The sequence below is a fragment of the Pistacia vera genome, unplaced genomic scaffold (assembly GCF_008641045.1).
Source record: "Pistacia vera cultivar Batoury unplaced genomic scaffold, PisVer_v2 Contig140, whole genome shotgun sequence".
NCBI lineage: Eukaryota > Viridiplantae > Streptophyta > Magnoliopsida > Sapindales > Anacardiaceae > Pistacia > Pistacia vera.
Genome location: NW_022195467.1, coordinates 436,027 through 580,205, shown reverse-complemented (window position 1 = coordinate 580,205; position 144,179 = coordinate 436,027). Strand labels below are relative to the sequence as shown.

The 144,179-nt window shown below is 37.7% G+C and overlaps 8 protein-coding genes, 1 long non-coding RNA gene and 1 pseudogene across 12 annotated transcripts; 5 read left to right on the top strand and 5 right to left on the bottom strand.

Moving 5' to 3' along the window:
• The first annotated feature begins 18,813 nt into the window (after positions 1 to 18,813).
• LOC116123103 (CCR4-NOT transcription complex subunit 10-like) lies at positions 18,814 to 27,476 on the top strand. Of its 3 annotated transcripts, XR_004126998.1 has the most exons (7): positions 18,815 to 19,317; positions 20,904 to 20,990; positions 22,637 to 22,819; positions 22,942 to 23,028; positions 23,108 to 23,179; positions 25,125 to 27,145; positions 27,240 to 27,476. XR_004126998.1 is itself a non-coding variant. In XM_031408893.1 (6 exons), the coding sequence occupies exons 1-6, from the start codon at positions 19,138 to 19,140 to the stop codon at positions 27,078 to 27,080; spliced, it is 2,562 nt and encodes an 853-aa protein (XP_031264753.1). In that variant the 5' UTR covers positions 18,814 to 19,137; the 3' UTR covers positions 27,081 to 27,476. The 3 variants fall into 3 exon arrangements, 2 of the variants coding, with proteins under 2 accessions (XP_031264753.1, XP_031264752.1); XM_031408893.1 differs by having other exon boundaries at positions 18,814 to 19,317; positions 22,640 to 22,819; positions 25,125 to 27,476; XM_031408892.1 differs by having other exon boundaries at positions 25,125 to 27,476.
• A 13,632-nt stretch (positions 27,477 to 41,108) lies between these two features.
• Positions 41,109 to 42,629, bottom strand: LOC116123175 (annotated as a pseudogene).
• A 26,025-nt stretch (positions 42,630 to 68,654) lies between these two features.
• On the bottom strand, positions 68,655 to 69,997 carry LOC116123176 (glucan endo-1,3-beta-glucosidase 11-like). Its single transcript, XM_031408984.1, has one exon. The coding sequence runs from the start codon at positions 69,979 to 69,981 to the stop codon at positions 68,752 to 68,754; it is 1,230 nt and encodes a 409-aa protein (XP_031264844.1). The 5' UTR covers positions 69,982 to 69,997; the 3' UTR covers positions 68,655 to 68,751.
• Positions 69,998 to 70,970: 973 nt separating this feature from the next.
• LOC116123129 (glucose-6-phosphate isomerase 1, chloroplastic) lies at positions 70,971 to 76,344 on the top strand. Its single transcript, XM_031408930.1, has 14 exons — positions 70,971 to 71,649; positions 71,777 to 71,899; positions 72,457 to 72,555; positions 72,655 to 72,738; positions 73,210 to 73,353; positions 73,439 to 73,504; positions 73,776 to 73,844; positions 73,956 to 74,063; positions 74,515 to 74,567; positions 74,670 to 74,808; positions 74,917 to 75,073; positions 75,305 to 75,383; positions 75,883 to 75,949; positions 76,033 to 76,344. Exons 1-14 carry the CDS (start codon positions 71,113 to 71,115, stop codon positions 76,165 to 76,167), a joined length of 1,860 nt encoding a protein of 619 aa, XP_031264790.1. The 5' UTR covers positions 70,971 to 71,112; the 3' UTR covers positions 76,168 to 76,344.
• Positions 76,345 to 77,829: 1,485 nt separating this feature from the next.
• Positions 77,830 to 90,542, top strand: LOC116123123. The gene is made up of 23 exons (XM_031408924.1): positions 77,830 to 78,025; positions 78,164 to 78,224; positions 78,399 to 78,977; positions 79,906 to 80,171; positions 80,330 to 80,401; positions 80,528 to 80,662; positions 80,890 to 81,008; positions 81,091 to 81,396; positions 81,687 to 81,774; positions 81,846 to 81,951; positions 82,038 to 82,151; positions 84,582 to 84,745; positions 84,907 to 85,027; positions 85,264 to 85,488; positions 85,568 to 85,758; positions 86,292 to 86,459; positions 86,538 to 86,643; positions 87,104 to 87,241; positions 88,120 to 88,281; positions 88,362 to 88,562; positions 88,711 to 88,905; positions 89,021 to 89,092; positions 90,125 to 90,542. The coding sequence occupies exons 2-23, from the start codon at positions 78,186 to 78,188 to the stop codon at positions 90,275 to 90,277; spliced, it is 3,720 nt and encodes a 1,239-aa protein (XP_031264784.1). The 5' UTR covers positions 77,830 to 78,025; positions 78,164 to 78,185; the 3' UTR covers positions 90,278 to 90,542.
• A 1,719-nt stretch (positions 90,543 to 92,261) lies between these two features.
• On the bottom strand, positions 92,262 to 95,680 carry LOC116123102. 2 transcript variants are annotated; one of them, XM_031408891.1, is made up of 6 exons: positions 95,133 to 95,680; positions 93,971 to 94,061; positions 93,628 to 93,788; positions 93,115 to 93,142; positions 92,811 to 92,919; positions 92,262 to 92,559 (listed from the first exon to the last, which is right to left on the bottom strand). In XM_031408891.1, exons 1-6 carry the CDS (start codon positions 95,379 to 95,381, stop codon positions 92,478 to 92,480), a joined length of 720 nt encoding a protein of 239 aa, XP_031264751.1. In that variant the 5' UTR covers positions 95,382 to 95,680; the 3' UTR covers positions 92,262 to 92,477. The 2 variants fall into 2 exon arrangements, with proteins under 2 accessions (XP_031264751.1, XP_031264750.1); XM_031408890.1 differs by having other exon boundaries at positions 93,628 to 93,791; positions 95,133 to 95,679.
• A 4,082-nt stretch (positions 95,681 to 99,762) lies between these two features.
• On the top strand, positions 99,763 to 113,928 carry LOC116123097 (rho GTPase-activating protein REN1). The gene is made up of 24 exons (XM_031408885.1): positions 99,763 to 99,908; positions 99,992 to 100,044; positions 100,139 to 100,261; positions 100,592 to 100,628; positions 101,022 to 101,098; positions 101,850 to 101,920; positions 102,044 to 102,122; positions 102,696 to 102,825; positions 103,052 to 103,168; positions 104,073 to 104,150; positions 104,479 to 104,534; positions 104,629 to 104,698; positions 105,139 to 105,223; positions 105,731 to 105,974; positions 106,683 to 106,892; positions 108,312 to 108,689; positions 108,841 to 108,890; positions 109,299 to 109,359; positions 109,442 to 109,525; positions 111,996 to 112,109; positions 112,188 to 112,348; positions 112,608 to 112,674; positions 112,766 to 112,939; positions 113,381 to 113,928. Exons 2-24 carry the CDS (start codon positions 100,015 to 100,017, stop codon positions 113,819 to 113,821), a joined length of 2,937 nt encoding a protein of 978 aa, XP_031264745.1. The 5' UTR covers positions 99,763 to 99,908; positions 99,992 to 100,014; the 3' UTR covers positions 113,822 to 113,928.
• A 781-nt stretch (positions 113,929 to 114,709) lies between these two features.
• LOC116123096 (mitochondrial uncoupling protein 5-like) lies at positions 114,710 to 115,813 on the bottom strand. Its single transcript, XM_031408884.1, has one exon. The coding sequence runs from the start codon at positions 115,739 to 115,741 to the stop codon at positions 114,743 to 114,745; it is 999 nt and encodes a 332-aa protein (XP_031264744.1). The 5' UTR covers positions 115,742 to 115,813; the 3' UTR covers positions 114,710 to 114,742.
• Positions 115,814 to 131,172: 15,359 nt separating this feature from the next.
• Positions 131,173 to 132,509, top strand: LOC116123098. Its single transcript, XR_004126997.1, has 2 exons — positions 131,173 to 131,309; positions 131,750 to 132,509. It is a non-coding gene; the product is annotated as an uncharacterized LOC116123098 (long non-coding RNA).
• A 732-nt stretch (positions 132,510 to 133,241) lies between these two features.
• Positions 133,242 to 134,531, bottom strand: LOC116123093 (mitochondrial uncoupling protein 5-like). The gene has a single exon (XM_031408881.1). It carries the CDS (start codon positions 134,359 to 134,361, stop codon positions 133,363 to 133,365), a length of 999 nt encoding a protein of 332 aa, XP_031264741.1. The 5' UTR covers positions 134,362 to 134,531; the 3' UTR covers positions 133,242 to 133,362.
• Between the last annotated feature and the right edge of the window lie 9,648 nt (positions 134,532 to 144,179).

The following is a 144,179-nucleotide window of genomic DNA, read 5'->3' as shown; positions in this document are numbered from 1 at the left end:
TCTTCTTGTATGGTACCATAAGGCAATCCCGAGGCATGCTATTATTTTGTGGATGGCTATGAAGGATAGATTGCAAACTAAGGATAAGCTTATAAGGTATGGGGATTCTTTTAATGATACTTATTGCTTTTGTAATGGGAATGTGGAAACTATAGACCATCTTTTTTTCTCTTGTTCATTCACTATAGATATTTGGAATCGAGTCCTCGGTTTGTGTTCCTTAGGTTATGTACCTTGGCCTTGGCTTGATTACATTAGTTACCTTACAAGGAGGTGGAAATCCAAGAACCTAAAGTATGCCATTGGTAAGTTGTGCTTAGGCGCCACCGTGTATTTCATTTGGCGAGAAAGTAATAATAGACACTTTAGGAGGGATTGGTAAGATGCAAATACTTAGTCCAATTTGATCAAGAGTATGGTTAGGGAAAGGGTTGTGCATCTTACAAGCTTGAAGAAGACCACTAATAGCATGCGGCTAGCTCATTCCTTGGGTCTTCCTTTGTCCATTTTAAGGAAACTAAAAAGAAGTTTTGATGATCCCTAGGTTTAGTGTGTTTGAGCGAGGTGGAGTGAGTTTGGTGTCAGTGTTATTGATTGGTCTATTCTTGGGGTATGGGATGTTTGTACTGGGTGTGGTTCCTTTCGGCTAGGTGTTCATGTTAATGCATGATGGGATTGGTAGAGATGATTTTTATGCAGGTTTGTAATTGGGTGGGAATGGGTTTGCATTGGATATGGTCATTATTGTTTGGCTTGTTCACTAGAGCTGGCAAAACGGGGGGGGGGGGGGGGGGGGGGGGGGGGGGGGGCTGGGTCATCATGGGTACGGGTCCCACACGTAAAGGTCCAATACAGGTTAAGATATACAGGTCCAAAATATTGGGCCCATACCGTACCCTATATAAGTACGGGTGGACCCATGGGTACCCGATTTTTCTCTCTCCAGGTTTTAGTTTTTACTGTTTCGCCCCCAATAATTTTCAATTATGATAGTTACGCCCCCAAAATTCCTACAGTTTTAATTTTTTACATTTACACCCCCAAAATCAACTACTCTAAATTTAATTCAATTTAGAATATAAACAGATACGAACCAAAATAAACAAATAACACATAAACAAACACAATAAGTTAATAACATATAATACAAAACTATAAATACCAACCAAAATAAACAAATATATAATCACTAATAGTAATACAAATAAACAAACACAAGAAGTCAATAACATATAATACAAAACTACAAATACCAACCAAAATAAACAAATACATAATCAAATGTTCAACAAAATACATTCTTAGGGCAGCAAATGTTCATCCCACAATGGGGGTGATAGAGTCTCTTGATTCCACAGTCTCAGGATTAGTTAATGGCACATCAAGATCATCATCTGAATCATCATTCACATCATCATCTACAAAACAATGATCAACTACAAATATTAATAAATGTAAATAATAAAATATATGAAATATTATATTAACATGTTACCTGTAAACTCATATCCATATAGCCAGGTCCGAGTGCATATCAAAGATTCTGCATTTTTTGGTCGAAGTGAGCTTCGATATTTGTTGAGCACTTTACTGCCAATACTAAAAGCGGACTCCAAAGCAACAGATGTTATTGGTATTGCCATGATATCACGAGTCATCATGGCAAGTCACGATTGTTCTTCCAATGATCGAGGATATCCAAATTCTGATATTTGATGCGATCAAACCTCATCTCTTCCAAATAAAGATCTAATTCAGATTTCTTAGTGGAAATGAAATCACTCTCATAGTTGTCAAAATCCTACACCATTTAAATAGTTAAGTGTCAAAAGTTAAAATTAAACAATAAACAATACTTTATTTATCATAAGAATATAAAACTAAAAAGTATAGTGACTTACAGAAGAATGATCTACACACCTACCAAGAGTGGGACCACTCGCAGGAGAAACAACTGAAGATGAGGTAGAAACTTCTTTGGAACATTGAGCCTCGTAAGCTTGAAAAAGCTTTTTCAAGTTATTCTTAAAAACCTCTAACTTCCGTGTGGTAGTAGTTAAATCATAAACTTTCTTGAAAGCATACTCCATAAATTGAAACTTGAGGTGTGGGTCAAGAATAGTTGCAATCGTCAACACAAGACTATAAGAATCCCAATATTTTGTAAATTCTGGGATCAGTTGTTCTGTCATGCTCCTAACAACTTCATCCTCACTCATCCTCTCTTCAATTAAACGCAATTGAATTTCCCACACACATTTCAGGTACAAGTTTGCTGTAGGATATTTAGAACCCGAGAATAAAGTCGTAATATCATAAAATGGTTCCAAGAACTTGCATATCCTCACCCCCTATCCCATTTGTCATCTGATGGACAAAATTTATAACTGAGATCTATTGTTGATAAAGCCACAAACACAAGATGATATATTAACGCAGTTTCAAGCATTAAAAATGTCGAATTCCATCTAGTGGAAACATCCAATCTCAACCCCATTTAGCTTTTCACTCCCATTTGTATAGCAAGTTCTCCAAACTTGATTCTTCTAGCCTCAGTTGCTTTAATATATTTCACACTATCTCGAATCTTATTTAAAGAGACACTAGTAGCTTTTAACCCTTCTTGAACAATAAGATTCAAGATATGTGCTGAACATCACATGGAAAAATTCACCCTACATAACAAAACATTCTACACCCAAAGCTGGTTCCTCAAGATATCCTCCATCCTATCATTACTACTTGCATTATCCAAAGTAACTGAGAAAACTTTTTTTTCAATACCCCACTCTTGCAAGAAATTCATAATATTATCTACCAAAACAACCCCTGAGTATGGAGGAGGAATATGGCAAAAGTTCAGTATTTTATTTTGTAACTCCCAATGCTCATCTATATAATGAGTTGTCAAAGAAATATATCCCTTAGTTGTACCAGAAGTCCAAACATCAAAAGTTAAGCATATTCTACTAGTAAGCCTTCCTAATTCAAGCTTAGTTTTTTGCTTCATCCTTTCATATATTTTCAAACAATCCACCTTCACGGTGTTCCTAGTGTTGGAGTAGGTGCCCTAGAGCCAATCAATTATTGTGGAATTGACTCTTTGTTATAATGTTCATTAATCAATAAAAGGCATTTTATATTATATCGCGTAAATCATTATTATTGCAATATGTATTGATATATGTCCTTAGAATGGTAGAACCATGACAAGGGTATCAAGTGTTTCAAATCTTGATAGTGAGAACCCTATGAGCACATATGGTGGTCATTCTAGAAACCTCCATAGCCCCATATTATTCTGAAGTAAGGGCACAGATAATACGATAAGGCTATCATAGTGTTGAACGACCCTGTCGAAAGGCAGTGACTAATCTCACTTGTCAAGGTTGTTTGGTGACAACCTGGTGCAACACATGGGTGCTTGCTGTAGGCGATTACACCACAGCAAGTTCACTTGACTGACCCACCAGAGGATTCCATATGGATGGTAACCCCAGTGTCTATGGAACAAGTCCTCTAACGAATGGTGGTGCATGTGATCCTTAGACTTGAGATCACCGGAGCGCCTTGTGCACCGATTGGTGTAGTTTGACACTAGCCTAACGCAGTTCTATTCAGAGCTGTCAATACGGTGGTGATTGGCTGCATCAAGGAGTGTATCAAGACTATGGTGGATTGACAGAGGATTCATCACTCCCGGGTACGGGAGAAAGTTATCTCACGGCGCAATTCAGTATATGGCAATGACACTAAAACTGTGGCCACAGTGGGATTGAGTTGTTGCTCTATCCAGTTTATAATACGGGTCATTGGTCCAGAAACTGAATAAATAATATCGAGAGTAACCGAAGGTTGACACTATTTCTATGCCTTCGTCTCGTCGAGATAACGTATGATGAAAGGATCGAATTGCACGGTAACCATATCGTTGACAGGTAGCTACTTTGCTGAATCCGAATCTATCGGGTGGCCATGATGCCTTGCTAGGGGCCAATCTTGGTCTGTGTATTAGTGAGACGATTAATTGGTGTTAATCGCAATACTATACACTGCCGATATGATGAGGAGCCTAAGGGTCACACACATAGAAGACAATTTAAGATGCAAGAAGAAAGAAGGGCGTTTTCGTCTTTTAAGGCGAAAGGGTATTTTGGTAATTTCACAGTGCAATTAAATTTGCTGAGGTCGTAGCCTTTATTTAATTTGTTAGAAAAATTAAATAAGTGAAATTACGTTTAAATGTGTGTTCGCACATATTTAAATATATTATCATTATTGTTAAATGTTAATATATATTTAAAAATATATATTAATTGATTTTAATTGAGATAATGATGGAAAATAAAATAAATCAAATTGGGAGTGTTTGGCAACATGGGGCATTTGGGTTGGAGCCTAAGCCTATTCCATATGGGATTAGGGCAACTTAATTAACTATAAAAGGAAAAGTGTGTGTTAATTAATTTAAGGAATTGATTTCTCTTGAAATTAAAAACACACACAGCAGCCCCATCTCCTCCCACGCCAGTTTTGGGTTTTAGCCTAAATCAAATTCTTTTTTATTTGCTTTCTTCTTAATCTTGAAGCCAAAGAGGATCTAGCAAATCCCTCTTTGGTTCTTTTTGAGATTGTCTTCGTGTGAACTATGCAGGTTCGATCCTACACTTGGATCGGTAGCAAAACATTCGTCAACAAATTTGAGGAGCCTCCAACGTGCATTTGTTTTCTTTAAATTCAGATTTATTTTTCTGCAGATTTTATTTAATATGAATTGTAAAATTATACCCTTGATCTTGGCTCATGTAAATGATCTCTACATTAATTTTTCTTTTGTTTCCACTGTGTATATGGGACCGGTTACTAATAGTGGTATCAGAGCCTATGGTACTGAATTTTACAATTTTTATTTGGATGGTTGATAACATGTATTCGTTGATATAATGTTGCCTTATAAAATCTGCCTTAAATCATGTTTTTGAGAAATTGATTAATCAATTAATCTGATTTGTTGATGAACTGCAAGTTTGGTTTAATGCATGATGGATTTTTGTTGAGATCAATGTGTTTGATTGATTGCAAAAATCGTTTAAAGTGTATATGGTTACTGTATGAACAGATCCAGAGCTACAGATCTGTGTACGCTCGTCACGGCGTTATAACCCATTGCCGCAGCGAGTATTGTTCACGCTGGCGCTGGTGACGAAACCAGCGCTCGCCGTGGCGATATAAAGCATCGCCGCGACGATCGTCCTCTGGACGAGCGCTAGTGACAAAACCAGTGCTCGCCGCGGTGATATAAAGCATCGTCGCGGCGATCGTCTTTTGGATGAGCGCTGTATGAAAACAGTGCTTGCCGCGGCGATCGTCCTTAAGATGGGCGCCATACCAAATCGCCACGGTGAAGGTATGTTAAGCATGAATGTCAAGTAATCAATGCACGCCGCAGCGAACGTACGTTAAGCGTGAACGTCAAGTAATCAATGCACGTCGCGGCAAAGGTACGTTAAGTGTGAACGTCAAGTAATCAATGCACGCCGCGGCGATCTAACTCATTGCCGTAGCGAGCGCACTTCTGAGTGCATAAGGGTCAGAATATAAAGTTTCAAAACTTTTGGACCAAACGTAGTTCTGCAAATTATCAGGGGTAAATTGTAATTAACCCACAAATTTCAAAAATTGATTGTTTTTGAAATGTATGCTTTATACTTGTTTGTATATTGCATGGTGCTCGGTGCATGAGCCTTAGACTTAAGGGTGAATGTTTTAAAATATTTTAGGTATGTATGGTTGTATTATTTATTAAATAGGGCTGTGTGTCCTGTCTTTCTCCTCTTCTCGATGTACATTCTCTTCTCATCTAATTCCCCTCGAATGTAAATCGAGGTTTCTAAATTTATTGATGTAAAGAATTTGTATAATTATTTATGTAAATTTAGAACGATATTTTTTGTAATGTACGTGAAGATGGAGCAAAGACGAGGCAACCATACTGAAGACTCAAGATGTTTATTACAGGACCTAGGTAACCCACCGATTCCTCTAGGCTCGAGGAAATCAGTTGTAGTTGGGCCATGTACCGGCACGTTTATATTATGTTTAGAATGCATGCTAAGGTTGAATGTTGAATAACATGCCAAACAATGTCATTCAACAAAGATAATAATCTGGTGAGACATTAAATGAGAAAACCTCAATCAAGATATTAAGTCACGAAAGCCTTCATCACCATGGTTTTAATCCAACCACTATTCGTCGAAACCTTGTTCGCCAAAGCGAAGGTACACTTCTATAGTGGAAGGTTAAAATGCATTGAGTTTTCCTTAAGGTGATGTCGACTTAAAATGATGGTTTTGCTTGTTCGCCAAAGCGAAGGTTGATAAACACGCATCATAGGTATAATAGAGCAGTACACATATGTGTGTACGTGGTGGACATTTAGTGTCCACTCTATGATACTGAGAATCACCTTGAGGATGATGACATGTGTGTCCATTGGATTATGTGATTGGCTTGTTGTCTTTCTCACATTTGAGGTTGATAGTAGAAGCTATCAACTGGTGTGGATTAAGTTTGTTGGCCTACGTAATCAACTCATTGGCTTGTTCGCCAAAGCGAAGGTTTGAATGGGCTGATGAGATCTCGATCCACTAGGAAAGCCAACGGGCTTTCCCGAGTTAATGGTGAGGGCTATTGACTGAGTAAAATAGTGGGAGCTTCGTTTAAAAAAGACCATATTAAACAATGAAAATGAACATGGTAATACGGTTACTTTTTCTGCACTTATGATTCACTTAAAATTGAGCAAAATGATCCCAACATCGCTGCGACAAATCATCGAACTAGGAGAGAAATGGAATGGTGAATATTTCGTTGACTGGTAAGAAGTATAAACAATATACTTCAGTCAAGCGATAAATTATACACCATTGAGCAAGCTCTATCACCAGAGCTGCTGATAGTTCTATCCATGAGACTGGGTATATATATGTGAAGCATACACATGATGCAAAAGCAGAAATGACTAGATACATTGTGCTTGCATCAATGGCACCATTACTGCGACATCAGTGCCAGAAAATGGATTTAGTTTTATTCTTCATTTTCTTCGAAGAAAGAGAAGCATATGGTGTCTCGGTCGTTATTCAGTGTAGGATGGAAGAGGGTACCAAAATTCGCACATTATACTCAAGGACAGAGTATATGAACAAGCTTGAGATTTTGGGATGTGGACTTAAAGAAGGTTTAGCAATAAACCTAATGTTATAGTCATTACCAGATTCTTATTCTCAATTCGTCTATGACTTTATTGAGGAAGATAAGAAGAATACCCTTTCCGAGCTTCTGGATTTGTTAAAGGTACTGAGTCAGGCATGAAAATGTCAAAAAACTTGACGTTGGTTGAAGCCAACTCAAGTGAAAAGGAAAGGGCTCAGAAGTCGATGGAAAGAACTGTGCAGAAAGAAAAGGCGTTATCCTCACTGTGGAAATCCCAGCCATAGGAGGAAACATGTAAGGCCCTAGCAAAAGGGAAGAGAATGTTACTTCTCGTCAGGTACATTATTGAGATTATTTCTCCCCTAACATCTAGTTGACCAAGATGTGGTAACACATGATTGATGTGTATGAACTACGGTAGAGTAGATTGTCATCGAGGGAGAGGGAGGTGGACCATACCAGTTGGAAATGAAGCATGTGCTATTGCATTTGCGTATGGATCTATCGTCTGATTTAGCCGATGGACTTGTTTTGGAACTTGTGGATTATTATGGTTTTTCTTTAGTTTCTAGAAATTATATTTCTATGTCCACATAGGACAAATGAGAATATTAGTTTACTAATGGATTATGTCCTTGAGTATAATAAATTCTTGATGGAATGTTTCATATAATATGTTCTTAAGAAAGACAACAAAGATAATCTCAAAATGGCAACTATGCAACTTGGCAAGGAGCTAAACATACCTGAAGGAATGTGGGATAGTATCACAACTCACCCCTCCTATACATCCAACACAAAAGAGTGTTGGAAAGGAGGAACAAGACCTTATTGATATGGTTAGGTCTATGTGAGTTTTAGTGATTTACGCATCGTCTAGGGTGATGCCCTAGAGACGCTCACGTTTTGAACCGTGTGCCGTCAAAGTTGTAGATAAGACTCCATATGAGCTACGGATGGGGCGAAAGCCTAACTTGTCTTACTAAGGATTGGGGTTGCGAAGCTTATTTAAGAAATTGACTTCGAACTAGCTGGGCCCAAAATCCTGTAAATGTATATTTATGGGATATCCAAAGGAGACTAAAGGATCTATTCTACCACCCGGAAGAGCGCAAATTTTTTTTATTGCTCGTTCTGGTGTCTTCTTAGAAAAGGAATTTTCTAAGAAGTACTAGTGGGAGAAAAGTAGAACTCGATGAAATTCTAAACCACAAGATATACAGACAAAGGAAGGATGATGTGCCATAGGAAGTGGTTGAACATCATGAGGAGGTTACTCCAAACTGTGGACAAAGTGAACCACCTCAGGTAGCACAGGAGCTACGTAGATCTAGGAGAGTACGCCATGAGCCTGAGAGATACGGTTATCTCGTGACTCAACATGGTGATGTGGTCTACCAAGACGATGGACCCAGAACCTACGAAGAGCTATATCGGATCCAGATTCTGTAATGGCGTGAAGCCATGAAATCTGAGATGGACTTCATGTACCAGAACCAAGTGTGGTCTCTGGTGGAACCACCTGAAGGGGTAAACCCATAGGGTGTAAATGGGTCTTCAAGAAGAAGACTGCATGGATGGCACGTGCATACTTATAGCTGTGTTGCCAAGGTTTTTACATTCTAGCTTGACTATGAAACCTTTTCGCTGGTTGCCATGGTTAATACATCCGGATTATGCTTGCAATTGCTGCATATCATGACTATGGTTTTGGCAATGGATGTCAAAACTGCTTCCTGAATGAACCTTGAGGGATGTGTATATGACACAACCTGATGGGTTCGTTCTTGAAGTCAAGCTAATAAGGTATGTAAGTAGCAGAGATCCATTATATGACTCAAGCAAGCTTCAAGGAGCTGGAACATTCGTTTTGATGAAGCCGTAAAGAAATTTGGTTTTATCAAGAAAGATGAGCCCTGTGTTTACAAGAAAGTGAGTAGAGCGGCAGTAGCATTTAGTGTTGTAGTCGATGACATACTTCTGATCGGGAATGATATACCAAACTTGCAGTCGGTAAAGATTTGGGTATCCAAGTGCTTCTCCATGAAGGACTTAAGGGAAGCAGCCTACATCCTTGGAATAAAGATCTATCATGATAGATCGTGTAAGGTGCTCAAACTAAGTCAAAGTACATAGAGAAGGTAATGAACACATTCAATATAGAAAAAATCAAGAAGGGATTTCTTCTGATGACATATGGTGTCTATCTTGTAAGGATACGTGTCCTTAACCACACAATGAGAGAGATAAAATGAAGAGGATCCACATGCTTCAGCAAGTGGATCCATCTTGTATCCTAATATTGTATCTAATGTGCTTCAGCACTTGTAGTGGATATCAATCAGGCTCAAGTGAGCAATATGTTATGTACTTAGATTGATGTCTTTGTGCACTCAGCACTAGAGAGATATCAACTAAATCCAAGTAAATGACACTGGGTGAGTGTCAATGGACATTCTTAAGTACTTGAAAAAGGCTTAAGAATATATATTCTGGATTATGGAGGAAAGATGAGCTCACTGTAAGAGATACAGTGACGCTATTTCCAAACGAGAAAGATGATATTAGTGCAATTTGGGATTACACATTTTGTCTCAACATAAATGCAGTGAGCTACAAGAGCTCAAATTGGTGTATGCAGTGGATTTACATTTGATGCTAAGTAAATGCATTATTAATGTAGCCATGTAGGCGGTTTGGACCAAGAAGTTCATTACTGAACTTGATTTGATTTCAAGCATTGCCAATCCAGTATAGTTGTACAGCGATAATAATGGAGCCATTGTTGTGGCTGAGAATCACGGTCTCACCAGTAATCCAAACACCTTACTTAGTTGATTCATCTGATCTAAAGGATCGATAAGAAAGGGAATGTGTAGATTTGCAGAAAACTACCAACCCACTATTAAAGTTTTGTTGTAGCAGAAGCATGATGGGCACTTGGGTCATTCAATGTTGAGTGCATGAATGACCGGCTATAGCGCAGGCACTTGGGTCATCAGTTGAGTGCATGAATGATTGGCTATAGTGCAAGTGGGAGATTGCTGGAGTAGGTGCCCTAGAGCCAATCAATTATGTTGGAATTGACTCTTTGTAATAATGTTCATTAATAATAAAGGCATTTTTATCTATATCGCGTAAATCATTATTATTGCAATATGTATTGATATATGTCTTTAGAATGGTAGAACCGTAAGAGGGTATCAAGTGTTTCAAATCTTGATAGTGAGAACCCTATAAGCACATATGGTGGTCATTCTAGAAATGTCATAGCCCCAGTATATTTCTGAAGTAAGGGCACAGATAATACGGTAAGGTTATCATAGTGTTGAACGACCCTGTAGAAAGACAGTGACTGATCTCACTTGTCAATGTTGTTTGGTGACAACCTGGTGCAACACACATGATTGCTTGCTATAGGCGATTACACCACAGCAAGTTCACTGGACTGACCCATTAGAGGATTCCATATGGATGGTAACCCCCGTGTCTATGGACAAATCCTCTAACGAATGGTGGTGCATGTGATCCTTAGACTTGAGATCACCGGAGCGCCTTGTGCACCGATTGGTGTAGTTTGACACTAGCCTAATGCAGTTCTTTTCGAAGCTTAAATACAGTGGTGATTGGCTGCATCAAGGAGTGTATCCAGACTATGGTGGATTGATAGAGGATTCATCACTCCCGGGTATGGGAGAAAGTTATCTCATGACGCAGTTAAGTATTGGCAATGACACTAAAACTGTGGCCACAGTGGATTGAGTTGTTGCTCTAACCAGTTTATAATACGGGTCATTGGTCCAGAAACTGAATAAATAATATCGAGAGTAACGAAGGGTGACACTATTTTATGCCTTCGTTTGTCGAGATAACGTATGATGAAAGGATCGGATGCACGGTAACCATATCGTTGAAAGGTAGCTAATTTGCTGAATCCGAATCATCGGGTGGCCATGATGTCTTGTAGGGACCAATCTTGGTCTGTGTATTATTGAGACGATTAATTGGTTTTAATCGCAATACTATACACTACTGGTATGATGAGGAGCCATGGGTCACACATAGAGATAATTTAAGATCCAAGAAGAAAAAGGGCATTTGTCTTTTAAGGCGAAAGGGTATTTTGGTAATTTCACAAATGCAATTAAATTTGTTTAGGTCGTAGCCTTTATTAATTTGTTAGAAAAATTAAATAAGTGAAATTACGTTTAAATGTATGTCGCCAAATTTAAATATATTATCATTATTGTTAAATGTTAATATATATAATTGATTTTAATTGAGATAATGATGGAAAATAAAATAAATCAAATTGGGAGTGTTTGGGAACATGAGGCATTTGGGTTGGAGTACAGCCTATTCCCTATGGGATAGGGCAACTTAATTAACTATAAAAGAAAAAGTGTGGATTAATTAATTTAAGGAATTGATTTCTCTTGAAATTAAAAACACACACAGCAACCCCATCTTCCCCCGCCAGTTTTGGGTTTTAGCCTAAATCAAATTCTTTTTATTGCTTTCTTCTTAATCTTGAAGCCAAGAGGATTAGCAAATCCCTCTTTAGTTCTTTTTGAGATTGTTTCGTGTGGACTACGCAAGTTCGATCTTACAATTGGATCGGTAGCAAACATTCGTCAACAAATTTGGAGGAGCCTCCAATGTGCGTTTGTTTTCTTTAAACTCAGATTTATTTTTCTGCAGATTTTATTTAGTATGAATTGTAAAATTATACCCTTGTCTTGGTCATGTAAACAATCTTGCATTAATTTTTGTTTTGTTTCCGCTGCGTATATGGGACCGTTTACTAACACCTAGAATAATGCATAAGCTCCTTACACACATACGAAAAGACTCTCTAGTTCCTTGATTCCCACATATGAAGATGGATAATTATGTTGAATAAATGATAAACCCTCTATTCACAATAAGTCTCTTGACTAATCTTTCTACTTTGCAATCTATGATCATGATCAATCAATAATTGCCCTACATCATGGTTGCCACGTTTTGGGCAATCTCCCATATGATGCTTCAAATTTTTAGTCCCATGTGTGGCATTACCATATGCATAAGTTTTATTGAATGCCTTACACCTAGCCCTCTCATTCTTATTCTGATCAACATATGTCTCAAAGTAATTCCAAACTTTTGATGTTTTACGTTTATTTCTAGAACTAGTTGTAGGAATACTGGAATTAGAAGGAGGTGACATTACCCTAGAAGCATTGTCACTTGCTCTGCTGTTAACCATATCCGTATCTATAGTTTTTAAATCCACCATATCAATGCTTGAGACTATGTATATATATAATATACATTAAAATAGATTGAAAAATAAATATAACTAAATGTTTGTTTGAATGACTCAGTTGCCTGGGGTCTAAAAGTAATGGGAGCAAATTAATTGCTTTTTCTTGGTTGATATTTGTATGGATGCATTCTGGTCTATATAAACCACGCCAAATTATCTAGACAATGAAGCACAGCACAAGTAAAAAGCCTACTTGTTAAGCTGTTGCAACAAACAAATTTAGGATGTCTGGAAATCTAATGACCAAAAAAGCAGAGTCATGTATGAGATGGATTTTACAGCCAGATTCCTATCTTTACAGATACAAAACATAAATAAAGAATAGATGGCAAAAGTGTTGACAAATATGTTAAACTTTCTGATGTGCATCAAATTCTCTTTAGCTTAGTCATCAAAGACATCAATCTTATATAGCAATTACATAAATCATTACTATGCACACTGCACTTTCTAATTGCATTACATCTTTTTCATTGCAGATAATAAAATTTGACAACTTTTTACAGCGAAACTTTTTTAACCAAACATGTTGCTCTAAAATCTGAAGTCTACATTTTCTTAATTTCTTTCAATCTTCACAATCATTCTGATTAAAAGAAAATATAAGCAAGGTTTTAACATTCTGATACAAGCCACCATAATTAATAACAAACTCAAAACCATGCCAAGAGCATTATTAAGGCAATTGATTGACAATGTTAAACTTAGGAGTGAACAATTGCTACCTAAAATAACAACAGTTTAACTAAATGTTTGTTTTTTCTCCCTAATGTTTATGTCGGATTGAATGAATCAACCTATGGCTCTATTTTTTCTTGCAAGTGGTGTATAGAGAATACGCAAAGAGCTCCATTCAGAGAAAAATGGAAGGGAAGGCACACACTGAGATAGCAAAGATTGAAACTTGACTGATATTTCTAAATTTCAAGATCCCCCCACAAAGGCTGATATTGCCTCGTTGTGCTTGTGCCAATCTGCATCAACTCTATCCGAACTACTTTGTCACTGTAAAAGATCTAAAAGTATAACTTCATTCGTTAGTGTTCCGACCCAAATTTAATGCAATGCTCTTACTCCTTAATTTACTTTTTTTTCGTTGAAATTCAATTCAGAACAAAAATGGGAGAAAATTACTAGCAAAAATCAACATCATAAGTTTCACCTTACACAATTTCTGCTACACATCGTTCATCAGCCACTAAACCTCCAATTGAAGTTAATTCAAGTTCCATTAGCAACAGAAGACCAAATTTTCAGTCCAAAAAATCACATTCAATGTACATTAGAAATCTAGAATCCAGCCAAAGAAAAGAATAATGAATCTCTGACTTTTCCTAGAAACAAAACCCAGCGAAGGTACGTAGTAAGCCCAAGGAAAACACAGTCAATGGAAAATTAAATATAAAAACACACACACACACACACTTTACCTTGTTGTTTTAATCTGTACTGATCTACAATGGTGGTGTGAGAGAAGAGATGTTGACGGCAATGATGATGATGATGGTGACAGTGACAACGACGATATGAGACAGTGAGAGAGGAGAGTTGCGAGTCTTGCGACGGAGAGAGAGAGGAGATGGCAACTTGGCAAGTGGTGGCAACTGGGGTTTGTGACTTGTGAGAGAGAGGAGATGGCGAGTCACGACTGGCGACTATGGTATGTGAGAGAGAGGAGTTCAAAGATGGCGATAGTGGGAGTTGGGACTGGGATGAGAAATTGAGAATGAGATGAGACTTGAGAGTTGAGAGAATGAGAGTAATTGTTTTAGTTAGGGATTTCAATTTTGAAATCCCTTTTTTTTTTAAAACAATAAACGGTTACCCGCGGGCACCCACTGGTTTACCTGTATAACCCATTAATAATACGAGTCGGGTCGGGTATCGGTCCAAAAAAACGGGTCCAATACATTAGACTCATACCCTGTATTTTTTACCCAGGTATGGGTCGACTCGCGAGTTTGGACTTGTTTTGCTAGGTTTATTGTTCACCTTCTTTGTTTTCATGTTTCTTGATTCCTATCAGATTGACTTGGTTAGGGGTGTAGTTGGTTTGTTTTGTGCTTATGTTTTGGCTTTTGGGCAGCCTCATTTGAGGTGTGCTTACGTTGTATTTTGTAATTAGTTGTTAAGATTAGCAATTAGTTAGCAGTCTTAGTGACTTTTGATTCTTTTGTGCCTAACCTAGGGAGTGTCCTATGGTAGTTTCTGATTTGTACATGACCTTTGAAAACTTTTTTCATTTTTCTAATGAATATTTACTTAAAAAAAAGAAAAAAGAAAAAAGAAAAAAAGAAAACACTTCAGTTGCATTTGGTTCGGGGTGATATAAGATTAATCCTGTAATCTTTATTTAATTTTCAAGATTCCCTCGTTTGGTTGTCAAGTAATAAAATATTACGTAATCTTTTATTGCAAATAGTGTTTACTATTGGTAATATTGGGGGTAATCAGATTACCTTCCCAAAGGGTGTTAACATAAGATTACCAAGGTAATCTTAATTTTGACCCTATTTTGCCCTTAATCTTTTATCATTTCGGACACATTTGCCCTCATATGTCTACCAAATAACAATTACCCAGACCCTTTACATTTAAGAATTTAGCTAAAATACCCCAGCCACAAAAAGTTTAAAAGTTAACAAAATATCCCTAGCCACCTAAGACCACTGTCGACCGTTCACCACCACTGCTGGCCGCCAGCAAAAGTTGCCATATCGGCGTAAGATCGGTAGGATCTTGCCGGTCGTGCCCTAGTAAGGATGTTTTCAGCCATGGATTTGTGATCCATGCTGAAAACGACCAGATTTGGCCGTTTCATGGCCAAAGATGTGCCCGTGAAATGCCATAATCTGACCGTGAAATAGCCACCATTTCACGGCCAGATCTAGCTATTTTTGGCCATGGACCTTTGATTAGGCCTAATAGGTGTACAACCAGCCAGATCCAATCGGTTATGGGCCATTACAGTGGCTGCCGGCGGTGGTGGCTGGCTGTCGGTAGTGGCTTGGGGTGATTTTGCTACAAATTAAAGTTTTATATGGCTGGGTGTTTTAGCAAAATTTCAAATATAGGAGGTTAAAAAATAATTTAAAAAATAATAGAATAAAATAATAATAAAAATAATATTATATTATTATTTAAAAATGAGGGTAATTTAGTAATCTACATAGCATACCCATTCATTTATCCTCCCAACTAAATATATTATTATAACATACTCACCAATTTATTCTAACAAACCAAACACATTTCTCTAAAGGTTCCCTGGTAATCTATGTAACGCCCCACTTGAGGTACATAGTAAATTATGTTGTATGCTTGAATGTTTGTTGATGTGTTCTCTTTTGAGCTTGTATGTTGTTATTTTCGTTGGTTGGCCGTTGGTTGAGTGTTTGCCTTGATTTTGGTTGAGTTTTGGCGAATTTTGGAATTTTGGTCTTCGCCGCGGTGACGTTGGCTTTGTAATTTGCGGTGTCGGTTCTGTAATTCTTCGTAGGGGTGACGGAAAGTTCTCCACCGCGGTGACGGGCCGGTTGAAAAGTTTAATGAAGTTTCTAGATATTTTTCCACAAGGGCAAAATGACCATTCTACCCCTAATTAGCAAGAAAAGTGGGGAGTGAATTGTAAGGAAATTTTATGGAGAATATGTTAGAGTGAGGGTGTGATTGTAATGAATCAAAGGACAAGGATGGAATTTCTAAGAAAGAGCAAGGGTAATATGGGAATGAATGAAGATATTTTGAGCTAAAAAAGGATTAAGCTTAGTAAATCCTTCATTCTTCATCTTCCACCGCCTCTTCCATTCTCCATTTCCTCTCAACTTTCCCTTTAACCTTTCAAGAATTTTAGAGGGCTTTTTGAGTAGTTTGGGGTATAAAATTAATCTAAGGCATCCTAAGGTAACGATTTTTGCTTTAGATGTGAAGTTTTACATATATTTGTATATTGAAGTTTGATGGTGTTATTGTTTAAAGGGTAGAGAAGAGACAAGCAATCTAAAGGAAAGGAAAGTGCTAGTGAGATCTCTCTATTACAAGGTAAGTAAATCCCAATCCAAGTTGATATTTGAGAACTCTTTTGAGTAAAGATTTAATAGAAATTGTGTATGCATGTTAGATGATATGTTATTGAGAATTGAGATGGAGATGAATAATTGCTTTATGGTTGTTAAATACACTTCAATTATGAGAAGTGTGATGTGTGATGAGAATGTAGTTTGAGATGAAATTGGAGGAGATTGAGAAATCTCTTTGGAAGTGTTATGTTATGACAGGAATTATAGCTTGGTGAGGGAGTTTTCTCCCATTTTGGATGGTTCAAGAGAGGGATAGAACTATAGATAAAGTAGAGTTTATATATGCACACTAGTTGTTTGATGAAATGCCTAAGAGAATCATGAGTAGTAAACCTTAATTCTTGCAACATTGCATGTTGACATTTCATGAGTGCATTAGTAGAGATGAACCATCCATATACATTAATTGTGCATTGAGAAGTGGCTTGAGAAAAAGTAGAGAACTGTGTGAATAAACTACTCTAAGAGTAGAGAGAATGAGAAGAGCACTAAGAACGGGTTGATGCTTTGTGATCTCTACCCGGTAGTCACTAAGAGCAGATTGGTGCTAAGAACGGGTTGGTACTTTGTGATCTCCACCCGGTAGTCACTAAGAGCGGGTTGGTGCTTTGTGATCTCCACCCGATAGTCACTAAGAGCGGGTTGGTGCTTTGTGAACTCCACCCGACAGTCACGAAGAGTGGGATGTTACTTTGTAAACTCCATCCAACCGTGCCTCCGGTAAGATGAGGTCGTGACATATAGCAGAAGTTAAGTAAAGAGAGCTGTGTGAAAGAGAAAATAAATGAGATGAGAAAAAGTGTAAGGAAAGAATTAAGAGAAAGAGTTACGGGGACAGTCGAGTAGAGTATTTATTTACTTAGCATTATTTTGTGCTCACCTCGTTGTTTTTCTTTGTGGTTGCAGGATCTAGGTGAAAACGCGGTCAGATGGGCGTCGGCAAGCGAGGAGCAATAACTCCACTGTCCACTGTTTTAATGGCATTTTGTAAATGATATTCTAGTTTGTANATGAGAAGTGTGATGTGTGATGAGAATGTAGTTTGAGATGAAATTGGAGGAGATTGAGAAATCTCTTTGGAAGTGTTATGTTATGACAGGAATTATAGCTTGGTGAGGGAGTTTTCTCCCATTTTGGATGGTTCAAGAGAGGGATAGAACTATAGATAAAGTAGAGTTTATATATGCACACTAGTTGTTTGATGAAATGCCTAAGAGAATCATGAGTAGTAAACCTTAATTCTTGCAACATTGCATGTTGACATTTCATGAGTGCATTAGTAGAGATGAACCATCCATATACATTAATTGTGCATTGAGAAGTGGCTTGAGAAAAAGTAGAGAACTGTGTGAATAAACTACTCTAAGAGTAGAGAGAATGAGAAGAGCACTAAGAACGGGTTGATGCTTTGTGATCTCTACCCGGTAGTCACTAAGAGCAGATTGGTGCTAAGAACGGGTTGGTACTTTGTGATCTCCACCCGGTAGTCACTAAGAGCGGGTTGGTGCTTTGTGATCTCCACCCGATAGTCACTAAGAGCGGGTTGGTGCTTTGTGAACTCCACCCGACAGTCACGAAGAGTGGGATGTTACTTTGTAAACTCCATCCAACCGTGCCTCCGGTAAGATGAGGTCGTGACATATAGCAGAAGTTAAGTAAAGAGAGCTGTGTGAAAGAGAAAATAAATGAGATGAGAAAAAGTGTAAGGAAAGAATTAAGAGAAAGAGTTACGGGGACAGTCGAGTAGAGAATTTACTTACTAAGCATTATTTTGTGCTCACCCCGTTGTTTTTCTTTGTGGTTGCAGGATCTAGGTGAAAACGCGGTCAGATGGGCGTCGGCAAGCGAGGAGCAATAACTCCACTGTCCACTGTTTTAATGGCATTTTGTAAATGATATTCTAGTTTGTATAAATGTTTATATGTAATAAAATAAAATTTTCGAGCCCAACTACTTTTAGCACAATACATGTATTTTACTGATGTATTTTTATGAGTATCCTAGTATTAAGCAGTGATTATAATCTATCTTTCCAATAATATAACATTCTCTAATAATAAAACATTACTTGAAGCAAACAAACCCTTCAAGCACACAAAAATACCATAAAATTTGATAAATAGAAATGAAAGAAAAAAGAAAAAGAAAAACACAAGAGAGGATGGTCTTGCAAAAATACCCTATCAAAACTCTCATTAAAGTAACTCAATTTGTACTCGAAACCCCAAAGTAACTCTCCCTTTCTCTCTCTCGTTTGTATCCGTATTTCTCCCCAGTTTGGTCGCATAGCTTTTTCTAATTTTTTTTCTGCAAATCGGACACATTACATCCTCTAATTAACTGTCTTTCTCTTGAATTAGGGTTCCCACAATAAAACAAAATTTTACCCCAATGAATATCAATCTACTCTTTCCTAAAACCTAGGGTTTTCTTTTCTTAAATCTTATCTTTTCAATCTCTTTTTCCTATCTATCAATCAAGATTCGACTGGTTTTATCTGATTCTTCTGTGTGATTGGTCGATCTGGTCATGGATTCTCGAGATTCAACGCAATCAACCAACGCTAATAACTCCACTGACGACGATGGCGTTCTCTCCGTCACTGCCACTTTAGCTAAAGAAGCCGCTCTCTACTTTCAGTCTCGCAAGTTCGATGACTGCATCGATTTACTTAATCAGCTCTTAGAAAAGAAACCTGACGATCCTAAGGTAAATTATTTTAATTTTTTAAAATATTATTCATTTCTTTTACTATTTATTTCGATATTTAAAATTAAACCGACACGGCTTCTATCTTTTTTCTTTTAATTTTTTGTGCGTGTGGATAATGTTTCGATCTTTTGGTGATATTTTATTGTCTAGAGCAAGAAATGTATATGAGTTCTATAAGTGGTTTATTGTTGTATCACTACTTGATTTCAGTTTATCCCAAGTTGATAAATTGTGTTAATGGCCCTTAGTCGTTAGTGAATGATAATTTAATCAAAATTCTGTTTAGTTGGAGCACTTCATAAGTTAAATTTTTTTAATGTCGGTATTTCATAAGTTAAATCTTTAAATGTGAGCTCATATGCAAGTTAATTAAAATGTTAATGTTATGAAACGGACCGTGATTTTAATAAGCAGAAGTGAAAGTTTTCTGTTTGCTTAGAAACTGCTTTGAATAGAAACTATTTTGAATGAAGTAGTTTGGTGGACTCGTTGAAGTCAATTGACTGAGAAAAGAAAAAACCACTAGTCTACGGCATTCTTGATTTCCTGCTGAGTGCAACAATGTTGGGACCCAAAAAGTATGGATTCTGTTCTCTGGGTTTTATTATGAAAAGTAACATTTTCTCTTTTGGTAGGAGGTCATGCATACTATAATAGCTTTCCTCATGCAAATTTGTTCAAAGGTTTTCTTTTTGTTTTTTTGGTCTCAAAGAGATCCTAGCCACAATCAAAATGTTATTAATGATTGTGTTTTCTTTAGAATATTAGATTTTGATTGTTTTTCATTAAGATTGGAATTTATTAATTTTCTCCTACATGCAAATGGATGAGTATGGTATTTTTGCAAGCAATTGCTCCATGAGATACTGGAAATGGAAAAAAGTGCTACTGTAGTTTTATTTGTGTTTTTAAGAAGTCAAGGAGAAACTCTTTGCAGTGTATATGTGATGGATTTGATGTCAATTACCATTTATTAAGTCATGAATCATTTTGCATGCTGAGATGGATATTTTCCAAAGGAAAAATGGTAGTTTTCATTAAGTAAAATATATCTAACTACTAATTTTAATACGATAATATAAGGATATCTGTGTTATATGAGGATGAAAGGGTGGCACTATATGCCTGATGGTAGTTTATTCAACCATTGTGTAAATGCAATCGTTATTCCACTTTTGATATTGGTTCACGTGGTTGAATAAACTCCACCATTGTGTAGATGCAAACCCTTTTACATTGTAGGCTACTTTAAGATCTATCTGTATCATAACCATGATCTGCTTTTTTTTAGAGGTATAAAATAGTTACAAATTTAAAAATATGTTTTGATTTGGATTTTGTGATGTTGGGATCTTAATATGCTGCCCTATTTATTCAAAAGTTTTTGATGTAAGTGGCAATTGATTTTTGACTTTATCCTGATTCAATACGGCTTGTGCAGTTTATTTCTAAAGCACAATCATAGTTGTTTTCATGGTCATAGAGTTAACATAATAGCATCGCTGAAATGGTCTTTTTGCATTCTCACTGCACTTTGGTGGATGTTTTAAGTTCATGTATAAAAGGATGTTCTGTTTTATCAGATTCTACATAACATTGCAATTGCGGAATACTTCCGGGATGGTTGTACAGATACGAAGAAGTTGCTTGATGCACTTAATAATGTGAAGGTATGATACCATCTTTTCTATTTGGGTTTACACGTATGAACCTACTCACACATCCACATATCATCCATGATTTGTGCATATTATGCATCCCGCCAAGATATGTTTTGTAGAGCAAACAATTTAGCTTTCTTTTGTGTGCAGAAAGCGCTTTTTTTTTTTTTTTTTCCTATTTGAATGTTCTGGAATTTTCTTTCTTTTCTAAGCAATCTTTGTGACAATTTTTAAACTTATCATGTTCAGACCTCAACACATGATCAGAAAAATGAAAATGAACGCAGGAAAGAAATTGGAATACAATGTGCAGGAACTAGTCTTTTTTTTTTTTTTTTTTTCCTTCTTTTGTTAAATATTTGAAAAATCTTGTAAAGCTTCTGATGGTTCTCATCTATATAAAAGAGAAGGAAATAAATTTCTGTTGTTAGAATTTTTATTATGGTAGTGTGCTTATCATTTCTTTCTAGTTAAGTATTTTCTTCTGAGAATGTAAGTGTTTTGTTTTTATATGTGGAATGACTTCTTCTTTTTAAATAAATAAAACCAGAAAAAATTTCTTGCTTGCTTTCTGGCCTGCCTGGCTGTTTCTGTATGAATAATAACATGAATTGATTTAAATTAAAAATATCTTTATCTTCTCAACCAAAGCAATTGGGGATTTGTGTCTTATTAACATCATTATTTTTTCTTCTTTTCTGTTAAAGAAGACAAGTTTGATACTCTTTATTGACTGAAAAAGGTCTCTCCTGTCCTAGAATTTACTTTAGCCAACCAGTATTAGATAATGACCCCTTTTTCTGTTTTTTCTTAACCTGCAGTTGGTAGATGTTACTGTTAGTTGATTAGCTTTGCATAGGTTTTGAGAAAATTAATGTTAGTCTGTTGGAGTTTGATACCAAGGGGTAGTAATTTGTGAATACTAAAACTTAAAGGATATAGTGGTGTGCCAATTTTCATGTTGAGGAGCCCTTTCATTGGAATTGTTGGTCGTATGTGAAAGTGATTATACTATTGTGAGAAGTACTTTATATATATATATATATATATATATAATGATAACCATATATATTGTTTGGCTAATGGAGAGACAAATCTTGCACCAATAAGGATGCACATTGATATTGGATTCAAAATTACCAATTTGTATTATTTTAAAGTTTTGCGTTTTCTTTATTATATTTCATCCAGTTTTCTTAAGATGTATGCCCAGTGCATTTCTGAATTTTTTTTTTTTAATAATGTGAGCACCGATTTTGTTGCTGTTTATATGTGCTAAAATTTGACCTGAGTTGCTTAGTTAGATTGGTTGAATGGGGGTATATTTTTTAAGAAGTTGAAGCTGATTAGATGTCCTGGGAGATTTCGCTAGCCCCATGTAGTTTGGACTTGAATTTTTACTGGGTTCAGTTTATATGTTCTCCATTTGTGCTTGTTCTCTCATGACAGGTTACTCTTTGTTTCTGTGTTATTTTAAAAAATTCGATCAGAAAGGATAGTTCATAAGAATATACATATGGCTGTTATGAAAGATTTAATGCTTATGGTTTCATTTTTTTCTGTTTTGTAAAGTTTTGTAATGTCATGTAATATATTTATGTCGATTCTATTGTAATCAATAGTCATCTGATTTTCCTTTATTGGTCTTGGTTTAGAAGAGAAGTGAAGAACTTGCACATGCCTCTGGGGAACAGGTGGAGAATTCTAGCAATCTTGGAAACAAAGTTATTTTGGGTTCAAAAGGCAGCGGCACATCAGGTCATCAATTTTCTGCTGCAAATAGTGGCAGTTTAGTTTACATGGATGAATTTGACGCTTCTGTGGCAAAACTAAACATTGTATGTTCGCTTGAATCCGTGTGGCTAACTTATTGATGCATTTCTGTTGAATAAAAAGGAATTTAATTTTAATTTTTTTCTTTTTGGATTGATTTGTTTGTTTTAAAATTGATTTTGGGTAGGCGGTTATCTGGTTTCATCTTCATGAATATGCAAAGGCTTTATCGATACTAGAACCTTTATATCAAAATATTGAACCGATAGACGAGGTATGGTAATTTTTGCCTCTTGACTGTTCTGTTTGGCTGCTGTAATTCTGTGTTAATTGCTTTTCTATCTGATGTGCAGACGACAGCTCTTCAAATTTGCCTCTTGTTGCTTGATGTTGCTCTTGCATGCCATGATGCATCAAGATCTGCTGTAAGCAATTATGATCATATTGTTATTTCTGCTTTCTTTGAAATTTTCTGTGATGTGTTTTAGTTTCCACCATTCTTGGTTTAAGGAATGAGATGATTCTATGTGAAGTAATATTGATGGATTGTTATCCTTAAGCTTTGTACTCCATCTGATGGAAGGTTTTGGTGTCATGATTCTTGCCTCTACCTTTTAAGTTTGTATGAGTGGAATTTGGAGGAAATGAATCTACTTGGCAGTAAGAATCTTTTTGTAAATCATGCCAGACTGTGGTCTTGTTTTTTCACACGGCCTGGAAAACAACATTCTGCCATAAAGTAGTACTTTTGGAAGATGCAGTTTTGATAGTTTTTAATGATGTTGATAATGTATTTGAATACTCATGTTTATTTTGAAATTTGTGTTGACTGGTAATGTGCAATTGGGATGCGCCATTTTTGCTATATAATTTGTATGGGGTTTGGAAGTAGCCCAAATTCGGAGCTTGGTGAACATGAGGAAGGTCGAAGGAGTTTTTGGTTATCAAAAAAAAAAAAAAAAAAAAAAAAAGAGGAAAAAGAAGTTTTGTTGCATGATCATGTTCATTCTGCATTGAGGGAAAGAGGACATGAGTGTTGTACCTTGTTTATAATCATTGGATGCTGAAATTATAGTATAACTGCATTTTGGAAAGGATAAGTGTGAAGCTGAGTCTAGTTTTTTATTGTAAAGAGCATATAGAGGCCTCCATCTAACTTATGTATAGTGATGATGAGTACCATAAGGTCATAATTTAGTACTTTAGATGACTTGAGATTGTAAGTTCATTGAACTGTTCATATGTTTGGTTGTGTAATGCTGTGAGCCTTGGATTGATGATGGATTTCACTATTTGAGAATTTTAAGATGTGTGATCTTCTGCTTTCTTGTTAAGTTGATTTTATTTTAGCAAGTAGCTCCTAGCCGGGAATGTTTTAAGGCTATGATATTGGACTTTTAGCTCTTTGCCTTTCGAAATTTTGATAGCGTTACTTTTGTGTTAATAAATGTAGAAAGGAGTAAATATCTTTTTTTCATCTGGATATTACCGAGAAAAAAAAAAAAATTATTTATGTCCTCGTTTGACACAATATGGTGGCCTCTTGAAGGATGGGAGTCATGATTTGCTGGATTATGTGTATGGATTAAATTTGGTTCACAGTGATCTTGATTTTTTTTCCCCATTTCATTTCATTGCTACCTCTAAGTGAATAGTGTGAAGTTATTTTTTGAAACAAAGGTTGCTTATAAAATCATTTTCCGATAAAGATGAGTATTCATTTAATTTAATCAATTTTTTGACTTTGGGTTGTAATCTCTAATACTTTAGTCCTCATTGTTGAAGTAGTGAATGTTACTAGTGTAAGTCGATGAGTTCAATATGCAGATGTCTAGTAGTAATTTTGTTGAAAACTATTCCGACTAGTACCTTTAGTTATGGTTTGTAAACTTTAAGGTGTCAACTTTTATCAAGTAACGAAATTGTTGTTCAGATTTATGATGACCTAAAGTTCCAGGCAATTTATTAACAAAACTTGCTGGACCATTCCATAGATATTGAGCTTATATGCACAGAAGCTTTTTTGGGCTCCTTCATGATTTTTAATTTTCAATGGCTTTCGCTTTTTATGGGTTGTACTTGAGGTGATTTGAAAATTATTTAATCAAATAATTTTTAAGGTTGGTTTTTTTTTCTTACTATTTTGTGTTTCTGTGATGGAAAGAGATAGATGATAATTCTTTTGATATTTAGTCGATGTGTAGGGAGAATACCTGTTTGCGATGATCTTCATATTTGTTGTGAATCTTTCTGGTTTGTGATAATGGATGAATTTTATTTTGTATCAAATATCTTGTTTTCTTGCAGTTTTTGTGTCTACTTCATTGGTTTCATACTAAAATCTTCTCAATTGTTATTCTTGATGTCCAGGATGTGTTAATTTACTTGGAAAAAGCATTTGGTGTTGGTTGTGTGAGTCAAGGTGACACTGGAAGCATGGCACAGCAACAATCCGCTAATCTACTTGCAAAATATTCCTCTGTTCCAGCCAGTTCATCAGCTGCAGATGGTTCTAATTCGGATTTAGCTGCTAGTGTAAATGCCGCTGAAAATCCTTTAACAAGAACTTTATCAGAGGAGACACTTGAGGATGATACAGTGTTAGCATTGTCGACACTGGAGATCAGTGGTCAGAATTTAACAAGGCCGATTGGTCTTTCATCTGCGAATGAATTATCAAGGACCCTAGTTGATAAGTCTATCTCTACTGTTGATCTGAAGCTCAAGTTGCAACTCTATAAGGTTCGCTTTCTTCTTCTCACTAGGAACCTGAAGCAAGCTAAACGTGAAGTCAAGCATGCTATGAACATTGCACGTGGGAGGGATTCATCCATGGCTCTCTTCTTGAAGTCCCAGCTTGAATATGCTCGTGGGAACCACCGCAAAGCTATTAAATTGTTGTTGGCATCAAGCAACCGAACAGAGATGGGTATTTCAAGTATGTTCAACAACAATCTTGGGTGCATTTACTACCAATTCATCAAGCACCATACATCATCAGTTTTCTTTTCCAAGGCACTAAGTAATTCTGCAATCCTTCGGAAGGACAAGCCGATTAAGCTGTTAACTTTCTCTCAGGATAAATCTCTCCTCATAACTTATAACTGTGGTGTGCAATATCTGGCTTGTGGGAAACCAATTCTAGCTGCTCGCTGTTTCCAGAAGGCAAGTTTAGTTTTCTACAAACGGCCTCTCTTGTGGCTTAGACTTGCAGAATGCTGTTTAATGGCTTTGGAAAAGGGACTAATTGTGGCAGGTCGGCCTCCATCTGACAGATCAGAAGTCAGAGTTCATGTTATTGGGAAAGGGAAATGGAGGCATCTTTTAATAGAGGATGGTATTTCTAAAAATGGGCATGTGGATTCTGTAGAGAAAGAGGACTTATTTTTTGGCAGTGATGGGCAGCCTAAGCTTTCTATATCTCTTGCACGGCAGTGTCTCACTAATGCCTTGCACTTATTGAACTTTTCTGACTCAAGTTATTCGAAGTTTGGTTTGCCCTCTAATGCATCTGTGGAGGAAAATGAATCTGGTGAAGCAGCATCTTCAAAGAATTCAAACCACAAAAATTTACTTGGAATTGATTCCAAGATGCCAGTAGGCTTAAGTCAGGTTACTGCAAATGGGGATGTGAAAGAGCAAAAAGGAGGAACAACTCTGGAGATCATACAGAATTCTGTGTCCTGTTATGAGCATATCTGTACAAGAGAAAATCAGATGATTAAGCAAACTCTTCTTGCAAACTTGGCATATGTAGAGTTGGAACTGGAAAATCCTGTGAAGGCCCTTGCTGCTGCGAGGTCTCTCTTGGAGCTTCCAGATTGTTCAAGAATTTACGTCTTTTTGGGTCATGTATATGCAGCAGAGGCGCTTTGCTTACTGAACAAGCCTAAAGAAGCTGCAGAGCATTTCTCAAAATATTTGTCTGGAGGTAATCATGTTGATTTACCATTCAGTCAAGATGACTGTGAACAATGGCGAGTGCAGAAAAGTGTTGATTGTGAAGAGTTAAATGGAGGATTGGTGTCTGCTAAGAATTCTTCTCCTGATGAATCACAAGATGTTATCTTCCCAAAGCCAGAAGAGGCACGTGGAACCCTTTATGCAGATATTGCTGCAATGTATGCAATGCAAGGAGAACTGGATCGGGCCCATCAGTTTGTGATGCAAGCATTGTCCCTATTACCCAGAAGCACAGAAGCCACCCTGACTGCAATCTATGTTGATCTCATGCTTGGCAAGTCGCAAGAAGCTATTGCCAGGTTAAAACATTGTAGTCACGTGAGGTTCCTCCCCAGTGGATTACAGTTGAGTAAGTCTTGCTGATGGTTGTACTAGTGGTTTTTAATTCTTTGTGTCTGGCCCAACGCGCCTTTGGTGCTAGTTAACAGGTAGATCAGCGATCCTTCTAAAGGATTTGTAACATATATATAGTTCATTTCAGAGAATAAATTTTTTTTTTTTTTTTTTCATCTTTGATCCTAGGTTTCATTAATCCACGGTGAGCGAGTGTTTTGGTAATAGCGGATGCCCACCTTTTACTTTGAGATGTAGTAGTTCTGGTTCGGATTTATTGTGTTTTAGTGGCTAATCCATTTGGTATTCAAGAAGAATAGAAAGATCATGAGCACTTCTTGAGATTGAATCAGGAAAAGAGAAAGATTCATTTTGGATTTGAATTACAAGTTAAATTTTTTGTCGCAATTGCGATGCACTGTCTCACACTTCTTTGTTCATACTGTTGGGTTTCTTTTTTACATTTATGTCCTTTATGACGTCAACGCATGTTCTTACGAAATGCAGTGCTTAATGGCTGTGAAATGTTTTAACGAATTCACGAGTCCTCTGAGTTTGAAAGAATCTTTATTAGCTTTATAATGGAAAGCTTTTCCAACTCTTGGGCCTTATTCAGGGGAAAAGATGAAGCTTTGTGGTAAGATTACGGTTGTTGGTTATCGGATTGGAGTCCTGCAGGTTCATGGTCCCATTGGGCCGTTTAAATGATTCAACTCTACTGCTGTTATTGCAAAACCCCCATACGAAAAGCAGTCAATCAATCCAAAGAGCTTTGACTTGTATATTTCTCTTTCTTACCAACCCTTGCTACAGACAACGCTTATAATCTTTGTAAATTGGGTTTTTCTTGGGCCAAACGCATGTTCATTCACTTTATTGAAAGGGTTTATGTTGTTTCAGTAATCAAATCTCAAATTGTAAAAGAGTATAGGTTTCACTCTTGGGGTTTTCGGCTTTTCCAAAATCTTTGTAAAGGTTTATTAGCACTTGGAGAAAAATTATTTGTTTCGGATTTTGGTTGGTTGGGTAATCAACCAATGTGGATAGTGAAATACTCCAATGACATATAGCTTGGAGGCCGAGTTAGGACGAACCATTATACATCGTTGTGTACTTGTGTTTGATTCTTTCTTCTCTTATCTCTTTCCTTTGTACAATGTATCTTTTATTATTTAGATTCCAGTAACATAAGATTTCGGTAATCTTTCAAAACCAATAGTAAATATTGTTGGTTATATAGGTGGTAATTTTATTGTTGGTTATATAGATGGTAATTTAAATATCTCCAATTTCTTAGGTATTTTAAAACTATTTGGTAATTTTAATTTTGTTACAATTTTACCCTTAACTATTAATTTTTTTTTTTTTACAATAATACTCTTATTTTGAAATTAATTTGCATGAACCTTCTATTACAATTTTATCCCTAATTAATTAAGTTTTTGGATAATAATGCCCTTATATTTAAAACAGATTCCAAGCCACCACCACCCGCCAGCCACCAACGTCGGCCGCTGGCCACCACCGTCAACAACTAACGTTGCCGAAAAAGCGCATGATCGATCGAATCTGGTCGCTATGCGTTGATCTGGCCGAAAAGAGCCAAATGGTCGTAGATCTGGCCGGAAACACTAGATCCATGCCGCATGACGCCAGAATAGATTTGGCCGTTAATAGCTAGATCCATGGCTATTAATAGCCATAGATCTAGCCATTTTTTGCCATTGATCTAGCCAGGAACGACCAGATCAGTGCATGGTCGACCAAATTCGGTCGTTCGTGCGCCTCTCCAATGAATTTAAACGACAGCCGACTGTGGTGGCCAACGACAAACAGTGGCTTGGGATGGATGGGGGTGATTTTGTTAAAAAATAAATTTTTATGTGGTTAGGGTGTTTTAGCAAAATCTCAAATGTAGGGAGTTAAAAAAAATGATTCAAAAAATAATAATAAAAACAATAATATATTAATATTTAAAAAGGAGGATAATTTAATAATCTATATAACATACCAATCAATTTATTTCTTCCAACCAAACATATCAATATAACATACCCACCAATTTATTCTAACTTAAACAAACACATTTCTTTAAACATTTTCAATAATTTTTAAACTAATCTAGTTTTTTATTAATATAACATTCCTAATAATACAATATTTTTGAATTAAATGCACCCTTAAAATAACATATAAAAGATGTTGAATAACAAATTTTGGTTAGGATCTTGGGTGATGGATTTAATTGATGATTTATTGATCTTTAGACATCCTCCTCTTATAAGTAGACTTTTGGGAGTGAATTTTATCTTTGAGTTTGTAATATTCAGTATCAGACCACGATTAAAGATGTCGTTGTTGCATGCACAGTAATATTGACTCTTAAGCTGAATTCAATAAAACTAAAACAGATTATTTTCTGCAAGAACATTGATCCATCAAGTACTGCTGATTTGATTTGCTGAATTGAAAAAACATTTCTGTAGCTGATTTGATTTGCTGAATTGAAAAAACATTTCTGTAGCTGATTTGATTTCTGTGGCATAAAAATCAAATTTGTCCAAAGGTGCCTGTCATCCGAGGTTTGGCTCCATTCGCCATTTTGAATTTTTATTTTTATGACTCCGACAACCTCATATTAAAGTTTAAAATGTAACATTTTTTATTGTGATCATAAATGAGTTCGTTTTTATTTAATACATTTTCTTAATTCCTTATTTTGTTTTTCTGTCCATTTTTGTACATTCCCTTTTTTCTTATCTTCCTGTCAATCCCATGGCGATTTTATTGTTCTTTCAACTTTTCTATGTTACTTTGGCTCTTCCATTGTAGAATTCGTATGAGAAGGAATCAAAACCCAAATTAGACTGAGACGACTGCTTTGATTTCGAGGGCAAAAACAATTTGCTTTTGATTGTATATATGCAGGTAAAATTTCATGCTTGAAATAAAAAAAAAAAAAAAAAAAGAGATAAATTGCACATTAAACATGAATTTTGACTTCTTTTCTCTTACCTATTTATCATGAATCTCTTTCTTTGAAACACAAAACTGATTAAATTAGGAAAGAAAAAGGAACATTTTATAGTATATATTCTCTCTCATGCTAGATTGAATTAGGAACAAAGCAATGAATAAAATCACAAGGTATAATGTGGCTCCTACATTTCTTAGTTTTAGAATGAATGGTAGCTGATTGGTTTCTTTTGCCATGATAAGTCAAGAGGCAATTGTTTAACCAAAGATAGTTACTATATAAGGAATCTCTAGTTGTTGAAAGAGGAAGCCATGAACAACAGACACTACATGTTATGAGGAGAGAAAGAGACAAATGACCTTCATGTACCATGGCCCTATCTTGTTGGGGTCTCCATTCACAATACTTTTTCTCTTTAATCTGTTCAGAAAAACATTAGTTGTCTATTGGCAGAATACGAACATCATCATTCCTGTTATGCCCGAAAAATATAGGGTTGACATAAGTTCAGTCAGCGTACAAAAGTCAGAACATGGGTTCACCCGTAGTCTGCTTCTGTTAGAATAGTGGGTGCGCGCTAGACCTGCCAGGAGCTGTGGTGATCCCATGTGTCCAATCTCTGTGCCAAATCGCGCAAATCACTATAGAAGATGGGCAATGTGACATAAAGAAGGATTTGCACAGATAATCCCACAAACTCACAGATTCAGTGATGATTGTCTTAATCTATCTTACTATAAATTGAGAGCTCCTCTCTCATTCAAGGGATTCTCACATTTTACTCTTGATTAGCTATTCTCTCTGTAATACGAAAACTTTCTCTTTCTTGTAACATCATTTGTAAGTCAGTCAGCTCATGCGACATGCCCTCTATTATTAATAATATAATAGTGGACGTAGGACTTGCTTCCTTAGCATCTGAACCACTTTAAAAACGCTTGTCTCATTGCATTTACTCTCATTATCCTTTATATTCACGTGTGTCTTCTAGGCCGGCTCAACATTTCACACGTGCGTTTAGTTGGTGTAAAAATCACGCATCAACAGTTTGGCGCTAGAAGGAGGGCCTGATTTAGTGTTCATCCTTCATCAGGAGAATCTCTAACCCACTGGTCCTATAACAGCAAATGGCCCGCCAACCTGAAACTGAGCAAACCAACCAGGGTGCTGAAGGAACCCCCCAAGTCTAGGGGGGTACCTCTTCCAAAATACCCTCAGTTCCGCAAGGCGCTGCAGGGGATATCCCATCAAGCTCATAACTTAACCCTGCCATTAGAAGTTACCTAGAGAGGTTTGACAGTACTCTCCAAACGGTCAACCAAAGGTTGGATCGTTTGGACTAGAGCGTGCCATTCAAGTCAACTGGGGCGGTGCAACCACCAAAAACGCTTGCAGGTCGCACGAAAGCGGGGCAAAGGGAAATAGCCCGTGCTGCAAGCACTACAGCGTGTAGACGAAAGGGTAAGCAAGTGGCAAAAAACGGACCTACGAGCTCCAAAGGGCCAACGAACACCGACCGCGTCCCAAGCAGAATACCAGTCTCGTTAAGACTTGGTGAAAGGACGCGGCCCAAGCTGTCCCATGCCACGTCGCAGGTACACCCTAGTAAAAGCGCTGGGCGGGGTGATTCTTACCACCGCCAGCAAAACGATCCAGATTGTCATTGTGCGAGAGGTTCCCACACTTCGTGGGGTAGTTCTTACCACCGCGAAGGTCGTGAAAATACCCTGCATCGTTCATCGCCATCATATGCCTCTAGCCAGGGTGTGTCGAGAATGGCCGGGACCGTCGGCCGAGGCAAAGAGGAACCTGACCTCCGGACTTTTCTCAACCATAATCGCAAGGGTCGAACTCGCATGGGTGAAAGTAATCCCCAAGTGGCTCCATTGCCACAAATTGAGGAGCTGCAGCGAGCTCTAGACCGACTAAGAGCTCAGCAAAATGAGCAAGGGCAGGTCCATCTGCGTCTACCTTCTCTCCCGAAGTGCTAGCCGCTCCACTCCTACCGGGATTCAGGATGCCCGACATGTGGGCGTTCGATGGAAATGTTGATCCGCTAAATCATTTATATGAATTCAACAACCTGATGGAGCTTCACCAGGTCTCAGATCTAGCAAAATGTCATTGTTTGGCAGTGACTTTGACCTCTCATGCCAAACGGTGGCTCAGGTCGCTCCTAGTGGGATCGATCAGTTCGTGACCTCAGATGAGCGCGACGTTCCTAAGGCATTTCCAAGCAAACCGAAAGTTTTCAATGCCTTTGAGCTACCTCAGCAATATAAGGCAAGAAAGTGATAAATCCCTCCAGTCCTACATTGACCATTTCCACAGAGAACTTAACAAGGTGGCTCATACTCCCGAAGAGTCTATTCGGACCCTCATTATAGCGGGAGTCTGTCCATAGACCGACCTATGGAAAGAATTACAGGCTAAGGACGATGTTTCCCTCATCGGATTCTATAAACTTGTGGAGAAGTACCTCCGGATTGAAAATTCATTGGCGGCACTTCGCCATCGCGACCCTAACGCTTCATGCAGTACGTCTGGTCGGGGGGAAAGCAGAAAAGCTGATTGCGGAAGGGCTGCTAACGATCAGCGAAAAGGAAAAAAACCTCGCTACGAGCCCGAAAAGTCCTATGCTCCTATCCCTTGTCGCGATCGCAATAGAGACCAATATACGCCTCTGAATGCATCTGTATCGGCTATTCTCGATAAATCCGAAGAAGCCAGCCTGCTCGGAGAGCCTGAGCCCATTTAAACTCCCGCGACAACTAGAAATAATAAAAAGTACTATCGCTTCCATCGGGATAATGGGCATCACACCGATGAGTGCTGAGCTCTCAAGCAGGCAATCGAAGAGCTCATCAAGAAGGGGCATTTCAAGTAGTATATTGACGATTCTGCTTCTGCGCAAGAGAAAAGTCAGGGGGAGCAGAGAAAGAAGCTTCGTGATCGCACAAGACATTGTAGTGTCAACCTGATCTTTGGGGGGCCGCACCTCACGGGACCTCATGGGAAACACACGAGGTACCCAAGAAAGATATGCTCACGAGGCCCATCACGACCCAATCCGTGTAATGAACATGTCGCAGCGACCACAAAAGGTTCGCAAGGAGGAGCCAATTACCTTCTCCGAAAAGGATGCAGCCCATCTACATCACCCCCACGACAATGCTCTTGTGATCACACCCCTTATAGGGCGCCATAATGTCTGTAGGATGCTAGTGGACAACGGAAGTGATGTGAACGTACTGTTCCAGTCTGCTTTCGAAAGAATGAACTTGGACGAGGCCGGCCTGAAACCCGCCTCGATCCCTTTATATGGTTTTACAGGGGACCACCTGATCCCCAAAGGAACGATCCAACTTCCAATCACGCTAGGTGACTATGACGAAGTGACTAAGGTTATTGAGTTCTTGGTCGTGGATTGCCCATCTGCCTTCAATGGAATCCTGGGGCGACCTCTACTAAGACATTTCAAGGCAGTCACTTCGATATACCACCTCAAGATGAAGTTCCGCACCCCAACGGGGATAGGGGAAGTTACTGGATCGTAGAGCGTATCTTGCGACTGTTACATAAAAGCAGTGCAGATGACGTGTAAAGGGAAGGGTATCTCGCGTGGCATTCCCCGCCAGACTATAGCGATCAGCTGAATCGAGCCATAGACTGGTCCAACCGAGGATAATATGGATCCTCGAATTCAAGATAGCCCTTCCAGAGGCCAGTTGAGGATTTGTCCGAAGTACCGGTCGACCTGAGCGAACCGAGCCGAGTATTAAGGATTAGGAGTAATCTCTACCCCCAACTCGCATCCGAGCTGATCAGCTTCCTCAAGGAAAATATCGATGTGTTCGCCTAGTTGCATGCAGATATGGTCGGGATCAGCCTGGATATCATCTACCATGCGTTGAACATCGGCAGCGAAGCCAAGCCAGTTCACCAAAAAAGAAGAGCGATGGATCTGGAGCGATATGCCACCTTAAAGCTAGAGGTGGATAACCTCCTCCGAAACGGGTCCATCTGAGAAGCACTCTATCCGACCTGAGTTGCCAACCCGGTTCTGGTAACGAAGCCCAATGGCAAGTGGCGAACTTGTGTCGACTTCAGTGACCTCAACAAAGCATGCCCAAAAGACAACTTCTACATTCCCAGAATAGACCAGCTCGTGGATGCCACCTCGGGGCACGAGCTGCTAAGTTTTATGGACGCATACTCGGGATATAATCAAATTCTGATGTACGAACTGGACGAAGAGCATACATCTTTTATTACAGATCGGGGACTGTATTGCTATAAAGTTATACCCTTCGGCCTCAAGAACTCTGGTGCGACCTACCAATGATTGGTTAACCAGACGTTCTCTGACCAGATTAGTAAGTCAATGGAAGTCTATGTAGATGACATGCTGGTCAAATCCCATGTCACTGCAGATCACATAGCGCATCTCGCTGAGATGTTTGACATCCTCCGATTGTACAGAATGAAACTGAATCCCCTCAAGTGTTTGTTCGGAGTATCCTCAGGCAAGTTCCTAGGATACATGGTTAACCAACAGGGAATAGAGATCAACCCGAAAAGATCTAAGCTCTCCTCGATATGGAAAGCCCGACTAACAAAAAGTAGGTCAGGAGCCTTAATGGGTGAATAGCGGCACTAAGTCACTTCATATCGAGGTTAACAGATAGTTGTTTTCCTTTTTTCAACGTTTTGAAGGCCAATAAGAAGTTCGAGTGGACTCTTGAGTATGAACAGGCGTTCCAAAGTATAAAAGAACACCTCGGGAAGCCACCTCTCCTGTCTAAGCCTCTTCCGCAAGAGATCCTGCTCCTGTACCTGTCCGTCTCTCAGTTCGCGGTCAGTGCAACCTTAGTTCAGGAAGAGGAAAAGGTCCAATGGCTAATATACTACCCGAGCAAACGTCTGTTGGATGTCGAGATGCGGTATCCAGAAATGAAACGATTAGCCTATGCCCTGCTGATTGCTTCCAGAAAGCTGCGACCTCACTTCCACGCCGATACAATTAATGTGATGACTAATTACCCGCTTAGGCAGGTCCTCCAAAAGCCAAAGGCATCAGGTAAATTGCTTAAATAGGCCATGGAATTGAGTCAGTTTGATCTGAAGTACAAGCCAAGATCGACTATCAAAGGGCAGGCTGTTGCTGACTTCATCTCAGAATTCTCCTATCTTCCAAGTGAGTTAGAGCAATAGCCCAGCGAAGCCATCCAAGGAATTGCTCAGAACCTATCGACCTAGCGCCTCTACGTCTTTGGATCATCGAACAGAAAGAAGGCTGGCGTAGGTCTTCTCCTTTTGAGCCCCGAAGGGGCTCGCGTTCACGGTATCCTCCTGTTCGGATTTAAGGCAACCAACAATGAGGTCGAGTATAAAGCTCTGCTCGCCGGATTGCGGTTGACCAAAGAAATGGAAGCAACAGTGATCAACATTCACAGCGACTCCATGCTGGTCATCAACCAGATCTTAGGAGAGTACCAAGCCAAGGAAGAAAATATGATCCGTTATTTGAAAGAAGCTAAGGCCGTACTCGAGCTGTTCAAGCACTTCGCGATCACTCAGATTCCTAGAGATAGCAACTCTGTGGCAAACGCCTTGGCAAAGATAGCCTCATCGTTGGACTCAAAAGCACCGGATAGCTTTCCTGTTAGATTCATTGAGGCCCCCAATATCAGCCCAATTAAACAGGCCGTGAATGTAACAGAATCAGATTCCTGGATGACTCCTATTTTCGAATACCTCAAGGATGGGACGTTGCCTGACAACAAGGTCGAGGCAAGGGTTCTGCGAACAAGATCTGCTCGTTATACCCTCATCGGGGACCAGCTGTACAGGCGAGGGTTTAACGCCCTTCTCTTCCGATGTGTAACCAGCGACGAAGCAGATTACATCATGAGGGAAATACATGAAGGGATTTGCGGTAAGCACACCACCGCACGATCTCTTGCGAACAAGATTGTTCGTCAAGGGTACTATTAGCCCCGAATCCAAGAAGACTCCTACAACTTTGTCAAGAGGTGTGACAAGTGCCAGCAGTTCGCGAACATACATCGAGCTCCTTCCCACGAGCTGATAAAAATGACCAGCCCCTGGCCATTTTCCATGTGGGGAATCGACCTCATTGGCCACATGCCAGTCGGTGAGGAGGGAGTCAAATATGGCGTGGTCGTAGTAGATTACTTCACCAAATGGGTGGAAGCAGAGCCACTAGCTGCAATTACGATCAGAAAGCTCAAAGCCTTCGTTTTCAAGAATATTGTGTGCCGCTACGAAATCCCTCATACCCTCATCTCGGATAATGGAAAACAGTTCGACAACAAGGAGTTTAAGTAGTTCTGCGACGAGCTAGGTATCCATAAAAAATTCGCCCTAGTCGCAAGACCGCAAGCAAATGGTCAAGTTGAAGCTGTGAACAAAACCATCAAGCACACCCTGAAAGTCAAACTTGGCGTAGCCAAGGGGAATTGGGCCGACGACCTCCCCCAAGTCCTATAGGCGTACAGGACAACTCCAAGAACCTCTACCTCAAAAACCCCTTTTTCGCTAGCATACGATTGCGAAGTGATGATCCCTGTGGAGGTAGGAACTGGTTCGCTGCGGAGGGACTTGTACAATGAAGCCAACAACGAAGCGCTTATGGGAGCAAGTCTGGGCCTTGTTGAAGAACATCGCAGCAAGGCTTCGCTAAGAACATCAGCCTATCAGCAACGCGTAAAGAGGTTTTTCGTCAGACAAAGAGACTTCCAGGTCGGCGACCTTGTATTAAAGGAAGTTCTTCTCGGTATTAAGGAACCAAGTGCGAGAGTGTTAGGACCGAACTGGGAAGGTCCATACCGCATCGACAAAGTGATAAGACCGAGGACTTATCATCTCAAAAGGCTGAATGGTTTCAGAGTACCCCAAGCTTGGAATGCTGAGCATCTTCGACCTTACTATCAGTAATTCCAAACTCAGTTTTCCTTGTAAATTAATTTTTTAATCTTTGTAAGTTATTTCCTTGTAAAGTGTTATTCTGTTCACTTGTAATAGTCTGCATATAATCTTGTTCGTATAAATGTATAACCTTGTTCGCATAGACTTGTTCCAATACTGTAAGCAATTAGAATGTACTCATATATAATAAAGCGAACAAAAGTTGTAAAAGCAAAATGTATTTCATTAATGTTAAGAGTACAGCAGGCAATGATAAGACTATTAGCCCTAATCTGACTCCTCGAGGACCGACCTCATCGTCCTAGAGCTGGTCGGCTGGAGGTTTCTCCAAGGCATGTCCCAAACCCTCTGTCTAATCAGATTTTCAGGCGGACGCTGCTACATCATCCTCTCGCGCCATGGATAAGAGAGTGTCTCGCCAGTCCTCTAGGAGATCAGACAAATCAAGGGTCGGATTCTTTGGTCGGAAGTCATAGATAGACTCGATCGCCCATTCGGCAGCCTTCTCCTCGACCTCCACTGCCTGCCTCAGCATCTCTTCGGTCAGGGAAGCAACCTTCCCCTGACTTGTTTGGAGTTCAGCCTCAAGAGTTTGCTTTTGCTTCTCTAAGGCATCCCTCTCTTGTTCTGCTCTCCATGCCCGCGTAGTGGCCGCTTTGAGCTCTTGGTCCTTCTCTCCGACGCCTTGGAGAGTCTGGCTATGGTCCTTTGAAGCTCTTTTATTTTCTCCCCATGCTTCTCGAGCTCGGCTTTTTGGAAATCCACCATGCGAAGAGCCGATCTCTTTCGTTCAGGTATTGGTTCGCTGACTCAAAGGATAGGTTCCTTTCTTCTTCGGCGGCTTCCAAACTTCGCTTGAGGTTCGTGTTCTCTTCCTTCAGTGTGACCTCTCCCTTCGCAGTTCCCACCCGAACCTTCTCCAGGGACAGTTGCATGGTAAGCAGGGCCTGCGAACAAGGAAAAATAACAAGTTTATCAAAGGAAACTAAAGGAAGTCCTCTCCAAGGGCAGTTCATTTACCTTGCTTAAGTGCTGAACAGATGTGGACATTAGGTCCACGTCGCTGGATCCTACGGACTGCTCAAATGCTTTCGAGAGTCCGCACTCCAGCAGAGTGTAGACCATTGTCTACAGGTACTCCGACAGGTTCCCCAGCTAGTCTAGCACTGGAGTTTCTCAAACCTTAAAAACTAGGGCACTTCTGTTATGCCCGAAAAATATAGGGCTGACATAAGGTCCAGTCAGCGTACAAAAGTCAGAACATGGGTTCACCCGCAGTCTGCTTCTGTCAGAATAGTGGGTGCGCGCCAGACCTGCCAGGAGCTGTGGTGATCCCACGTGTCCAATCCTTGAGCCAAATCGCGCAAATCACTATAGAAGGTGGGCAATGTGACATAAAGAAGGATTTGCATGGATAATCCCACGAACTCACAGATTCAGTGATGATTGCCTTAATCCATCCCACTATAAATTGAGAGCTCCTCTCTCATTTAAGGGATTCGCACATTTTTCTCTTGATTAGCTATTCTCTCTGTAATACGAAAGCTTTCTCTTTCTTGTACCATCATTTGTAAGTCAGTCAGCTCATGCGACCTGATCTCTATCATTAATAATATAACAGTGGACGTAGGACTTGCTTCCTTAACATCTGAATCACTTTAAAAACGCTTGTCTCATTGCATTTACTCTCATTATCTTTTATATTTACGTGTATCTTCTAGGCCAGGTCAGTATTTCATATGTGCGTTTAGTTAGTATAAAAATTACGCATCAACAATCCCTATCAGGTGATGAAGAAAATTGAAAACATATTTTATATCCTGTAAGCTAAAGGGTTCCTTGTCCTCGACACGACTATCACAAAAGTTTTGCTAATAATGAAATAATAATAAGGTCTCCATTATGTGTAGTCTTGATTGATTCATTTAACTGAGACAAGTTTCATGATATCACATGCATCTACTGTCAACACTTTTCTATGTGCCACTTATCTTCAGGTTCACAGTACATGATATGATATATACTGTAAGGTTGTGAGCACATCTGTTTTAATTTTTTCTTACATTAGTTTTTGCATGTCATATCAAACAGTTGGTTATATTATATTATATATATAATATATATATATATATATATATATTATATATATATATATATATATATATATATTATATATATATATGTGTGTGTGTGTGTGTGTGTGTGTGTGTGTATGTGTGTGTGTGTGTGTGTGTGTGTGTTTTTACATAACAAACTGTGGTCCTATTGTGGGATTCTCACCTCATTTCTATTCATGGATCGATATTGGAAGGCAATAATTATATGCTTACTCACGATCTTACTAATCATCTTATTATCCTATGTAAATATAAAGCATAGTATGGGTACCAATTTTAACAAAGGATAGTAAAATGGTTAGTAAGATCCTGAGTAAGCATAGCATTACGCGAACGAAGAATAAAGGCTCCGCGTTCATAGTCTCAATCATTACACACTTTATAAATACACTTTTAAGTTGGGTGGGAATCCTCCCAGCCCATTGGAAATTCAAAACCAACTATCTCTTGGGTCATCTTTTTTATAACGGTGAGATCAAATTAATTTATTATTATAAAGAAGTTATAATTTAATAAACGTTTTGTTATAAAAATTATTGTTGTAATTTTTTATTTTATAATTCACGTTTTACTAATATATATTAAGATTTCAATTGTAATTAAATAAGAAGAAAAATAAAATAATCCTAAGAATGATAGGATGAAAATACAAAAAAAATTTGTGCCAAGAGGCTCTAAACATGCTTGAATGTAGGGGTGTCCAAAAAAATGCAAAAACCAAACCGAACCGCTACCCGAACCGGACCGAAAAAACGGTTCGGTTACGGTTCGAAAAATTCAAAAAACCAAATTTTCAGTTCGGTTACCGGTTCGAAAGAAATTAGAAACGGTTAACCGAAAACCAGTTTTTCAAATATATATATATTAAATAAATAAAGAATAACCTAAACTAAAATAAATCTCTAATTCACTCAATCTAAAATCCCAACCCAAATTTTTTCTTAGTTCCCAATGTATTGTCTATATTTACAATTAAATTTAGGACAAAATTAAAAAAAAAAAAAGTTTTATTAAAAAAAAAGGAAAAACCGATTCAAAACCGGTTAACTGCTTTTTTTAAAACGGTTAGCCGGTTTTTCGGTTAACTGAAAAATCGGTTTTCCCTAAAACCAATTCGGTTTCGGTTCAGTTTAGAAAAGCGGTTAATCGGTTCGGTTAACCACTTTTGAACACCCCTACTTGAATGCTTGAGAAACTAAAAATATTTTAGTTTCAACAAGAAAGTATTTATGCCAGCTTGTAATTTGATGTGGTAACAACTTTAAAACATAAATAATTATCTCAAATAACTTTAGATAAATATTTTATTTCATCTTAAACATTTAATATAATATAGCATATGTTTTTTTTACAATATACAGATAATTATTATTATGCGAAAACAACTTTTTTAAGATGAGAATTAGAATAACTATAATTTATTACAATATAGAGTTTATAGTTATTCTTATTTATAACTATCCCAAGTCGGGATTGTAGTTTTTTTATGACTGTACAAATATTATTCTTATATAAAGAAGTTTGACGGTATATATGATTTCTTTTTAATCGAAAAGTTTAGAGATATTTAATTATAAAATTTCCCATAACTCCCGAATCAAGAAGTTGACCTTATTTGAGTTCAAATGTAACTGTATATATGTATCCCTTCCCCCTCCCAGCCTTTAGGGGTTGCTTTAGCTTTTCTCTTTCGATCAATTCTAACCTTTTAGTTATAGTAGTCAAATTTAATTTTCTGAACACTTTAATATCAAACTTCACTATTATACATAATTTGAAAAGAGAAAAATATTACCCATGAAACAAAAACAAAAACAAAAAGAAAGAAAAAGAAAAAGACCATTCAAGAAATTAATGTTAAGATTAATTAAAGTAAGATAGAAAATCATTCGTGATTAATGCGTCTTTGTCAAAGACATTAATTAATTAATTAATAAAACGCACATGCAAACAATCTCACAAAAATTAATGGTGTACAATATGCCAAACATCACAATCCCAATAGAGAAAGAGAGAGAAAGAGAGATGAGGCTCGACATCCTCTCATGTCGATTTCATCCGAGAAAATCCATCAATTCTGGAGACCTGCAAACATCAAGACATCTAATGAGCCAACACTTCCTCGCATACATAATTTATTATAAACTTTATTTGAAGAGGAAAAACAAAAGAAGAGAAAGATAGAATAATAAAGAGCATCATTGTACGAGAAAATTAGATCCCTACTTATATTTATTTAAGCCTCAAAAGAACTGGCTTTTAGATATTTGTCTACTACTTATTAAAACATCATAACATTTTCTTGCTCTTGGCAAAAAATATTGACTATTTATTATGTCTCCCAACAGTGACTAGATCGACATTGTCTAGTTACACTTTGTTCTTAAAGTAAGAATAAATTCTAAGTCTCAGTTGGAACTTAGAAACTGTCTCGCAGTCACTGAAAAGCTGATTCTCATAGTAAACACTGACTGCTAGAATCCTAGAAAGCACTTCTTTAAGAAAATGAGTGATAAAATGATTCCATTTTAGAGTTGTAATTATATACGCAAAAGAAGGAAACAATTAACGTTTCAGTTCAAATTAATATTGTAGTAAACAATTAGTCAGACTCAGACTGAGGTAATTAAGACCATGCAACGTTGATCCTGTAGTTATATTAGCAAATTTTCGTATTGAGAGAGTGTGAAGTGTACTTAACTTAGATCTAAAGAGTGCAAGTGTAACCGGAGGGAGGAGTCTTCCCACAAGTCACAAGGAGCTGAATAGCAAGAGGAACATAAATGTTAAGGTCGAGTAGCTTTAGCTTGAGTGTGGTGCACAAGCAGACTGCAGCTTCAAGCTCAACAAGCCCTTTAAGAACCGGGCAACACTGGTTAACAACGGGGTCACCGAGACCGACGTGAACCAGTCCGCCGAGAAGATCCACACAAGCGCCCAATTTGAGTGTGTCAATAGGGCATGTGGCTGGTTTAGTACCTGGTGATGGTGGGCAAGTCTTTCCACTTGGTGGCTTAGTCGTTGGAAGACCAGTCACCGGAGGAAGTGTCACCGGAGGAGGTTTATTGGAGAACGGTCACCGGGGGGAGTGTAACGGGAGGCTTAATTGGAGGAACAGTCACTGGAGGGGGGTAACTGGAGGCTTAATTGGAGGAACTGTCACTGGAGGAAGTGTCACCGGAGGGAGGTTAATGGAGGCTTAATTGGAGGAACGGTCACCGGAGGGAGTGTAACGGGAGGCTTATTGGAGGAACAGTCACGGAGGGAGGGTAACTGGAGGCTTAATTGGAGGAACTGTAACTGGAGGGAGTGTAACAGGTGGCTTTTCAATGGGGGGGAGAGTAACCGGTGGCTTATTGGAGGAACAGTGACTGGTGGCAAATTGATTGGTGGTTTAACAATGGGAGGAACAGAAATGGGGCCTTTGGGTGCTTTGCTTTGGCTTGCCGCAGGCGCCACATCCGAAAATGGGAGGGCTGAGGAAATGAAAAGCATGTAAATAATGAGGAGAGCTGAAATTTTGGAGGAATCCATGTTGGTTTTTTTTTTTTTTTTTTTTTCTTTGTGTTAAAACTAGAGAGGTAACTAGAATGGTATAGAATTTGTAGAGGAAGGAGGTGTTATAAGGAACGTGAAGTGGGAAAATGAACAAAAAAACACTAAAAGCACTTCACGTGACCAAGGGTTGGGCTCAAAGGCAGCTGCCACTCTGCTAGTTGGCAATGTACCTACAAAATGAGTAGATCCATTGTATTTTATGTTACTGCTGTTCATTTTCGTTGGCTGGTCTCTTGTTTTGGAAATGGAAGAGATTTTACTTACATCAGTTTGAATAAAAACCTAGAAGTATATTTAACTACTCAAATTAGGTTTCTAGGGGGGTTGGTGGATACTATTCTACACTAATTAAGTTGCACCACAATCCGACAGTCATTGTTACTCACATGAATTTGCAATGCTTGGAATATTAACAATTTTACATTGTGCTGGGACCAAGATATCCAATTTTTATCAAATTATTGGCTTTACCCACTCGTGTATCCATTTTCAAAGTAGCAAATATAAGAATCTATATATTTAGTGACAAGTCTATTATATATTATGCAATAAGCTTGCCACCAATAAATTGAACAACATAGTTAATGAGAGTAATTCTTTCTAATAACACCACCAGATATTAGTTGTACCTGATGCAGCCATCGAGTCGGCAAAGTAGACAGTTGTATCTGGGAAACCTAACATCAGCATTTAAATTAGCGTCATAACACTCGTCAAGTATCATTGTCAAAATAATGTGTCTCAACGCTAGATAGATTTTACTCGTTTAAACCTAGTCAACTTCTAACACTATATGAGATGAGAAAATATATTACAACCAAATATAATGACTGACCTGCACTGTAATAGGTTGGATACTTGGTTACATTACAAAAACACAAATTATCTGGTAAGAATTGCTATCATAGCAGCTCAATAATCCAAAAATCTATCAATTAGAAGTTCTAAATTTATCGATCCCATGTGTTGCTTTTGGAATACACGTGATGCTTAAGCATTATCAACTCATTATTTAATGTAAATGAATCATTCTCTTGAGATTTAGATGTTTTAAAAATCAGAATCTGCTTTGAACCATGTTAAGATCGAACAGTATACAACCAATTTCTATAATACCATGTTGAAAATCAAAATTTGCTTTGATACCATATTGAAAATTAGAATCTACTCTAATACCATGTTAAAATTGAGGAGTAAACAAAAAACATAAAATTAAAGAATAATACATAACACAATACAAAGACAATATTTTACGTGGTTCACATAATTTGCCTACATCCACAGATGAGAGGATTTCACTATCATAATATGAATACGATACAAGGTTTCATATCACCTCAACCTAATATATTATTTAGGTAGACATCCCGTTCCAATGGTGTTTAATACATCTTGGTATTTACTGATACTTATAGTACCCTACATCAAAACCCTGTATCCTCACCATTCTCTCTTTTTTACTTCTCTTTCATAACTTTGAATTAGTTCTAACTCTCCTATTTATAGGTAAAATATGACATTTTTATTTTACTAGGTTCATATTATATTCCTATAGAAACTCTTCTAATTTAAACCATTCTCCTATTTTAACTAAATAAATTGTTAAACCAATTCTTCTTTCCTAACACATCTCACAATAGAAAAGTAAAAACAATTATCATCAATTACAAATTCCTAAATTAGATTATAAATCCTAAACTAGAAATTGCCTAAAACTTAATTATTTTTCTTCTTGTTTGCCTTTCTTTTTGCTTGCATTTTCTATTGGTTGTCTTTCTTCATCGATTACTAAAAAGTGTTTGCATTCAACAAGATGACTACCTTCAACATTGCATTTTTAATTTAAATTTGGTATAAACTTAAATCTGTGCATCGACATGAGGTCATCCAAATCAAGACAAATGGAGACTGATATAAGCCATTACGTCACTAATAATTATACTACGACTGATATTTTACCTAGAGTTATTAATCTGCAAGTCTGTAAGCCAACAAATTTAAAGATTTTCTACTGTAGAACTTTGGTAATTACATAAAAAAAGAAGGGTTTTTATGTTCAGATCAATTTATTTACAACAATGGATAAATGTTGAGATGATAAATACTGATCTAATTATATCAACAACCGCATACTTAAGATATAAATATGTAAATGTTGTATTACTCTTAAAGACCTTTTTTTTTTTTTTTTTTTTTGGTTGTTTTATCCGATTCTTATCAAATTTGAAATCTCAATTACTGTAGAAAAGACAGAAGATAATCTTATATATTTACTAGTTGCTCTTGCTGAAATTGCGAAAGAAAATTTTTTTGCTAAACAAATTTCGCCATCTGACTCTTGACACAAAGCATTTTGAATTTGCGATTAGTATAATAATATATATATATATAATATAATATATATATATATATATATATATATATATTTAACGATCCAGATCTCCACATGTATGTTAAATCGTCACATTAACCATGCATTAAGCTCTTCTTAATTAGTTATATATTTAAATAGATTAACACCTATATGAGAGACAATGATGCTAAAGGTCAATTAAAGGTAATAACAAAATCGTAAGACATAATCCAAATGTTCTATTTAGTATCATATCTTAAGGACACACGCATGTTGAAAGACACAATTTTAAATATATTTTTAATACTTGTCATACCACAGAGTCACATCATTTTCTAAAACTTGGTTAAAAGTTGTGCGTGAAAGGTTTCCAGCAAAGTAAGGGACACCGACATTTAAGGTAAGGACAAAATACATAAAAAATCAAACTCTGTACACTCAAAACAGCGGCACCACATGCCCAGGAATTACTCTTGAACAGGAAAAGGGTCCTACTTCTGACATGCTTAATCATTTTTGAAGAATAGGGGCCCCATGTGATAAATTAGATTGGCTAATTATTAAGCTCTTTCCCCAATCTAAGCTCACATGTCCATAGCATGGATTTATTTAACTGTTATTGCATATATTATGTTTGAAAGCCTGGTTCAATTATTAGGCTGGCTTCGATTTCTGAGTTTCATGCAAACCATGGGATCCACTTACAGTTAATATTAGTTGTGACAACCAGATGATAATTTGATTTACCTCTTACTTTGTCAGTTTTAAGTAACGAGTATAGCCAGATGTGTACAAGAGATCTCTTCCGAATTAATTTCAATGTTCAAAACCTTATTTATGTTTTTATATTTCCTTGTCTATTCCTCTCAAGCATATAAGAAGATGTAACTCATCTTTGGTTTATCGTGTATAATAAGGGAAAAACTTATGCACCCATTCGATATTAATGTCTGAAGCAAAGATTTCAAATATTAATATGTATAATTTTAAGGTCAAAGTACGATGGAAAAAAATCATATAATAATTGAGATCCGAACAAAAACTAACTAGGTTTCTATTCCAAAATGATAATGTATTAGGAATCATCATCTTTAACCATCTAGAGTCTTAAGATAAAACTTTGACGCCAACCTTTTATTCGAATCACATGTATAATTTATGGATTTTCAGATATTCAAACCAAACCTGATCTAAAAAAAAATTATATATATATATCTGAACATTATGGAAAAAAGTATTATAAATTTGTCTGTCAATTTAGAAGATATTGAAGAATATTGTAGGACAATTATAGAGATAGAGAACCGAAGAGGAAGGGGAACATGTGACATAGTGTGATGAATTATATCATATTGGTCCGTGAATGAATGGAATACACTATCTTTAAAATGAGGCTGGATTCTTTTGTAATTTTGTGCATCCGTGATTCTGCGTTCCTCATCATGATGTGATTGGTCGGCCTTTCCTCTGTTTATTCTCTCTCTCACCAAATATTCTCCCTTACCAAGTTGATGGGTTAGTCCTATATTATAACACCATCAAATTAAACATTAATGGAGTTAAAAGATTATTAATGAATGTGATAAACTAATTAATTAACTCCGACGACGTCTCAATCATTGTTTACGTATAGAGTAATACCGCCAATGGGGCATGCAATATATATATATATATATATATGTCGCCTTTGATGTCATACAGTAACATCTGAGGCTATCAAATGAAACGGCTGAGATTTGCTGAGTTGAACGAGTGGCTCTAGTACGAGATCCGAAAGGGTCAAGATCTAGTGGTTTTGATTTGATGAAGATCACATTGTTAGTAAAGTACATCCACTCATCTTAGTTTATTATCTGGGTTTTATTTTATGTAGGGATACGCACATGGGCGGCACGTGAAGAGAGATTTTGCATTTGCTTGTACCACTTGACTCGTTAAATATTACTTACTTTTTAACTAGAAAAATAGACATGAAGAAGTATCTCATATTCCATGATTTCATGTTTTTGTCTCCCCGGGATATTTAAGCAATAGAGATTTTGCAATTTGTCATTTGTTATTATTATTATTTTTTTCTAAAAGAAAATATAAACCCTTTGAAATTAAGAATATAGAATTTTTGTTTGGGAGCTTCAACGGATGATCTTTATAATGATAATTAGTCAATTTTATTGAAAGCGATGTTTTTTTTGTATGTTATAGGTTTTTTAAAATTATTTTCTTATTATTACTTTTTAAATAACTTGAAATTTTAATTTATAAAAATGGATAAAATATTAAGTGTATTATAAACAAAAGTAAAATAAACCAAGTACAGTATCTGAAAGTGCATAGCCAAGGGTGGCTCCCCAAACTGTAGTCCACGTCTAAACTTGATAAAAGAATAAAAATATATTTAAAATTTTCACAAATATAACAAAATTCATAATTAGTTATTTATGTATATAATATGTAAAGTTAGACTGTGTACTTTTGTGTAAAATTAAGGTTGCTTAATAATCTGAAATATGTACAAGTGAAAAATGATATTGTTTTATGTTTATGAAGTTTGAAATATTTAAAAAAAAAAGTGTTTATACTTTTTTGTGAGTGAAGAATTTGAACTTAAGTATTGAGGTTCCTATGTGAGGATGTGGAATGTGTTGGAATATTTTATTAAATTGAATGAAATAAATGGAATGAAAGTGGCGGTGTAAGTTGAGAATTTGAAAGGTGAAAGTTTAGTGGATTAATGGAGGAAGTTTTAAGAATTGGAAAGTGAAAAAGTGGAAAATAATGGTGGAATTCAATGTTTTGTCCCACCTCGAGTAGTATAAAAACGTGCTCTCCCTCTCATTTCAAACACACAAAAATAAATTGAGAGCTCTTTCAATCTCTTATTTTCTTTCTAGTTTTTAAGGTTTTCTTTTGTTAGAGTTAAGGCTTTATTCAATTCGTTAGTATAGAATAATAGTGTTTTTCTTGCTATTCATCTATCGTTATATCTTGGGAAACAGATGCTACTCAAATCCTTGTGCACCTGAGTGAAAGAGACGAATCTGTTTTAAGAAAATTGTGTGTTACACAGGCCTTGGCATTCTTCCTAAGGTTGTATTCTCCTGATCTCATCCTATCATTCTGAAGGATTTTCTACACGTAATCAAGTTGTTGGTATTGTTAATTTTATTGTATTGTCTTTTTATTTTATTGATAGTTAATTCTATTGTTCTATATTAAAAAGATTTATTATTTGCGGTTACTAATATAATAGTTGATTATTTTATAACAATATTTTTTTATAACAATCTTAAAACATATTTGACTTTATTAGTAATCGTAATTCATTTTGTTAAAAACATTGTGTTTTGATATTCCCAAAGGCTGCAGTCCTTGTGCAATAAAAGTGTGGTGGTGAAATTTGAACAGAACGATTTAGAGAAATTATGTCTAAGGAGATTGGATTTTAAGAGGGACCGTTTGTGACCCCTCTAGTGTTTCCTGGGAATTATCTTTTGACTACTATTAAAAAATTCACATAATAATTTTTTGGTTTGGATTTTTCAGAAAATGACATCTAAATCAAACCCTCATGATGTGTTGAACTAAGTTGTGGCTCCCACACCAACTCATGTGGCACCGGTCTCTATTCCTATGAACCATGCAGAAAAACCAAAAAAATTCGGTGGAATGCATTCCAAGAGGTGGCAACAAAAGATGTTATTCTATTTGACCACCTTGAATCTTGCGAGATTCTTGATTGAGGATGCTCCTACGCTCAAAGAAGATGAGCAAGATGTTCAAGTTATCAATGCTATTGATGCTTGGAAACATTCTAAATTTTTTTGCTGAAATTATGTCATGAATTGTCTGACAGATTCATTGTACAATGTGTACGCTTCGAAGAAAACAGCAAAAGAATTATGGGAGTCTTTAGATAGTAAATATAAAACTGAGGATGCTGGGTCCAAAAAGTTTGTGGTGGGATGATTCCTCAATTATAAAATGGTGGACTCAAGAGCTGTTATCAGTCAAGTGCAAGAGATCCAGTTAATTTTACATGAAATTCATTCTGAAGGGATGGTGCTAAGTGAAACTTTCCAAGTAGTTGCCATTATTGAGAAGCTACCTCCCGCATGGACAGATTTCAAGAACTATCTTAAGCACAAGCGAAAGGAGATGAATCTTGAAGAACTCATTGTTGGATTTCGGATTGAAGAAGACAACAGAAGTTCTGAAAATAGAGGGTTTACTCCTACAGCAGCAAAAGCAAATGTTATAGAGCATGGTCAGAGTTCTAATTTTAAGAAGACAGGGAAAAAGACCAAGCTGGGGCCAAAAGAAGGCATCTCTAAGAAGCCAAAAAAGTTCTAAGGCAAGTGTTTTAATTGTGACAAGATGGGTCATAAAGCTTCTGATTGTAGATTGCCAAGAAGAAATCGAATCAAAGAGGCAACTGTTATGGAGAATATTATTTAGGATGTGTCTGACATAAGTCTCTTTGCGGTGGTTTCAGAAGTGAATATGGTTGGGTCTAACCCAAAAGAATGGTGGCTTGACACTAGAGCTACTTGGCATGTCTGGCTATCTACTCAGACAAAGGACTATTTAATTCTTTTAAACCAAATGAGAATGAGAAAAAGTTGTACATGGGAAATTCAGTTACTTCAGAGATTGAAGGCCAATGAAGGATGGTCTTAAAGATGACATCTGGGAAAGAGCTAACTTTGAACAATGTTCTGTATGTGCCATAAATCCGTAAGAACCTAGTGTTTGGTTCTTTGCTGAGCAAGCATGGTTTCCTTATAGTTCTTAAGTCAGACCAAGTAGTTTTGTTAAAGAATGGAATGTATGTTGGAAAGGGTTATGTGAATGATGGGCTGTTTAAGCTTAATGTTTGTGTTGTAAAACCTAATAGCATTAATAAGAGAATTTCTTCTGCTTATTTGCTTGAGTCTTCCCATGTGTGGCATGGTAGACTAGGACACGTTAATTATAATACTTTGCGCAAATTAATTAACTTAAATCACATACCTATTTTTCAAATCGATTCCAAACATAAGTGTGAAACTTGTGTTGAGACAAAATTGACAAGGTCATCATTTAATAGTATTGAAAGAATCATAAATCCTCTTGATTTAGTTCACAGTGATATTTGTGACCTAAACTTTGTACAAACAAGGGGTGGCAATAAGTATTTTATTACTTTTGTTGATGATAGCATAAGATACTGTTATGTGTATTTGCTAAAAAACAAGAATGAAACTATTGATAATTTATTCTTTATAGGAATGAAGTTGAGAATCAACACAATAAAAAGATAAAGGTGTTACAAAATGATCGAGCTGGTGAGTATGAATCACCATTCCGTGATTTCTGTGCACAATACGAAATATACATGAAACCACAGCACCTTATTCACTCAGTCAAATGGAATTGTTGAGTGAAAGAATCGTACTTTGAAAGAAATGATGAATGCAATGCAAATAAGTTATGGGTTGTCTTAGAACATGTGGGGGGAAGCTGTGTTATCAACTAATTATCTTTTAAATAAGATACCCTGAAAAAAGGAAGACAAAACCCCTTATGAATTATGGACAGGAAGGAAACCTTCTTATAAATACTTGCGGGTGTGGGGGTGTCTTACCAAAGTAGCAGTACCGACACCAAAGAAGGTGAAAATAGATCCAAAAACAGTTGATTGCATCTTCATTGGCTATGCACATAATAGTAGTGTTTATCGATTTCTTGTGAATGAGTCCAAAATCCCAGACATACACGAGAACACGATAATGGAATCTAGAAATGCATCTTTCTTAGAACATGTATTTCCATGTAGATCCAAAGAAGGATCAAGTTCGTCTAAACGAACATATGAGACTATGGTTGAAAATAGTCAAGAAGTTGAAAATGGACCTAGACGTAGCAAAAGAGCAAGGATAATAAAATCCTTTGGTCCAGATTTTCTAACTTATCTAATAGAAGATGAACCTCAAACATTTGAAGAAGCTGTGAGATCTTCAGAAGGACCTTTTTGGAAAGAGGCTATTAAGAATGAAATTGACTTCATCCTACAAAATCATACATGGGAACTAGTGGATCTTCCTCTGGGATGTAAACCTTTAGGATCCAAATGGATTTTCAAGAGGAAAAAGAAAGTAGATGGTTCAATTGACAAGTACAAGGCTAGACTTATAATTAAGGGATACAAGCAAAAAGAAGGCATAGATTACTTTGATACATATTCTCCTGTGACAAGAATAAATTCCATTAGGATGATACTCGCGATTGCATCTTTGCAAAATCTAGAAGTACATCAAATGGATGTAAAAACAACTTTTCTTAATGGAGATTTGGAAAAAGAAATCTATATGGAACAACCCGAGGGTTTTTTTGCCTTAGGGCAAGAAAAGAAAGTTTGTAAACTAGTCAAGTATTTATATGGATTAAAGCAAGCACCAAAACAATGGCATGTAAAATTTGATAGTGCTATGATGGCTAGTGGCTTCAAAATCAATGAATGTGACAAATGCACTACGTCAAAGAAACGAATGATGGTTATGTCATTTTATGTCTTTACGTTGATGACATGCTCATTGTTGGTAGTAATGATAAGATGATCGAATCCACCAAAGATATGTTGAATTCAAGATTTGACATGAAAGATATGGGTTCGGCTGATGTAATATTGGGAATTAAAATTTCAAGAACTTCGCAAGGGCTCATTTTAAGTCAATCGCATTATATGGATAAAATTCTTGGAAAATTTAACAAAGATGATTCTAGTTTGGCTAGAACACCTTTAGATACTAGCCAACATCTATTGAAGAATAAAAGAAAGAGTATTTCTCAAGTAGAGTACTCAAGAATTATAGGAAGTTTGATGTACTTAATGAGTTGTACTAGACCAGACATAGCTTACACAGTTACTAAACTGAGTAGATACACGAGTAATCCTGGAGCTGATCATTAGAAAGCAATAATAAGAATACTTAGGTATTTATGGTATACTCGTAGTTATGGGCTGCACTATACTAGATATCCAGGTGTGCTAGAATGATATAGTGATGCAAACTGGGTATTTGATATAAAAGACTCAAAATCTACCAGTGGATATGTGTTCACACTAGGAGGTGCAGTTGTATCATGGAAATCCTCTAAACAAACAGTTATAGCCAGATCCACTATGGAATCTGAATTTATTGCACTGGATAAGTGTGGTGAAGTGGCTGAATGGTTACACCAATTCTTAGAGGATATTCCAAATTGGCCAAAGCTTGTGCCAGCAATCTGCATTCATTGTGATAATTAATCTGCAATTGGAAGGGCACATAGCAATATGTATAATGGTAAGTCTAGACATATACGTCGTCGACATAATGCCATTAGACAACTACTCTCAACAGGAATCATCTCTATTGATTATGCGAAATCAAAAGATAATTTAGCGGATCCGCTAACCAAAGGGTTAAATAGAGAGTTAGTTGAAAAATCATCAAGAGGAATGTGACTAAAGCCCATGAAATAAGTCGATATAATGGAAACTCAACCTAATTGACTAGAGATCTCAAGATTTAGGTTCAAAGAGACAACTTAATTATAAAGACTTAGATAGATCATTGTGAGAGGTACTCTCAGTCTATTCCTTGATTAAATGAAACAGTGATGCCCGTAAGGAATAAGGTTAAGCGAAAGCTTTTAATGATTCTTATGCGTCGGGTTTCTGAGCAGAGTAATGCGGGTTACTTTTAAAGAAATCACCTATGTCAGAAAGAAGTAGGGTCGCTTCTAAAGGGAATTGTATAGAGCTTAATTCTTAAGAACTTCTCGCAGAATTAGGGGTATGTTCATGGCCAAAATGAACATAATAATGATAATTGAATAATGTCAGGGAAGATTCTTGTGTGAACTATGTCATCATTTACATAAATGACAAATTAGTTCAAGGACATCATGTCTACTAATCAGTCAGTAAAGTAAAAACATACTTTCACAAGGGAAGGTTCAAAGGGTAACACCTACCTATCCTATGCAAGTCCAACTGTTTAAACTCCATCATTGCATCTTGTGTCTAGATCTATCAAATTTCATTCATGTGGGGGATTCTTGGAATATTTTATTAAATTGAATGAAATAAATGGAATGAAAGTGGTGGTGTAAGTTCAGAATTTGAAAGGTGAAAAGTTAGTGGATTAATGGAGGAAGTTTTAAGAATTGGAAAGTGAAAAGGTAGAAAATAATGGTAGAATTCAATGTTTTGTCCCACCTTGAGTAGTATAAAAATGTGTTCTTCCTCTCATTTCAAACACACCAAAAAAAATTGAGAGCTCTTTCAATCTCTTATTTTCTTTCTAGTTTTTAAGGTTTTCTTTTGTTGGAGTTAAGACTTTATTTAGTTCGTTAGAATAGAAGAGTGGTGTTTTTCTTGCTATTCATATGTCGTTGTAACTTGGGAAACAGACGCTACTCAAATCCTTGTGCACCCAAGTGAAGGAGGCGAATCTGTTTTAAGGAAATTGTGTGTTACACAGGTCTCGATATTCTTCCTAAGGTTGTATTCTCCAGATCTCATCCTATCATTCTGAAGGATTTCCTACACGTGATCAAGTTGTTGGTATTGTTAATTTTATTGTATTGTCTTTTTATTTTATTGACAATTAGTTCTATTGTTTTATATTAAAGAGATTTATTATTTGCGATTACTAATATAATAGTTGATTATTTTATAACAATATTGTTTTATAACAGAATGTATTGAATTTAATTAGGTTTCCTTAATGACGATGTAACGTGTAAGAGTGTGAAATTAATTTTGTGTTTAATGGTTGTGAATTTGAGAATATTTGTGAATTGTGTATGCTTTTCTATACAAGCAAAAAAGTTGATGTTTTTTATGAATAAGAACTTAAATATTGAGGTTCCCATGTGAGGATGTGGAGTATATTGAGATATTCTTTTCCTTTTGTTATTGTAGATCATCTTAGTTTTTAGGAATTTTTTTTATAACTAACGTAACATTAAAATAACCAAAATACAATTAACTTATTTTGTTTTCTTAATTTTCAATTATTATAGCTAACCAACATTGAAATAACAACATAATAAAACTATGAGTTAGTGTTACTGGTTGCTACTGGTATTGGCAAAGGGAAGGGCATAGGCTTGTAAGGCTAAGGCTAAGGCTAAGCCCAAACCCAAACCCAATTCCCAAGGTGTTCTAAAAACTTCTAGTGGCGTTAATAAAGATAGGAAGGTTATTTGTTTCTATTGTGGAATTCTAGGCCACTGGAGAAAGCACTGCAAGACCTTCTTAACAAATAAAAAGAAGTGGACATCTTCTTTGTTAGGTATGTTTATGATTAAGATCAATCTATCTCCTGTTACATCTTGGGTCATTGATTTTGAATATAGTTCTCACATTTGCACTAATGTACAAGGACTAAGACAAAGTAGATTGCTCACCAAAGAAGAAGTTTACATACGAGTTGGAAATGGAGCACATGTTTCTGCATTAGCCGTAGGGATTTATTAGTTGTCTTTGCCTACAGGCTTAATTTTGGAACTGATTAATTGTTATTATGTACCTACAGTTTCTAAGAATATTATTTATGTATCGTTTTGGATAAACAAGGATACCATTTTCTAATTGCTAATGGATTGATGTCTTTTAGTTTATATGGTATATTTTATGAAACTACTTGTTTACATAATGACTTATATGTTCTAAAATTAAATAATAAGCAAGCTCTTAATCTTGAAAACTAGAAAGCCAAACATGGCGATCTAAACCAAACATAGCATTGTAGAGTAGGTGATGTGAATCAAACTCGCATCGCAAAGCTCTACAAATAGGGAGTTTTGAACCCATTTGACTTCAAGTCTTATAAGGCATGCGAGTTATGCCTATTAGGCAAAATGACCAAATCACTTTTCTTTGGAAAACAGTGAAAGGACTACGGAACTATTAGGCATCATCAATAATGATGTATGTAGACCATTAACAGTTCAAGCCAAAGATGGTTATTCTTACTTCATCACATTTATTGATTATTTCAGTTGATATGGTTATGTCTATTTAATGAGACATAAATCTAAATTTTTTGACAAATTCAAAGAATTTAGGAATGAAGTACATAATCAATTAGGTAAGAGTATTAAAGTCTTTCGGTCTAATCGAGGAGGAGAATACTTAAGCTCAAAGTTTGGTGAATACTTGAAAGAATATGGGATAGTTTCACAACTCATGTCTCTGTACACATCTCAACATAATGGGGTGTCTGAAAGAAAGAATTGAACCTTGCTTGATTTAGTTCGATCCATGATAAGTTTGATTGATCTACCCACATCATTCTAGGGATATGCCTTAGAGGATGCGAGACACACACTGAACCATGTGTGTCGTCAAAGTTTGTAAATAAGACTCTGTATAAGTTATGGTGTGCACAAGCCCACATTATCTTATTTGAGAATTTGGGGTTGCGAAGTGTATGTCAAGAAATTAACGTCAAATAAGCTTGCCTCAAAATCTAAAAGTGTATCTTTGTGGGGTATTCTAAGGAAATTAAATGATACTACTTTTACCATCCAAAAGAGTACAAATTTTTTGTTGCTTATACTGGGGTCTTCTTGGAGAAGAAATTGTTTTTTTTTTTTTTTTATAAAAAAAAAAAAAAACTAGTGGGAGGAAGATAGAACTCAACAAAGTTCTAATTCCATAAGATACATCAAACAATGGACGGGAAGATCTACCACAAGAAGTGGTTGAACATCATGAAAAAGTTACTCCACAGTTTGTGAAATAAAGTGAACCACCTTAGGTAACATAGGAGCTGTGTAGATTTGGGTGAATACGTTGTGAGGTCGAGAAGAATGGTTTTTTCATGACTTAGCACGACGACGTATTGGTCTGTCAAGACAATGAACACATAATATACGATGATGCTATATTAGATCTAGATTCCGTTAAATGGCTTGAAGCCATGAAATCTAAAATAGACTCTATGTATCAAAACCAAGTTTGGACTCTGGTTGATCCACCTATAAGGGTAAATCCATAGAGTGTAAGTGGACCTTTAAGAAGAAGACTTACATGGATGGTAATGTGCAAACTTATAAAGCACGGCTGGTTGCCAAAAGTTTCAAACAAAAGCATAACATAGACTATGATGAAACCTTTTCGCTAGTAGCGATGCTAAAGTTTGTTCGGATTATGCTTGCGATTGTTGCATAGCATGACTATGAGATTTGGAAAATGGATGTCAAAACTGCTTTTTTGAATGAAAACTTTATAGAAGATGTCTATATGACACAATCCGATGGTTTCGTTCTTGATGGACAAACAGGTAAGGTATGCAAATTGCAAAAGCCCATATATGGACTCAAACAAGCTTAAGGAACTGGAACATTCATTTTGATAAAGTCATCAAAGAATTTGGGTTTATCAAAAATGAAGATAAGCCTTGTGTGTACAAAAAGGTTAGTTGAGTGCAATAGTACTCCTCGTGTTGTATGTCAATGGCATACTTCTTATTGGGAATGATATATCGAACTTGCAGTTGGTAAAGACTTGATTATCCAAGTGCTTCTTCATGAAGGACTTAAGAGAAGTAGCCTACATCCTCAATATCAATGTCTATCATGATAGATCATGTAAGTTGCTTGGCTTGAGTTAGAGCATATACATAGACAAAGTGCTGAAGAGATTCATCATAGAAGAATCAAAGAAAATGTTTATTCTGATGTCACATTACGTGTATCTCTCTAAAGATATGTATCCTAAAACATAAGAAGAGAGAGACAAGATGAGTAGGATACTTGTAACACTCCCCTCCAGCCGGGTACCCTCTAAGTATTCCATTAGGATGGAAAATTAGAGAATTCACGCCTGGAAGGTTGTGTAATTTAAAACGTAAATCTTGGTTACAAACATGTCCTATATGGAAATAAATAAATAAAAACTTGTCCTCGCATTTATATTACTTTCTTAATCAACCTATCAAGACATGACTATATATGAAAAATATGGTTTAAAGAAAACAACAACATCAATTGTTTTAATAGCGGAAGCAAATATAAAATATCTCCCATCATTTATAAGCAAAATATATTTACCATTTCATAAAACTTAGATTATAAACATTAAACTATATACATTAAATTCAAAAGCAACATCCTTTATATAACATCATAAGTTTAGCTAGAACAAAAACATGCATGCCCCAAGCCTCCTTGACCGCCACTCGCCGTTACCGCTTTAACCATTACCTGCAAAACATGGAAACTAGGGGGATGAGTGCTAATCACTCAGTAAGGGTATCAATCATTTAACCCTATGTAACATTCTTAAACTTAGGAAGCATCTTATTTACTTGTACATGAACCAAACATTTATAACATAAAAGTAATATAACATAGCATATTCAATCCATATCATAATGCATAATATAATTCACGCAATGCTTTCCTTTAATGTTCATGAATAATGCACATCAATGTCATGCATGTATAAATAAATTTTTCTTTGAAAACCTTTTACTGTTTACCGATCGGACTAAGCTGAGGCATGGATTACGGAACCTTTGGCCAATGAGCTAAGCTTAACTTATAACACAGTCCCCATGGTCATGCACGCTATGGACTGTTCATTTCTTTCGGTCTAGACATGTGCATGAGTGAGCTCAGGTTCCCCATAACATGCCAACATTTTCCATAACATTTACAAATCATTTTCCTTCACAAAAATGCATGTCCATGTACCTTGGAAGTATTTTGCTCAAACTTGGGATCAAGTCCCACTTTTTCATCATTAATATGCTTGACATGCTTTATTCTAAAAAAAACATACACTTTCCATGTATGAACATATCATTTCATCATGGCCATTTTGTGGATGCATAAGATATTCACAAAACATATCATATTTAGGCTTGTTTATGCATACACAAGATCATAATTAGGTAATACATAATATATTACATATAACCTCCATGGTCATTCATTACATCAACTATATATGCTCATACAATCACTAAATAATCATAAAGATCACTCATTCAAACATACTTCAAAACTCTTTAAGCATCATTTCCATACTTGGAATCAATCATTCTGCACAGGTCAGATTCAAAAAAGCATAACTTGAGTTACACACATCAGATTGATATGATCCTGGTCTCGTTTTAAAGCTTAGAGACAGGGCTACAACTTTTATGTTTAGGTCTCAACCCAGTTAAATCGTTAAGATGCCCAAAAATCACTTAGAAGGTTATGGCTGTGACAGGGCAACCATGGTAACATGCCTATTTTAGGGCTTTTCCTTACCTATTTACCTCCACTTACTCCCTAACCTTTCCTAACCATTCTCCTCTGTGAAACCATGTTAAATGATCAATAATAACCTCCCTTGTAATATGTTAAAAACTCATGTCACAACTAATTCCATTAATTGTCATCAAACTTCATTGTTTTTACAATTCACATATAAATCCATCAATTATAGCATCAAACCAAACTCAATTGCTATGGTGTGACAAGAATTAAGGTTCCCTAATACTGAACCTAGAAACCTTATTTTTTATTTCCTATTAAAGGGAGGTTTCCCTTACCTTATGTCAAGAAACCACACTCCTTTGCAAATTTCCTCCTCCTTATCTCCAATTGACCCTTATCCTAACACAAATTATAAGGAAACTTCAATAACTTGAAATACACAATATTTATATAAGATAAGGAGTTGAACTTTACCTCCTAATATCCTTAATAAAGGGAGAAATATAAGACACTTGAGAGATTTGCAACTAATAGACTTGAAACTTTAATGGAGAAGTGAAGAAAATATGGAAGATTGTAGAAAACTTGAAGAAGAGAATGAAAAGTGGTAGAAGACATGTTGGTCGACTCTTATCACCTAATTTTTTTTTTTTTTTTTTTTTTTGGCAAAAGAATTATTTCTTTGACATTTGTCTTTTGCATTTAATGTCCTATAACATTATTTCCCTTTTTGCCCTCAAAATTGTCTATTAATTACTCCTTAATCCTTCATCAACTTTATCTTGTCAAGCAAACAAAATATCAATATTCTTTTACCACTTTACCCCTAAGGCATGTGCATGGTAGTTAACTTAACACATAAAAAAGAAAAGACTATTTTACCCTTAGATGCATCGGTGGGGTTTACAACAGAGCTCGACTGTGAGAAAACTCGAAGAAGCAGAAGAGGGCTCTAGAGGTGGATCTCGAGCTGTTCCAATGGTGAGTCGCTTCATTAACTGAGCAGATGAAGTGATAAAATCTTGAAATCAAGAAGAAAGCCGCTGACTAGGCAATATAGGTCATCTACAGCTTGCAATTGAGGAATTCGGGGATGGACCTCTCCGACCTCCCCGAATGAATATCAAGACATCCTTACTTCCATGGCCCAAGCTGATGATGCTGAGGAGGAAAAGGGACAAGAGCCTCCTCCGGAGGATGACCAGCCCGAGGCATACGTCCTTGAGGACCCAGCAGCTAATCGGACAATCGGCGACCAACCAGCGGATACAGAGGTCACACCCGCAGAGCTTGGAAGTAGGGACCAGTGATCGCCTCTTCTATTTTTGCATAGCTTTCCTTTGGACTCTTTCTCTTTTTCTTTTTATCTTTCTGCTGCTTATTGTATTTATCTGGACATATGTACAAGGAGTAAATATACAAGGAGTATTTTCGACCATTTGTGATAGCACTTCTATAATTTGAGCACTTCACAAGACTAATATTATACATCTAATCAGGAAACTTGTAAAATATTATAACGAACAAGATCATTCAAAAGAACATGACACAAATATTCCTTCAAGATAAAACAGAACGATATTATCATAAAGATTATAAGGAAAACTTTAAAAGCAAAAGAAATGAATAAAATTAAGAGCGAGTTTAGAATTACTGGTAATAGGAGCAAAGATGCTCAACATTCCAAGCTCGCGGTACTTTGGAACCATTAAGCCTCTTGAGGTGATACGTTCCAGGTCGTATTACCTTAGAGATGTTGTATAGGCTCTCCCAATTAAGTCCCAATACCCTCGCACTTGGTTCCCTTGTATCGAGAAAGACTTCTTTTAGAACCAGGTCGCTGACCTGAAAACCTTTTCTCCTGACTTAGAGTCGAAGAACCTTTTCGCCCGCTGTTAGTAGGATGCTATCCTTAACCGAGCCTTATCGCAGTGTTCTTCAACTAGGTCTAGACTTACACGTAGAAGTGCTCCATTGCTTGTTTCATTGAATATGTCTCTCCAGAGTGAACCAGTCCCTACTTCCACTGGAATCATAGCCTCGCAGCCATATCCTAGCGAGAAGGACATTTTCGAAATAGAGGTTCTCAGAGTTGTTCTATATGCCCATAGAACTTCTAGAAGGTCATCGGCCCAATTGCCCTTGGCAGTGCCAAGCTTGGCCTTCAGTGTGTGCTTGATGGTCTTGTTGACAGCTTCAACCTGACCATTAGCTTACAGTCTTGCGACCGAGGTGAACTTTTAATGAATCACCAGCTCATCGCAAAACTACATGAATTCCTCATTGTCGAATTGCTTCCCATTATCAGAGATGAGTGTATGAGGAATCCCATAGTGGTACACTATATTCTTGAAGATGAAGTCTTTGAGCTTCTTGGTAGTGATAGCGGCCAAGGGCTCAGCATTAGCCTATTTGGTGAAGTAATCTATCACGACCATAGCATACTTGACACCCCTTTTTCCGGTTGGCATGGGCCCGATGAGATCAATTCCCGACATAGAGAATGGCCAAGGGCTGGTCATTATCGTCAGTTGGTAGGAAGGAGCCCGCAGGATGTTCGCGAACCGTTGGCACTTACTTTTTCACAAAGTTGAAAGTGTCTTCCTGAAGTAGAGGTCAATCGTATCCTTATCGGACAATTTTATTGGCGAGGGATCGTGCGGCGGTGTGATTACCACAGATCCCTTCATGTATCTCCCTCATAATTTAGTCTGCTTCTTCATCGGTTACACATTAGAGAAGAGGGGCGCTAAACCCTCGCTTGTATAACCGATCTCTGACGAGTGTGTAACGAGCAGCTCTGGTACACAGGATTTTTGCCTCAGTCTTGTCACTGGACGGAGTCCCATCTCGGAGATACTGAATGATTGGAGTCATCCAAAAGATAGATTTTGTTGTAGCTACGGTCTCCTCAGGTAAGTTGATACTATGAATCTCTATGTACCGAACTAGAATATTTTTTGGCACATCTGAGTCTAGCGATGAGACTATTCTTGCCAAGGCGTCCGTGATAGAGTTACTATATCTTAGGATTTGCTTGATCGTGAAGCACTTAAAAAGCTTGAGTGCAGCCTTAGCTTTCTTCAGATAGCTGGTCATATTTTATTTCTTGGCTTGATATTCTCCCAAAATATGATTAACAACCAGCTGGGAGTTGCTGTGAATTTTGATCATGTCCGATCCCATTTCCCTCTCTAGTCATAGACTGGCAAACAACGCTTCATATTCGGTCTCATTGTTCGTAGCTTGGAACCCAAATAGAAGAATTCCATGAATGTGAGTCCCTTCAGGACTGAGAAGGAGATGACCTGTCCGAGCTCTTTTCCTGTTCAAGGAACCATCGACATAAAGGCTCCAAGTCGATAAGTTCTGAATGGTTTCCTAGATGACTTCGCTGGCTGACTGCTCGAATTCTTGATTTGGCTGGTACGAGAATTTTGAAATAAAATCGGCAACAACCTGCCCTTTGATGGTTGCCTTTGGTCTGTAATGTAGATCAAACTGACTCAATTTCATTGCCCATTTGAGTAACTTACCCAAAGCTTCCAGCTTCTAGAGAACTTGCCTGAGCAAGTAGTTGGTTAGAACATGGATTGTGTAGGCATGGAAATAAGGTCGCAGCTTCCTGGAGGCGATCAGTAGGGCATAAGCTAATCGCTTCATTTCTGAATATCGCATCTCGGCGTCCAATAGTCGCTTGCTCGCATAATACACTAGCCGTTGAACTCTGCCCTCTTCCCAAATGAGAGTTGTGCTGATCGCATACCGAGAGACGCACAAGTAGAGGAATAGAATTTCCTTGGGAAGAGGCTGGGATAGAAGAGGCGACTTTCCGAGATGTTCTTTTATACTCTGAAAAGCCTACTCGCATTCTGGAGTCCATTTGAACTTCTTGTTGGCCCTGAGTATATTAAAAAATAGCAAGCAACGATTTGTTGCCCTCGATATGAAGCGACTGAGAGTCGCTATCCTTCTATTTAGGCTCTGAACCTGTTTTCAGTTGATCAGGCTTTTCATATCAAGGAGAGCCTGGATCTTCTAGGGGTTGATTTCGACCCCTTTTTGGTTAACCATATATCCCAAAAACTTTCCTAAGGATACTCCAAATGAGCACTTAAGAGGGTTGAGCTTTATCTTGTACTTTTAGAGTACGTCGAACATCTTAGTAAGATGCACTATGTGATCTGAAGCGATATGCGACTTGACCAGCATTTCATCAACATAAACTTCTATCGACTTTCCGATATGCTCGAAAAACATACGGTTAACTAGCCGCTAGTAGGTTGCCCTAGCGTTTGTTAGGTCGAAGGGCATAACCTTGTAACAATACAGTCCCCGATCTATAACGAATGAGGGATACTCTTCGTCAGGTGCATACATCAAGATTTGATTGTACCCCGAGTAGGCGTCCATAAAGCTCAGCAGCTTGTGCTCGAAGGTGGCATCAATGAGCTAGTCGATCCTTGATAAGGGAAAACTGTCATTCGGACAAGCTTTGTTGAGGTCGGTGAAGTCAACACAGGTTTGCCATTGGCCGTTAGGCTTCTTTACCAAGACTGGATTGACAACCCAACTCAGGTAAAGCACCTCTCGAATAGACCTGTTTAAAAAGAGTTTATCTACCTCACTTTTCAAGGCAGCATAGCGCTTAGGGTCCATGGCTCTTCTCTTCGGTGAACCGACTTGATTGTACTGTTAATGTTGAGTGCATGACATATTACATTTGGGCTAATCTTGATCATATCAGCATGAGTCCATGAAAAAACATTGACATTCTCTCTGAGAAAGCTCGTCAAGCTTTTGGTGAGCTAGGGGTTGAGATTACTCCCGATTCTTAACACTTGGGTCAGCTCATTTTCATTGACTGATACCTCAGATAGGTCTTCAACTGGCTTACTATGAGGACACTCCTGGATGCGAGGATCCATGTTGTCCTTTACTAGGCCGGGTTGTGCCTCGATCTTACTGATTGCCATAGCCTGCTCGAGGATGCCTATTGGCCTTCTTTTTCCTTTGCACGCCATCTACATTACTCTTATGTACCAGTCATGAGATTCGCACTGAGATCCTATTACTTCCCCAATCCCCGTCGGAGTGGGGAACTTCATTTTCAGATGGTAAATGAAGGTGATTGCCTTGAAACTTCATAGTATAGGCCGTCCCATAATACCATTAAAGGCGGACGGACAGTCTACCACCAAAAACTCCATCATCTTGGTCATTTCGTTGGTTTCACCCAACGTGATAAGTAGTGCGATCATTCTCCTAGGAATCAGATAATCCCCAGTAAGACCATAGAGAGAGATGGAGGCTGGCTTCAGGTCTGCCTCGTCCAATTGCATTTTTTCGAAAGTTCGTTGAAACAGGATATTCACAGTACTTTCATTGTCCACTAACATTCTGTGGACTTCGCACTGACCTATTTTAGGCACGATGATGAGTGCATCCTCATGAGGATGATGCAATCACACCACATCTTTCTCTGAGAAGGTAATCTCCTCTTCTCTGCGAACCTTAGCGGGTCACGATGTCATGCTCATCACACTCACGGGGTCATGACGAGCTTCCTGAGCATACCTTTCTTAGGCATCTTGAGAATTCCCCACAAGGTGTGGTCATCCAAAGATGATTCTTACACAGTAGAGACCCTTGTGACCACGACGCTTCTTCCCTTATTCCTGTTGATCCTTTTCTCGAACGGGAGTCGGACCATCAACATACTCCTTGAAGTGCCCCTCCTTGATGAGGTCTTCAATTGCTTGCTTGAGAGCCCGACACTCATCAGTGTGATGCCCATTATCTCGATAATAGCAACAGTATTTTTTGTTGTTCCTAGCTAAGAGGGGATTATTCATGGGCTCTGGCTCTCTGAGTAGGCTAGCTTCCTCTAACTTATCCAAAATAGCCGACACTAAGGCATTCAAATGAGTCTATTAACTTTTGTCTCGATCGCGATGAGGAACTTGGACATAAGATTTTTTTGGCTTAAATCGATGATTCTTTCCTTTCCGCTAATTGTCATTAGCCCATCTGTGATCAGCCCTTCTACTGTTCTCCCCTCGGTCAGGAGCACTGGTCAAAGAACCGGGATTATGGTGATTAAGGGCGACCATAGAATTTTTGATTTGGAGATACTTCTTAATGAGGTCGTAGAAGCGAGTGAGGGAAACTTCATCCTCAGATTGCAATTCTTTCCACAAGTTAGTTTATGGGCTAACCCCCACGATAATGAGAGTCCAAACAGACTCTTCGAGAGTGTGAGCCACTTTGTGGACTTCCCTGTGGAATCTATCTATGTAAGACTAGAGAGATTCATTCCTCTCCTGTCGTATGTTGCTTACGTAGCTCAACGACATCGAGAACTTCCTATTCGCTTGGAAGTGTCTCAAGAATGACGAGATCATTTGTTGTCACGAGCTGATAGATCTCACAGGAAGTGATCTGAACTAACGCTTGGCATGGGCAGTCAGAGTTACTACTAAGTAGCGACATTTGGCTAAGTCAGAGACTTGGTGGAGTTCCATGAGGTCGTTGAACACGTAAAGGTGATCCTATGGACCAGAGATCCATCAAACGCTTGCATGTCGGGCATTTTGAATGTTAATCGGAGAAGAACAGCTAACACTACTGGAGAAAAAAGGAGACATCTCAACGACCTTCCCACACTTATTCTACTGAGCCTTAAGTTGATCTAAAGCTCGTTGTAATTCCTCAATCTGAGGTAGTGGAGCTACCTAAGGATCACTTTCCGCAACGTGGGTTCGACCTTTACAGTTGTAGTTGAGGAAAGACTGCAAATCGGAAGCTCCGGCGAACCTTAACACATGCTGGCTGGGGCCGTGTGAAGGCATTGAATGGCTCGGGGAGTTTTTCCTACCTCTGCGGTGGTCAGAATTGACCCGCGAACAACAGGGGTTTCCTGTATGATGACGGTCGAGGTCATCAATTTGGCGATATTGGGAATCTCCCTACCTTGCACTTTTGTGGGAGTGCCCATGCGACGTGGCGTGGGACGGCTCATGTTGCGACATGTCGCCGAGTCGCAATACCACGAGTATTCTACCTGTTGCGCGACTGATGTTTGCTAGTCCCTCAAAGCCCTTCGGTCCACTGTTCGCCACTTGCTTTCCCTTACTTTTATGTACTGCAATGTGTGCGGTATGGGTTTTCGCCCTTTTTCGGCGACCTGCAAGTGTCTTTGGCAGTGGCACTGCCTTGTTGGACTCTGGTGGTACGACCCAATCTAAACGGTCTAACATTTGGCTAACCATTTGGAGAGTATTGTTGAACCTCTCCAGGTAATTCATCACGGCTGAGTCAAGTTATGAGCTCAAAGGAATATTCACCATGGTACTCTACTGGACTGGTGGCACTTCGAGAGAAGTGTCATCCTGTACCCGGGGGATTTCCTCATTGTCGAGGTTAGTTCGCTTAGCTTCAAAACCGCGAGCCATTTGCTGATGGATAGGACCGATCGGTCAGAGTTTCTGATGAAGAGCGGATACTAAATCAGTGCCCTCCTTCTAGCACCAAATTGTTGATGCTTGATTTTAACACCAAGGACTCGCACGTGCAAAGTGTTAAGCGGACATAGAAATTACACGTGATATGAAAATGTGCAATTAAAGAATAAATGAGAAACGGTTTTTATAGTGGTTCAGATGCTCAAAAGCAAATCCTACGTCCATTATGGTTGTATTAATAGATGGTTACAGTCAGGTCACGTGCAACGAGCTGAATTACAATCGAGAGAGAGAGAGAGAGAGTATGCTTTTGAAGACTAAAAATGAGCCAATCCTGTAAATGAGAGAGGAGCCCTCTATTTATAGTCACGGGATTCAAGGGTAGTAATCAAGATTTTGCAATCGGGCAGGTGTGGTACAATTCCTAACCCGCTTCCCATTGGTTGTCTACATATGAGACATCCTTAAATCACATATGGCTTTGGCATGCGAACAATTCCTAGCCACTCACAAGTCTGACTTTCACCTGCCACACTAACGATAGCCTTACTTCTTCCGTCCTTGCGCAATGTGGCAGCGTCTAGATGACACAAAGCCTTCCTAAACTCTTATTGGCCCTTGCTGGCGTGAGCTTACATCAACCTTGATTTTTTAGGCATAACAAATATAATTATAAATTTATAATGTGAATCCTAATTCATATTTGAAATATATATATAGTGGCAGACTGAGGATTTTTGCCAAGGGATCTTCGTGGCTCTTCCATTATTTGCCAATCAACTAGTGAAAACTTTTAAAAAACCCCCAAACCTTGAGCAAAACAAATTTTACAATATCAAGAAGCTGAAAAGAAATAATACAATAACACAAAATTTTTCTACTTGAATAAATCTATAAGAAACAAAACTTGAGTACATGTGTCGAAAATAACATCTAATTCACAAGAAAACATATTATGTGAAAAAATCTTTTCAATATGAAGAGAGCGAAAAACACTAAATCTAAACCCTAAACCCTAAATCTTGACCAAATTTGCTTTCAATTCAAATTCTTCTCTTACCAATTGATGTTATTGATGTCTTATGAAAATTTGTGATGAAATTAGAAGGGAAGAAGCAAAGACCGAATGGAAAAATGAGTTGAGTTATATGCACTTCAAAAGTAATGTTTTATATGATTAAGTTATTTACAAAATTAAATAGTAAACAATTATACTTGCTCTTAACATTAGATTGTCATGGTTAATATTCAGTGAATGATTCAAATTGAATTATAATTTTACTATTATTTTTAATTATATTACATCGTTGTCATTAGTTAGAGGATAGATTTGTGAAAAGAGTATAACATAATCATTCGAAATTTATTAAAACCATGGAAAGATAATGATAATTATTAAGTAGATTATTAGTTTATAATTATTTAAATTATTAATTTTTATTTCTATTAAAAAGGGGTGTAACTTATTGATGAAATCTTTTATTAGCAGAGAGAATTGGCCTCTGTTAAGTAATTAATTAGGTAGAGGGATGAAATACATAAAGGTAAGTACATATAAAATGACAATGAGGCTAGGTCATAGAATTAAACATCATAGTGAATAGTGATTTGTGCGGTATTTTATATGGACTAAATTAGGGGAAAGGTGGAGGACAAAAAGGTCAAATTAATAAAGACAGGTAGAATCCCAAAGGATAAAGATAGAGTCTAGAGAAGCCTTTTCCATAGAAAAAACTAGTTTTTTTTTTTTTTTTAATTTCCCCCTTATATATATATATATTAAATCGCATGACTTAGATTAATGATATGCTTGCAAGAACCACCACTGGGTAGTCGAGCGATCAACCAAGATTCTTGGGTTTATTATTCAAGAGGTCTTAAATTTGACTCCCCTTAGTTGCTAATATAAGTGACCACTAAGGGATTTTACCCGATCGTTACTTGTTAATTTCAGGACTTTAAAAGATTAGTTGAGATNGAATCCCAAAGGATAAAGATAGAGTCTAGAGAAGCCTTTTCCATAGAAAAAACTAGTTTTTTTTTTTTTTTAATTTCCCCCTTATATATATATATATATATATATATATATTAAATCGCACGACTTAGATTAATGATATGCTTGCAAGAACCACTACTGGGTGGCCGAGCGGTCAACCAGGATTCTTGGATTTATTATTCAAGAGGTCTTAAATTTGACTCCCCTTAGTTGCTAATATAAGTGACCACTAAGGGGTTTTACCCGATCGTTACTCGTTAATTTCAGGACCTTAAAAGATTAATTGAGATATGTGTAAATTGACCCAGACACCCCTGGTTACTAAAAAAAAAAAAAAATTGATATGATTACAAGTTAGAACGTGTAAATAAATATCAAGTGGATGGCAATTATGAATTAATATAAATCAAAATAAATAAATAAGTGAAGTCAACAAAGAAATAATGCAAAGTGGAATAAATAATTGAGTTCAACAAAGAAATAATGTAAGTTTCCACTTTTATTAGTAATAACGTTTAGGGTATTTCTGTGATATGCTACATACAAATGCAAACACTATATTTATGAAATGATTATTGTAGATGAAAGCATATTAGATGATTTATTAAGTCTTTCGAGGAACAATTTAGCAAGGTGGATTTACGCATGCACGCTTGTCCCACCCAAAACTCTATTCAAACTTGGACTTTTTCAGATGGGCTCTGAACCTGTTGCATTCTAAAACTGTGTATGTCCAAGTCTAGACGTAGCACACGGAACAGTTTTAATTCTGCTTATAATTGTTAATGACTGGGATCCTTTTGGAGTTGGAGAAGCCAACGTATCAAAAGTCAAAACAACGTAATTGTATCAAAAACTAGCTGAACAAGTAAAAGTTAAGAGTATTATTGAAGAACTCAAATTAGTGATCATAAAAGTAGCATCTGAATCTGAATGATGCCACTGCTATGCTTATGTTGTTCTGCTCAAAATTAATCTAATTGCTTCAGACAAAGCAACAATTTTGCAAGGTTATAGAAGACTTCTGAAAACTAAACCAACTCAGAAAAGAAAAAAATAAAATAAAAGTTGGAGGATTATATGACAGCTTTTCCCCAATGAATAAAAGGGAATTTTACTGCTCTCTGGGGGGGAGAATGATGTCGGAAAAAAAAATCCCAAGTCCATGCCCGACCCGGTAAGGTTGGTGCCAATGCCATAGTCTTTTCCAGAGGGTTGGGTAAGCTGTAGCGCATATGCCGGCGACCCATCAGGCTTGAACAGTCCAAAATTTCTCTCGGAGGTTGGTCCAGGCTTCAAATCTTCATTAAACAGAGCAAATATATATGCATTCAATTCGCTTTCTGGCCTCATAGGCGTCCCCTTTCTTTCAGAGACAAGCTTCATCAATTTCGTATTGTACTCCTCGGCAAATTCAGGCGTTGCTCCATCTTCATTATTGTCTCCTTTTGACGGCCATCCAGTCTCCGAGATGTGAACAGCCAATTCTTTAGCGTCCAATGAAGCGAGTGCATTGTACACAGCATCAACCTGAGCCAAAAGCATGTTGTCATAGTGAAGATTCGTTGAAGGGTCTGCAAATCCTTGGCTTGGCCTAAAGAGAACAAAATCAAGAGACGTTTCTTTAGGATTCTCCTTGTAAACAAAGAAGGGATAAGCGTTGATTAAAAACGGAGAACCGGTTTGTTTGTGAAATTTCACTATACTATCAATCTCCCCCATTAAGTCTTGCCTAAAAGAGCCTGAAGACGGAGGGTAAGAATTTTCAAGAATGTTTAACGCATGTGTAGTGGTGACAATAACCTGCTTCTCTAAACCTAATTCAACCAATGCTTGATAAACATTTTGCATGGCGGGGAATAAAGAAATTCTAAGTACAGAATCGCTGAGTGTCAAAACTTCGTTGCCCACATCGATGCCGCTGATTTTGGTGGCGGGCAAGTAGGGTTGGATATTATTTGTGACCCAAGTTCGAGCTGCATCGGGGTTTCGCATCTGCTGCAAGTACTGGTTTCCAAGTCCAACAATGAGTTCGATATTGGTGTTGGCAAAAGCTGTAATGACTGATGGTTCTACATCAAAAATCTTCACCTTACTGGCACCAATGGATTGAACGAGAGAAACAGCTTTTTCTGGCGGAGGGAGATTGTCGGCAATCCGGCCATAGTTGATTCCGAGAAAAGCAGATGCTATTATTCCATGGGATAAAAAGGTTAGAAGAATAAAGAGAAAAGGGATTGAGATAGCAGGGTGGACTATGGCGGAATCCATGATTTCTTAAGTGAAGTTGCGGCTTGTAAATTGTAATGATGTACATGAGCGACGAACTATATGTAGTGCAGCAATGTTGACTATAGGAAAACAATAATTCTCATGAATACACAGTATTTCCTAATAATTAAACAGAGAATAATAAAGGAATAGGAGATTTCCCAAATCCCAGGTATAATAGGAAAGAAATCAAGTAACCTCTTCATTTACTTTTCTAAATTTAATTTCCGCCTGATTTATATCTGAAATTTATGAAAAATAGTGTAGAAATTAATATCAATTAGATTATATATATTTACATCCTATGACGTTCATATGATCATATCCCGACATCAATGGATAGATGGATTAAAGTAACACTTTTAATGGCTGTCAACCAACAAAATTGATGCTCAATATACCTTTTTCATTAAAAGAACTATTATTTAACAAATATGTGGCTGCTACCAAGTGCCTCAACAGTCTGGGTGAGAATAGTCGTGAGCTAGAGGTCAAGCTGCAAAAATGAAAAAATGGCTACTGTGGTTCGTGTGACTTTCGGTTGAAATGCTTGTCATTTTAATTATTATTAGTTATTGGGTGACCCCACTCTAAAATTTAAATAATAAAGTACGACGGCGTTTCATGCTCTACCTAAATTATTAAGGTCCACTAAACGCTTTAAGCATAATTTAAATTTGTGAATTGAAAATCAATTTTTAATATGATTTTAATTAATTTTCTTTATAAACACTACATAAACATTAGAAATATTTTCGTCAACAAAAACAAACTAGCAAGTTGCTTTCAGGGATTTGGGCCATTTGGCAAGTCAAATTATAAATCAAATTTATGGGCGAATATGCGAGGGTATTCCCGTAATATAACCCTAAGCAAAGGTCTATTCCCGTGAACAAATTTGGAAGTTGGAAGTTGGAACATCGACTGACCAACCAATCAACGTGTGATCGAAAGCACACTGACCATTAAGACAAAGCCGCCAACTCACCAGCACAAAAAACATTTCACTACCATCGTCACTTAACAAAAATCTCAACCAAAACCAAAACGCAGCCAACCATGAACAGACCTTAAATCAAAATCAAAATATCCCTAGTTATTATCGCTCAAATCAAATCATTTCATTTCTCAATGGCTTCTCTTTCTGGTCTCTGTTCATCCTCTCCGTCTCTCAACCCCAAGAACCCAACCAGTAAACCAATTCCTTCTGTCCGCAAAGATTTCGTCGCATTCCCCACTCGTCCAACTTGGACGCCCAGCCTGATCCAAACTCAGTCCGTCGCTCGTGAGGTGTCTTCCGATTTATCGAACACCAACGACAGTGTACCTATGAATGCGAAGAAGGGGTTAGAGAAAGATCCACATGGATTATGGAAACGGTACGTTGACTGGTTGTACCAGCACAAGGAGCTTGGGTTGTACCTGGACGTGAGCCGGATCGGGTTCACTGATGAGTTTATTGCGGAGATGGAGCCGAGATTTCTGGCGGCTCTTAAGGCGATGGAGGAGTTGGAAAAGGGCGCGATTGCGAATCCCGACGAGGGAAGGATGGTTGGACACTATTGGTTGAGAAATTCGAATCTCGCGCCAACCTCCTTCTTGAAGACACAGATTGATACCACGCTTGATGCTGTCTGCAGCTTTGCCGATGAAGTCGTCAGTGGTAAGGTTAGTTTGTTTTCCCTTTAATACCTTTCATCAGAAAAATTATATTGTTGATTTAGCTCGGTTATTAAAATTTTCACAATGAGGCGATCGTTAATTTATTTATTAAATTTTGACATTAAAATTGCAGATTAAGCCGCCATCTTCATCTGAGGGTCGTTTTACTTCTATACTCTCTGTTGGGATTGGAGGTTCAGCTCTTGGACCACAGTTTGTTGCAGAGGCATTGGCTCCTGATAATCCTCCTTTGAAGGTATCTTTTAACTATGTTATGCGACATCCATTTGTGATAAATTTGCTACTTCATCAGTTCATCGTTTGGTTTTTCTTTTTCTTTAAGTTTTCAGCGTGTGATTGTTTTCCAACCAGATTTTCTTGCATTATAATGTCGTCTACATTTTACATGCCTTCCTTATATTTATCAGTGGCCTGGATTTTGTTTTGTGTAAAGCTTCTCTCCTCATTTTGCTATTGCTAACAAGCAGTATCCTTTCCCTCTCTCCAGGCACGTTTTGAAGAAAAAATAATAGTGAAATAATAAACCTCTTTTTATATAGAACTTTCCTGAGTGGTGTAAATATGTTTGTCTAATGGACTTTTGAGGTTCTAGGTTCTCTATTAGCATATGAGGCCCATACCTATCTTTATGCAAAGAGAGGAATTGCCAAACTGGTAACTACCAAGTTTGCAATGCCATGGTCTAGGTATAGAACGCAATAATCAAGGTGCAGTAGGCTGTTAAATCTATTTTATTATATTTCATCTAGGGTCTTGTTATGTGTGAATAATAATTTCTTGTCTTGTTGGCAGATAAGATTCATCGACAATACAGATCCTGCTGGAATTGACCATCAAATTGCTCAACTCGGCCCCGAATTGGCTTCTACACTAGTAATAGTAATTTCAAAGGTCTTTAACATTCATTTCTCCTTTTTCTGATGACTCTTATATATTGTTGTTAAGAATCTCGTATTTGATGAGTAGCTAATTAATTGTCACTCTATTCAGAGTGGAGGTACGCCTGAAACTAGAAATGGGTTATTGGAAGTACAGAAGGCCTTTCGTGAAGCTGGCCTGGAATTTGCAAAACAGGTCTTGATCTCAGGTTCTTGTTTCTGCTTAATTTTCCTTTCAAAAACTACATGCAAAAATTTCTTCAAAATCTGATGTGCAGCTTGGGTTGAAGACTAAGATATTATGAATCTAATATTTTGTGTGATGTAGATTGGCTTGCATGTAGTGAGTGGACATACTCAGCTTTATATGATTATATCCGATGTTTGTTATTACTCTGTTTTCTTTTTAATCTTATGCTTTGATTTTTGGCATTTTCATGTGTTCAAACTAATTGATATTGTTGAGTCCTTGATGCATCGAGAATTTTACTGGCCACCTTCCTTTATTTGTTTAAATATTTTGAATTTAATAGAAACTTTTTGCCTTTTACTTAGTTATAGGCTTATGCTTTATTTGCAAGGTTTGCTTTTATTATGTTTGTGGGTTTTGTCCTTCTTTTTTTTTTGGCAAGGTCCTAATATGTTTCTTTCATCTATCTTTATGCAGGGTGTTGCCATAACCCAAGAAAATTCATTGTTGGACAACACTGCAAGAATTGAAGGTTGGCTGGCTAGATTTCCTATGTTTGATTGGGTGGGTGGTAGGACATCCGAAATGTCTGCTGTTGGCCTGCTTCCAGCGGCGCTTCAGGTGAGTGATCTTTATTTTGAAGAGTTCAATGCATCTTCTATCATTTGCTGCAGCATTTAATTTTGTCAAGTGAATATCACTTCAGGGAATTGATATTAGAGAAATGCTTGCTGGTGCATCATTGATGGATGAGGCTAATAGGACAACTGTGGTATGTATCAGCTCTTAATTTTTATTTGAAGCATGGTTATAATTCCAGTATTACTGTTGTTAATTGCCTGAGATATAAGAATTTCTCAAAATGTTATAACTTCAGTTTTAACTTGATGATTCTGACTTTGAAATCCTGACACCTGCTATCTACCAATTGTGGGAATTGGGATCTAAGGGGCTTTTTGAGTAGTTCTGTTAATTGGTTTCAAATTCAGATCCTCGCTGGTCCATGTCTGTTGCATGTGTATTAATATTTTTTTTTTTTTCAGCTTAGGGATAACCCTGCTGCATTACTTGCTTTATGCTGGTATTGGGCTTCTGATGGCATAGGCTCCAAGGTATTCAAATGTTTCCTATATTTAATATCAGCAGAATGTAAAGATTGTGTTATTTCAGTCTCATTTTTAAATGGCTTTGCTTTTATTTCATGTTTCATCAACTTTCTGCAGGACATGGTTGTCCTTCCTTACAAGGACAGCCTATTACTATTTAGTAGGTATTTACAGCAGCTGGTCATGGAATCACTTGGGAAGGAGTTTGATCTTGATGGTAATCGGGTATGTGTAAATATTCTGAATATTTTGATTTTCGTACATTAATTTATTTTAGTGTGAGGTGAAAGTTGATTATCTCATAGATCACTCTTAATTTTATTGTTAGTATAATTATTTAATATTTTAGTTTGAGTGGCAAGTAAGATATCACAATCAGAAGTATGTGAAGTAGCCAAGTGGAAAGCATTGACTTTCTAAGATAGCCCTAAGATAGCCAAGTGCATGTGGAATACTTGCATCAAACTTTACCACTATTAGTACCAAGTCAAAATGGCTTGCCAAGCCAAGGGTTAATTTTGCAGCTTGCTGTGCTGAACAGAAGAGCCCCTTTATATGGCAATTTGTTATAAGTTCTTGCTCAGATATAAATTTCACTTAGTAGATGTTTCAGTCTGTTTGTTTTCTGGTATCAAAATGTCATATGGGTTGAATTTCTGACTCCTTGATTTCGCAGGTGAATCAAGGACTTACTGTTTATGGAAATAAAGGGAGCACAGATCAGCATGCGTAAGTTTTCCTTATGGTTTTAGGTTTGTAAAACATATCTGTTGATGTGTGCTATGCTTAGACCTGATACACCTTTTCTTGTTTGCCTTCTGTTTTTATTAGTTACATTCAACAACTGAGAGAAGGTGTGCACAATTTCTTCGTGACATTCATTGAAGTGTTGCGTGACAGACCCCCTGGTCATGATTGGGAGCTTGAACCAGGTGTCACTTGTGGTGACTACTTGTTTGGAATGCTTCAGGTTAAACAATCAACAAGAACCATTTTTAAAAACTGCCTGGTGGCTTTTGATCTATAGATTCATGATTATGTTCTCCTTTTATTAATAACATCTATTCTATTATTTCAGGGAACAAGATCAGCTCTGTATGCAAACAACCGGGAGTCCATTACAGTCACTGTGCAAGAAGTGACACCTAGATCGGTGGGAGCTCTTATAGCACTTTATGAGCGAGCAGTTGGGATATATGCCTCAATGGTCAATATTAATGCTTACCATCAACCTGGTAAATATTTGTTTACTTTTTCAAAGAAACTAGTTTCTTGAAGTGAGCATTAGAAGGTTTTTCCTAGCCTGGAAAGAGAGAGAGAGGGTACAAGAATATAGTTGTAATTTCACCATACTTTGGCATCCATTTACACGATCTTTCAGTTTGTTTGGTGTGTTTTAAATCATTTCATCTTGCTGATGACTTTCTTCTTTCTCTGTGTGTGTCTGTATTTAATTAATAACTCAGGTGTGGAAGCTGGAAAAAAGGCAGCAGGAGAAGTATTAGCTCTCCAGAAGCGGGTTCTGGCAGTACTCAATGAGGCTAGGTAAGATTCAGATATTTGGAATCTGGGATTTTATTATGCTTTGTTCTGAAAGGACAAAGTCTTGGATTTATACTTCAGTTAAGATGGATCACTAACTTTACAAATTCCAATTCCTGGCCCAAAAAAATAAAAAAAAATAATTAACGAATAATTCAAGGAAATAACAAATTGTGGGGAAGACTGGAATATGTAGATATGTAAAATACAACAACATAAATTAAGAATCACATCCTGTTGCACGGAGTTTCCAGAAATTGGAAAAATTGTAAAATACCCTCGACTCTATAATGAAAGAATAAAATTAAAGCAGCTCCTATTAAAATAAATTCTTTTTGGGTGTTGAAATTAATTTCTGATGCTTGCCAAAATGGAAGTGAGAGTATATATATAGTTCTACAACGGGACTTGAACTTTTGTATTTTCGTGTTTCTTTGATGGGATTCTTTAAATAACAAAATTTCTTTTACTGATTATTACCATTGTGCTTCTCTTTCTTCAGCTGTAAACAACCTGTCGAACCGCTAACGCTTGACGAAGTTGCTGAACGTTGCCATGCTCCTGAAGATGTATGTTTAGCATCTTCAATCTCGTTTAAGAAAGCATTTCTATGACAAATCTTTTGCTAACTTTACATATCTTATGGCTGCAGATTGAAATGATTTACAAAATTATAGCTCACATGGCTGCGAATGACAGAGCACTGATTGCTGAAGGCAGTTGTGGTTCACCGCGTAGCATCAAAGTTTTCCTCGGGGAATGTATTGTTGATGAGTTGTATGCTTAATCTGCATCAATGAAATTCATTGATATTTTATACTTGCGGTTTGAGTTCTACCTAAGACTAAGAGCATTAATAAACTAGCCTTGACGTTGTTGTATGGCAACGTTATATAAATCTGTAAGTTATTGTTTAGTTTGGATTAGAAATAATAATATCCATTGAAGTTTTGTTGATTGTCAATGCAAAGTGAGCCCCGACCTGGTTAACCAGGCTTTGTATGAGGAAAGAACGAAGGCAATTTGTTGGGAAGTTGAACTTTTTCGTAGTTCTCAACGCGGAAGTATCTGTTTCCTGCATATGAATAGCCGTTCGCATTTTCATTATAGTTTCACTAGCTTATCTCTCGTCGCAAAACGTACACTCGAACTTTCGGGCCAGGGTTTACTAAACTCTGCAATGGCTGTTAGCACTGTGTCCTTATCTCTAACTTTCTAGTCGTTGTAACCTTTAACTTTCTCGATCTTCATCAGCCAGTTTCTTTATCAAAGTAGGTAGATGAGTGCTTAGTGGGCAATGGTTCGCTCTCACTTTTTGGGCAACTGGATGCGAAAAATTAATGCTGACTGTTGATGTGTTCCTGCTATGAGCCTAAGTATTTTTTTTACTTTCCACTATCATTTGGTTAAACATCATTAGCATTGCTGGATAGTATGAACGGTTTCGTAGCACCTATGTGGTCCCAAGTCAAAGGTAGGTGCACCAGAACCTAACAATACTAAATTTTTTGAAAAATAAGAATCTTGTTCAAAAATTTTCAAATTAAAGTATAGTCTCTTATGATTTGTGCCGTCAATCAAACGTGGAATGATGGGTTAAGTACAGCTAGGATTCTCAGTTTCTCACTACCAATTGAACATAGCCAATAAAATATTTTACATGCAAGTAATTTCTTCTCGGTACTTAGCAAAGTACATAATTTAGATTACGACCTTTTGGAAATTCTAATCTTTATCAACAATGTAAAAAAAAAAAAAAGCCACCTGATTCTGGAATTGGGTTCAAATCAGACGGTGATAGTATCCACAAGCCAACCCAATTCAGTGCCTTGTGAAGTTTGAAATTGAATGTGCCAATCGGTCATAATGTTGATAAATGAACATTATATTTATAGGTAACACAGCACAATTGGTAAGACAAAACAAAAGCATGGGCCCGATGGGACCTACCAAACCATAACCATGTGACCATCTAAGTGATTCATTCGAGTCTACAGCGGGAAATTAGACTAAAAAAATGTCCCCACTTACAACGTTCGAATCACTCAATTTATTAATACTAAAAACCGGACTCCGTTTGCCACGTCACTCTACTCGTTACTTTTCTCACGGCACCCACGAATATACGTGCACTTTATTCTGGCGATACGTATTTACTAATTCAGTAATTCTCATAATTAGGTTTAGCACCGCCCGAAAATGGGTTTAGATCATCTTAACGACGTCGTCCTGCTGCTTTCACACTACGTATGAGTTATGTCTACTTAACTGACATCAGTATGTATAATTCTATTGCATTACTGGTTTATTATAAAATTTTAAAGAAGAGAGAGAATCTAACGGGATTATATATTATATAATGTAAAGAAATTTAAAAAAGAAAAAGAAAAAAAGAGAAAGGTTTTAATACAAAATTAGTAACAAAACCCCATAAAATTTGCACGGATGGAGACAGCTTCTGGTTTGAGTAACTGAGCGAGCTGAAAAAAAGAAGCTTTAAAGAGAAGCAAAAGCTTTTTCTTCTCAAATCTCGCACTCTTGTCAAGTCTTCTAGGTTGATCTCTTCTTCAATCACTCTCTTTTATTAAAACTTCGCTATTTCTTACCACTCAACCGCCTGTGAAGCCCTCAACTTCGTTTCTTATGTAAGTGTCTGTCTCTGGCCTTTCATTGTCTTTGTAGTGTTTGTTTTTAGTGCTTATGTCTTAAAGGCTCTTGTCTTTTTTTTTTTTTTTTTTTTTTTTAATCTTATATTTATGGTTTAAATTTGGTTATGGTTGCAGGTAAAACAGAGCCCTAGCAATCATGTTCACTGAAGGTCTTGATAACAATGCCGTTCGCTGGGTAAGACAGGTCCGCTTTCATGGTTTCGATTTTTCACTTATTCATTTTTGTTTTTGATATTTATTAGTTCTTTTTATTGTCTTCAGTGTGGTGTGATCTGGTTGTGTAGATATTTACTCACATTGTTTACAACTAATCTCAATCGAATTCTTTTTGAAATTTTTGTTTAAGCAGAAGCAGGTACCATTATCTAATTCAAATCTAAGACCGCCTATGACTAACCTCCGTAACGGTCGGGGATTTGACTTACCCCCGACGTCGAAATTCAGAAGCGGTCACTTGCCGGCGACGGCTATCCCGGTATCTAGAACATTACCGAGGAATGCCGGGGATAGTGCCTCCGCATCTGAAAATGACATGACCACTGATTCAGAGGATGACGTGTACGGTGGAAGATACTCGCTGGATTCATCACCGCAAGACCCACGAATCCCACATAGAAATGGAAATTCTGTGCAAAGGCATGTACGTTACACTAGTGATTATGGGTATTCAGATGTGAGTTCGTCCAGGGAGACGATTTTTGGAAGGGAAAGAAGCTTGGGGGAGAGGTTGGTGAGGGGAAATGGAAGGACTGTTTATACAGAGGAAGACGAGGAGGAGGAATCGGATTCAGCTGGTAGCTCAGAGTTTTCGACTACTCAGGCGGGGAGTGTTAGTGGTGTTGGTGGGATGAGGAGGAGAGCGTACGGTTCGGAGGGGTATACCTCAAGTGTGGCTTCACATGCCAATGTAAGAAGCGCCGCTGAAAAGGTTCGTTTTACTTCATGTATAATTTGGATAGTTTGTGCTAATTGGTTTGATTGGTCTTGGAAATGTAATATGCTCATATTTGAGAAGAACATTCCAATTTTTTCATAATTCATATATATGACCAATGATGATCTTGATTTCTTGTGTCACCTTGTGTTGGTTGATGCCATGCCAAAGGTGAGTTTGCACATATTCACATTAAATATTATTGCTTTCATGGATGATTTTCAATTAGTAATTTAGGAGCATTCTTTTTATACATGACAAAATATATTTTACAAATGGAAAAAATTGGATGCATCTGGAATGGTTTTTCTTTTTATTCTTTGCCTACTCCTGTGTTTTCTTAAGGGGGACATGATGACAATCTACACGATACAGGATTTTGGTATGCAAATAATATTAACATTATATGAGGATGAAAACATCATCCTTGTTTTTTGCTCAACCATTTCTCGGTTCTACATTTGGGTACATGATTTCTGTCTTTGTTTTGATCGGAGAGTTAGGCCCTGAAAATAGAGCTAAAGATTTAACTTTTAGATCTTTGTGAAAATTTAAAAGCAAACACTGGGATGGGTTATGATAAAACTAACACTGGTTGTGGAGTTTACTGATGTTTGTTAAAACTAAGTGGAGGACTTAATCCAGTAGATTTCTGAAGGATGTTGACCTCCTACTCTCACCAATTCTGCATCATTATTCTCTGTTTACCAGTTGTGTGCTTCTTTTATTTTATTTTAGGGTCATTGTTTCTTGGAACATGTGCTTTAGAACTTTATGGCTTTGTGATTGTATCTGGGGCAATTCTTCATCACTGTTGGCCATGTTTATTAGCAGAGCTGGAAATTGAAATTTCCAGTTACATTATTGCATATCTCAGGAAATAAAGTGAAATGCTGGCCTGCTAAGTTGATCATTTTTTCAGGATCTGCGTTCAAGAAACATACATGATGAAAAGTTCACTGATGATGATGATGATGATGATATTCCTAGTGCACCTCCATTTTCTGGTTCTGCTCAGGAAATTAAACAGTTTGCAGAACAAGTTCCAGCATCAAGAGTACAGTCTGCCATGGCCACGGAAAATACTCATGGTTCATCGACTAAAAATGATTCAAATGCATTTAAACCCACGTCTGGGGTTAGGCCAGATGATATTACTGGAAACAGGAATTCTGGTCAGTTTGCAAGGTTTGTATGATTTTCTTAATGGTTCTCTTTGGAAAAATCATAATAATGGTACTTAAATTGGGAGGTGCATTAGTTTAGTTTTGTGATATATGCACTGAAGTTTTTGTCTCAGTATAATACTTCATTGTTATTGTGTTTTTTCTTTTCTCTATTTACAGAACTGCAGTTGGTGCTGAATCAGCTGTGCCTTCCGGTTCATACCCATCTCGTCTTCCTACATTTCATGCCAGGTATCTCTAAATAACCCAATAATTGTAGATGGTGCAGATTGAAAATTCTATACCTCGAGTCATGGTATCTATTCTGTTCATTAACTGTGCTCAAATTTTTTTTTTTTTTTCCCATATAAAATACAGTGCTCTAGGGCCATGGCATGCTGTAATTGCATATGATGCTTGTGTTCGACTTTGCCTTCATGCTTGGGCTAGGGGTTGTATGGAAGCACCCATGTTTTTGGATAATGAGTGTGCTCTACTACGTGATGCATTTGGGTGAGTCAAGTTTCTAACTAGCCTTTGTCTTTCACAGTTCATTGACTTAATAATTAGGTTTTGCGCTATTTTCTAGTTTCTGCTTACTTTTTGGAACTGCAAGTTGGGAGAACCCTGCAATATATTAAACCAAGTAGAGAGATTGGTTATAATGTTAATATCTAGAAGGTTCAAGAATTGGTCTGTTATATGCTTACCCTCTTGAAACATTGGTTATCAAATTATAGGTTGCAGCAAATGCTACTGCAGTCTGAAGAGGAACTATTGGTGAAACGCACTTCAGAACCTGTCAGTGAAGGGGCTGCACCTAAACCTAAGAAGGTTATTGGGAAGATGAAGGTTCAAGGTAGATGTTATTCCAGCTTTAATGTCTTCTCCATTCAGAACCTGATTAATGGTATGTCATGAGATCTTTGTTCATTTTGCAGTGCGTAAAGTGAAGACAAGCCTAGATCCACCTACTGGATGTAGTATGACATCTTTAAGGCCACCGGTGATAAAACTGGAATCAATCCGATATCGGTTCTCCAGTTTGCAGTCATCTTTCTCTTCTGGCTGGCAAGCTCTTCGAAAAATCCGTTTTGTACGTCATTCACCTGCAAATCGTTCATTTTCTCGTCAGAGCTTGGCATATGTGCATGCCAGTACTCAGTATATAAAACAGGTGTCTGGACTCCTAAAAACTGGTGTGACAAGTCTACGCAATAGCTCATCATCGTATGACATTGCACAAGGTATTCAAAAGTTGCAAACTGTGTGCTTTATTTGTAGGAAATATGCATCATAGATAGTTAATTACTTGGGGCTTTGCTTCCTACCTGTTATGAACATTGAACAACCTAGATCAACATATTTCTTTGTCATGAGCATTTGTACTTGGGGAAGGTGCTATTGTTAACTGTTGAATATACTCTTAGCTAGTACAGTCCTTTTTATTCTCATAACTCAATATGCTTAAGTTTTTAACCCTTTTATTTATTTATTTTTTTGTTCTTCTTTCCTCTCTTTCTACGAATGTGTACAGAAACATACTCTTGCACATTAAGGTTGAAAAGTTCAATTGAAGAAGATGCCATCCGAATGCAGCCTGGATCTGGTGAAACACATGTCTTGTATGCTCTCTTGTCCTTGTTTCATATTCTTTTAGAACAGAATTTGCTTCAGGTGTTGACATCTCCCACAGCTTTCCAGATTGTCTTGGAGATGATCTAATTGTTGAAGTCCAGGACTCCAAAGGGAAGCATTATGGCCGTGTTGTAGCCCAAGTAGCAACTATTGCTGAGGATCCGGTATCAGTTTTCATCCTTATTAGTTTTGACAATTAGGTGGCATTGGTGTTTGTTTGGTGCATGACTAATACTGAAGTTGGATGCAGACTGACAAACTGCGCTGGTGGTCAATTTATCGTGAACCAGAACATGAGCTTGTGGGAAAACTACAGCTCTATATCTATTATTCAACAAGTTCAGATGATAATAGTCAGCTCAAGGTGAGTTTCTTTATATTATACTTGCCTTTAAGTGAGTCAAACTTGTATATAGAAGAACCTTCTTCAAGTTTATCTTCTAATTGATTAAAAGTTGAAGTTCCAACAGTCTGAAGCACTACCAAATTCCAATTTTTTAATTATCATTTTTAATCATGTGGATAATTTCTAATTTGGATGGCCCTGATTGTTTAAGGGCATATGATACACTTATCTAAAANGGGCCATGGCATGCTGTAATTGCATATGATGCTTGTGTTCGACTTTGCCTTCATGCTTGGGCTAGGGGTTGTATGGAAGCACCCATGTTTTTGGATAATGAGTGTGCTCTACTACGTGATGCATTTGGGTGAGTCAAGTTTCTAACTAGCCTTTGTCTTTCACAGTTCATTGACTTAATAATTAGGTTTTGCGCTATTTTCTAGTTTCTGCTTACTTTTTGGAACTGCAAGTTGGGAGAACCCTGCAATATATTAAACTAAGTAGAGAGATTGGTTATAATGTTAATATCTAGAAGGTTCAAGAATTGGTCTATTATATGCTTACCCTCTTGAAACATTGGTTATCAAATTATAGGTTGCAGCAAATGCTACTGCAGTCTGAAGAGGAACTATTGGTGAAGCGCACTTCAGAACCTGTCAGTGAAGGGGCTGCACCTAAACCTAAGAAGGTTATTGGGAAGATGAAGGTTCAAGGTAGATGTTATTCCAGCTTTAATGTCTTCTCCATTCAGAACCTGATTAATGGTATGTCATGAGATCTTTGTTCATTTTGCAGTGCGTAAAGTGAAGACAAGCCTAGATCCACCTACTGGATGTAGTATGACATCTTTAAGGCCACCGGTGATAAAACTGGAATCAATCCGATATCGGTTCTCCAGTTTGCAGTCATCTTTCTCTTCTGGCTGGCAAGCTCTTCGAAAAATCCGTTTTGTACGTCATTCACCTGCAAATCGTTCATTTTCTCGTCAGAGCTTGGCATATGTGCATGCCAGTACTCAGTATATAAAACAGGTGTCTGGACTCCTAAAAACTGGTGTGACAAGTCTACGCAATAGCTCATCATCGTATGACATTGCTCAAGGTATTCAAAAGTTGCAAACTGTGTGCTTTATTTGTAGGAAATATGCATCATAGATAGTTAATTACTTGGGGCTTTGCTTCCTACCTGTTATGAACATTGAACAATCTAGATCAACATATTTCTTTGTCATGAGCATTTGTACTTGGGGAAGGTGCTATTGTTAACTGTTGAATATACTCTTAGCTAGTACAGTCCTTTTTATTCTCATAACTCAATATGCTTAAGTTTTTAACCCTTTTATTTATTTATTTTTTTGTTCTTCTTTCCTCTCTTTCTACGAATGTGTACAGAAACATACTCTTGCACATTAAGGTTGAAAAGTTCAATTGAAGAAGATGCCATCCGAATGCAGCCTGGATCTGGTGAAACACATGTCTTGTATGCTCTCTTGTCCTTGTTTCATATTCTTTTAGAACAGAATTTGCTTCAGGTGTTGACATCTCCCACAGCTTTCCAGATTGTCTTGGAGATGATCTAATTGTTGAAGTCCAGGACTCCAAAGGGAAGCATTATGGCCGTGTTGTAGCCCAAGTAGCAACTATTGCTGAGGATCCGGTATCAGTTTTCATCCTTATTAGTTTTGACAATTAGGTGGCATTGGTGTTTGTTTGGTGCATGACTAATACTGAAGTTGGATGCAGACTGACAAACTGCGCTGGTGGTCAATTTATCGTGAACCAGAACATGAGCTTGTGGGAAAACTACAGCTCTATATCTATTATTCAACAAGTTCAGATGATAATAGTCAGCTCAAGGTGAGTTTCTTTATATTATACTTGCCTTTAAGTGAGTCAAACTTGTATATAGAAGAACCTTCTTTTAGTTTATCTTCTAATTGATTAAAAGTTAAGTTCCAATAGTCTGAAGCACTACCAAATTCCAATTTTTTAATTATCATTTTTAATCATGTGGATAATTTCTAATTTGGATGGCCCTGATTGTTTAAGGGCATATGATACACTTATCTAAAATGAAGAAATGATATTGTGTCAACTTGTTGAAATCTGTTAAGACATTAGTTTGGTTTTAAATGTTATGTGTTATAAACTGTTGAAGCAAACTTACTCATTAGAATCAAGCACATTCTTTAAGTTGAGTGCATGTTAAATAATTTGATTACTTGTTATTCTTTTTTGGCTTTCAAAGTCATTCATAACAGAGAACATTGTTATCTATTGTGTTTGAATGTTGTAAAACTGTATGAAGACCAACTCTTGCTATATAATTTTATGCATGCCTTCCTTTTTAAATGTATATACTAATCATTCTATTTTAAAAATCTGGAATTTTCTTACAGATTTATGGTTTGCATAGTTTTATAGTATTAATTACTCCTCTTTTTGGTCCTAGTGTGGCTCTGTCGCAGAAACAGTTGCATATGACCTGGTTTTGGAAGTTGCTATGAAAGTTCAACAATTTCAGCAAAGGAATTTATTACTGTATGGTTCATGGAAATGGCTCTTAACGGAGTTTGCCTCATACTATGGGGTTTCTGATATCTACACCAAGCTAAGGTAATGATTTGTATATTATTACTTCTCTTTTTGGCTATTCCTCATATAATGGTTGCTGATACTATGGGTTTTCTGATGTCTACCCAAGCTTAGGTAAAAGGTTGTAAGCTACTTTATTTTTGCTATTCCCGTTATAATGATGGTATCTCTGGTGTTGGCAGGTATCTTTCCTATATAATGGATATTGCTACACCTACAGCCGATTGCCTGACATTGGTCTATGACTTATTAGAGCCTGTGGTTATGAAGGGCCACAGCAAGAGCACATTGAGTCATCAAGAGGTACATCTCAGTTTTCCATCTTATGTGAGTAATAGTCAACTCGAATGATAAAGAATCCTCTGGCAGATCAGTATAATCTGGTTCAAATTGAGATATTTTTCATCATAACCATCAATATTAGTTCTTTATTATCTTTGTTATTATTGTTTGGTGTCATTTGTATTATTTCCTAATATATATGCTTACAGCTCATAATTTTCTAACATAACATGTGCAATTGTTGACTGCTTCACCAGAACCGTATCCTGGGAGAAACCAAGGATCAGATTGAACAGATTCTTGCTCTGACTTTTGAGAACTACAAATCACTTGACGAGTCAGCCTTCTCAGGTATTATTGATGTTTTCAAACCTGCAACTGGGGCTGCAGCACCTGCCCTGGAACCTGCTGTGAAACTTTATACTCTCCTTCATGATATACTGTCTCCAGAGGCACAGAATAACCTGTGCCACTATTTCCAGGTAAAGAATAATGGCATTTGCTTTAAGTTTGGGTGCTCCATTTTTACATTTTTGTTTGCTGATGGTGGTTTCTTTCCAGGCAGCTGCAAAAAAGAGATCAAGAAGGCATTTGGCTGAAACAGATGAATTTGTTTCCAGCAATAGTGAAATGAATTTCACTGATACTGTTGCTATGGCTACTGCTTATCAAAAGATGACTTCAGTTTGTGTGAACATTAAAAATGAGATTTTTACTGACATAGAGATCCACAATAAACATATACTTCCCAGGTATAATTTTTCCCTTGAATGTTATCTGACCTTTAAGGTTGAAAGGGTTCATATTTCTGAGTTGTTTAATAAAAGTTACCATTTGTCAAGGCACACCTAACTTTGGTGCCATTTTGTTAAATAACAAATTTACATATTAAAATTTGAGTAATACTGCACTTATATAGTCTCCCAACTTTATATATTAAGTGACGTGATAGTTGATTTGTCATAGTTATATCACTCACATTATCTCATCATTTATTTCATGTTGCCAATTCAGTTGTACATCACTTGGGATAGGTGTAACATCATTGTTAAATTATGTATAGAATGATTACTAAATCATAGATATATATGATAGATACATACCAGTGTAAACTTATTAAGCTACCTTTATTGGCTTGGATATTCATGGAGGAAACAATTTTCCTTCAAGGTCACTCTGCAGAGACTTGTTTTAAGAATTAGCTTACGTGCAATTTTTCTTACTTGTTGGTTTGGCCAGCTGAGGTTTGCAGGAAGATTTTATTGGAGATTTTCTTTTGCTGCAGTTTCATAGACCTCCCAAACCTGTCGTCGTCCATATATAGCACAGAGCTTTGCAGTAGATTGCGTTCTTTCCTTCTTGCATGCCCCCCATCTGGCCCTTCACCTCATGTAGCTGAACTTATTATTGCAAGTTCAGATTTTCAGAGAGATCTTGCCTGCTGGAACATTAGGTAATAATTCTTGATGCAACTCAATGCTAATTGTTGTATTTGTCAATTTTTTTGTGCTCACTTTATTTTCTTTCCCAGTCCTGTGAAAGGTGGACTTGATGCAAAAGAATTGTTCCACCTGTATATCTTGCTATGGATTCAAGATAAGCGCCTCTCTTTGCTCGAGTCATGTAAATTAGATAAGGTATGATACATTTGTAAAGCAAATTTCGTAGACATGTATAACCTTTACAATTGCATTCCCTTCTATATGCAACTGTGAAAAAGGTTAGCGATTCTCTCAGTTTTTAATGCAGTTTAGTATTGTAAGAGTACCCTCACCTGAATCTCTATGTCCAAGTTTAGTTGGATTCAGCAAAGAAGAGATCATGTTTTGGTTAAATATTATATGGCCTGATGAAATGGTGCTATACATCATTTTTCTTTTCTCCCCTTTCTTCTGATTTCATTTTTCATGGGGTTATTTTCATATTTAAAGGCACTAGGCCCACATCATTCCACTTATGAATCAGGTTTCTAAAATTGAAACGTACAAACACTACAAATTTGAAGTAGTTTTCCTTTTAAGCATCATGAAGGAAATTATTGAAAGATACTTGAAAACTTCCAGCATATCATGCTAACAAAAGTTGTTTTTCTTGCAGGTTAAATGGTCAGGAGTTAGGACAAAGCATTCTACAACTCCTTTTGTTGATGATATGTATGACCGCTTGAGAGAGACCTTGAATGACTACGAAGTCATCATTTGCCGCTGGCCAGAATATGTTTTCGTGCTTGAGAATGTATGTTTAAAAGGGTGATTAACCCTCATTTTTATTACTTTTTTTGTATCTGTTAACTATCATTGATGTTTCTTATATTTTCTGGGAAGCTCTGCTTTTAGCTTGGGCTTCTTCTTTTGGCCTCATTGACGGTATCATCTGTTTTGGTGAACAACCTTGTTTGGTTGCCCATCGCAAGTGTGCTAATTGTTCCTATAATCAAAGAAAAAGAGTGAATAGGCCCAAGGATAATGTCACTTTACACTCTATTGCTGCCATAAATTTTATCAACTTGACCTTCTCAGTGAATAAACCACATTTCATATTGTTAAAAAAAAAAATATCAAAAACTAGAGTTAAAAGAAGATAAAAGGGAGGTTAAGAGAGATGGTGTGGAGTTTGTGCGTTAGTTAATGCGTTAAGGAGGCTTAATTAAGAACACAAATATGTTAAACTTGTTTTACTTACTTGGTTATGTGTTCTCCTATGACTAGGCTATCGCTGATGTAGAAAAGGCAATAGTAGAAGCTTTGGACAAGCAATATGCAGATGTNACGGTATCATCTGTTTTGGTGAACAACCTTGTTTGGTTGCCCATCGCAAGTGTGCTAATTGTTCCTATAATCAAAGAAAAAGAGTGAATAGGCCCAAGGATAATGTCACTTTACACCCTATTGCTGCCATAAATTTTATCAACTTGACCTTCTCAGTGAATAAACCACATTTCATATTGTTAAAAAAAAAAATATCAAAAACTAGAGTTAAAAGAAGATAAAAGGGAGGTTAAGAGAGATGGTGTGGAGTTTGTGCGTTAGTTAATGCGTTAAGGAGGCTTAATTAAGAACACAAATATGTTAAACTTGTTTTACTTACTTGGTTATGTGTTCTCCTATGACTAGGCTATCGCTGATGTAGAAAAGGCAATAGTAGAAGCTTTGGACAAGCAATATGCAGATGTTGTTGCACCATTGAAGGAAAATTTGGCTCCCAAAAAATTTGGCCTGAAGTATGTCCAGAAACTTACCAAACGGTCTGTATGTGCCTACACGGTCCCTGATGAGGTGAGTCATAACTTCACTTATTTTTGAGGCTCCTTACGATGTGCTTTTTATCTTGTTTAAATTTATTCACTTCTTTTCAGCTGGCAATTTTGTTGAACTCCATGAAAAGGATGCTTGATGTTTTGCGTCCCAAGATAGAAACTCAGTTCAAATCATGGGGTTCTTGCATCCCTGATGGTGGAAACACAGCTCCTGGGGAGCGTCTTAGTGAAGTAACAGTGATGTTAAGAACAAAGTTTAGGACTTACTTGCAAGCTGTCGATGAGAAACTTGCAGAGAATGTGAGAATCTTTCTAACCCTACTTCGACACCTGGATACAACTTTTTGGTTCTTTGTTCTTCTGTTCTGATCTAATTCTCATTTCTCATCTTAAGTTTTAATTGCTGATCTCTGATGTGTCCTTGGATTGGTTCTTTATGTTTCTCCAGACCAAGTTACAAAGTGCAACAAAATTGAAAAAGATTCTCCAAGATTCTAAGGAAACGGTGGGAGAGTCTGATATACGAGGTAGAATGCAGCCACTGAAAGACCAGCTAACAAATACAATAAATCACCTTCACACTGTCTTTGAGACTCGTGTGTTTGTTGCAATCTGCCGGGGCTACTGGGACCGAATTGGACAGGTAAGCTACATGCTGATGGGTCTTACAGACAATTTGCATTAAGATGCCTTTTATTGGTAATCTACTGTTTTTTTGAAATCAGCCAAAACCTTACATGATTTTTCTTCTGTTACAGGATGTTCTAAGTTTCTTGGAGAACAGGAAAGAGAATAGGTCATGGTATAAAGGTTCACAAATTGCAGTGTCTGTAAGTACCAAATTATTACAACTTTAGAGTTCAAGATGTCAAGCTGTAGTCTTAGTTTTCATTTATGCAAAATGATTACATTAAACAGTGAAGCTTTGCCATGGCATACATACATGCATTATAACCAAATATTTAGGCTTGCAACACCCATGAATTTGCATTGCGATCTTTCCATGAAGGTTTTGTTCTATGACTTCATCATCTTGCATCAGTGGGATGATTTTACATAGGAACTTTTTGAGATGTCTCTGGCAGATTTGTGAATTTGTGGAATTTTATGAAATAGTGTACACAAACCCATAGCATAAAATATGGTTGTGATTGCAGCTTTAATGGTCACATTCAAGGTGACAACCCCTTCAAATTTTACTTAGATATCAACTGTTCCATTAGATCTCCAGATTCTCCACAAAACCCCACTCTTGGGAATCCTTTGATTGAAATATGGCTTGATAATAGTTTATCAAAGCTTAATTTCTGCCATTTGGTAAAAGCTGTGGAAGCCAATAAATATGATGTTTAATCAAAATAGGTAATTAAGGAATCGTTCATTTTGTGGTTGTGGGGTTGCTGCTGTTTGCTCTTGTTTTCTATGTAAAAGATCAGATGGGAGGAGAAGGCTCTGGTTGTCTCTGTGTAACCAAAGAGCAGTGAGATTGATAGAAAAACAGTATAAAAGTAGAATAGGGGATGATTTATGTATTTTGTTTCAACTTAATGAATGAAACAATCATATGATGTTGAGTCAGCAGTATAGGCAAATACTTTGATACTTGTAAACCTTAGCCTTGCCTGGGAAGTTAATCGACCTGAATATATGATTACAAGTTTTCTGAATTTAATTAATGATGCTAATTGCTTTTGCAGCCTAAACTATAGAAATCTTATGCGTGAGCCAATCTTATTACATAGAAACAATTATTTCCTTCAGTGTGATTTATTAGTTTCTGCCTTCTTCCTTTATTCATTTGACATTTTTCTTTTTAACTACCTTCCTTCTGATATATGATACCCCTTTCTGTTGCTCTGCAGATTCTGGATGATACATTTGCCTCACAGATGCAGCAGCTACTTGGAAACGCATTACTAGAGAAAGACCTGGATCCCCCTAGATCTATCACGGAAGTGCGATCAATGCTTTGCAGGGATATTCCCAATCATAAGGGTAACACATACTACTATTAGGAGTCTTTCTGTGGAGGCATCTATTACTAAAAACTTTTTGCTTGGAAAATGTGGAGATACAAGGTGCTGCGAGATGATATGATCTCCTTGGCCTGCTGAAAAATAGATGAAGTTCTTCACAAGTTTCAGTCAATTTTGTTAAGAGAGCAAACGACTCAGCTGCTCTCCGTCAGTTTTACTTGCATATATTCAAACGTATAGGGCACCAGGAAGTTGAACATTTTTGTAATATACATATATAAAATATAAATATGATAAGGATAGCTTTTCCTTTCCCAATTTCTTCTGAACTTTGCTATTACGAGCGCATTTTACCTAAGCGAAAGATGACTGGGAGATAAGTTGCAGTTAAGTTAGGCTATGATACCATAATTCTACACAATCTCTTATATCTAAGATATTCAGAAGTTTATTACCAAAACTGGGTAGTACACAATAATAACTGAATTTTTGAAGCTGTGTCGTAAAGAGAATAACCAAATTTTTTAAAAGTTACAGTCATAATATAATTTTTTAAAAGTTACAGTAATAATATAATAAAAGAAAGAATGAAAGATCTGCTCTACTGTTCTGGAGTGAAAGCTAAAAAACAAAGGCTGAAGCCTATCTAGCGTAAAGAACTTTCAGGACTGGAGGCTGTTTTTCAAGGCACTTGATTACTTGTCGTCTGAAACAAAACTAGTATGAGTATCATCGTTTATTTATTTTGGCATCCTTCAAATTGTGCTATTTAGCTCAAACGTCAAAGATTAAGCTCCCTCCTCTGGTTGACCAAGATCTCAAGTTTCAACCTCCTAATACTCTACCCAAACTTACGCTAAAGGCTACGCATAATCCATCCATAACATAACATAAAGATACAATTCCGTGGGAGATGAAATNACTTTGCTATTACGAGCGCATTTTACCTAAGCGAAAGATGACTGGGGGATAAGTTGCAGTTAAGTTAGGCTATGATACCATAATTCTACACAATCTCTTATATCTAAGATATTCAGAAGTTTATTACCAAAACTGGGTAGTACACAATAATAACTGAATTTTTGAAGCTGTGTTGTAAAGAGAATAACCAAATTTTTTAAAAGTTACAGTCATAATATAATTTTTTAAAAGTTACAGTAATAATATAATAAAAGAAAGAATGAAAGACCTGCTCTACTGTTCTGGAGTGAAAGCTAAAAAACAAAGGCTGAAGCCTATCTAGCGTAAAGAACTTTCAGGACTGGAGGCTGTTTTTCAAGGCACTTGATTACTTGTCGTCTGAAACAAAACTAGTATGAGTATCATCGTTTATTTATTTTGGCATCCTTCAAATTGTGCTATTTAGCTCAAACGTCAAAGATTAAGCTCCCTCCTCTGGTTGACCAAGATCTCAAGTTTCAACCTCCTAATACTCTACCCAAACTTACGCTAAAGGCTACGCATAATCCATCCATAACATAACATAAAGATACAATTCCGTGGGAGATGAAATATATTGTATTGTTAGAATACTTTATATACAAGCATCTTTACGTGCATCAACCAATTATCATGTCCTTCCAAATGCAAGATTAGGATATTTACTTTATAAATATGATATTACTCAAATATTAAAAATGACGTGTCCGTATAAAATTTAGTTCGTATATTATAGGATAATTGGTACTCCAAATTGTGTTAACCCCAAGCTAATTATATATATAAACCCCGAGCATAATATATAAAATAGAATATAGTTCAATGTTAGGCAAAATCTACCTAGATTGCAAACGCCAATACAAAGGCTCACTAAAGAAAAGTAGAAAGTCTAATTCACACTCTATTAAGTCACAATAACACGTATACTTTTATATAGATTTGAAATATATTATGATATGGATATTTATTGAAATGGTAACAAATTTCTAATCATCGTAATCCAGACGTCAATACCAACGAATACATGTGCATATAAACCTAATCAAAGTCTAGGGCTTAGGACTGAATAAGTTACAAGGACATGGCCAATGAATTTGAATTGCACTCAGAATGCTTCGAGGCACAAATATTTACAAGATTAGTTTATGGCATGGAAATCAATGGATCTGTAAGTAACAACCAAAGAATGGCATTAACGTTACACAAATTGCGAAACACCAAGCTGCACTGGCAGCACAAGCATAAATACAACAGTGCATCTCGGCACCAGAACTATTCTCCAAGCGACAAAGTAGACATATCAGAGAAGCTTTGATATTACATGACATGAAGTACAGAAGGCTTTCGAGGCAACCCTCAGAAGAACGGGGTTTTGATATATCCTGTTGGCAACAAACCAATAGGAGACAAGAGGTTAGTTAAAACGTAGTTAAAGAGAGGACTGATATATATTTTTACATAACGAAAAAGAATGCTGAAGCATGCAAAATAAAGTCCTCAACAGTATGAGAAACATATCAGATAACACATCATTCACTTTTACTGATCATATGCATCCTATACACAAAACATGAAAAAAAATTGTGCAGGCAATATAAAGCCAGTGGATTAATTATAAATTTAAATAGCCTACCCAATAGCAGTTGCACCCCAGGAAGCTACATTGTAAATGACTTTACTTCCATCCCAAGCTTTCCGAAGCTTCCCTTTTTTCTTCTTTACAGAGAAAGTCTTGCTAAGGGCTGAAATGATAATTCAAGATAATACATCAGACCTCCAAATCACTTACAACCAAACTTATACCAGTTAATGCAAAAAATTTATCTGTAATCAACAGATTGCAAGCTAATTAATAAAATTTTGTCTCAAAGTTATCATTAAGATACTGGTATGAAAAAAAGTGCAAGGCACCCTATCTAGGATGAAGCCAAACTCACCTTCTTGAAGTTGATTTGGAGTCATACTCTGCATAAAAACAGCACCCAGATAAAAGCATTAGTTATTTAATATACAAATACAATCACAATGTTTAATAAACCATAGAAGGCATGGTTAGAAAATTTTATCCAATTTTCCATACAATTAAGCTAAATCAGAATAGAAGTTAATGAACTGTGGAGACTAAAAGAAGCCTCAATAGCCAAAATCTTCCAAATTGAGTGGGGAAGAAGGGAGAGAGACATGACCAGAAAGCATTCATGTTGATAGTTCTGTATAGAATAACTAACTAATAAACCTTTCTGGTTTAGTCAATGAAGAGCATTCATGTTTAGGATGTTAGACAGCCATATCGATGAATAAATATGGAAATAGGAACTCTAGGTTTTCCTATTAGGTGATTGCAACTGTACAAAGCAAATTTTTTGTAAGTCAAAGATCAATATGCTGTCACTCTATCCATTTAATTTTAAGAACCTCAAAATTTATTGAAGGGCAGAAACTTTGATTACCTTGGTCTGTTTAAGGGACAATAGATATGCTGCCATGAAGCATGCAATACCATCCACTATATCTTCTTCCCTAACAAGAACGTAATCTTCTCCATCCAAATCAGCATTTTCACAATCCCAAATATCATTGTCACTGACCATGTCCCATGAACTACCTTCTTCTGCTACAAAAATTAAAAAAGGAGTTCTATGCAGTTAGGTTGTGAAGAGCAGAACATAATTCTTTCAAAGTTCTATAACCTTGAACTTCAATATGCTGAAGAAATTGGCATGTAATGAATAGCAACAATTATATATTGACATATGATAATACTTCTACCAGGCACTGTCTTAGGCTGCATACCAGCATTATTCTGCGGAGCTGACACCTGTGCACACTCCAACTTTTCAAGGAAGTTGGCACATTCAACTCGAGATTTAAGAAGATCGCAAAGCTGCATTAGGGAAGATAGACACAAAATGTAAAATCTATATATAACTTAGAAATATATGCTTAACTTATTCGGTCAATAATACTATAGAACACATAGAAAGATGAAAACTTAAACGAAGTAAAATCATAAATCTTTCGTTTATTCACAACCTGAACTATATATTTCTTTCCTAATATCAATATTATTAACAATTAACACATAAGCTGGCACTCCAATAGTGACTATCTGTGGCCTTCAAGGATAAGGCTGAGCATACTCAATTTATAATTTGGGAGCATCACAGTATATAACAGAGGAAGATTCAGATGTTTGCTGTGATTAAAACATATATGAGGTCGGCAGCTTGCACAGTTAACTTAATTCTGAATTTGATCCATGTCCATTACAAAATAAAACACAACACATGAAAGAAAAATTAAATAAAATCAAGTTATTTTACTTATCAAATTCATAATGACCCTTTACAAACAGCCACAAACATTTCTACCCCATCATACACCAGCATATATCTCCTCAACATAGTTTACACTTAAAAGAAGGTTATTCAATATCATGAGTCAACATCCACTGAGTCTAAGACAGAAACATATCATGTTAAGCTACGTCTTCTTGCAAGCTAGCAGAGCCATATCCATAAGTTTATCAGCCATACCATGGCATGCACAAGAAAGAAAAAAAGAAATTGATCTCGACTATAATGTATAAGTCAATGAATAGATTCTGAATAACCTACAAACTTAAATTAATTTAAATCGAAAGTAAAAAATACTTTGGAAGAGAAAAACACACCATAAATAAAATCACGCAGGCTTTGCATAGAATTTATGATGAACTGATAACAATTACCCAAACAAGTAAGGTTTATCAGAAAATCAAACCAATTAAACTATAAAATATCCCAGCTCAAATTTCTACAAATCAAGCATAATTTAACCTAAATCTCCACGCGAAACACCAAAGTCTAACAAAATTAAGCTTCCATATGCATCACATTATTTTCGAGCTGAATTGAAGAATTCACCTAGTCTACAAATCTCAAATTTTTCACAAACCAAAACGCTTCATTCATACCTCATCAGCTTCTGGATCGTCACACGAAACCGAAGATCCTTCGCGGCTCGGCTCCTCCTCGGAATCGGCGCCTCCATCGTCATCGTCTTCATCAAAGCTGCCGTTACTGAGCAATTCAAGGGCTCTCTGACACTGCTCCAGCACGGCCTGTAAAGTCTTTCTCTTGACACGAACCTTCTCCTTGTCTCCCTTTACCATACTCTCAAGATCAATCGCTAAAGGTTTCGAACTGGACACCTCGACTTCCATACCCTGGGAAATCGATAATTAATTTAATTAATTTTACAATGAATTTTGATTTTTGTTTGAAACCCTAGAATTACAATTCCAAAATAAAATTGCTAGTCCTTGGATATCGGGGATTGGAAATAGTTGAAATCTGATTGGTTGGGAATTGACATGTGCCTCCTTCGCTTGTTGTTTCTGTTGGTTGTGTATGGAAAGGAAGATGAAGTAAAAGACAAAAAAGCGGGGCTAAATGCCGCCGTAGGTTTAGCTACATGTTGGATTTCAGGCCTATTAAGCTAGACTCTCAATTTCACGGACATGGGTTTTTCGTTAATATAATTCTGCTTATTTACGTTTACAGCTAATTACTTGTACTTATTTGCAACCTCCCAAAACTTCCATAATTGGTAAATGCCACCTAATCACACTTCACTATTGATCTCACGTAAATTATGTTATTTATTTGTATTTTAGTCTATCAAATTTTAATTATTTCAAGAGTAATATTCTATTTACACCATTCTTTTACACAATTTTCATTACATTATGATGTGATATATATTACAATCACATAAATTTTTAATTATTTTTAATTTTTAATATTATAATAGAATTTATGTGGTTGTAATATATGTAATATCATAATGTAATAAAAATTGTGTAAAAGAGTGATGTAAATATAGCATTACTCTTATTTCAGATACATCAAAACATAAAAAAGTAAATTAAGTTATTTATTAAAAAAAATTAGAAATAAATAATTTTAAATACAAATATTGTATGTTAAAAATAATTTAGAGTACGTTTGGTTCAAGGAATGTTATATTATTGGGAGGGTGTGTTTGGTTTATAAAATGTTATATTAATGAGAATATATCAATAGAAAAATAGATTATTTTGAAGATTACTAAGAATGTTTAGAAAAGTGTATTTGGTTGGTTGGAATAAATTAATGGGTAGTTATATTAATATGTTTGGTTGGGAGGAATAAATTGATAAGTATGTTATATAAATTACTAAATTGCTTTCCTTTTAAAATATTAATATAATATTATTTTTTGAATCATTTCTTTTAACCTCATATATTTGAGATTTTGCTAAAACAACTCAGTCACATAAAAGTTTAATTTTTAACAAAAACATCCCCATCCACCAAAGCCACTGCTGGTTGTCTAAACTACCGTTGACCATCGATCAAGAAGTATAATGGAGATGTTCTTTGAGGGGTTTTGAAGATAAGGTGAAGGGGAGTCAATCTGTGCAAGTGGGGGTGATTTCCGGTAGAAAACAAAATCGGAAAAACACCAAGAAAAAGGGAAATCGCGAAAAAACAGTGGGCTTCACCGACGATTGGAGGTAGCTTCGGTGATGGGGTTTGGTGAAATTTGAAGAGGAAAACGAGAGGAGTAAGATGGTGGTAATTGGCGTTGACGGTGATGCCGAAATCAACCCAGATTGGGCTTAATACTGACGGCTGCCCAACCCAAAAAATCCTCGATCAACAACCATCGATATGGCCGAAAAACATCATTCCGGCGATGTTGGCCGTCGGTGGTGGTGGTGGTTGCCGGCTGTAATAGTCATCTTGGGTGGCTCGTAAATTGTTTTAAAAATAAGGGCATTACTGTCTAGAATTTTAATTATTTAGGGGTAAAATTGTAATGGTAGAGTTCATGTATATTAATTTCAAAATAAGGGTATTATTGTCCATAAATTTTAATAGTGAAGGATAAAATTAAGATTATCATGTACTCTTATAATATTTAAGAAAATTGAGGTAATCAGATTATCTCATATATTACCAACAATAACTATTATTGGTATTGGAAGATTACCTTAATCTTATATTACTTAACAACCAAACATGATAATCAAGTAACATAAGATGACATTATCTCAATAATTCGATATAACCCTCAACCAAACACATCCTTATGGATATCATTTATAGTTTATGGATGATGTTGTCAATAAATATAATAATTAACAAGTAATGTTATATACAAATTAAAATTAGTTATATAAATCATTTCTTCTAACGACTTTAATTTATTTACATTTTAAAATTATTTAATCATATTTAAGCACGTTAATTTGTATAAATAAATTTGTATATATATATCATAAAAGATTAAGATTATTTCATATTAAATTGATTAATGAAACTATATGAGTACTAACTAATAATCTCCTAACAAATTTTGGCGAATAGACATGCCACTTTCAAACGAAAATATGGTGACATAACATTGCATGTATTAATTTGATTGTATAAACTAACACATAACAAAGATATCGTGAGTCTAATATTTTTACTCCTGATTTTTAATTATACTGAATACTAAAATTAGAAAAAATATTTTTTAAGGAAAAAATAAAGAATAAAAGTTAAAACTGTCACAACTCGGTTAATAATTAATCAATAGGTAAATTATATTATATAAAGTTTTAATATATAATTTATCAATGTTTTTTATATACATCGTGAATCGTGATGCAATGAAACATAATTAAGACGTGTCTTTACTAAACACTGGGAAATTTCGATTATTTTACTGTAAGAAAAAAAAAATCACAGATAAGTATCCGATGTATGTTATCCATTTTTGTTTTCTTTTTCAATGTCGTGTGGAAAAGGGAAAAATGATGCATGTTGAATATTTTGTGGACGACGTGGCTTACTTTTTAAAAGTTGGAGTTTTAAGTGGATAACACTTTTACTTGCTTTCAAAATTCTTAGATTTGAAAGCTTAACGAGGTAATTCACGCCTTTAAATTTCTGGTTATGTACAAACTACAACCAAATATTTTCAGTGTACTATAAAGTCTATAATGCTGTGCATTAGGAAAATAATTATGATGATAATAATAATAATAATAAACAAATATGAAACAGAATAATATTGCTATTTATAATTACTTTTAGATGATTAAGTGATTTCATATAAACTCTTAGATGGATGTATTACTCAAAACTATTTGAGTTTATATTTTTGCTCGAATTTTATATATATATATATTTTTTTTGTTTTTGCCGCTGGTGGGCCAATCTTAAAAGAAAAAAAGTCAAAAGGTCAAAGTTGGGCCTAAACTTGGTAGATTTATTGGTTTCAGCAAACCACTGGGTTGGGCAGCGGCATCGATTGGCCGAAAGCCTACTGCATGCAAATTCATCATCATTGCTAATTTTACACTGTTGGAGAATTTTTGGATAGTTAGATGAACAATTATGAGACAAACAACGTGCCGGTCTCTTTTATTAAACAATAATTGTCATATATTATACATGTCCCATTTTAATCAACCTTTTTAAAACTCTAAATTTTAGGACAAAACTAGATACATATACATATTCAGAAGCTAAATTAAAGAAGAATTAACATCCTAAGCTCCTCAGAGCCTAAGCACGAATAGACCCAACCCAACCCAGAGATTTTGTCTTGTCACCAATTCCATTAGTATAAGCTCAAAATGGCGCAATAATCGCAGCAACTGCATGAGAATTGAGTCTTTAGAATGGAAACACAGACTACTAAAAAGTCTTGGTCAGGTGTAAGATCTATAAACTGATAGTAATTGAAGCAATTTGTTGGTTGCTGCATAACTTGTTGAAGGAGTTAGAATTAGCGGCAGTTTTAACGCAAATTAAGTGCAAGGACCAGCGACACATTATAAATGATACGGTTTTGGCTTTTTATGTTCTCAGTGATCAATGGTGAAGATCTAAGCTGGTGGAAAGCAGAGACATAGTTTATTATTTTGGGCCGTCTCATGCTTCCTATAAGTTTTATAAAATGATTGTTGGTGGCATGGTGACTATCCACTGGATCACTGCAATCAATTACCCTTTTGAATAAAAGTAGCTAAGGATTTGTTTGGCTGCCAAAAAAAAAAAACCTTTTAAAACGAATCATAATATTTTTTTTAAAACGAATCATAATATTTGCTTACAAGGGGAGCTTGATTAACCCTATATTTTTATAGCTGATTCAATTCCATGGCCCAATTACAGTTAGAATCTATCTCAAACCAAAAATTAAGGTAACCTAAGTGCCTAACCTTCCATCATGAATCGGGTCCCACGCGAAAATCGTCAACAGTTTAGCTATGATCACAGAATAGGATCTCGCTTGATACACCGACAGATGAGTAACACGTGTTATAAGACAACCCCACGTTGTAAGAAAGTAAACAATGACATTAGCTGAAAAATACCAGAAATGCCCAAATTTCCAAGTTTTCCCTCCAACTAAAATCACGGTTGAAGTGTACAATTGCAGCATAGTAGAAGGCCCCGCTCTATTTGGGCCTTTTTCGCTTGACCAGCGGGTTTCCGTTGTCTGCAAAGATTTCTGCGCAACAGAAGAAAGGGAGAAAAAAAAAAAAAAAAAAAAGAGCAAGAAGGAAAAAGAATTTAAAAAATAAAAATAAAACATTCTATCTGTTCAACCTTTACGCTACCTCTTCTTTTATCCTCCAAAACCAGAACATTTTCATCTTCTTTAGTTTTTGCTTTCACCTTTTTTATTTTCAAATTTCCAATTCAAGGTATGCTTCACCTGCACGTTAAATTTATTATATGTTTTTTTCCAGCATTGTGAGTTTGTTTGATCAATGTGAATTGTACAAAGGTCATTGATCTTGGGATCAGAGGATGGCTACAAAAGGCACTGATTCGTCTCAGGTACGGTTGTTTATTTGTTTATGTTGAAGAATGTGAATGTTTAAAATTTGAACGTACATTGTAATTGTAATAGTTTGTGTAATTGTCACTTTAGGTAAATGTAGGTCCACCTGCTTCAGCTCCGGTCCCAGCCCCGGCTCCTTCTCCACCTGGAGCTGGACCTCCACCAGGGCAGCCACCTGGTGCCCTTGATCATCGTTCTCGTCCCGGCAATGCGGTAATTATGAATTTTCTTTTTTGTTTTTGAATTTAATTTGGCTTACAATACAACGCCAGCTGAATCTAGATCCTTAGTATTTGATCAAATCATCATTGGTATTGTCCATCACACCGTTTGGACTTCTATTTTCAATCATTACGAGTCTATTTCTATGCCTACAGTACTAATAGATGAATTGGGGTGCACAAGGATGAATTACTCATTATTTTCGTAGAATTGCTTGTTAATCGAGTCCAATGTTTTTCTGCTGTTAGTTTCTTGTTTTCAGAGCTTTTGGTTTATCAAATAATGTGAAAGACAGCATATTCTAACATAAAATATTTTCAGGTTTTCAAGAGTGGACCACTGTTTATATCATCCAAAGGTATGTGTTTTATGTCTCTTTATTTGTAAATGTAAGAATGGAAAATAGGAAAAATCATTGAATCAATAGCTGTTGTTTTGATCAATCTGTTTAATTGTGTGACACTGATTTGTTATCTGGGAATAGTTACTGCTTTTCTGGTGACAAATGTTTGCTCGAAACTAAATAGTTTGTAATTTAACAAGAAAGAAAACTTTTACTGTTTATGATGCAATAATCGTATTGCTTTATGTAATTGAATGATGCTGTTACTCCTAGATATGTTATTATATTAATTGGAAATTCCTATTCTAGGGTGAGTTCCATCATTATCTTAATATGCTGCACGGATTTTAATGTTTCAAGGGCTTCATTTTATCATTTCATTGTTTGAAACCAAATTTCTTATTATAGGAATTGGATGGACATCCTGGAAGAAGAGGTGGTTTATTTTAACACATACTTCTCTGGTTTTCTTCAGAAGTGATCCAGTAAGTACCTATGTTTTGATAAATAATGTCTTTATACACATGCATTTTTGTCATAAGTATTGGATATAGAGCTGAAAGAATGTAGGAAATATAATGATATAAAGCTCTATCAAGGAGAGACAATTGTTAATATCCTGCGGTAGTCGCTGTGTCATGGCAAGGGTTGTCCTTTTGATGTCTTAGCAGTTAATTCTTAAACGTGATTGAAAAAGCAACTAGACTAATCATTTGAAGAAAGTGCTGAACCTTGTTTGGGTTTCTCTAGCACAAATTTGTATTAGAATGAAGGAAAAACAATTCATTCAGTAGTTCCTCTGTATTCATAATTTAGTTCAAAACACAATTTTGATGGTTTGGGAAGAAAGGCAGATGCTGCAATGGGCTCCATTACCTATTTTTAAAAGGAACTTTAAGTGTTTAGGGATGAGGAAAAATAGCAAAATCTCCATGGATTATGACTGTTTGCAGGTTAAAAATAATATTACATATACAAATTAATTTGTAGAAACTGATGTGGAATAAAGTAAATGAATGAGCAATGTTAAGAATAAATAAAATAAAATAAATATAGATGACTTCGGCAATTACATAGTGGTGCTACATCAATCAGTATGAATTAGTTGTATGGATAGTTTATTTGTGTTGTATACTCAGTGAGTTATAATAATTAATTTTGTTTTACCCCATGCTTGTTGGCATGTTGCTTTATTAAGATTTCGACCCTTTGATCTCCTATCATTTTACTTTTTAGAGTGCTATTCCTCAAAAGGGAAGTGAAGTGAATTTGACCCTTGGTGGTATTGACCTCAACAATTCAGGCAGGTTGGCTTGTTTTTTGAAAATTGATGTTAATTTCTTACTCTGGCTTTCTTCTTACGGTTGTTAGTGTAAGGAAGTTAGAGAAGCTTACTAACCTCATAACACTTTTGTTTGGAAAATTTGTAGCGTGGTTGTCAAAGCAGAAAAAAAGCTATTGACAGTGCTCTTTCCTGATGGTCGTGATGGACGAGCCTTCACGCTTAAGGTGCTTCATTTCCATTTTTTTTTTTCTGTTAATATTTTTTCCTTTTTTCTTAGATCTCTTTGCTATTTCATTTGGAAGCATTCTTGTACATATTTCCTATTAGTGTTTATTGTCTCCTGTGGGTTGTCAAACTATCAATGTCTTAACGGCAAATTTTGAAGTTCTCTTCACTTAAAACATATCTGTGACTGAAGGAATTAGGAATATTCCAGTTGAAAACATCAACAGGAACTTTCTTAATAGATAATTAAGAGCAATTTAGTTCAATCAAAATTAAGCTTCAATGACATTGGGACTTAATGTTCTTGCCCAAAAAATCAGCACCTAAAATAAGAAAAGAAGGCTTGTGGTTAAAACAGAAATGAAGATGTACAAGCACTAATTGTTCATTTAGAAATAACTTGGGGAGCTACAACAGTATCTTTTAGTGTATAAAACATTAATAAATTTGTAAAAAATTGACAAATTTGAATTTTTTTGGGCAAAAGTTAGAAACAACAAAGGGTTGTCTGGTCTTGATTTCAACCTTTGCCATCTTCTAATGAAATGTGTTAATTTTTATTGCTGTTAAAGGCTGAAAATTTAGAGGATTTGTACGAGTGGAAGACTGCACTGGAGAATGCTTTGGCACAAGCACCTAGTACTGCTTCTGTGATGGGGCAAAAAGGCATCTTCAAGAATGATCAGGCTGAGACACCTAATGGTTCGTTAGAACAGCTTATGCTATTCTTATTTCATATATACATTATTGTTATATTTTGCCAACTTTGTCTTGTACAACGTTTTGACGTTTGCTGTTGCTCATGACGAACATGAGTTCTTCAATGTCATGTCTCTTCATATAATGGTTTGAATTTGGATTACTTTCTTTCTGGTTCTTTTCTCCCATCTTTCAGATATTGATTTTCATATAATGTATTTCTTTGTAGCAAATAATAAACCTGTGAAATTCACGGTCATTGGTCGACCAATTTTACTCGCTTTAGAAGATGTTGATGGAACTCCATCTTTTTTGGAAAAAGCCCTTCGGTTTATTGAAGAGCATGGTGAGTTTTCTTTTTAATTATTTCTGTGTTGTAATTTGGTGGTACTTTAGCATCTAACTAAGTGAACTTGATAATTTCTGATGCATATTTGCTGGTTATTATCAAAACTATTTTCCTTGTTTTTTCAGTAGACATTATTTTGTGCTTGAGGGACAGTGGGAGCATCATTAGAGTTCCCTTAATTTAATTTGGTTTACACCATTGTTTGCAAGCTATAGTATTGTGATGGATGAATGACTGTAAAGTGATACTATCTTCTTTCTTTTATAGAGTAGGGAACCATGGTGAGAAGAGAGTAAAATCACCAGAGTTTTTCTTCAATTTGTTAACATTGCAGGTCAATTGCTGAGAATGTTGATATTTAACTTTTTTACTTGGATTTCCAGAAGTTTAATTTTTGGATGTTGAATCCCCTCAGTCATCAATGAAGTAAATGATGACTCATCATTCACTTCATTGACTTGTTACTATTGTGATCTTGAGAGAGACTGGTTATGAAGACCTTTACATTCACTTAGAAGGTTAATTGCTGCTCTGTGAATTATGGTGGACTGATGAATTTTTGAAAGTTGCAATGTCTTGTCTGAACTGTTGCTATGCTAAAGGGCTATGTTTGGGATGATCCAATAGTCAACAACAAGACTATATTCTTTTTCATCAACGGAAACTCTGAGGAAAATTGTCATCATCAGTCCAATTTCCAAACTTTGGTTTTACTTTGTTCTTGTTCTGAAGTTTGTTTTGGGCTCGAAAAAGCCATACTTTTGCCATGTTAACGTTTTATGTTTGTGGTGATGTCATAATAAAATCAACAAGAAGACTATATTCTTTTTCATAGTAGTGGTTTCATTTGTTTTCTTTATTTTACATATATAACTCTGATGATTTGAAAGTTACATAGCAGGTGTCAAAGTAGAAGGGATCCTGAGACAAGCTGCAGATGTTGATGACGTTGAATGCAGAATTCGAGCATTTGAGCAGGGTTTGTTCAGACACACTGTGTTCTTTGACTAGTTCTTCAATATTCTGTCTCTCTTAATATCATTGGTTATGTCTTTTTGTCAAATTGTATTCTGGTATGCTGGTGTTTGAATTTATTTATGTCTTTTATGAATTCTAAACTAAATACAGACTCAAAGATATAATTTTAAAACTGACTTTTGATATTGTATTTATGTTATGTCACTCCCATTGCTTGTTTGGTAGTGTAAATAAAAAAGTCAAAACTATTGGGTCTGGATCTCAAATATTTTCTATTCAGATCATTTCTCTATATTCTAAAAGTTTCTGGGTTATGTTTGCTGATTCAGGAAAAACTGAATTTTCTCCCGGGGAAGATGCACATGTTGTTGCTGATTGTGTCAAGGTATCCTTTGTAGTCACAACAATATATTTTTTTATCTTGAGTTGGTTGCAGCATATAGTACTTTGTTATTTATTGCCCTTGATATAATTACCAGTATGTTATCCGGGAGTTGCCTTCCTCTCCAGTACCTGCATCTTGCTGTAATGCTCTTCTGGAAGCACGTCGTAAGTACGCTGTTAAGTGTTTGTTATTATTATCTTCATCTTTCTGTTCTCAATTTATAGTTAATATGTATTGTACAATTGTTATTAATAATGTGAAGAATGCCTTATGAAGTAGTGTATCATTATTTTCTGCAAATTACTTTATATGTGTTACATATAGAGCCTTTATCCACAGACAGTGCTGACTCTGAACTGCATGGTTTGGTCCATGAAACAAGTACTGAACTACCAACTTACGTTCTCACTCTTCAATCATTATATGAGACTGAATGCAGGATTAATTTTTCAAGCAATCTGTTTTGGAACTTTGTGTTATTCTTTTTGATACACCAGCTTAGGTTTTTACTACTAAATTTGTAGGCTTCTAAAGAAAATATTGTTTAGCATTTTGTTTTACTTCTCTATATTGGATCTTTTACTAATTGTTTTACAATGATTAGGAACTGATCGTGGCAGTAGAGTCAACGCTATACGTACCGCAATATGTGAAACATTCCCTGAGCCAAATCGTCGCTTACTGCAGAGGTCGTGAATTCATTAATTTTTTTTAAGCTTATGGTCTCTTTTTCTCTGTTATTACTTTCACTTCAAGTTGGGGTGGAGGCGTGGAGCTAGGAAAGGATGTTCTCTTGTTTTTGGTTTCTGTTCTATTACATGAATCTGGTGTAAATCTTGTGAGCATTACTTTGCATCTGTTCTTATTTATCCAGTTACAAATCATTATTTCTTGAAAGAAAAGGTAATAAGCAGATAATTTAAAGCTGCAGAAATTGTTGAGTAATGAAAAACTGTTGCAATAGTTAACTTTGTTATTTCTAACTGATTATCAGCAAGATATTTGCTTAAATGCGAATAATTACTAGTGAAATCATTGACCAACTTTTTATTAATCCATTTCCTTTTGAGTAATCAATTTGGGTAATTATTTCCTTTTCTTTTCCATATTTTCTGTATCATGTTTTGATTTGGCACCAAGTCACATTTCCACATTTCTCCAGTTTTCAATCTGTTAATTCTTCCCTTCTTGTTCAGAATACTTACAATGATGCAAACTGTTGCTTCTAGCAAAACTGTAAATCGAATGAGCACTTCTGCTGTTGCGGCTTGCATGGCACCCTTACTTCTTCGTCCCCTTCTATCTGGTGATTGTGAGATAGAAACTGATTTTGATGTGGGTGTTGACGGTTCTGTTCAACTTCTGCAAGCAGCTGCTGCAGCCAATCATGCTCAAGCCATTGTCATAACATTATTGGAAGAGTATGATAATATATTTGGGGTAAGGCGTAACCACTTCTTATTTGTTTAGTTCTTATATGGGTGACGCATACACTAACTAGTTTGGGCTATAAGACTATGTCTTTTCTTAATCAGCATGTTGAAAATTTGTCTTTGTTGTACTATAACGTCATCATAATTACATATGGGAGCTCCTTTGATGTTCATAGTCTTTGATATTTCTCTTTGGAATGGTCAACTGTGGAAGAGTTACTTTGGAGTCTAAATCAACTTGAAGACATCCTATTGCTTTCTATTCTATATTTGAATCCCAGAAGTCATTTCTGATTATACTGTCTCTTCATTGATTTTTCTTATTCTGCTTAGAACATTAACTTAACTTTACAAATTTATGTGTATGTTTGCTGTGCTACTAGAGTCTGATATTTCCTTCTCAAAAGGAACAAGAAATGCAAGTTTTTTTTTTTTTTTTGGATTAGTAAAATAAAATACAGGCTCAATGAAAGCAGAAATACTCTGATTGATATTGGAAATTTTAGTGCAATCAATGAGTGGTGACCCAGCATAAGTTTAATGAATGTTTATTAACTTCAATCATATTATTATATAAAAGAATATTCATGAAAAATAAAAAATTTTAACATTTAGGAAACATCGTTTTCCATATTCCTATTGTTAGTATTTCTTTTAGTTTCTGTTTACTTTGTGATTTTGAGTTTTATTATATTAACTAGCATTGTGTTTGCAGGAAGGTTCTTTGTCTCCTGGATTATACTCAGAAGAAAGCGGAAGTGAAACTGAGGAGGCTTCTGATGATGATGGGTCCTATGAAGATGATGAAAATGATGACATGACAGAAGATTCTGATGCATATACAGATGATGATCTCGAAAATGCATCAAGTGAATCATGCAGTGAGAGTTGTGGCTCTGCAAAAATTGATCGGGATGACAATAGGGTATCTTTTACTTATAAACGTGATATTAAAATCCTAGAATAGTGAAGCCTTCCACATACATAATGCCAGACTTCTTTTTGTTACCCAGGGTGAATAAATGCATCTCCTCACGTTGTTTGATAATTGGTTATGTTTCTTTGTTACTCTATGTGATATTGTAGCTGGAGTGTATTAATTGGGAGTCAAGCATATCATTTATTGATTGTTTCCACATCCCTCAATTCTATTTAGAAATCACACCAAATATTTTTCCACCTTAATTGCTTGAACCTTTAGCCAAAGAAACAATGCCTTTCTTTTACAAAATCATTTGTGTTCTCTCTGTCATCGGGCAACTATTTCATTGAATTGCTAAATTTATGGATTATTGACTTTTCAGAATACCCACTTGCAGTCTCCGTTCTTACCCTTCATTGTTTTTGGCGCTGCTCATTTCATTTGCTATTAAATGTTTTTTTTCCCATCCTTTGTACCATCTAAATAATTCAGTTAATTATTCATCTTAGTTGTTAATATATTTCTTATTTTTCATCTTCTTGCTTCCTAAGCATGATAGGTCTATATTGGTGTTGCTTTTGTTCAGATTTGACTGGAAAAAGTAATATATTTAGTACTCCGGTATGCATGGGCTTTAAATTCAGTATCTAGTGCTTCTGTTTTGTTATGGATATATCATAATTTGATGAATCCTCGGTTAAAAATATTTAAAGCACTCTGTTGTTTCTCTCATTTGTCTATCTTCTCCTCCCCATCCCCAGGTCGCAGATATATATGGTCTTGAGGTCTTAAACTACATGCACTTGAAGTCCTCCCTTAAGATTTAAATCTTCCTTTGTAAAGCCTTCTCATCACACTTCTTTCCTTTCATGTTTTTATATTCTCTTTTTATTTTTTACCAAAGGTATTTTCTGACCCTCCCTAGGGATGGAATAATGCAAATCATACAGAAGTGCCCCAAGCCAATGGTACTCAGCCATTGGAACTACAGGCTTTTCTTTATGAATTCATGTGTAGCCTCAATTTCTGTTTGGTTACTGAAGTCAGAACTGAAATAAGTCTATTCTATATTTCCTTCAATAAGTTACATGCCTATTAATAGGCTGGGAAGTTTTTACATCTGTACAAAGATAAATAAGGAGAAAAACTAGGAAGTAACCTAAATCCTTTTAATTTTAAACTACAATTTGTAATTCCTATCACTTCTAGGATTCTGGCCTATAGAATAACTAAAATCGGCAAGAATCTCAACAGCTGCAGATTTTCTCATCCAATGTTGTCTATTCTTAAATTGTATCTCAACTATGTATGTTTTACCATGTATTATGTTTCATATGCACTATATTGTTTTCTTTCCAATTATGACTTGTTTCTTTTTATAATGAACAAAAAAAGTACCATTCTTATATTACTTCCTTATAGATGCAGGATTTCAGATTAGGTTCCAAGTGTCCTGATCCTACTGCCTTACAGATGCAGGATTCCAACTTGGGTTCCAAGTCTCCTGAAAGTAGTGATAATCTTAAAGTCAGCCAGAACTCATCAACAAGTACACATCAGATTTCAATGCCTCAACAGGAAGATGTAAAGAGGAGTGAGACTATTCTAAATCAGGGTGAAACTGATTTGGCAACACAGGCTAACGAATCTGCTGGACAACTAGAAGATGTATCTAAAGGAACAAGTTCAGTGCATAATTTAAGTAGTCATAATATGATCTCATGCATGCAGAAATCTACTAGCATATCAAATGGACCTGAGCCTGGTGTCAGGCGTGGCACTGTTTGGGGACGAACTGCTGTGAGTATAATTGAGAATTTATGACATAGGTTTCTGATTTTGGGATAACATTTCCAATTAGATTAATTTTAGCTCTTGCAAAAGAGACTTAGGAATTTTCACGAGTTTTAGTTTTTACTCAAGTCTTTTTTTTTTCCACCAATGAGTCCAGGCAAAGAAGAACCTGCCCATGGAATCCATTGACTTACCCGTTGAAGATGAGTAAGTGATGCATATGTTTTAAATAATTGCTTTCTGTACTTCTGCCTATTTTACATTTTTGTGGTTCTTTCATCTTGTTTAGTGTGATTTATACAAACTTGAAATTAGCATCCTCAGATGAAGATTGGTTGTTTCAACATTTGAAATGATTCTTGAACTTGAATCAAAAGGGAATGAACCCATAATATCTTAAGACAACTTTTTTTGTATGATGTAATGTTGTTTGTTTGTATAGTCGTGGCACAGGAAGTAGCAATTAACCTTCCAAGTTTAGGATGCAAATACAATAGTTTTCTCCCAATTGATAGAAATACCACATTTACAAATTTATTCAGAACTTCTTTCCTGTAGTGACATCAAATTTTATTTTATCTGATGTATGCATCTAATCTTTTGAACCATTTGTAGGGCTGAGATCCAGAGGCTTGAGGCCACTAAATCTGAGTTGCAAAACAGAATCGCAGATGAGGTGGAGACTTTAAATATGTCTATTATGAGGTATTATGTATGGATCTGTTTTTAATTTTTTTTGTCTTTTTTTTCTTTTAAAGGCAAAAGGAAATGAGATTCTGCAAGCTGGTTTGGAAAGACGGAAGAAGGCCTTGCATGAGCGTCGTCTAGCTCTTGAGAAAGATGTATGTTTCATTTTGGATAATAAACTATTTTATGGTTTCTCTTTCTGTTCTTATTTCATGCCAGGATGCTTATGTGGTCTATGTCTAGAATAGTAAAGGTGTGTGCTATGACTTTATGGCTTAAGTATGCTGTTCTCCTACCCATATCCATTTGGTTTTTATAGCTGCCATAAATTTTGCATCAATTCCGCTAATATATCATGGTTCTGTCTTCCAAGAGAAACTTAGCATGTAGATTCTCAGAAATTCCTTGGTTTGCAAAATAAGACGATGACTTGATAATATTGTTTCAGTGAGAACTGAAAGATCAGCATTAATGATTCCTATTGCTCCATTCCTTTCTTTCCCCAGAGTGTCTAGTTTTTTTCTCTTCTAAAACATGTTGTGGTGATCCTTTCTCTCCTTCTTTGTAATGGTAAAAAGATGTAGCCAGAGGTTGAAACCTTGATAATTTTTGCGGTGATGGGGTTGATTATCGGGCATGGGAGTAGTTCTTTTCACCCTATTGATAGTTGCGGGTTGAATGTTAGAGGTAACAAACATTAAGTGATGTGCAGGAAAGGATCCCTGGAAATAGAACTACCATATGATGCATAGAAGCTTGTAGTTGAGAAATAAAAGTCTTCTATGTTTCTTTTCTTTAATATTTTCAAGCATGAAACTTATCGTATATAGTTGCTTCTGTACGTTAATTAGGAAATTAGTTGCACACAAGTAGTTTTGGCCATGTTTGGCTTATCATTTTTATCCATATTTCCAATCCTATTTTTCAAATAATGTTTGGCACATTATTCCAGAAATATTACCCTATTTTTTTAATTACTTTTAGACCCCATAAGGTTATTAATTTCATCAAATACACCCTGAAAAAAAAGTTTAAAAATTATCAAAAACACCCCCGCGACCTATTCTTGCCAGATTCCAGCAACCACCGTCGGTGGTAGCCGGAATCTGTACAACGGCCTACCTGCCGACCATAAATGGTCGGAATTTCACCGATCTGGCCTTTTTCGGCCAGATCCACCACGGATCTGGCCGGAAAAGGCCAGATGTCAAATCTTGGCCATCGTTGACCGAAAAAGACGGCCAAAGATGGCCGTCGTTTTGGCCTTTTCCGGCCGTCGACGGCCACAGCAGGCCGTAGATCTGGCCTTTTTCGACCAGATCCGTGGTGGATCTGGCCGAAAAAGGCCATAACGACACGTTACGACATAGATCCGACCGGTCTGTGTCGTAACACAATTTTTCGGCCAGATTCCGACGGTGGTGGTCGGAATCTGGCACTGCAGGTGGTGGGGGTATTTTTGTCATTTTACATGTTGGGGGGATTTATTAAATTAGTAAACTTAGGGGGTTTTTTTATAAATTTTTAAATTTTACCTCGTAATACTCCCATATTCAATTATCCAATACTATCCCCAAAATCCTATCCAAAATAATAAACCAAACGCACCCTTTGATATTCAACTGTCTATTGAACTTTTGAGGGGAAATTGAGAGAAATCTTAAGGTTGTGTTTGGTTGGGGATAGTATGAGATTACTAAGGTAATGTCATCTTATATTACTTAATTACGTTTGGTTATCAAGTAATATAATATTTAGGTAATCTTCCAAAACCAATAGTAAAAACTATTGTTAATATATGAAGTAATCTGATTTCTTCTATTTTTTTTTTAAGTATTTTGAGATTATTTGGTAATCTTATTTTTGTTACAATTTTATTATTTATTAATAAATTTTTTGGACAAAAATGCCCTTGTTATCTAAATAATTTACCATAAAATTTATGGACAATTTAAACCTTATACTCAGGATTTTTAAGACAAAATTACTCTTGAATTTCAAAAAATTACCCAAGACCATAGCCACCCCCAACCAACCAAGGGGCTACCGGTCGTCAGCCACCATCGGCAGTCACCAAAACGACGCATGGCCGCTATATTTGGTTGGCTGTGCTGGTAAGGTTGTTTCTAGCCATGAAAAGGCTAGATCTGGCCATTTCCGGCCATGGATCTATCACAAATCCATGGCTGGAAACAGTCTTAACTGTGCACGATCGGCCAAATCCGACCGATACCGTTATGGTGGCTGCCAACAATGGTGGCCGGCAGTCGACAGTCCCTTGGGTAGGTGGGGGTGATTTTGTTACAAATTAAAGTTTTATATGGTTGGGATGCTTTAGCAAAATTTCAAATGTAGGGGGTTAAAAGAATGGTTCAAAAATTGATAATTAAAAAAATATTTTATTAATATTTAAAAAAGAGGGCTATTTAATAATTTATATAACTTACCTACCCATTTATCCTCCCAATCAAACATACCCACCAATTTATTCCAACCTAACTAAACATATTTTCTTAAATATTTCTAATAATCTTCAAGGTAATCTTTCTTTCCATTTATATAACATTCCCAATAATAAAACATTCCCTAAACCAAACACACCCTAAATGTTAATTGTACTTTCAGGTGGCTAGCCTACAGGATCAGTTGCAGAATGAGAGAGATAAGAAAACAGCTTTAGAATCAGTACTTAACACATCTAAGGGGTCTATATCTTGTCCAGCTACAATTGATGAAAAGGTTAGTCTATCTCAAAGTTGACTATTATAATTGGTCTTGATCTTGCATTAAAAATTTTAACATGTAAACATGCTAAAGACGAAGGCAGAGATTGAAGAAATAGTTAGAGCAGAATCAGAAGTTGGCAGTTTGCAGCAGAAGCTTGATGATCTTGGAGTGCAGCTGAATCAACAACTCCAAAAAAACCATGGTTCCACAGGTGATTCAGGCAATCAGCTCCAACAAACGTCAGCGAAGTTGTATGTTCCTTGCTTAGATTTTCTTCTCTTGTTGCATCTCCTATTGGGCATTTGTTATAATTCTTCATAATTTTAGATGGTCCTATTAAGGTTGTAAGTCTTAGATAGTATCACCACTCTGTGCACAAATGTAATTTATGCTTCAAAGCTGATAAATGTGAGAGGGCGACCATCTTTTAGTTTTTGGGTAGTGCTAAGATTGTTTCCTTTCTTTTTATTTTTTCCTATCTATTCACTAAATCTATATTTTTGGGTACAGGATGGGCAAAAAATGGGATACTGAAGCTTCTGCTCCTTCACATGTTTCTGAAAGGTCAACAAGCAAGGTAAATTTATGTTGGAATTTGAGGCATATTGTTGAGTAATAGTCTCAACGTGAAACCTACTAACTTGTTTCTTGACCAAATAATAATCTAGCAGGATATTTGTTTGGATGGAGCTGCAGAGAGTAACAATCACGAGAGGAAGCGGGAATCAACTTCTAAACCGAATAAAAATTCATCTCAAAACCAGCAGCTGGATTCAACAAACAATAGCAACTCCAAGCCTACCGCTCCTAGCAATTCTAAGAAATCTGGTTCAAAGGGTGAGGTAGGCTCTATTATCTTTTATTAGGATAGTAGTTTAATTGATATGATTATAATTGAATTTAAACACCAGACTATTTCCTCTTTTTTTTTTTTTTTCTTTTTTGTGAAGGGCTCTAGAGCAATGAGTCAATGAATTACTTTTTACGTAACATATCTTACAGAATGCATGTATCTTATCATTGTATCATCTCAGCTAATTATATTTTGTTGTCAAAAAAAAGAAAAAAATGTCCAATTACTCGTTGGTTGGGATGAGGGGATGATGTCTTAATGCTCCATGGAATTTCAAAATCTTATTGCGTATTGAATGATTTGATTTCTATTCAAATGATTGGAAGCTCATTGCTTATTTCATCTACAAACGGAAGAATTAATCTTGTAGCCTCATTTTTAATGATATGGTAGCTAGTGTTACATCTCCATCATTTTGTGTGTGCCACAGGGAAGCAACTCCAGTTCTTTATCATTGACAAAGTTGACAACCAGACTCAACTTTCTGAAGGAACGGCGGAGTCAGATAGCAAGTGAACTCCAAAATATTCGAGGTTCTGGTCAAGCTGTCCGAAGTCAAGATAAAAGTAGAGGATCAGAAGCCCAGAACACAGACAAGTCTCAAGGGTCAGAAATCGGCAGAGAAGGTGACAATTCCCAATCACTCCAAAACGTGGACAAACGGGAAGGCCAGTCACAACAGAAACCGGAAAAGTTCAGGAAATCAAATAGCCATTCAGTCCAGAATGTGGATGGAGGTAGAAGATCAGAAGGCCAACGTCAATACGCTTTGGAAAGAGGAAGATCTGAAGGTCATGTGAACTATGACGGTGAACAAAGTCAAGGACCTGGTGGCCAATCTGTCACGCCTTCTCGTACGTACTCTAGATGATACCATGTCTTCTACATATCTCAGTCATTGTTTGTGCACAGGCAGGATGAATTAAAAGCGCGTAGAAGATGAGGATGTTTTTTGGAAAGAAAACCTGCAACATTTTCGGTGCCTAGTCCAGAGACCCCATTCTTCCCCCAAAAAGCTTGGGATGTACAGATCAACCAACTTACTAATGTTAATCATGTCTATTTGTTTTTTACCTGGTTAGAGACTGAGCGGTGTTGTACAGTAATTTTGCATCTTTTGTATGGGCAAATTCAATTTTTAAATTAATTGAAGTTGCTTGGTTCCTGACCTGAGATAAAGCTTCTACTCAGCTTGTGAGTTGTGACCACGGGAACGGTACTTTTTTATTCTTGGACTCATTATCTCGGTGAGTCTGAGTCTGGTTTAGTATAATCAAGTGTAAACGTATCCCGTTTCGATTGGAGGAGCTGTATTACATAAGCTGCTTAATAATTTACTAATCTCTTTGTGTCAAGACTCCTTTTAACGTGGTTCAATTTGAGAAAGAGTGGTCCACTCAATATTTTATCATCTTAATTCCATAAAGAACGGCGCAGGAAGCCTTGGTAAAAACCCAAAGTGGGCACCACTCACTTCTGAGTCCTAATTGCTTAAACTTAAAGTTCCATTCCACCCATTAAGTAGCTTCTACGATCCTTAATCGAAGGCCCGTGCCTGTGCCTACCACACGTCTATAGGCAAAGACACGCAACATTTATGACCGTCTACAATTTCCCATCTTCTTCTTGTTCAAACTTCAATTCAAAGACAATTTTAATATCCCAGCACAAATAATCTCATTAAAGAAACATAAATTCCTCTTCTCATTATATCAACAGAAATCAACATAATTTTTAAAAAATAATAATCAACGGAACAATTCAATTCTCAAATTTTTCATCATCATCATAATCAAAACTCTTTCAGCAGTTTCCTAACTTGCTCCAGTGTCACAAACAACACCACAGTGAATGGTCCCTGCCTGGAAATCGTAGGAATAAATCCTTTATATAGCGCCATGGGCCCCTCAGCCCTCACAGTCTTCAACGCGCAATCTATGGCCCCACTATAAGCCGGTTTCATTCCAGCCTCAACCTTCATGTTCATAACTCTCGTCTTTATAACATCTATCGGATTCGACGCAACTGCCGCCACGAATCCCGCCGCGAAACTCGCCGTCACGTGAGTCCCCAATCCATCACTCATCACTCCCTTCTCTAATATCATCTCCTTGATCTGATCGTACGACGCTAACTGTGAGGCCGTCCCTATCATCGCCCGGTTCACCGTAAGCGATGATCCGCGCCACAGGCTAGTAACTCCTTCCTTTTTTGACATGCGCGTAATGGCATCGATCACGCTCGTGTAATTACGGCGCTGAGCGGGAGGGAGCCGACCGTCGGCTTGCATTCGAACCATTGCCACGTCAGCGGGGTTACCAACTGCCGCACCGATTCCTCCGGCTATTAAACCGGCTGCTATCTTTCTAGTCAAAGGCATGTTGTTAGTGTCTTTATCAGTCCACTTTTGTTTAAATACATCGTAGAGGCCCATGCGGGTGGTGGAATAGAGTGTTTGACGGAGCACGGTAGCGGACACACCGGAGAATAAAGCGGCAACGCCTTCGCTTTGGACGATCCGCACGCCGACGGAGACGAGGCCGACGCGTGGAGGTTGTGGTTGAGCAGTTGAAACAGGGATATGAAGGGAATTAGAGGGAATGACGGTGGCGGAACTGGATTGAAAAGCCAAAGCCGGGCGGAGTGAATGGAGGTTTTGTTGGTTAACGTTTGTACCGGGGAGGTTTTCACCTTGGAGTTGCATACGAACTTTGAGGAGATCGAGGGGATGAGTGGAGCAGCCCGCCACAATTGAGGCAATACCGCCTTCAACGAAACCTTTGACACCCATTCTAGTTTAAGGTTTTGATTAATTGAAAAGGAAAAAGCTAAGTAAAGATCTATAAAACATAGAAAGGGTGGTTAGCGGAATTGTGAAGTGCAGAAGGAAGAGTTGTGAGGATTTATAGTGAGAAAGAGAGAAAGGGAAAAGAGGGAGGAAGTGGACGAATACGCGGCTGTTTGGTGGTCTACAGATGCCCTTAAACGACCGTTTACTATTACTATTTCTAAATTCTAACATTTGACTCAAACCCTAATTTATTCCACGTCATTCTTACATTCTTCGTTTGGGCTTAATCCCATTTGTCTGGGTAAACAATAATCCCATTTTATGGGATATTTTAAGTTCAGAGGTCTTTTTGAAAACTAAAAAATTACATAAAAGATATGTACAGCAGTCAGCAGAGTAGACAAAACTAATCATTCAATAAATCGAATTTTATTAATTTGGTTATATATTAGGACACGTGGATTGATTTCCTAAAACACCATCATACACCCATAAAAAATAATAGAGATATCAGGAGTAGTACACCGAATAACATGACGAAATTTTGACCGTTAATTAATTATAACTTAATAATAATCAATGGTTAGGATTATACCACGTCATTCGATACATAAAGTCGATGTACTACTTCCAATGACTGTAATATTACTCATATACCCATTTCTCAGGCTTGTGTAGGGAAGATAGTAGTTAGAGGTGGAATTCAAAGCCCAAATCTTAATTGCAATTAAATAAAACATGGCCCAATAAGCCGTCACTCCATTAAATAAAAACTAGATATGCTTTCAATTTATTTATTTAATTTAGATCCCCAAAGTCATCCAATCCCTTCAAAGATTGTAAACTATTAGATACACCCACAATTTTTGAAAAATAATGTATACACCATGGATTATCATTTATCCCGTGAAGAAAATATCAAAACCACCCCCCCGAAAAGAAGATACAGTACATGATACTTTAAAAAAACCATGAAAGTGTTATAACTCGTCCACTCTCAGGCTTACCAAGCAATAGCTGTTTGATGAAGCGTCGCATTTCTTAGAAAAATGTTATATGGTAGCTTCATTCGGCTTCTGTACCGCAACTCACAAGGTAGGCAGAGTAACCCCCATATAAGTTTACTCAAATTTGACTGGATCTATATTCTTTCTGGCTTCTATTGCTTTAATTTAATTCATAGATGTACTTACACCTTTGCTAGTGGTTTGGCTTTACCATGTTGTGTGATAAATAATACTACATATATAATATTATGTGGTAAAATAAGACGATGACTTGATAATATTGTTTCAGTGAGAACTGAAAGATCAGCATTAATGATTCCTATTACTCCATTCCTTTCTTTCCCTAAAGTGTCTAGTTTTTTTCTCTTCTAAAACATATTGTGGTGATCCTTTCTCTCCTTCTTTGTAATGGTAAAAAGATGTAGCCAGAGGTTGAAACCTTGATAATTTTTGCAGTGACGGGGTTGATTATCGGGCATGGGAGTATGTTCTTTTCACCCCATTGATAGTTGCGAGTTGAATGTTAGAGGTAACAAACATTAAGTGATGTGCAGGAAAGGATTCCTGGAAATAGAACTACCATACGATGCATAGAAGCTTGTAGTTGCGTAAGAAATAAAAGTCGTCTATGTTTCTTTTCTTTAATATTTTTCAAGCATGAAACTTATAGTATATAATTGCTTCTGTATGTGTTAGGGCAAAAAAAAGGTCCTCGGCCCAGATAGGCCCAAAGACGAAGGCACCTTCAACAAAGCTGAAAAGCTCAGGCCTAATTCCGATGGGGCCCAACTCAAAGTTCTGCAAATGAGGCCCCTTCTGGTGTTCCTTCCTAGTTCCTCCCCATCTGGACCCAGGCCTTCTGATCCTAGAACACCTTATGGACTTACGATCAACTTGGAACCCACAGTTGCCTACGAACTGCAATACTGCTTTAACTCTTCTAAGGAAGTCAATTACTATCCCAATTCGTCTAAGGTCCGTATCCTAGGCATGCTAGGACTCCCTTTCCTGCTGAGATAAAAGAGCCAAAGGCTCCACTCTTTGGGAGGACCACCGCTGCAAGGACTCCCAGTCCCACCAGGATTCGAACACCATGCAGTCACTATTTAAACAGAGGTTAGCCCTCTCACAAAGGACAAAGACATTACACCTTCAAACCTTGGAGTTCCCACCCTTGAGAACTCCGCATTACAGCCGTAGTCATAGTCCTCGACTAGACTTCCGATAACCTTTCTTCTCCCTAACCCTCATTAAACTAGCCTCACTTAGCCTTACTAATTTGAGCGTCAGAGTGCCCACGATAAACACCACCGTGGTGTTTTCCGTCTGCGTCACGTTTGTTTTCTTATGTGTGCAGGTGCAACAGATCGCTAGTGGCCTCAACCTTACGGGATCAGTCCCCTTTTCCATAAAGGTAGATTTTTGCATCTACAGTTTGGCGCCCACCGTGAGGCCTCTGGCAATCATTCGTCTCACAAACCCTGCTACATAAAGAAACTCTCTATGGCTGACAATTCTGATAACACTAATCCTAGCCTCGAGGCCAAACTGGAGGGTCTAACTGCCCTTATGCACCAGCACTCAGACAAATTGGTCGCACTGGAAGCTGAGAACACTGCCATCCGGACCGAAAACGCCTCCATCAGGGCCGAGAACCAATCTCTAAAAGAGATGTAAGTTAGTTTTATGATCTTGAGCTTCTGCCTTGTCAGGTACAACCCAATCGGTTTAACGCCTCGGTTCCGTTTATGCAACCTTTCCAAACTCCAAAACATAGACGCACGATCTCGGATATGAGGTTGTGCCAACTATGTTCGTCATTAGTTGACGATTCAGCCCTGACTAATAGTTAACGGGGGTTGTCGATAGAACCCCTCTCGGTCGATCCGCTTCAGGCGCGAGATCAAGGCATCCAAATGACAGAAAGCCCACTACAATAAGAACCATCCATCCTCATCGTCTTGTCTCACCTTCAGTCAATCATCCTTACCCAAACCCCACTCGGCTGGGCTCATCCTCATGGGTCGAGCAGTCCCCTACTCCTTCAAACTATCCCGCTCGAGTCCATCCATCCCAACGGACCAAGCGAATCCCAAATAACCCCCCTTACAATCCATGTGGGGTGAAACACCCGATCGATCACAATGGGAGTCACCCAACCGGAGGGAATGAATGGGGATCTAAGCTACCAAGCGGCACATAACGGAGTGATCCGTCAGGCTACACCATATGGATTGACCCACCAAAACGCACCGAGTGTGAATCACGTGGCCAACCAAGTCAACCAGGACGACCTAGTGGTATCTGCCCCTCCCATGGAGTAGATATTGGCCAAGAGACTGGCCAACGTAGAGGCAGTGATGAGGCGCATACCCGGAATGTCAATCCTAACAAAAAAGAGCCAACCTCACTGTTATGTCAATTCACCCTTCGTAGACGCAATCGCGCTAGCCGAGATACCACACAAATTCACCATCCCCAACATGAAGCCCTACGATGGCACTATCGACCCAGATGACCACACAGCCTTCTATAAGCAGCGGATGTTTGTCGTCTCGATACCCCGAACATTGAGGGAAGTCTACATGTGTAAGAACTTCGGTTCAAGCCTCTCCAGCCCAACTCTTCAGTGGTACACTAACCTCCTAAACTGTTCAATCAACTCATTCGCCCAGCTTACCGATACCTTCGTTGAATAATTCGCCAGCAGTAAGAAACTTGAGAAACTATCAGCCCACCTGTACAGAGTCTATCAGAAGAGGGGGGAGTCGCTGAGAGAATACGCCAGCAGATTCAACAAAGAAAAAATCTCCATCCCCTCCTATAACCCAGAGACTGTAGTAGACGCCTTCAAAAAGGGTCTCCTCCATGATGAAGAACTATACAAAGACCTGACGAAGCTTGGATGCACCACGATGGAAGATGCCTTTGCCAGAGCTGTGATTCAAATAAGGTGGGAGGAAGATGAAATGAACCGGATGAGGCATGCTAGGTACGACGACCATCACCAAAGGCGAAAAGATAGAAGGTCAAAGTCCAAATCGATCGAGCCCCGTTACCAACCCCCTCCACGCAATCTAAACAAAGTTAAAAAACCAAATGACCGCCCGCCAATTAGAACCGACAACAGACCATCCGGATCAAGCCAATATAAAGTTTCGGAGTACAAACTTAACGTTGAACCAGCCCAGGTCGTGGCAATCATGAAAGGGATGGGACCTACCATCAAGTGGCCGAACAAGCTCAATCCCGAAATGAGAAGGGACACAACCAAGTGGTGCGAATTTCACGGTGACTATGGTCATAACACCGCGGATTGCATTGCTATACGGTTGGAAGTTGCAACACTACTGAATAGGGGATATCTACGAGATCTATTTACAGATAAAGGGAAAAATACAGTCAGCTAGAGAAGCTCGAAGGAAACATCTCCACCTCCACGAGAACCAACACCAAAGAGGCTCTGCTTAATTATTTATGGAGGGTTGGAGATCAGTGGGGTAAGCTATTCCCCAGCCAAGCAATACGCCTGAGCCAACCATCACCATGAAGTCCAACCCATCCATCTGCCCTCTCGGTCGCACACCAACCAGGTAATTCAGTTTGAAGATGACGAGCCATTCACCCTGGTCGCCTTTCATCATGATGCTCTAGTCATCTCCCTCCAGATCGCCAACATCCTGGTCAAGAGAGTATTTATAGACGGGGGATCCTCGGCAAACATCCTTTTCCTTGAAGCAGTGAAGGCCATAGGACTGGATGAAACAAACAATAGCAGACGACCAACCATACTGGTCGGGTTCAGTTCCGAGCAGAAATACACCATCAGAGAAATCGCTCTGCCTGTTTACACTAGTGGAGTCAACAAGCAAACCATTTTTCTAGTGCTTGACTGTCCTTCACCATATAACGTCATCTTGGGCCGACCTTGGATCCACGACATACGAGCTGTTTCATCCACCTTCCACCAAACTATAATGTTTCCAACAAAATGGGGAGTAAGGGAGATCAAGGACGATCCTAAGATATCCAGAGATTGCTACAAAAATGCCTTCAAAAGCAAAGGTCAAGCTCATAGCAACTACAGTCTCATCCAACCCTTCCGACCAAGCTAGATCAACTATCTATGGAAGAGTTGGATGAAGTGCAGATACACCCGCACGACCTCGAAAGGAAGACCCAAATAGGCTCACGCCTCGGGCCCAAAATAAGAGAGAGACTCATAGAATTCCTCAAACAAAACTAAGACTGCTTCGCCTGGTCCCACGCAGACATGACAGGAGTAAGCTCAGAGGCAATCGTCCACCACCTCAAAGTAGATCCAGATCACCACCCAGTGAAGTAGAGGCATAGGAAATTCACACCAGAATGCAACCGGATCGTCAATGAGGAGATTGATAAATTACTGAATAATGGCCTGATCAGAGAAGTCCATTATCCCGACTGACTGGCAAACATTGTGGTCGTGAAGAAAAAGAACGGAAAGTGGAGGGTCTGCATAGACTTCACAGATTTAAAAAAAGCATGCCCTAAGGACTCCTTCCCGCTCCCACATATCGACATGATGGTCGATGCGACAGCAGGCCACGAACTCCTAAGCTTCATCGATGCCTTCTCAAGGTACAACCAGATTTTGATGCTCCCAAACAACCAGGAGAAAACAACCTTTATTATAAAGAGGGGGACCTACTGCTACAAGGTGATGCCGTTTGGTCTCAAGAACGTTGGGGCTACCTATCAGCAGCTAGTCAACAGAATGTTCGCTGAACACCTTGGGGACACCATGGAAGTGTACATCGACGATATGCTCGTCAAGTCCCTTATGGTCGAGCAGCACCTCGACCACCTTAGCCAGGCATTCACCATCCTAAGGAAGTATAACATGAAACTGAATCCGACCAAATGCTCGTTCGGGGTCTCATCAAGAAAATTCTTGGGATATATGGTAACTCAGCGTGGGATAGAAGCCAAACTTGATCAAATCCGAGCGATCCTCAACATATCATCACCAACTTGCATCAAAGACGTCCAACACCTGGCAGGACGAGTCGTCGCCTTGAGCCGCTTCATCTCCAAATTTGCCGACAAGTGCCACCATTTCTTCTGCACGCTCAAGAAATCTAAGAAGTTTCAATGAACCCCCTCCTGCGAGGAAGCCTTGCAACAACTGAAGAGATATCTAACCTTCGCCCCACTTTTTTCCAAGCTTGTGGATGGGGAAAAGGTTTACACCTATCTGGCGGTCTCAGAGATAACAATCTTAGCATTGTTAGTTCGAGAGGATAATACGAAGCAACTACCGGTTTACTATGTAAGCAAATCACTTCTCGACGCGGAGACACAATACAGTCAGCTGGAGAAACTGGCACTCGCCCTCGTCCATGCATCCAGGAAGCTCAGCCATACTTTCAGTGTCATTCTATAGTTGTACTCATCTCCTTCCCACTCAAGAAGATACTACATAACCCGGAGTTATCAGACCGACTCACACAATGGACAGTAGAGCTTAGTGAGTTCGACATATCCTTCCAACCATGCACTGTCGTCAAATCCCAAGCACTAGTAGACTTTATTGCTAATTTCACCTCGAACACCACCGTCCAAGTAGAAAAAAGTTACTGTGCATGAATAGCGGTTCGCCTTCAAAGTGGACTCTCTCAGTGGATGACTCAAGCAATGTGAATGGAAGCGAGCTCGGTGTCATACTTACTACTCTAGAAGGAGACGTCATCCAGCGGGCCATATGATGTAGATTCAAGTGCACCAACAACGAAGCTGAATACAAGGCTCTCATCGCTGGACTCTCCCTAGCCAAAGAAATCAGAGCAAAGAAGTTGGAGGTAAAGTCCGACTCCCAACTCGTGGTCAACCAGCTACAAGGCACTTACCAAGCCCGCGACTCGAAGATGACAATCTACCTAAACTTGGTCAAAGAATTGCAGACTGCTTTCGAAGAATTCTCTATCGCCTAAGTCCCAAGAACGGAGAACGCCCATGCTGATACTCTTGCTAACCTCGGCTCAGCCCTTCAATGTTCTTCCCAGTCATCCATCCCTCTACTATTCCTCCAATGGCTGGCTGACTAAAAGGAACAACCAACGAACAAGTCGCCCGAAGAAGCGATGGACATCGAACTGGCCGACTCCTAGATGACCCCGATAGTAAAATACTTAGAACACAATGAGCTCCCAGCCGACAAGAATGAAGCACGCCGACTGAGAGCGAAAGCCGACAGGTTCACCATATATGAGGGCCTGCTCCTTAGGAAGTCATTATCTGGTCTCTATGTTAAGGGCATAAGCCCAGAAGAGGCCAAACGGGTTCTCGCTGAACTCCATGAAGGCGAATGTGGAAACCATGCAGGAGGACGCAACCTTGCACACTAGGCGATCACCGCTGGCTATTATTGGCCAACCATCCGCACTGACTCAGCAGCTTATGTGAAAAAATGTGACAGTTGTCAAAGGTTCGCCCACGTCTCACACTTCCCACCCAAGCGACTCCACTCCACTCCACTCTCACACTTTGGCCGTTCATGAAGTGGGCAATGGATATAGTTGGAAAGCTCTCGACCGCGCTCGGGCAGCAGGTCTTCATGTTGACAGTCACCGACTACTTTACTAAGTGGATCGAAGCCGAAGCACTCGCACAAGTTAGACACCGAGAGGTAAAAGCTTTCATCTGGAAGCACGTCATATGCAGGTTTGGGATAGCGAAGGAAATCATCATCGACAATGGATCCCAATTTATCAGTTCAAGCTTCAAAGATTTCTGCGACATATGGGGGATCAAGCTTAGCTTCTCTACCCCCCGCAACCCCTAGTCCAACAGCCAGGCCCAATCATCGAATAAAACCATCATGCAGACTTTAAAGAAGCGCCTGCAGAAAACCAAGGGCACATGGGCAGATGAATTGCTCGGGGTCCTTTGGTCCAACCAGACAACAGCTCACTCGTCCACGGGCGAAACTCATTTTTCCCTCACATATGGATCTGAAGCTGTCATCCCAGCCGAAGTGTCAGTCTCTTCCACCAAAATCCAATGGGCGGACGAGGAAACCAACAGCCAAAACCCTTGCCACAACCTGGACACCGTCGACAAACTACGCGAGCGGGCAAACATCCAAAACACAGTCTATCAGCAGCAGGCCACCTCACACAACAACCACAACGTCCGAATCAGAACTTTCAAAACAGGTAACTGGGTCCTCCGCAAGGTCTTTCAAGACACTAGGGAGATCAACTTTGGCAAGCTCGGCCCCACATGGGAGGGTCCCTACAAGATCGCCAAGGAAGTAGAGAGGGGCACCTATCGACTCCAAACCCCCGAAGGCAAAGACATCAGCAACAATTGAAATGCAGTCCATCTCAAACGCTACTACTTTTAGTTTCACTCCATCGAAATTTCTGCTTTCTTTTTTCTGTTTTTTAAAGGATGAGTGGGCCTATCCACTTCCTTCACCGTCAGTCGGCCTCATGGCCCGAATTCAATAAAGCACTATTTAGCAATAGAACAGTTTACACCTTCAATCGACTGAGACCGATTCATAAATTACACCTTCAATCGGCCCAGACCAATTCATAAGTTACACCTTCAATCGGCCCAAACCAATCATAAGTCAAACCTTCAATAGGTCTAGACCGATATATCGATTCACACCTTTAGTCGGCCAAACTAACCTATAGATTTACATCTTCAATCGACCCAGATCGATTGAAGGATGTGTACCGATTGGAGGTGCAAGTCCTTCAATCAGTCTGGGTCGATTGAAGATGTAACTTATGAATCAGTTTGGGCCGTCAAAATCACAAAGCACAAGCAGTCGGTTCAACCCCTAATACATCTACAAAGAATCAAGCAACCAATTCATCCATCCACAAGGAAAACAGGAAAACAAAAACACAAAAGCCACTAACAGCTAAGTATAAGATAAAAAAGCCTCAAGCGGCTAAGTATCAAGTACAAAAGAAGGCACACACGCCATGGAAGGGCATCGCAGGCCCCAAAATACATGAGTAAAATAAACCTAAGGGGCATCATGGCCTACATCATCAGTACGAGTTGTCTCACCCATCTCCGACTCGATCTCCTTATCAACGATCCCAGCGCTCGTCCCCGCAACCTGGTCGCCTACATCCTCTGTGATCGATTGCCTCGGCTAGCTAGCAAGGTCGAGAATCTAATCATCGACTCGTTCCTCCACGCGCGCAGCAGCAGCAGTATCCTTCTCATCCATCTCCGACAGAAGCTAGATGTCCTCATCCGAGTTCCAATAAGTGGTGTTCCTGACCTTGTACTCGAGCATGAGCTCTTCCCTAGCCTTGATGATGACGTCATTAGCAATGCCAAGGCACTGCTCCCTCAGGGACTTGACCTCTGCATTCTTCTCGGCCAGCTCTCTCCTCAATCGATCCAGCTCGGCCTCGACCTCCCTCAGATGCTGCTGGCTCTCCCGCTCAGCTTTTTGGGCCGTCGCTTCTCTCTGTCGCAAATTGGAATTGGATTTGGATACATCCTATATCCTCTTCTCGTGCGACACGATGGAATTTCTCAGGTGCAGATTGCTGGTGAATGCCTACATGAAAAAACAATTTGATCAGCATACGACCACAATAAACACAATAAGGTAAAACTCTGGTTCATACCTGGAAAGCACGGGAAACACCCCAGTCAGCGGCCACAATCGTACCCTCTGGTTCAGACGGCTCTCGTCCGTCGGGAATAGGAATGAGTCAGCCAATTGGCTCATGGAAGCTGCGTCCGAGTAGGTCGACATGGAAGCTGGGATACTGAAAGTAATCATCTCAGTCTTCTTATCCAAGACCACGGTCTTGGATGACCCAACTCCTACCGCAGGTTAACGACTTGGTGGAGTCGCCACCACATCCTTCGCTCTCCTCTCCTCTCCTCTCTGGCCGCGAATTCCCTCTTCCATTTCTCGCGACGTCTCGCGATAGACTCGCTCGCACTTGGGATGGTCAACTTCTTCATTAGCTTTTCTGCATCGCAAACTCTTCAACGATTAGTGAGTTCAGCCTCGACTTACCCAACAAAATATAATTAAAGTAGCGGATGAGTAGCACACTCCAGGTTTGCTTTAGCGAAGGGAAAGGGATACCTCGCTGGATAGCACCCACTCCGACCCAAAGATGACTCGTCTTGAGGTTAGCCTCCTCCAACACCACTCGCCAATCCCTCTGCGCCTTTGGAATGGCTAAAACCTTCTAGGTCTATACGTCCAAGCTATCCCCGCTCTGCCCGGCTCGATTGAATTCAAGATCTGCGAAGAACAAACACAATAAGATTTTAGTAATCAAAATCCAAGGTAAAGACAAAGTTCCTCACCAGTCGCTCGCCAAGTGTACGGAATCTCGCCCTAGCCTCTCTCCCCGAAGACCGCCTCACCCCTCACAAAAAAGTACCGCTCCTTTCAATTCTTGTCACTTGATCAAAGGTTGGTCACTAGGTGAGCCTAACCATGCCTAAGGTTGATCAAATATCGACCTTTCTCTTTATCGTTTTCCTTCAGGAAATATGAATATAGCAACTCGTGCAGCCCAAACATCACCTGATTCCGCACACAAAGGTCCTTCAGTGCCATAAGTAACCTCCATCTGTTATGCATAATCTGGGATGAGGCGATCATGAAATGGTTCAAGACCTCCCAAACAAGGCGAGGGATGGGAAGCCTCAGTCCATCGTGAAACCATTTCTCGTAGACACTCACCTAGCCTTTCGCCTCCTAATCGACTCACTCGTACGACTGTGGTGCCTTGACCTCGATGAAATTTTAAATGTGATACATCGTCCGGATCCGTCACACATCATTGTCCTTCAGTAAGGGCGGATAATCCCGGCTCAGTATCCCACTACCAAGCCGAGTTGGCTCGTTCTCGAAGCCACTACCGGTGGAGGGTGAACTCTCAAAATCACCAACTCTATCGGAGTCTTCCCTACTCCCCCCCCCCTGCCTATCCGACTCATCATCACTCGGGGTGGCGCCACTCATCCTAATGGCAACCACATTCACCCCAATCGGTATACTGACTGGAACACCCCCACCTTTGGGCATCATCACCATGGTCGGGGCATTCTCGTACTCATCCCCAACTTTTGCCTCAGCCCCACTCGAACCGCTCGTTCCTGACTTAGTCATTAAGCAATCTACCCATTCGCCCCAGGTGCCGACTTCTCCTAATTCAAAGCCTACCCCTTCTAAAGCCTTACTCGCCCCCGCACCACAGACCGACTCCATTTCCAAAACCTAACACTGTTTGGTCCCTGCTCGCCCCACACCATCGATCGACTCCCTCTCCAAAACCTAACACCGTCTGATCCCTGCTCGCCCCGCACCACCGATCAACTCCCTCTCCAAAACCTAGCACCATCTGATCCCAGCTCGACCTGAACAACCGATTGATTCCCTATCCAAAACACAACCGCCTGATGCCCACTCGCCTTGAGCCACCGGCTGCCCGATCCCCAAATACCAAATTTTACAACTCCAATTCGACATTTGACTATGTTCGGATGACCAAGAACTAGCCTAGCTCCCGACCACTCGGTCTGGAAAATCGATCGATCGATCGATCCAAAAAGACTCCACTCTTTGAGAGGACCATCGCTGAGATAAGACTCCTGGTGGGACTCCCTTTCCTGCTGAGATAAGGGAGCCAAAGGCTCCACTGTTTGGGAGGACCACCACTGCAAGGACTCCCAATCCCACCAGGATTCGAAGACCATGCAGTCATTATTTAAACATAGGCCAACCCTCTCACAAAGGACAGAGACATTACACCTTCAAACTTGGAGTTCCCACCCTTGAAAACTCCGCATTATAGCCGTAGTCACAGTCCCCGACTAGACTTCCGGTAACCTTTCTTCTCCCTAACCCTCACTAAACTAGCCTCACTCAGCCTTGCTAACTTGAGCGTCTGAGTGCCTACAGCAAACACCACCCTGGTGTTTTCCGTCTACGTCACGCTTGTTTTCTTACATGTGCAGGTGCAACAGATCGCTAGTGGCCTCAACCTCACGGGATCAGTCTCCCTTTCCATAAAGGTAGATTTTTGCATCTACAATATGTTAATTGGGAAATTAGTTGCACACAAGTAGTTTTGATATTCAACTGTCTATTGAACTTTTGAAGGGAAATTGAGAGAAATCTTAAGGGTGTGTTTGGTTGGGGATAGTATGAGATTATTGAGGTAATATCATCATATATTATTTGATTATCACGTTTGGTTATTAAGTAATATAATATTTAGGTAATCTTCCAAAACCAATAGTAAAAACTATTAGTAATATAACAGGTAATCTGATTTCCTCTATTTTTTTAAGTATTTTAAGATTATTTGGTAATCTTATTTTTGTTACAATTTTATTCTTTATTAATAAAATTTTTGGACAAAAATGCCCTTGTTATCCAAATAATTTACCATAAAATTTATGGACAATTTAAACCTCATACTCAAGATTTTTAAGATAAAATTACCCTTGAATTTCAAAAAATTACCCAAGACCACAGCCACCCCCAGCCAACCAAGGGACTATCGACCGTCAGCCACCATTGATAGTCACAAAAACGGCGCACGACCGTCGGATTTGGCTAGCCGTGCCGGTAAGGCTGTTTCTGGCCATGAAAAGGCTAGATTTGGCCATTTTTCAGCCATGGATCTATCACATATCCAAGGCCAAAAATGGTCTTAACGACGCACGATCGGCCAAATCCGACCGATAGTGCACCGTTATGGCGGCTACCAACAATGGTGGCCGGCAGCCGACAGTCCCTTGGGTGGGTGGGAGTGATTTTGTTATAACTTAAAGTTTTATATGACTTAAGTGTTTTAGCAAAATTTCAAATGTAGGGGGTTAACAGAATTATTAGAAAATTAATAATAAAAATAATATTTAAAAAGGAGGGCTATTTAATAACCTATATAACTTATGTACCCATTTATCCTCCCAACCAAACATACTCACTAATTTATTTCAACTTAACCAAACATATTTTCCTAAATATTCTCAATAATCTTCAAAGTAATCTTTATTTCCATTTATATAACATTCCCCAAACCAAACACACTCTAAGTGTTAATTGTACTTTCAGGTGGCTAGACTACAGGATCAGTTGCAGAATGAGAGAGATAAGAAAACAGCTTTAGAATCAGTACTTAACACATCTAAGGGTAAGGGCGAATCCAGCCCATTTTTGGGTGGGCCACGGCCCACTCTCAATTTTTTTTTTAAATATTAATATATATAATTTTTGGATTTTGGCCCACCCTAAAAAAATTCCCTGGATCCGCCACTGTCTAAGGGGTCTATATCTTGTCCAGCTACAATTGATGAAAAGGTTTGTCTATCTCAAAGTTGAGTATTATAATTGGTCTTGATCTTGCATTAAAAATTTTAACATGTAAACATGCTAAAGACGAAGGCAGAGATTGAAGAAATAGTTAGAGCAGAATCAGAAGTTGNGAAGCTTGTAGTTGCGTAAGAAATAAAAGTCGTCTATGTTTCTTTTCTTTAATATTTTTCAAGCATGAAACTTATAGTATATAATTGCTTCTGTATGTTAAATAGGAAATTAGTTGCACACAAGTAGTTTGATATTCAACTGTCTATTGAACTTTTGAGGGGAAACTGAGAGAAATCTTAAGGGTGAGTTTGGTAGGGGATAGTATGAGATTACTGAGGTAATATCATCTTATATTATTTGATTATCACGTTTGGTTATTAAGTAATATAATATTTAGGTAATCTTCCAAAATCAATAGTAAAAACTATTAGTAATATAAGAGGTAATCTGATTTCCTCTATTTTTTTAAGTAATTTAAGATTATTTGGTAATCTTATTTTTTTTATAATTTTATTCTTTATTAATAAAATTTTTGGACAAAAAGGCCCTTGTTATCCAAATAATTTACCATAAAATTTATGGACAATTTAAACCTCATACTCCGGATTTTTAAGACAAAATTACCCTTGAATTTCAAAAAATTACCCAAGACCACAACCACCCCTAGCCAACCAAGGGACTATCGACCGTCAGCCACCATCGGCAATCACAAAAACGGCGCATGGCCGTCGGATTTGGTTGGCCTTGCCGATAAGACTGTTTTTGGCCGTGAAAAAGCTAGATCTGGCCATTTTTCATGATAGATCCATGGCCGAAAACAGTCTTAACGACGCACGATCGGTCAAATCCAACCGGTAGTGCACCGTTATGGTGGCTGCCAACAATGGTGGCCGGAGGTCGACAGTCCCTTGGGTGAGTGGGGGTGATTTTGTTACAAATTAAAATTTTATATAGCTGGGGTGTTTTTAACAAAATTTCAAATATAAGAGGTTAAAAGAACGATTCAAAAATTAATAATAAAAAAAATATTTTATTAATATTTAAAAAGGAGGGCTATTTAGTAATTTATATAACCTATCTACCCATTTATCCTCCCAACCAAACATACTCACTAATTTATTTCAACCCAACCAAACATATTTTTCTAAACATTCCCAATAATCTTCAAGGTAATCTTTCTTTCAATTTATATAACATTCCCAGTAATAAAACATTCCCTAAACCAAACACACTCTAAGTGTTAATTGTACTTTCAGGTGGCTAGACTAGAGGATCAGTTGCAGAATGAGAGAGATAAGAAAACAGCTTTAGAATCAGTGCTTAACACATCTAAGGGGTCTATATCTTGTCCAGCTACAATTGATGAAAAGGTTAGTCTATCTCAAAGTTGACTATTATAATTGGTCTTGATCTTGCATTAAAATTTTTAACATGTAAACATGCTAAAGACGAAGGCAGAGATTGAAGAAATAGTTAGAGCAGAATCAGAAGTTGGCAGTTTGCAGCAGAAGCTTGATGATCTTGGAGTGCAGCTGAATCAACAACTCCAAAAAAACCATGGTTCCACAGGTGATTCAGGCAATCAGCTCCAACAAACGTCAGCTAAGTTGTATGTTCCTTGCTTAGATTTTCTTCTCTTGTTGCATCTCCTATTGGGCATTTGTTATAATTCTTCATAATTTTAGATGGTCCTATTAAGGTTGTAAGTCTTAGATAGTATCACCACTCTGTGCACAAATGTAATTTATGCTTCAAAGCTGATAAATGTGAGAGGGCGACCATCTTTTAGTTTTTGGGTAGTGCTAAGATTGTTTCCTTTCTTTTTATTTTTTCCTATCTATTCACTAAATCTATATTTTTGGGTACAGGATGGGCAAAAAATGGGATACTGAAGCTTCTGCTCCTTCACATGTTTCTGAAAGGTCAACAAGCAAGGTAAATTTATGTTGGAATTTGAGGCATATTGTTGAGTAATAGTCTCAACGTGAAACCTACTAACTTGTTTCTTGACCAAATAATAATCTAGCAGGATATTTGTTTGGATGGAGCTGCAGATAGTAACAATCACGAGAGGAAGCGGGAATCAACTTCTAAACCGAATAAAAATTCATCTCAAAACCAGCAGCTGGATTCAACAAACAATAGCAACTCCAAGCCTACCGCTCCTAGCAATTCTAAGAAATCTGGTTCAAAGGGTGAGGTAGGCTCTATTATCTTTTATTAGGATAGTAGTTTAATTGATATGATTATAATTGAATTTAAACACCAGACTATTTCCTCTTTTTTTTTTTTTTTCTTTTTTGTGAAGGGCTCTAGAGCAATGAGTCAATGAATTACTTTTTACGTAACATATCTTACAGAATGCATGTATCTTATCATTGTATCATCTCAGCTAATTATATTTTGTTGTCAAAAAAAAGAAAAAGATGTCCAATTACTCGTTGGTTGGAATGAGGGGATGATGTCTTAATGCTCCATGGAATTTCAAAATCTTATTGCCCATTGAATAATTTGATTTCTATTCAAATGATTGGAAGCTCATTGCTTATTTCATCTACAAACGGAAGAATTAATCTTGTAGCCTCATTTTTAATGATATGGTAGCTAGTGTTACATCTCCATCTTTTGTGTGTGCCACAGGGAAGCAACTCCAGTTCTTTGTCATTGACAAAGTTGACAACCAGACTCAACTTTCTGAAGGAACGGCGGAGTCAGATAGCAAGTGAACTCCAAAATATTCGAGGTTCTGGTCAAGCTGTCCGAAGTCAAGATAAAAGTAGAGGATCAGAAGCCCAGAACACAGACAAGTCTCAAGGATCAGAAATCGGCAGAGAAGGTGACAATTCCCAATCACTCCAAAACGTGGACAAACGGGAAGGCCAGTCACATCAGAAACCGGAAAAGTTCAGGAAATCAAATAGCCATTCAGTCCAGAATGTGGATGGAGGTAGAAGATCAGAAGGCCAACGTCAATACGCTTTGGAAAGAGGAAGATCTGAAGGTCATGTGAACTATGACGGTGAACAAAGTCAAGGACCTGGTGGCCAATCTGTCACGCCTTCTCGTACGTACTCTAGATGATACCATGTCTTCTACATATCTCAGTCATTGTTTGTGCACAGGCAGGATGAATTAAAAGCGCGTAGAAGATGAGGATGTTTTTTGGAAAGAAAACCTGCAACATTTTCGGTGCCAAGTCCAGAGAGCCTATTCTTCCCCCAAAAAGCTTGGGATGTACAGATCAACCAACTTACTAATGTTAATCATGTCTATTTGTTTTTTACCTGGTTAGAGACTGAGCAGTATTGTACAGTAATTTTACATCTTTTGTATGGGCAAATTCAATTTTTAAATTAATTGAAGTTGCTTGGCTCCTGACCTGAGATCAAGCTTCTACTCAGCTTGTGACCACGGGAACGGTACTTTTTATTCTTGGACTCATTATCTTGGTGAGTCTGAGTCTGGTTTAGTATAATCAAGTGTAAACGTATCCCCTTTCGATTGGACGAGCTGTATTACATAAGCTGCTTAATAATTTACTAATCTCTTTGTGTCAAGACTCCTTCTAACGTGGTTCAATTTGAGAAAGAGTGGTCAACTCAATATTTTATTATCTTAATTCCATAAAGAACGGCGCAGGAAGCCTTGGTGAAAACCCAAAGTGGGCACCACTCACTTCTGAGTTCTAATTGCTTAAGCGTAAAGTTCCATTCCACCCATTAAGTAGCTTCTACTATCCTTAGTCAAAGGCCCGTGCCTGTGCCTACCACACGTCTATAGGCAAAGACACCGCAACATCTATGACCGTCTACAATTTCCCATCTGCTTCTCTTGTTCAAACTTAAATTCAAAGACAATTGTAACCGAATAATACTATATTTACAACATTCTTTTACATTATTATTATTATTATATCATAATATTATATTTACACCATTTTTTTACACTATTTTCATTATATTATAATATAACATATAGTACAATTACATAAAATTTTAATTGTTTTAAATTTTTAATATTATGAAAAAATTTGTGTGATTGTGTATATGCCATATCATAATATAATAAAAATAGTGTAAAAGAGTAGTATAAATATAATATTACACATTTTAATATCCCAGCACAAATAATCTCATTGAAGAAACATAAATTCCTCTTTCTCATTATATCAACCGAAATCAACATAATTTAAAAAAAAAAAAATAATAATGAATGGAACAATTCAATTCTCAAATTTTTCATCATCATCATAATCAAAACTCTTTCAGCAGTTTCCTAACTTGCTCCAGTGTCACAAACAACACCACAGTGAATGGTCCCTGCCTGGAAATCGTAGGAATAAATCCTTTATATAGCGCCATGGGCCCCTCAGCCCTCACAGTCTTCAACGCGCAATCTATGGCCCCACTATAAGCCGGTTTCATTCCGACCTCAACCTTCATATTCATAACTCTCGTCTTTATAACATCTATCGGATTCGACGCAATTGCCGCCACGAATCCCGCCGCGAAACTCGCCGTCACGTGAGTCCCCAATCCATCACTCATCACTTCCTTCTCTAATATCATCTCCTTGATCTGATCGTACGACGCTAACTGTGAGGCCGTCACTATCATCGCCCGGTTCACCGTAAGCGATGATCCGCGCCACAGGCTAGTAACTCCTTCCTGTTTTGACATTCGCGTAACGGCGTCGATCACGCTCGTGTAGTTACGGCGCTGAGCGGGAGGGAGCCGACCGTCGGCTTGCATTCGAACCATTGCCACGTCAGCGGGGTTACCAACTGCCGCACCGATTCCTCCGGCTATTAAACCGGCTGCTATCTTTCTAGTCAAAGGCATGTTGTTAGTGTCTTTATCAGTCCATTTTTGTTTAAATACATCGTAGAGGCCCATGCGGGTGGTGGAATAGAGTGTTTGACGGAGCACGGTAGCGGACACACCGGAGAATAAAGCGGCAACGCCTTCGCTTTGGACGATCCGCATGCCGACAGAGACGAGGCCGACGCGTGGAGGTTGTGGTTGAGCAGTTGAAACAGGGATATGAAGGGAATTAGAGGGAATGACGGTGGCGGAACTGGATTGAAAAGCCAAAGCCGGGCGGAGTGAACGGAGGTTTTGTTGGTTAACGTTTGTACCGGGGAGGTTTTCACCTTGGAGTTGCATACGAACTTTGAGGAGATCGAGCGGATGAGTGGAGCAGCCCGCCACAATTGAGGCAATACCGCCTTCAACGAAACCTTTGACACCCATTCTAGTTTAAGGTTTTGATCAATTGAAAAGGAAAAAGCTAAGTAAAGATCTATAAAACATAGAAAGGGTGGTTAGTGGAATTGTGAAGTGCAGAAGGAAGAGTTGTGAGAATTTATAGTGAGAAAGAGAGAAAGGGGAAAGAGGGAGGAAGTGGATGAATACGCGGCTGTTTGGTGGTCTACAGATGCCCTTAAACGACCGTTCACTATTACTATTTCTAAATTCTAACATTTGACTCAAACCCTAATTTATTCCACGTCATTCTTATATTCTTCATTTGGGCTTAATCCCCATTTGTTTGGGTAAACAATAATCCCATTTTATGGGATATTTTGAGTTCAGAGGTCTTTTTGAAAACTCTAAAAAATTACATAAAAGATATGTACAGCAGTCAGCAGAGTAGACAAAACTAATCATTCAATAAATCGAATTTTATTAATTTGGTTATATATTAGGACACGTGGATTGATTTCCTAAAACACCATCATACACCCATGAAAAATAATAGAGATATCAGGAGTAGTACACCGAATAACATGACGAAATTTTGACCGTTAATTAATTATAACTTAATAATAATCAATGGTTAGGATTATACCACGTCATTCGATACATAAAGTCGATGTACTACTTCCAATGACTGTAATATTACTCATATACCCATTTCTCAGGCTTGTGTAGGGAAGATAGTAGTTAGAGGTGGAATTCAAAGCCCAAATCTTAATTGCAATTAAATAAAACATGGCCCAATAAGCCGTCACTCCATTAAATAAAAACTAAATATGCTTTTAATTTATTTATTTATTTTAGATCCCCGAAGTTATCCAATCCCTTCAATGATTGTAAAAACTTTGATACACCCACAATTTTTGAAAAATACTGTATACACCATGTATTATCATCTACCCCTTGAGATAATGAGATTATCATTTATCCCGTGAAGAAAATATCAAAACCACCCCCCGAAAAAGAAGATACAGTACATGATACTTTAAAAAAACCATGAAAGTGTTATAACTCGTCCAATCTCAGACTTACCAAGCAATGGCCGTTTGATGAAATGTCGCATTTCTTAGAAAAATGTTATTTATAGCTTCATTCGGCTTCTGTACCACAACTCACAAGGTAGGTAGAGTAACCCCCAAATAAGTTTACTCAGATTTGATTGGATCTATATTCTTTCTAGCTTCTATTGCTTTAATTTAATTCATAGATGTCCTTACACCTTTGCTAGTGGTTTGGCTTTACCATGTTGTGTGATAAATAATACTACATATATAATATTATGTGGTAAAATAAGACTATGACTTGATAATATTGTTTCAGTGAGAACTGAAAGATCAACATTAATGATTCCTATTACTCCATTCCTTTCTTTCCCTAGAGTGTCTAGTTTTTTTCTCTTCTAAAACATGTTATGGTGATCCTTTCTCTCCTTCTTTGTAATGGTAAAAAGATGTAGCCAGAGGTTGAAACCTTGATAATTTTTGCGGTGATGGGGTTGATTATCGGGCATGGGAGTATGTTCTTTTCACCCTATTGATAGTTTGCGGGTTGAATGTTAGAGGTAACAAACATTAAGTGATGTGTAGGAAAGGATTCCTGGAAATAGAACTACCATATGATGCATAGAAGCTTGTAGTTGCGTAAGAAATAAAAGTCGTCTATGTTTCTTTTCTTTAATATTTTTCAAGCATGAAACTTATAGTATATAATTGCTTCTGTATGTGTTAGGGCAAAAAAAAGGTCCTCGGCCCAGATAGGCCCAAAGACGAAGACACCTTCAACAAAGTTGAAAAGCTCAGGCCCAATTCCGATGGGGCCCAATTCAAAGTTCTGCAAATGAGGCCCATCTGGTGTTCCTTCCTAGTTCCTCCCCATCTAGACCCAGGCCTTCTGATCCTAGAACACCTTATGGACTTACGATCAACTTGGAACCCACAGTCGCCTACGAACTGTAGTATTGCTTGAACTCTACTAAGGAAGTCAATTACTATCTCAATTCGTCTAAGGTCTGTATCCTAGACACGCTAGGACTCCTTTTCCTGCTGAGATCAGAGAGCCAAAGGCTCCACTCTTTGGGAGGACCACCGGTGCAAGGACTCCCAGTCCCACCAGGATTCGAATACTATGCAGTCACTATTTAAACAGAGGTCAGCCCTCTCATAAAGGACAAAGACATTACACCTTTAAACCTTGGAGTTTCCCACCCTTGAGAACTTCGCATTACTGCCGTAGTCATAGTCCCTGACTAGACTTTCGGTAACCTTTCTTCTCCATAACCCTCACTAAACTAGCCTCACTTAGCCTTGCTAACTTGATCGTCAAAGTGCCCACGACAAATACCACCCTGGTGTTTTCCGTCTACGTCATGCTTGTTTTCTTACGTGTGCAGGTGCAACAGATCGCTAGTGGCCTTAATCTCACGGGATCAGTCCCCCTTTCCATAAAGGTAGATTTTTGCATCTACAGTGTGGCGACCACTGTGGGGCCTTTAGCAATCATTCGTCTCACAAACCCTGTTACATAAAGAAACTCTCTATGGTTGACAATTCTGATAACACTAATCCTAGCCTCGAGGCCAAACTGGAGGCTCTAACTGCCCTCATGCATCAGCACTCAGATAAAGTGGCCGCACTGGAAGCTGAGAACATTGCCATCCGGACTGAAAACGCCTCCATTAGGGCTGAGAATCAATCTCTAAAAGAGATGTAAGTCAGTTTTATGATCTTGAGCTTCTACCTTGTCAAGTACAACCCAATCGGTTTTGCACCTCCGTTCTGTCTATGCAACCTCTCCAAACTCCAAAACATAGACGCACGATCTCGGATACGAGGTCGTGCCAACTATGTTAGATCGTGCAAACTATGTTAGATCGTGCCAACTATGTTCGTCATTAGTTGACGATTCAGCCCTGACTAATAGTTAACGGGGGCTGCCGATAGAACCCCTCTCGGTCGATCTGCTTCAAGCGCGAGATCAAGGCGTCCAAATGAGAGAAAGCCTACTACAACAAGAAACATCCATCATCGTCGTCCTGTCTCACCTGCAGTCAATCATCCCTACCCAAACCCCACTCGATTGGGCTCATCCTCATGGGTTGAGCAGTCCCCCACTCCTTCAAACCATCCCGCTCGAGTCCATCCATCTCAAGGACCAAGCGAATCCCAAATAACCCCCCTTACAATCCATGTGAGGTGAAACACCCGATCGGTCACAATGGGAGTCACCCAACTGGAGGGAATGAATGGGGATCTAAGCTACCAAGCGGCACACAACGAAGTGATCCGTCAGGCTACACCACGTGGATTGACCCACCAAAACGCACCGAGTGCGAATCACGTGGCCAACCGAGTCAACTAGGATGACTTATTGGTATCTGCCTCTCCCATGGAATAAATATTGGCCAAGAGACTAGCCGACATAGAGGCAGTGATGAGGCGCATACCCGGAATGCCAATCCTAACAAAAAAGAGTCAACCTCACTGTTATGTCGATTCACCCTTCGTAGACGCAATCGCGCTAGCCGAGATACCACAGAAATTCACCATCCCCAACATAAAGCCCTACGATGGCACAATCAACCCAGATGACCTCATAGCCTCCTACAAGCAGCGAATGTTTGTCGTCTCGATACCCCGAACATTGAGGGAAGCCTACATGTGTAAGAGCTTCGGTTCAAGCCTCTCCAGCCCAACTCTTCAGTGGTACACTAACCTCCTAAACTGTTCAATCAACTCATTCGCCCAACTCACCGACACTTTCGTTGAACAATTCGCCAGCAGTAAGAAACTCGAGAAACTATCGGCCGACCTGTACAGAGTCTATCAGAAGAAGGGGGGGTCGCTGAGAGAGTACGTCAGCAGATTCAACAAAGAAAAAATCTTCATCCCTTCCTGTAGCCCAGAGACGGCAGTAGACACCTTCAGAAAGGGTCTCCTCCCGGATAGAGAACTATACAAAGACCTGACGAAGCTTGGCTGCACCACGATGGAAGATGCCTTTGCCAGAGCTATGATTCAAATAAGGTGGGAGGAAGATGAAATGAACCAGATGAGGCATGCTAGGTACGACGACCGTCACCAAAGGCGGAAAGATAGAAGGTTAGAGTCCAGATCGATTGAGCCCTATTACCAACCCCCTCTACGCAATCTGAACAAAGTTAAAAAAACCATATGACCACCCGCCCGCTAATTAGAACCGACAACAGACCATCCGGATCAAGCCAATATAAAGTTTCAGAGTACAACCTTAACGTCGAACTAGCCCAGGTCATGGCAATCATGAAATGGATGAGACCCACTGTCAAGTGGCCGAACAAGCTCAATCCCAAAACGAGGAGGGACACGACCAAGTGGTACGAATTCCACGGTGGCCATGGTCATAACACCACAGATTGCATTGCCCCACGGTTGGAAGTTACAGCACTACTGAAGAGGGGACATCTCCGAGATCTATTGACAGATAAAGGGAAAAATACAGTTAGCTAGAGAAGCTCGAAGGAAACATCTCCACCTCCACGAGAACCAACACCAAAGAGGCTCTGCTTAATTATTTATAGAGGGTTGGAGATCAGTGGGGTCAGCTATTCCTCAGCCAAGCGTTACGCCTGAGCCAACCATCACCATGAAGTCCAATCCATCCATCCACCCTCTCGGTCGCACACCAACCAGGTAATTCAGTTTGAAGATGACGAGCCAGTCACTCTGGCCGCCCTTCATCATGATGCTCTAGTTATCTCCCTCTAGATCTCCAACATCCTGGTCAAGAGAGTATTTGTAGACGGGGGATCCTCGGCAAACATCCTCTTCCTTGAAGTAGTGAAGGCCATGGGACTGGATGAAACAAACATTAGCAGACGACCAACCATACTGGTCGGGTTCAGTTTCGAGTAGAAATACACCATCGGAGAAATCGCTCTGCCTGTTTACACTAGTGCAGTCAACAAGCAAACCATTTTTCTAGTGCTTGACTGTCCTTCACCATATAACGTCATCTTGGGCCGACCTTGGATCCACGACATGCGAGCTGTTTCATCCACCTTTCACCAAACTATAATGTTTCCAACAAAATGAGGAGTAAAGGAGATCAAGGACAATCCTAAGACATCCAGAGATTGCTACAAAAATGCCTTCAAAAGCAAAGGTCACGCTCATAGCAACTACAGTCTCATCCAACCCTTCCGATCGAGCTAGATCAACTATCTATGAAAGAGTTGGATAAAGTGCAGATACACCCGCACGACCTCGAAAGGAAGACCCAGATAGGCTCACGCCTCGGGCCTAAAATAAGAGAGAGACTCATAGAATTCCTCAAACAAAACCAAGATTGCTTTGCCTGGTCCCACGCAAACATGACAGGAGTAAGCTTAGAGGCAATCGTCCACCACCTTAAAGTAGATTTGGATCACCACCTAGTGAAGCAGAGGCATAGGAAATTCGCACCAGAACGCAACCGGATCGTCAATGAGGAGATTGATAAATTACTGAATAATGGCCTGATCAAAGAAATCCATTATCCCGACTGACTGGCAAATATTGTGGTCGTGAAGAAAAAGAATGGAAAGTGGAGGGTCTGCATAGATTTCACATATTTAAATAAAGCATGCCCTAAGGACTCCTTCCCGCTCCCACATATCGACATGATGGTCGATGCGACAGCAGGCCATGAACTCCTAAGCTTCATGGATGCCTTCTCAAGGTACAACCAGATTTTGATGCACCTGAACAACCAGGAGAAAACAACCTTCATTACAAAAAGGGGGATCTACTACTGCAAGGTGATGCCATTTGGTCTCAAGAACGCTGGGGCTATCTATCAGTGGCTAGTCAATAGAATGTTCGCTGAACACCTTGGGGACACCATGGAAGTGTACATCGACAACATGCACGTCAAGTCCCTCATGGCCGAGCAGTACCTCGACCACCTCAGCCAAGCATTCACCGTCCTAAGAAAGTATAACATGAAGCTGAATCCGGCCAAATGCTCGTTCGGGGTCTCATCAGGGAAATTCTTGGAATAAATTGTTAGTGTATATTAGTGTATGCCCTAGAAAAAACATGCCGTGTTGTCGGTTTCAGAGCATTTTGTGTTGTCTTATATATCATAAATAATAGAAGAAAGACTTCTTCAATTCATATATGTAAATTACTTCCTTTATTCAGTCATGCATTTAAAATAAAAGTATGTATATGAATTGTCCAGATGATTCATTAATAGGTAAATGAATTATCGAAAAGGGTTCCCTACGGAAGCAATATAAAATTGGGCAAATATTGCACAGTAGGCATACCGGATGCTTGAAAGATATCAGAGTTGATATAAGTACGGATGACGATGATAGTCATATCACTAGGGCATTGGTATGATTAACGGTTGGTGAACGTTTTTCGAAACGTGACCGAATATCGTCAATCACTTGGAAAGCATGTAGTCAATGATTATCGTTTGGTTTCAGTGCACGATGTAGTCTTGACCTGAGACATTGTAGTTGGATCCGATATGAATGCGTATGGTTCCAAGGGTATAGTACAAGACTAATCATGTTTGTACAATAAAGCCTATTTGGTCATGCATTGTTCATATGCGGAAACGAACGATGGTTAGAGGGGATCATTGACTCGAAAATATAGGATCGGAGTACTGCTGACTCCATCCGGATTCGAGTTCCTAGACGAACATCGATAAAGTCAGAAAACTAAATCTCTGGCCAGAGTCTATTATTAGTCATACCAAAGTAAGTTTGTGATGAAAGTTTCGGACATATTGATCGACAATTCGGTAGAAGATCGAGTTTAGGATTTTGACGTTCCATGAATCCATACTGATTAGGATATCTCAATGGAGGGACTTTACCTGCATGGTACGTATGATCTAAAATGGGTTCGATGAAGTATTTTTTCATCGTGGTTTAGGGACTATGGCACATTGCTAGATGTTTACCATAGTCGTTGGGCCTCTGGACAGGTTTCGGATCATCCAGAACCGGCCAACGGCTAATCCACGGTGGACTACATGGTCACACCAATAGCCTTGAGAAGTTAGAGAAGGATGAGAGAGAGAAATGATTATCCGAAGAGGGCTAGTACCTTCGAGGGTAATAACGGGATTTCTATGGTAATAGTTACATAGAAAACTATTTGTGACATTTTAAGGATAAAATGGTCAAGCAATAATTAATTATATTTAATTAATATCTTAAAGTGTTAAGATTAATGAGATGAACAAAAATAACCTTTTAATAGTTAAAGGGTAAAAGGTAACTTTATGGGTTGTCATTGTAAACTAGTTTAGTTTACATGGGCCCTTGAATAATATTAATTATCAAGGGTAGCATAATAAATTCATGGGGTCCCTTTATAAAATAAGATTTTATTGGGCTTTGAAGTGAAAAATAATAATTGCAAAATTGCCAAGTATATATAAATGCAAAAGGTTGCATTTTTGTTCATAACACACATGTTCATTCAAAGCAAAACCAAAACTCTTCTAAAAGCCACGACCACTCTCTAAACCTCTCAAGGTGGTATTAAAGTGTGGAGGTCTCATTACTTTGAGGCTGATCTTTCATCAATCCAAAGTAAAGGAGTAGGGATAATCTCTTTTCCAAGCTTTGTTTGAAAACCGGTTTTTAGAATCCATGCTTTCATGCTTTCATTTCCATCTCCACCACTCTTCATGCATGTGATTCTTCAAATGGTATCAGAGCTAAAAGCTCCTTGCATGTCGAATTTATAAGCTAAAATGGCATTTTCCATGTTCAATGTTCATCAAACTTGGTTAAGTTGCATGTTAGTGATATAGTTCAAAAATGTTTTTTTTCATAGTAGATCTTACATGCATGTCTCGGCCATACATAGATCAGATGTATATGTTCATTCTTCTTCCATTCTTATAGTTTGAATGATGATAATGGTATAATGAGCATGCCTTAGTATTGGATGAGTTGTTGATGTATAAGCATGTTTGATGCATGTGTAGTCTCGGCCATCTCTTGATTGGAAAACATGTTTTTCTTCTGGCTCATATGTTTGGGTATGTTAGAAATATGATTAAAGCATGTTTGGATGATGATTATTGATGAAATGTGTTGAAAACTACATGCATGCATATATGTCATTTTCGCCATGACTAGTTTTGCCATAAAAAGTCATTTCATTCATGTATTGATGAATGATGTTTAGGAAATGTTGCATGATGATTCATTTAGAAAAAGTTCATGCATGTTCATTTCCTTACTTTGATTAAATGGTTTATGCTTTGAAATGCTAAATATGTATCTTAATTTGATTAAAGTATGTGTTTGCATGAAGTGTATGCAAATGTTGCAAGTGTTAGTGGTGAATTTGATGTTAGCATAAAGTTATGGATTATTAATTCATATGTGAGATTGTGATATATGTTGTATGATGTGGTAAATTTAATGTAGAGATGTTTATTTGATTAAATTATCATAAATGCATCATGGCATGGCATAAATTATTATATTTTTTAAATGTAATAATTTGGTTGTTTGAATGGTTTCAAAAATGATGATGCAAGATGAAATGATTGTCTTTGAGAAGATAAAGGTGCATAAAAGGTATACTTTAGCTAAAAGTAATTTGTGTCATAGAATAATTACTCTTGGAGTGATAAAACCCATTTATCTATGCCATGCATGACTTTTGTGAAAAGTATTGAAATGATGCTAACAATTAAATAATATATCTTTGGGTGGGATATGACAAAAGTGTTGTGTAATGATTCTAAAATGTGTAATTGTTGCATGCCCAAAGTTATGATTTATCCACATGAATATATATTAATATCTATTAATATATGAGATATATTTATATTTATATTATAGTGAATATATATATTTTTAAATAATTGTTTATATTCATGCCTTTAAATAATTGTTTATTATATTTGGTATGAATGTTTAATATTTATTTGTGATGAATGAATATTAGATTAGAGGGTGATCATGGGCGCCATTTGGTTTTCAAAATATTCAAAGTATTTGTAATATTCTTTTATTAAATGGCTTGTAATAATTAAATTTTATTATTTATTTAATCGGGCTACGTGCCTAAGATCCAATATGTAAGGAATCGGCTAGACGAGAACCGAAGAGCATCCGGATGACGATCCAATCGAAGATATAGTATTAGGGTAAATAGTTTGCCTTTAGGATGTATTTTCGAAAAGCCCCATGGTCAATCCACATGCTTTAATTATGCATATATGTGATATGTATGAATTGTTAATAAACATGGCAGCTAAAATGAATTAACTAAAGGTTAAACCTAAATCTCCCCAATTTAAAATTAAATCCAAGTCTCCATTGTGGGATAACTAAATTCTTTGATATAAATTTAATATCCCAAGATTCTATTAGTGAGGGATACAATCTTTATATCATAGAATTAAGTTGATCTTGTCTTGGATGGATATTTTCACCTTGACCAAGAATCTATTATGTGAGGACATGATGAAAATGCCATCCTAAGAAAGCACAATGGTTCGGATTTAACTAGTTAGGGTACCAAGAATTCTATATGTGAGGTATCCGAAGCTAGGACAAGGAATATGAATCAACCTTATATAGTGATAAAAGGAAAAGAGTTTCCTACTATTAGACTAATTAACCAAGAATTCTATTAGTGAGGTTAATTGAATTTGATAAGAAATTGATCCCCACTAAGAAATTTAATCCAACGAAAATTTTCGGATCCTATTAAGGGAGTGTAGGACTCGAATAAAATAGTGGGAGCTAATTTGATTATGCATTAAAAGGTTTAGAAGTTACAAGACACTAATAAAATTACTTTTCT

Bases quoted from the DNA above. Each gene is read 5' to 3' on its own strand.
- LOC116123103 (XM_031408892.1), top strand. From the start codon at position 19,138: ATGGATTCTCGAGATTCAACGCAATCAACCAACGCTAATAACTCCACT. The intron at 22,820-22,941 runs GTATGTTCGCTT...GATTTTGGGTAG, and splicing joins CTGTGGCAAAACTAAACATT to GCGGTTATCTGGTTTCATCT. The intron at 23,029-23,107 runs GTATGGTAATTT...TCTGATGTGCAG, and splicing joins ATATTGAACCGATAGACGAG to ACGACAGCTCTTCAAATTTG.
- LOC116123176 (XM_031408984.1), bottom strand. From the start codon at position 69,981: ATGGATTCCGCCATAGTCCACCCTGCTATCTCAATCCCTTTTCTCTTT.
- LOC116123129 (XM_031408930.1), top strand. From the start codon at position 71,113: ATGGCTTCTCTTTCTGGTCTCTGTTCATCCTCTCCGTCTCTCAACCCC. The intron at 73,845-73,955 runs GTATTCAAATGT...AACTTTCTGCAG, and splicing joins CTGATGGCATAGGCTCCAAG to GACATGGTTGTCCTTCCTTA. The intron at 75,384-75,882 runs GTAAGATTCAGA...CTCTTTCTTCAG, and splicing joins GCAGTACTCAATGAGGCTAG to CTGTAAACAACCTGTCGAAC.
- LOC116123123 (XM_031408924.1), top strand. From the start codon at position 78,186: ATGTTCACTGAAGGTCTTGATAACAATGCCGTTCGCTGG. The intron at 78,225-78,398 runs GTAAGACAGGTC...TTGTTTAAGCAG, and splicing joins ATAACAATGCCGTTCGCTGG to AAGCAGGTACCATTATCTAA. The intron at 81,952-82,037 runs GTATCAGTTTTC...AGTTGGATGCAG, and splicing joins CAACTATTGCTGAGGATCCG to ACTGACAAACTGCGCTGGTG.
- LOC116123102 (XM_031408890.1), bottom strand. From the start codon at position 95,381: ATGGAAGTCGAGGTGTCCAGTTCGAAACCTTTAGCGATTGATCTTGAG. The intron at 94,062-95,132 runs GTATGAATGAAG...TCCCTAATGCAG, and splicing joins ACGATCCAGAAGCTGATGAG to CTTTGCGATCTTCTTAAATC. The intron at 92,560-92,810 runs GTAGGCTATTTA...TGTTGCCAACAG, and splicing joins TGGGGTGCAACTGCTATTGG to GATATATCAAAACCCCGTTC.
- LOC116123097 (XM_031408885.1), top strand. From the start codon at position 100,015: ATGGCTACAAAAGGCACTGATTCGTCTCAG. The intron at 100,262-100,591 runs GTAATTATGAAT...AAATATTTTCAG, and splicing joins GTTCTCGTCCCGGCAATGCG to GTTTTCAAGAGTGGACCACT. The intron at 112,110-112,187 runs GTTAGTCTATCT...AACATGCTAAAG, and splicing joins CAGCTACAATTGATGAAAAG to ACGAAGGCAGAGATTGAAGA.
- LOC116123096 (XM_031408884.1), bottom strand. From the start codon at position 115,741: ATGGGTGTCAAAGGTTTCGTTGAAGGCGGTATTGCCTCAATTGTGGCG.
- LOC116123093 (XM_031408881.1), bottom strand. From the start codon at position 134,361: ATGGGTGTCAAAGGTTTCGTTGAAGGCGGTATTGCCTCAATTGTGGCG.